The 144,179-nt window shown below is 34.1% G+C and overlaps 9 protein-coding genes across 9 annotated transcripts; 4 read left to right on the top strand and 5 right to left on the bottom strand.

Annotated features, from left to right (window-relative positions):
• Nucleotides 1-11,471: 11,471 nt before the first annotated feature.
• Nucleotides 11,472-14,253, bottom strand: LOC112707514 (protein TEEBE). Its single transcript, XM_025759267.3, has 3 exons — nt 13,969-14,253; nt 13,057-13,551; nt 11,472-12,234 (listed from the first exon to the last, which is right to left on the bottom strand). The coding sequence occupies exons 1-3, from the start codon at nt 14,054-14,056 to the stop codon at nt 11,714-11,716; spliced, it is 1,104 nt and encodes a 367-aa protein (XP_025615052.1). The 5' UTR covers nt 14,057-14,253; the 3' UTR covers nt 11,472-11,713.
• A 22,693-nt stretch (nt 14,254-36,946) lies between these two features.
• LOC112707513 (putative disease resistance protein RGA1) lies at nt 36,947-40,473 on the bottom strand. The gene is made up of 2 exons (XM_025759266.3): nt 40,289-40,473; nt 36,947-39,859 (listed from the first exon to the last, which is right to left on the bottom strand). Exon 2 carries the CDS (start codon nt 39,856-39,858, stop codon nt 37,276-37,278), a length of 2,583 nt encoding a protein of 860 aa, XP_025615051.1. The 5' UTR covers nt 39,859; nt 40,289-40,473; the 3' UTR covers nt 36,947-37,275.
• Nucleotides 40,474-43,817: 3,344 nt separating this feature from the next.
• Nucleotides 43,818-50,696, top strand: LOC112707512 (DNA topoisomerase 2). The gene is made up of 18 exons (XM_025759265.3): nt 43,818-44,525; nt 45,080-45,372; nt 45,470-45,536; nt 45,633-45,903; nt 45,986-46,185; nt 46,396-46,605; nt 46,691-46,804; nt 46,898-47,008; nt 47,097-47,261; nt 47,360-47,701; nt 47,806-47,939; nt 48,033-48,381; nt 48,485-48,671; nt 48,765-48,814; nt 48,904-49,344; nt 49,425-49,602; nt 49,695-49,838; nt 49,931-50,696. Exons 1-18 carry the CDS (start codon nt 43,950-43,952, stop codon nt 50,566-50,568), a joined length of 4,470 nt encoding a protein of 1,489 aa, XP_025615050.1. The 5' UTR covers nt 43,818-43,949; the 3' UTR covers nt 50,569-50,696.
• An 8,799-nt stretch (nt 50,697-59,495) lies between these two features.
• On the top strand, nt 59,496-63,279 carry LOC112707511 (cation/H(+) antiporter 28). Its single transcript, XM_025759263.3, has 3 exons — nt 59,496-60,371; nt 60,457-62,070; nt 62,499-63,279. The coding sequence occupies exons 1-3, from the start codon at nt 60,201-60,203 to the stop codon at nt 63,105-63,107; spliced, it is 2,394 nt and encodes a 797-aa protein (XP_025615048.1). The 5' UTR covers nt 59,496-60,200; the 3' UTR covers nt 63,108-63,279.
• An 8,287-nt stretch (nt 63,280-71,566) lies between these two features.
• Nucleotides 71,567-82,573, bottom strand: LOC112707510 (uncharacterized). Its single transcript, XM_025759262.2, has 12 exons — nt 82,255-82,573; nt 81,737-82,067; nt 80,355-80,526; nt 79,858-79,907; nt 78,872-78,964; nt 78,688-78,776; nt 76,745-76,823; nt 76,225-76,307; nt 75,031-75,109; nt 73,538-74,264; nt 72,529-73,138; nt 71,567-72,325 (listed from the first exon to the last, which is right to left on the bottom strand). The coding sequence occupies exons 1-12, from the start codon at nt 82,284-82,286 to the stop codon at nt 72,184-72,186; spliced, it is 2,487 nt and encodes an 828-aa protein (XP_025615047.1). The 5' UTR covers nt 82,287-82,573; the 3' UTR covers nt 71,567-72,183.
• A 5,101-nt stretch (nt 82,574-87,674) lies between these two features.
• Nucleotides 87,675-88,304, bottom strand: LOC140174736 (serine/threonine-protein phosphatase 7 long form homolog). The gene has a single exon (XM_072200241.1). It carries the CDS (start codon nt 88,302-88,304, stop codon nt 87,675-87,677), a length of 630 nt encoding a protein of 209 aa, XP_072056342.1.
• Nucleotides 88,305-97,551: 9,247 nt separating this feature from the next.
• On the top strand, nt 97,552-100,763 carry LOC112707509 (small ribosomal subunit protein uS8my). The gene is made up of 4 exons (XM_025759260.3): nt 97,552-98,024; nt 99,672-99,814; nt 100,169-100,329; nt 100,443-100,763. The coding sequence occupies exons 2-4, from the start codon at nt 99,685-99,687 to the stop codon at nt 100,539-100,541; spliced, it is 390 nt and encodes a 129-aa protein (XP_025615045.1). The 5' UTR covers nt 97,552-98,024; nt 99,672-99,684; the 3' UTR covers nt 100,542-100,763.
• Nucleotides 100,764-113,176: 12,413 nt separating this feature from the next.
• On the top strand, nt 113,177-129,580 carry LOC112707506 (actin-related protein 7). Its single transcript, XM_025759258.3, has 7 exons — nt 113,177-113,518; nt 113,677-113,892; nt 114,950-115,091; nt 116,363-116,607; nt 117,920-118,103; nt 128,414-128,481; nt 129,101-129,580. Exons 1-7 carry the CDS (start codon nt 113,441-113,443, stop codon nt 129,251-129,253), a joined length of 1,086 nt encoding a protein of 361 aa, XP_025615043.1. The 5' UTR covers nt 113,177-113,440; the 3' UTR covers nt 129,254-129,580.
• Nucleotides 129,581-132,737: 3,157 nt separating this feature from the next.
• Nucleotides 132,738-138,007, bottom strand: LOC112707505 (polygalacturonase-like). The gene is made up of 9 exons (XM_025759257.3): nt 137,675-138,007; nt 137,096-137,221; nt 136,804-136,971; nt 135,569-135,589; nt 135,268-135,475; nt 135,082-135,163; nt 134,880-134,988; nt 134,164-134,280; nt 132,738-133,141 (listed from the first exon to the last, which is right to left on the bottom strand). The coding sequence occupies exons 1-9, from the start codon at nt 137,912-137,914 to the stop codon at nt 132,914-132,916; spliced, it is 1,299 nt and encodes a 432-aa protein (XP_025615042.1). The 5' UTR covers nt 137,915-138,007; the 3' UTR covers nt 132,738-132,913.
• Between the last annotated feature and the right edge of the window lie 6,172 nt (nt 138,008-144,179).

Below are 144,179 nucleotides of genomic sequence, written 5' to 3'. Positions count from 1 at the left end.
CCTCCTTGCTCCATAAGAATCTTCTCTGTAACGATATTAACTTTTCTGCCACAGCCTTCGACATCTTATACAGGTTCAGGTAGTACACTGGCAAGCTATATTTAACACATATTTAATAGGGACTAACTTACCCGCTTTATTTAGCACTTTTGCCTTTCACAAATTGAGCTTCTCCTCAACTTTATCAATTATCGGTTTTCAAGTCTTGACCAGCCTTGGATTTGTTCCTAGAGGAATGCCAAGATATCTTATTGGAAGATTAGCCTCTTTACATCCCAATAAGTTGCACATGTTGTAAGTCCACTGCTATTCACAGTTGATAGGGATTAAACTTGATTTATCAAAGTTAATAGTTAACCCCGACATCACCTCAAAACACCTTAGCAATCTGGTATAGTTTCTGATGGTCTCCTCTTTTAGTGGACAGAATAATATAGTGTCATCAGCAAACTGGAGATGTGACAACTCTATATTTTTCTTACCAATCAGCAGCGACAAAATACATCTGTTCCATACCATCCTATGTAGAATATCAACAATCAAAACAAATAAAAAAGGAGACAGTGAATCATCTTGTCTCAAACCCCTCTCTATCTTAAACGGTTTAGATGGCGAGCCATTTCTCAAAATCGACATAGACGCTGTACCAATAAACTCCTTATTAACCCATTCTATTCATCTTTTATGTATTTTATAGTTAATATAATTAATATTAAAAGTAATTAAGTATCAAAATGGTATTGTATATATATATATATATATATATATATATATATATATATATATATATATATATATATATATATATATATATTTTAATTAACTTTAATTTATATATATTGTTGAACCAAATAAAATAAATAAAAATTTTTGAAATTGTATCACATGGAACTGAAATATATTCCGTAACTTATGATGAGCATCTTTGAATTGTCTCTGATGAGATACTGTATGTACAAATTGAAGTCATATAGTACAATAATGCAAGTACTAATTGTTGCCCTGATGAGATAGGGTGGGTCGCTTTTTAATTTTAGTGTCGTGGCTGGAGTCATGTTTTTTCTAATAATGTGCATGTGAAGATTCTCGGTATATATATATATATATATATATATATATATATATGGATACTATTAATTTAAGAGTTAAATTTATTTTTTATTTAAAAATTTTAAATATATAAATTTAATCTTTAAATTTGTATTTTAGTGTTGAAAGATTTTTTAAATATGTTAATCGGACCTTCTGATTTATTTTACAGGAAAAAAAATTATTTCACTATAAATTAAACCCTCTAATTTATGTATTATGAAATTTGATCCTTAGATTTTTCAAATTCAAAGATTCGATTTGTTATTTAAATAAAAAAATTAAAATACATATAAAAAAGAATATACCAATTAACCATGATATTGTTACACGCAATTTTTTTTCTATTTCTAAATTAGTTGGATGGTGTCGTTTGCCTTTTTTTTTTTTTTTTTAATAAGCTACTGCTGCTGCAAGCAATAATAGAGGGCAAGTGAAGAATCTAACATGCACGATATAAAGAATAAAGAGGTAATGCTCAGGATAGTTCTTGCGCTATAAGAAAAAGGCATATCGCTACGCTTTTTTTATTACACTTTAAAAGCGTAGCTAAAAAAAGTTAATGGTCACATTTTTATAAGAGTGACAATTAATTAGAAATTTAGCCACGTTTTTTTTACTATGCTTAAAAAACGTGACTAAAAGGGTCAATGACCACACTTTTATGAGAATAACAATTGATAGCGGTTTGGTCATGTTTTGGGGGGTCACGCATCAAAAGAGTGATCATAGAAAGAAATAAGCATGCTTCTAAAGGGTGCCAATAGAGTTATCTTATGATGACATTTTTAAAGCGTGCCAACAGGTGTGTAAAGTTACATATAGTGACCAAAAACATGTAAACGCGCATTTTTCATCACTCTTCACTATGTACCAGAGGCTCTTCATCGCGGATCTAACCCTAACCTCAGAGGCTCTTCATCGCGGCTCCAACCCTAACCCCAGAGCCTCTTCATCGTGCTTCCAACCCTCCTTTGGCGCTCCCTCCGTCTCAAACCCTCAGTCGTACTCACTCTCTCTCTCGCAAGTACTCAAATGTCGCTCCTCTGTCGTGCTCCGTAATGCTCTGTTGCATTCCCTTCGTGCCGCCATTCTCTGTTATCCTTTCTCCACGCCGTATTCCTGGTCACCAGTTTCTGCCTTCTTCGCGTATATTGTTATCCTCTACGTGTGGCTGTGTTGAAGCTCCAAACTCCGAAACTTCTCTGCGTCTCTAGCTCAACTTCTGCCTCTACTTCAGGTGATTTTGTATTCTTTGCTATTTCTCATTCAATTATGTTCTTTTTTAAAAAAAGAAAAAAGTTGGAAGAACCAATTTTATTAACCTTAAATATAAGAACAATTTTGTTTCGCTACTTCCCCAACCTTATTGCCATTGCTTCCCCTAAACAAATTGCTGAGTAAAGCATCAATGGCTACTGCATTGTTATGTACCACAAGTAATAAGGGGTAGGTATGGTGATCTAGTGAAGATACTCTCTATCTGCCTAAAGGATTTGGTAGGCAGTGCGAGTAAAGGAAGGTATGTTTTATGTGACACATGGATCTCTACTCTTTTGTACTTTATAGAGTTATTGTAAATTGAAGTTATTGTTATTTAGTGGTTGAATTTGTTCACACAAAAATGTATTGTATACATTAATCAATTGTCAGAGTCAGAAAAGAAAATAAGAGGAGTGTATATGGTCGTTGGTTAATTATGGTAGGGGCTGAAATTAAGTTAAATCTTCGAGATTATTTTGTAGTAAAAAAAAGGTCGAGGACGAAAAAAATTTTCAATCCCTAAAGACCAAAATCGAACTTAACCCTTTTAGTTTTCACTTGGGCTATATAATTAATTTTATTTGCATCACAAATATGAGCATTTATCAAATTGCAACTTTAAGAAGGAAAAAAAACAAGTGCCGATAGTAATGCATGTTAGCCTATGATAATTTCTTTGGCGGCTTGGTTGTGGAGTTATTTGTATTGTATTCTAGAAAATGTGGCATCATGCGGTCAGAAAATAACATTCTGTTCCCTAGAAGCATTTTACTTATTATAGATGTGGTGTATGTTTAATGATAATTTCAAGTATGCAAAGTGGTCATCTTGTTAAATCTGCTGTTCATGTCTATTTTTGTAACATGGCATTAGTTTGTCCTTCTAATGTTGTCATCTTGTTAAAATTGTATGTACCCATCCTTATTTGCCCTTGCAGCTATTAGCTCTTGAAATTTTTGTTGTCAATAAAGATTCAATGTAATTAGAATTACAACTTTGATACAATCCATTAAAAGATCACATATAAATCATACTCAGCTCTTTAATTTTATTATTTTTTATGAAGCTTCTCCGTTATCCTTCCCTGATACTCAGCTTCTCTCTATTTTTTGCTAATTTATTTGTAAGATATGTATACAGTGTCGAACATATCATCATTCATTCACATATATCACCATGTCTGACTAAATGATTTCGCTGCTTCACATGAAAGACATGTCTTTAATTTATTTGCACTTGTTTGTCCTATTGTTACAAAAATCTGATGGAATCAACTTAATTATATGAAAAGCGCATTGTACCATTCTATTTTCTTCTCTGTTTTCAATTGAATGCCATCGTTTTCTTTTTATCATATTAATTACATTTAGAAAAGTTGGATCATAAACTACTATACCAATAGTTTGGATCAAGCTCTTAAGAAATTTGTAACATGAAAAAGTGAGAATTTAATTACTTTTAAATTAAAAAAAATTATAAAGTCAACAATAGTATCATTTTAAAAAATGTATATGTTGATACTATTACTGAATTTTTTTAATTGAGACTTGAAAGTATGTATCTAATTTCTATTTAGGGATTGTTGCTAATTTATAGGAACAGAACTAACTTTTGGATATTTTATGGTGAGCTATCTGTGCTTTTAAATTTGATAAATGATTGTTTTATCTCCCTTTGTAACAAACTACTTTTTTGTTGTTATTTATATTTTCGGCGTCCATTTAGCTCATTACTAGTCTTGGCAAACCGGAGGATGAACCAATTTGCATAGGACTAGATGGCTGATGGAGAATTAATATCGGTTTAGAATTTTCACAAAAGAATTACGTCGTAAGGAAAGTTCAAACTAATAATTAATTCTCGATCAAAGTTTAAAATATTGTCACAATACAAACCAAAATAAACGGGAGTAGTATCTCGGGTCGTTCTTCCTAAAAATTGCAATCGAGTGCTCAATTATTGGCTATGTGGAAATCGAGGGTTTTGGTCGCAGTATACAAGAAATGCAAATAGTAAGAAATTAAAAAAGCAAACAATAACTAAATATCAAAAACAATTAAACTAAGACAATTAAGGAAATCAACTAAGAAAGATCTTGGTAAGAATTGATGGTTAATGATCACGATCTTTGTTACTAACCACAGCATGATAATTACAAAAAGCAAACCCACTTCATCATTCCCAACATCGGAGAAAAGTCAAATGACCTTAACAAATCCTACTCCATAAGTCATAGCCAACTCATTAATTAACTTAGTGAAAGACTAGTAGTGTCAATGAAAATAAAATTAATCAAAATCTCTAAATTATCAATCAACTTGGACATTAGTAACTCAAGATTATCTAAGTTACCAACTCAAGCCAAAAATAAAAAAAGTCTACTCTATAACTAAAGGAGACAATTTATCAAACACATAGAGTGCAATAAAGGCAAATATAAAATGCAAGAATTAATAAAATCTATAACTAACTAGGCAAGACAAGAAAACAATAATAGTAACTAAAGCAAACATCAAAGGACATGAAAATCTCAAATTGTATTAAATAGAAGTGAAATTCAACAATTGTTTATAAATTAAAATAAACAAAATAAAAAAACTAGCCAGAGAAACTAAGCAAATTGAGATTATAAAACAAGAAAATGTAAAGAGAACTACTTAAGAACAAGAATAAAAATCTACATTTAAGATAATTTAACCTAAAACTATCCTAAATTTTTGAGAGAAGAGAGATTCTCTCTTTAGAATTCTGTAAGACCCGAAAAATTATAAAATGATTAATTTGAATAATTAAGCATTTAATGGAAGTAGTCAAACATATCCGAACGAGGTAAAAAATTAAAACTTAGGAATTTAAAAATTTAACTATGATAATTCGATTCAGTGAATTTTTCTGACTGAAAAAATGTAATTATATCAGAAAATTACATAAAAATGCGTTCTGGTATTTTAGCCAACTGTACTAGCTTAAATCTGTTCAATATTGAGAGTGAGGAAGTTAGTTTATGAATGAACAAAGTTAAGAAGTTGAAATTTATAATTTAGAGGAGTGAAAATAATTAGGATGTGAATTAAACACCAATCTTAAAGTTTTGACCCAAACTCGGGTCAATAGGATAAATCGAGTGAACCAGACCCAAGTGGGCTCAAGCCCACTATATATAAGCCTCCTAGTGAGGCATTTCAGCCCCATTCACTCACCAAAGAGGGGAAGAACACGCTGAGATTGAAGAAGAGAATTTTGAGAAAATATTGTGATTTTGATTGTTTAGGGGTATTCTAGTATGAGTTATTGGTGAGTTTCACCCCCAAGTTTTGGTGGGCAAAGGTAAGGATTCACTAAAAGCCTTGTTGTTGGTTGAATTTGATAAATCCTAGTGTTGATTTTGGAACAATGTATGGAGGAACAAAGTCCTAATCAGCTTTAGCGATAGAAGGAGAGGAATGCAAATCTTAGACAATGGTCCTTGGTGCATAAAAGGAAATCTCATCAACTTACAAAGATGGTCACTGGGGACATTTTAGAGGAGATAAACCACGACTTCATGGCTTTTTAAATTCAAGTACATGGAGTACCAGAGAAATTCATGAACCTAGAAGCAGCCTCTAAAATTGCAGATTTAATAGGAATTATCAAAGAAGTGAAAGATCCTGTCTTAGACAACACTCTCATGAGAAACTTTTTGAGATTCAAAGCCATAATAGACATTTTAAGGCCCTTCCAAATAGGATTCTAGCTAACAAGAGACTCCCATCCAAAAACGTGGGTAAGCTTCAAATACAAGAGATTACAATATTGCTATTGTTTCAATTGTGGCATCATAAGGCATGAGAGAATGACCTATAGCATACTCACAATCATAGGATGCTGGAACCCTAACATACCCAGATACTCAGTGAACCTAGGAACCAACCCATCCAGACCACTAAACACCATGGAGGCAAGAAGACAAGCAGGGATGTTCGAGCAAAGAGAGGAAAGAGAGGCATGTGCGCCACAAACCAAAGCCAGAGAGTATGAACAAAGGACAACGAAAAGTGTTGTTAACCAGTGGATAATAGAGAGTGATGAGTCTGAAGTGACTTCTAAAGATAAGGGTGGTGCAGTACACAAGGACAGCAGGAGAGATGCATGAAATAAAGATGAAGAAATTCTTAATCCTCAGAAACAGGGTAAGGAGCACAACAAGGAAGATCTGCTACAAAACAATCAAATAAGTTAAGCTTCCAAAATCAGAAGAGAGATAAATAGAAAGAGTGAGGTAGAAAGAAGGGTGATGGAGTGTCTGAGCAAAAGAAAAGGGCACAATAAGCAATCAAAATGGGTGTCCTGTTAATATTGGGCCCAACACAGCAGCTCCAATAATTTAAGACCAAGAATTGGACTACAAACAAAAAAGGGCAAAAACCAATCAAGATGGTGCTCTGATGAGAGATAATTCAAGTGGACTCAACCCTAACAAAGATATATCAGGAGGTAATGTTAGCCCAAGCCAACTTACAATCTTTAGGAAAATTGAAAATAATAAATAAGCCTTGTTACCATCTAACTACCTAAGAGCACTCTCAATCTATCCATAATACCCAAATAGAAAGATGCTGGTATGCAAAGAACCAAAATACGGGATATGGGCTACAAGGGAAGCGGCCAAAGTGAACAAAGAAAAAGAAAAAAAAAAGAATGGAAGGCTCTATCAACTACGTGGAAGAGGGCAACTATTATGTGGAGCTTCCACCGGAGGAGGAGAAAAATTTGGCACAAAAGAACAACGACAAAGAGAACTCAGCAGCATGGGAGAGGGTACTAGTAATGAGAATGAAGAAGGGTCTGAGTCTGAAGAGGAGCAGAGAAGCAGTAGCAATTTACCTAATCATAAACGAGGACTGGGAGCACGAAGAAGAGCTAAAACAAGCAAAAAAGTTCAAAGGAAGTGACACTGATGAGAAAGAACGTCAAGAGCTTTACCAGCACAAATGTACATAAAACAAAACAAGGAAGAGAAAGACTCAACGGCTGCCGCAATAGTAGCTGAGCTTAGAAGTTTATGTAAATAATATAGGCCTGCCTTAGTATTTCTAACAGAAACTAGAGCAAGAGATGTAAGAATCAATAAATTAAAAAGAAGGTTGTCACTAGACAATCACTTTTGTGTGGAATTCCGATACTTGTTCGATGGGCTATGAATTTTATGGAAAAATAGTATAAATGTTATTGTTTATTCTTGGTCTCAAAATTTCATTAAGGCATATATAGAAGATAATAATGGCAGCAGATGGGAATGCATTTTTGTTTATAGTAACCCCACTTTCAAACATAGAAGAAAGTTATGGAGAATATTATCTACAGATAGAGGATATTCAAAAGAGCTCAAGTGCTATATTGGAGACTTCATTGAGGTCTTATACCAAGAGGAGAAAGAAGAAAAGCATCCTAAATTCAAGATACAACTGGAAGAGTTCAGAGAATTTATTAATGACAATGCACTGATGGACCTGGACATGAAAGGAAATAAATTCACTTGGTTCAACAATCCCAGAGATGGATTTGTTACTCGAAAAAAATTGGACAGAACCTTGGTCAACTGGAGTTGGAGTCAACTGTTGTTTCCTCTGATCATTGTCCCCTTCTTCTCCAATTAAACCCAGAACAGAGGAACACCAAATTGTTTAGATATGAGACATTTTGAAAAGACAACGAGAAATGTGAGAAAACTATGAAGAAAGGCTGGGACAAAGTAAGCGTAACTGATGGAAGTTGACCAGAACTTCTTACAAGAATGAAGAAGTGCAAGCAAGAGCTAGGAAAATTGAGTAAAAGAGTGTTCAGAAGGGCTGATAAAGAGATAGAAAAGTTTAAAATCAAGTTTCAGTGGCTACAGAACGGCTCCTACACCTACCAACAACAACAACAAATCCAAGAGACTAAGGAAGCTATTTTTATATTGTAGAACCAACATGAAAAATTTTGGGGCCAAAGAGTAAGAATTATATTGTTAAAATGGAGAGACAAAAAAACAGCTTTCTTCCATACTACAACCATTCAAAGAAGAGACATAAACATAATAGAGAAACTAAAAAATGGTAATGGGCAACGGATCCAAAGGCAAGCAGAAATTATGCAACTTATCGAGAATCACTTTTCAAATCAAGAGGGGAAGGTGGAGATGAACGAGTGCATTAGCAAAATTTCTAAGAGGGTAAATGAAAATATGAATGAATTTCTTAATCGAGAAGTCAAATATGAAAAAATCAGAGATGCAATTTTCAATATGGGTAGTCTTAAAGCCCCAGGACCGAATAGATTATATGACTTATTTTATCAGAAACACTGAGACGTGATTAACAAAGAAGTGTGTGCGGTGGTTAGAAGTTTTTTCAAGGACGGCCTTTTATTAAAGGAGGTCAATGAAACTCGTGTGGTGCTAGTCCCAAAAGTCAAGCAAGTTGAGAGCCTTAACCATCTAAGGCCCATTAGCTAGCTGCTGCAATTTTATTTACAAAATCATCTCAAGGGTGATAGTTATAAGGTTGAGGAGGATTATGGACCATATTATTTCTCCCATTCAAAATGCTTTTGTAGGTGGCAGACAAATCCAAGACAATATCGTAATTGTCCAAAAAACTTTTCATGCTATAACTAAGAGAGGCAGGAATAGTTCAGACAATTTAGCCATTAAGTTTGACATGAATAAAACTTATGATAATTTTGAGCGAAACTTTTTAGAGAGAACTCTAAAGGTTTTTGGCTTCGAAGAGTGATGGATTAGGCGAGTGGTGGAGTGTGTCAAAAAAATGAACTACAAATTCAATAATAAAATATGAATAAGTTATTATATAAAATGATAAAATTTTAAATTTTATTAGTTTAAAAAATATTAAATTTAAATATTTAAAATTATATATTAAATTTTAATAATTGTATTATGCATTTAATTAAATTGATTCAATTATAGTTCAACTTGGATTAGAATATTGAATCATTGAACCAATCTTTGATAAGTTCAATTCTCGTAACCTTAATTACACAGCATATATTATCACCATCTAATATTGATGCATCAATACGAAATTCAAACACATCTAGAGTCTTTACAAGACCCTATTACTACTTCCACTTCTAGATCAATACAGCAATATCATGAGACTACCTCTTCCAATACTGAGTCATTTATATCCTCACATCATCAAATAACTCATACTTTTACACAAATTACTCAAATAAACCAATATTAGAGGCAGTCACGAATTTAAAAAATTTTGATAATGAAAGTAAAATATAAAAAATATTATATAGATACTAAAAATTAGTCACAAAATTAGTAACAATATATTTATATTATATCTAATATTTATTTTATATTTTAATATGTGAATGATTTGATGCTAATTTTTTGTGTATACTTAATAAAGTTGACAAACTATAAACATAATACGATAATAATTTTTATAATTATATTTTGTTATTGTCAAATTTGATTAATCTTTAAATTATCTAACCAACAAATTAAAAATACTAAAATAATAATTTAAATAATAATATATAATTTAAAATTCTATTCTATAGCTAGATTTTATATTTTAAAAAAATTGATTAATCTTTTTATTGTTAATACAATTAAATGTCATTTTTTAAAATATATATTATTAAATAATCATTTAAAAATTCATCTTCTATACGATTAAAGAACCCACTCTTTATAATATTTATAGCTGATTTTTTTTCAACTATTACAATTACTATGAATAAAATTAAAACTAATTTCTAAAAAAAGTACTAATAAATAAACAATATTCTTTCAAGTCTCAACAGATTTTATAATAATTTAATTTAATAGAGTTAAATTTAATTATTTAATAGAGACAAATAAATATTATCTTTATATACTACTTACAAATTTTTCAAATTTTAGCGAGGTACTTGCCCCCACAACTTCCTTAATAAATCTATCTTTGATTCGTGGTATTAAAATTTGTTAAACATCAGCACTGTTTATTACATCACAACTAAGTTATATTTTATTTATTAATAGATTTATAAGTTATCATTCGTCGCGATACTAACTTCCATTTAAGGATTTATCGTTGACCAATAAATTACTGTATATATAAAGCAAAATTCGAACCCTCAAAATTTGCTTAAACGGCGAACCCAACTTGGTTTACTAAATACACATTTATTCACACACAATATCACTATCAACAATGCTAGGGAACCAACTCTATATAAATCAAGAATCAGCTAACTGATAAACCAGAGGCACCGGTAATTTTAATTCTTGTAAATTGGATGGTTTTGGATATGATTTCTATATTTCATGTGTTACGCATTAATAAAACATAATTAATTATATGAAACCAACTAATGAATGATCAAAGCATCTGTTTCGTGATTCTCTCCTAACACTAGCATATCTTCCCTCATATTTTGAACGTGGTCAACAATAATTTAACAAACAAATTAAATTATAAATTAATAAAACTAATTATAATTAATTATGTTATTTCATTCTTGGCTGATTATTAGTTAGTTTCATATACTTTTTCTTTCACTATTAGTATATGGGTTCTATATTCTTCACTCAAAACTCTAATCCTGTAGGCTGGTACAACTCTCAAATATCAATGAGCCAGGTAAATCTACTATTTGTCCAAACCTCAGCTGCAAATTGGTTATGCCTCAAATGTGTCCAATGTGACACAGCCCGAAGGAATTCTTAAAAAATATCCAACACCTAACCTTCGCAAATGTCCAAACAAGTAATGACCCAGCCCAATCCAGAATGGAGACTAACTTTGACTCAAACCCCTTCAAAAAGCCAATGAACCGTAGTTCAAACTTCAAATGGCATTTGTCCCGTCACCTGATGTAACCAACAAAAAAAAAATGAAGCAAAAACTTCAAAGACAGATTGGCTCGGCTGGCAGGCAGGCAGAGCCATCGGGCCTGTTCCCTTCAAGGACACACCACATGCACGTGTCCACATTTCACGTTACCCACAACAATCTCTCTATCTCTTCACAAACACCTCCGCTTTGATATCACATGTTGCATTTTATGGAATCTATTATATTATGAATTAGAATACAAATTCAATAAATAGATAGATCAATAACACATGGTGACAATCAAAAACTAAAATATATTACTTAATCATTTCATGAACATTCAACTCCCATGATTAAAAATTTGATCTTCAAACTCTTGAGCCAAATTTTGTAATGAACAGAAATTAATATTGGTATCTTGTGCTCAGCAAACTAGAGTAAAGGAGTGGTATGGTCTCGTGCAATTATACAGAAGGCAGGCTCAAGTAACTTGCAAAAATCATAGTTACTAAGTACTACATTAATGGTTTAACAACTTAGGCGACAGGGAACACTATAACTTGGTCAAGAACAGGGCCACAGAGAGATCCATAATCATCAATTCTGGTATGGTAGAAGGAGCTGTAGAATGTGAGTCTTGTTCTTGGTGCAACTGCTTTGAACTTGAAGCTCACAGTTCTGAATTTTCCCTTGCCTTCAGATTTGAAGGGAACTTTGAAGGTGTCCTTGGCGGCAAATGCTTCGACCATCATGGATCCGTGGCAGCCGTTTTTGGCATCTCCAACTGAAAATGTGATGTTGTAGACTTTGTTGGTAACTGTTCTGATGATTTGGGCGATGGCACTTTCCCTGCCTGCAACCAGTTCCACTGCTCCCAACCCGAATGGGATATTGAAATGCTTTGAATCTATGAACTTAATGGCTTTCAGGGATTCGATGATCCAACCGGGGAGCGGCGACATCAAATCTTGCTGCTCAGGAGGGAGCAGAACACCGTTGGTAGAATTGAAAATAGGGAATGGACCCTCTTCAAAACCCGGATTTTTAACCAAATTAGCTGCACAAGAGACAACATAATTTCATTATCAAACGGGTAATTATGTTCATAGGTCCAAAAGCATAGTGAGAATTTAGTTAACAGTAGAAATGTATTGGCCATCTCAATTTCTCAAAAGAGCATAGAGCATGGAAATTAAAATAATTTCTTCTGTTCAATTGACATACTCATATCTGAATGAGTTATAGCTCAAATGATATAATCTCTCCATACTCATCTAAAAGGTTGCAGATTCAAATCTTCCTATCTTTGGTTAAAAAAAAAAAAATTGGCATACTCATAAGCCGACTATCGGGATCTAGCTTTTTAAAAAACGAGGGCATAGGATCGAAAATGTGTTTGAGGATTTAAATTGGTAAATAATTTAAAAATTACATCTATTGGTAGTAAAAATTTTATTTTATTTATATGAAAAAACCCTCTAAAAGTTGGTATTCCATTGAAATAAAAACTTCATGACCATGGGATAAAACTGTCATTCCCTCTCAGTTTCAGTCATCTACTATCTCCACCATTATATTAAAAACATATCTAAATAGACACTTATATTTGGTGCACAAATACAATTATGCTAGGTGTCATCAAAATTATGAATTAAACCAATCACTAGTATAAAATATACACTAAAAATAAGGTTAAATTATACAAATATTTATATATAAATACATAGTGACTGATTTTGGTGTTGAAGCAGCATTTTTTATACAAATAACTTTACCCCAAAAATAATGTCATATGAAAGAACTCATTAGCAAGATACTTAACAATTCATTTATACTCTGGTAGCATGTTATAAAATTCAAATATGTTAAGGTTCATTACCTCTTGAAGGCAATGGAGGGTAAAACTCTCTGATAGCAATGGCATCCAAAAGCGGACCACAAGCCGGATCTTCCTGAACTCCAGGGTTGTGGAAAGTAACTTTAGCGACATTAGAAGTGGCCTTGAATCCCCAAGCAATGACATCACCATTGAGGCTATACAGTGTCTGCAGAGGAACATCTCCAGTCTGTGGAGGCACAGAGATCCTTAGGACTTCATCTTGTGCACAAGTCCTCGACGCGCCGAGAATGAGCGCGTAATATTGGCCAGGTTTGACCTTGATGGTCTGAGAGATTGAGGCTTCATTGCCAAGCCTTACAGCATGTATGCCATGAGTCACTGGGAAGAACATGCCTCCGGGTTGTGGCCCTCCGGTGACATACTCAACCAAACCATTGATCTCCCATTTTGGTAACGCAAATTTTCCAATGAGTTTGGTTTTCTGGAGGGATTTGGGGTTTGGTTGCTCCTCAAAATTTCCATTTTGAAGGTAAGCTGTCCAGAAACACAGTTTCAATCCAAGCACATAGCCAGTATTTACTATTAAGTTTAGATTGGAAAAATAAATGTTCATTTTCAGTTTGGTCAAGTGCCAAAAAACATTTTTCCCTTAAAATTGTCATAAGGCTCATTATAGAAACAAAAATAGTGGTGGGTGTTGAAAATTTAAAAGTAACGGATCCATCACCTTTTTGTTTTTTTTTTTTTCTTTCTTTTGTTCTTTGGTCTATTGAAGGAGTAGAAATAAGTCATTAACATTAGACAACTGTGGCCAGTATGGAACTGTGAGTGCATAACGCTGAACAGGAAAATATTTTTAAATGAAGCACAGAGTCTACTATAAAAAACAAAACAAAACAAAAACATAGATCTAGTGTTTCACTTTGGAAGAGACTTAGATGGGAGCATTACCTTCAGGTACTCTTGGCTGAATAACAGCAGAAGCTGAAACAGCAACCAACAAAGCCAAACAAAGTGTAGATACAAGTGTCACTGCCATTTTCACTACAGAATCTAGGGTCTAAAGCGGAAGAGATAGAGGAAGAACTGAAGAAGTGTATGTTGTTGCTCTAGAAGAGAGCAGAGCTTGGTGTTGAAGACTGAAAAGAAGTAGAAGGAGCTTCAGTTGCTTTTATAGTTGGAAAGTGGGAAGGACCAAAGGGGTAAAAGTAAAACTATGGAGTATGGAGTATGAACAGAACTTAGCAACAATCACGTTGGAAGGCCCATTGGGGACACATGAATTCTTTCCAAAAAAATAAGAAATTTTTTTAACCGGCTTTTTCTGCACCAATCATGCTGTTAATTCAATTCTTTATCATTAAAATTAATAATTTTTATCATTTTTAATTATTAATTCAATTCTTTTAATTTAATAATCCAACAATATACTTTAACCTATACTTTTAAATATTGATAATTAATTAATTATCAAAAATAATATAATATTTCTTATAATAATTTATTCATAAAATTTAATATTCTTCTTACAAAAGCACTCAAATATTATATTTTTGAGACCTCCCTTAAAAATTATTTAATTTTTTAAACTATTCTTACTCCTTTCATCATCTTCAACTTTTATTTATTATTTCATATAATTTGTGTGTTTAACATATTTAATATATTTAAGTTACTAACTTTTTTGAGGGATTTTTTTACTTAATTAAATAATATATAGTTAAATACATATATAAAATAATGTTATAATAATTGTGCACAAAATAAATAAATTAACATTTTTATTTATGAAAGTTTAGAGAACTCATCATTAATTGAATCATGAATAAATAAAAGTAATTTTGTACTTACAAAAAATGAGAAAGCTTCCATTTTTATCCATTATAATTGAGAACACTAATAGATTTATACATGCATAAAATTAACATTTAATACCACTTTGTTTACAAAATTTATCTTTTTAAATACAAAGTTAATGTTATTCATTTATGAATAATTAAATTATTTAGTCACCAAAAAAAAAGAATAATTAAATTATTATTATTATTATTATTATTATTATTATTATTATTATTATTATTATTATTATTATTATTATTGTAAACTTTTAGTAAAAAGCAATATTCTTATTTTATTATGTCGGTGTGGTTACGTTATTTGATCAATCTCGGGATGCATTGATACGATGTGGGAGCGGGAGAAGATTATAAAATTTGCAATAATAACGTTTTAAGTTAGCATTTGTAATAATAAATGTTTTAGCACCATTTCTAGTTGATTAAGTTGTTTATTTTTTCTTCTTTAAATGAAAGAGATTATTCTTAATTTAGTCTTTGAGTTTTTAAATTTTTTTATCTTATTCCCATTTAGTTTTAACATAGTAGCACCTGTTTTTGGTTGTCTTATCCCTTTTTTTCTTTTGTAATAAGTATTATTATGGTCATAAGCGAATTTCAATCATTTAAACCACATGCTTAATATTTTTTATATCACTTGAATTATATAACTTAAAGTAAAATGTAAATAATAATGTATTAGTACTTTTTCAAGCGAACTCTAAATATTATGTAAAGAGTTATATTGTTCACACTGTTTTAAAATATAAATGATAATAAATATAAAAAGGGTAAAGTATAAAGAGAGAAATATCACTTGGTGAATTTTATTCTAGTTTAGTCATTGTCCTAGGTTCAATCCTCTCTATAACTATGTCGAAGATTTTTTCACTAATGACTAAGTCTTAATGGGTGTTTAATAAACAGCTATAACAATATTATACACCTCACAAAAACTTTATTATTAGTACAGTAGTAAGGCTCACTCCACTTAGAAACACCAAGTTCAAAAACTTCAAACGATCCCAATTTTAAGTTTTTATTTTTTTGGAGCACTTATTATTATTAGTGTGCCTCGTGATGTCCTTCATCATTAGTATATTAAGTCACATTTCACTTAGAAACACCAGCTCTAACTTGGAGCAATCTCAACTTCAAGTATTTTTATTCTTGAGTACTTAATATACATCGCGGTATCATTTATTATTATATTGATAAAAGTATCACCACTTAAAAAATCATTGTCTAAATCACACAGTACAACTCTTCTCTTATAATCTCAATAAACTGATTGTGAGAAGTCTCTTACTTGTTGAATGAATACAAATTAAGCTTTATGAACAAAAATTTGAATATCTCTCAAATTATGTATGAAATTATTTTTGTTGAGTTTAAAGAAATAATATAATTTGAAGATGATGACTAAAATATTATAAATTGAATTAATAGCAAAATTATTTGTGTAATTTATTGTGTTTAGTGTGCAAAAAATACATTAATCACCGTTGGCCTAAGAAACATAAAAAAAAGTTTATATTGCATCTGGCCCAATATTGATTCAAACAAAACACTCGTATCATATGATGAATGGCAATGAAAGCAAGCAATTTGAACAAGGAAGAAAAGAAAGAAATCTGGCCCAAATCTAACATAAGCCTAAACGGTGGTCCACACCCAAATCCATTCACTCCACTTAGTTACTAACTAGGTAAGATGAAAAAGGTTGAAAGAGAAGATTGAAGGTATGGTTGCATGTATGATTCGGTTGCTGCTTCTATTCTCTCTCTCCTCTATGAACGCCGCTACTACATCTAATTTTGGAGAAGAAGTCAAACAAGGTGTTGAAACAAGTTTCAAGCCTAGGAAGCTTCATTCCTCAATTAAAGGGATGAACGACCAAGAATTGAAGTAAGGAGTGAGAGCATAATGTTTGGGTTCCCATAGCTCATTGAGCTGTTTATTCATCTCCTTCATGGTTTTTATTGAGTATTTCTTTTTCTCAGTTTAGTCTTTTTGGGTTTCAATGGTAAAAGGCATATTGGTGAGGTTTGTATGTAAAAGCCATTGAGTGAAAAAAGGTAGAGAGTTAGACTTGGAGAAAAATCCATAGTTATTTCAGAAATTCTTGGTAAGTGTTTCTGTTTTGTTGTCATGATCCTGAGGAGATTTCTTTGCAAGTTAGGTTAGCACTTTGCCGTTGAAAGGTGGGGTGAGTTTCTAGTCAAGTCTAGTTTGGGTTAGAAATTGGACTTGTTCCAGATAGGATTGATTAGAATCAGAAGGAGATTTGATGAATTTAATTATGTTAGAAGATAGTGAAATTCCGTTACTGTTGTGATGGAGACTAAATGTAGGCTACATTGCACTAAGTAGCTGAACCAGGATACATCTGTGTGTTATTATCCTTTCTCTTCTTTGTTTCTGGTTCTGCATTAAAGTAGACAAAACAGAAGTATCTCCTGATTCTACTATTTAGCAACACTTCTTTATAACACTCTTTGCACGTTACTCTGTTTTGGCTCCTACCGCGACAAGAGACAAAACCAGAGTTTCTCAAGTTTTCTACTCAAAGTATCTCAACTGAACTCAAGATTTTAAGAAAAATCAAAAGGAGGTCAAGATTCAACCCCTTCTCTTAGTCACTGATAACCATAAATTAGTATCAGAGCTTGGTCTAAAAAGGATCAAGCTTCATAGCTTGGAGGAAAGATCCTGATGGCAAACAATGCTGGTTCCAACACGGTGGCTTACACATTGACAGAAGGACAATCGAACAACAGACTTTCATTCTTCAATGGAAAAAACTACAACTACCGAAAAGAAAGAATAAAGATTTTTGTTTAATCTGTGGATTACAACTTCTGAAAGATAATCATGAATGGTCCTCAAATCCCTACCAAAACTGGCACTGATGGTGTTGTCACTCCCAAAATCGAAGTAGAATGGAATGAAGATGACAAGAAAAAGGCGAAACTTAACGCCAAGGTAGTCAATATGCTAAATTGTGCAATCAGCTTCAAAGAATACTAGAAGGTTTCAAAATGCAAAACAGCAAAGAAAATCTGGAATAATCTCCAAGTCACACGTGAGGGTACCACACAAGTAAAGGAAACAAGAATTGACATGCTGAGCAAAGAATATGAGATGTTTTCTATGAAGAAAGGAGAATCAATTGATGACATATTTGAGAGATTCTCTATCATCATTAATAGCTTAGATACTATAGGAATTACTCATTTCAAACAACTGCTGGTGAGGAAAGTCTTAAGAAGCCTAACAAAAGAGTAAAAAACTAAGGCTACTGTTATTTTTAAAGCAGTAACCTAAGTCAAATGACCTATGATGAGCTGAGAGGAAATTACTAGCATATGAATCACTCACATTAAAATTAAATGATATAAAAAAGAAAAGAGTGACTCTTAAATCTTGTACTAAATTATTAGACAATGAATCCAATGATTGTTTATCAGATGATGTGATTGTGTTTTTTTTGCTAGGTTACTTAGAAGAATGATGAGATTGAAAAGAAGACGTACAGGAGGCAGCTCAAAGGATCCAAAGAAGGACATCAGCAAGGTCATTTTCTACAACTGCAGAGAAGGTGGACACTACAACTATGATTGTCCCAAGTTGAAGAAAGAAGACAAGTCTCGAAGGGAGAAGAAGAAAGGACTCATTTCTTCTTAGGAAAATTTGAAAATGATATTGAAGATGATGAAGATTCAGACAACAATTCTCAAGCTTGCCTAATGGCTAACCACAGGCACCATAATGAGGTAATCTTTCTTGAACCCTCTAATGAAGATCTCCACCTGATGATTGATGATCTTACTCTAAAAAAATAAGAAACTTTCTGAATCAATGCCATGAACCTGAATCTGCAAATGATATCTTAAAGGTTGAAAATGCTTTTCTCAAAAAAAAAATTAAGAGAAGCCAAAACTACTGTTGATATTGTTGAAGAAAACAAACAGCATAAGTTTGAAATCAAAAGTCTTGATGGAAATCATTCTATTTTTGACTATTTGAATTGCATTGAAGAGAATGAAAGGTTGCATAAAGAGATTAAGAGTCTAAATCAAGACTTAGCTAAGTTTGCTCAAAGTTCTGAAAATTTAGACAATTTATTAGCTAGTCAAAGACCTCTTTTTGAAAAGGTTGGATTGGGGTATCATGAAAAATCTAAACCTATTTTTGAAAAATTATGCTTTGAAAATGAAGTCTCAACTTCCAAAGACAAAAGATTTTAAAACCCCAATCACTTAAAAAACCAGCAAGCAATAGATTTTGTCATACATGCAATCGGGTTGGTCATTTTTTCATTCAATGTTTTATTTTTGAAATAAAAATTAGTGATAAAGTTTACAAAATAATTGATAAATACAATGCTCTTGGTTAATCAAGAAGGTTTAATATTAAAGGATCCAAAATGGTTTGGATACCTAATGTCACTTAAAAGTTTTGTGCAGTTTTTCCTAGCATATAAGAAAAAGAATGATATGTGGTATTTGGATATTAGATGCTCTATCTACATGACCGAAAAGTCCACATTCTTCATCAAGCTTGATAAATACGATGGAGGCTTTGTGACTGTCGGTGACAATGGAAAAGAAAAAATAGTGATCGTAGATAAGGTAGGTAAGAGTTTCTCTACTTTTATTAATGATGTATTTTAGTTGATGGATTGAAACACAATCTTCTAAGAATTAGCCAACTATGTGATTTAGGTTATTCGGTTATTTTCAAAAAATTAGAATGCTTAGTTATGTGTGAAAAATATGGTGAAATCTTATTTGAAACTAAAAGATGCAATAATGTGTATAGAGTTACCTTAGAAGAACTAAAAGAGCAAAGTGTAGCTTGTTTTACCTTGAATCTGAAAAATAGTTATAGCATAGGAAATTAGGACATGTTAGCATGTTTCAAATTTCTAAGCTTGTGAAAAGGAATTTGGTTAGAGTAGGTCTTCCAAAAATAAAACTTGACAAAGACATCACTTGTGATGCTTGTCAATTAGGTAAACAAACTAAAAATTATTGTATACCCAAGGATGACATCTCAACCAAAAGGTCATTGAAAATGTTATATATTGATCTTTTTGGTCCTATTAGGACTCAAAACCTAGGTGGTGAACATTATGGTTTAGTGGTAGTTGATGACTATACAAGGTTTGGTTAGGTTCTTTATTTAGCTCATAAGAATGATGTTTTTCTTACTTTTTCAACTCTATACAAAAAGATTCAAAATAAAAAAGATTTGAAATTAGTTTTCATAAGAAGTGATCATGAAAAGGAGTTTGAAAACCAAAATTTTGAATTATTTTGTGATGAATTTAGTATTTCACATAATTTTTCATGTTCTAGAACACTTCAACCAAATGGAGTTGTTGAGAGGAGAAATAGAAGCCTTTAAGAAATTGCTAGGACAATCCTTAAAATTCTAAAATTTTTTTGGGTTGAGGCTGTGAACACAACTTGTTACATTTTGAACCGAACCATCATTCAAAAAGTAAAAAAAAAATCTCATATGGGCTTTGGAAAGGAGTACCACCCAATTTTAAGTACTTTCATGTTTTTTGATGCAAATGCTTTGTCTTAAATACTACAGATAATCTTCAAAAATTTTGATCCAAAATCTTATGAATGTATCTTTGTTAGTTATTCAACCACTAGTAAAACATATAGAATTTATCTCAAAGAACATAGAATAATAGAGGAATTCATACATGTCACATTTTGTGATTCTAACACTATTTCAAGTGTTATTGAGAAAAATGATGCAGGAATTAAAACTGAACCTAGTTCTGAAAGGATTCATGATCAAGACAAATTAGAACCTTTTTTGGAAAAAGTTGTCCTTATTTTTACAGAACAAAATACAGGAGATAATTTTGTTTTGTCTCCTATCAAAGCAGAAAATTCTAGAAATCAGAACACCACAGAACCGAATCTTACTCAATCTAAAAATCACTTTACCAAAGCCCAAAGAATGGAAGTTCTTGAAGTACTATCCACATGAATTTATCATTAGATATCCATCACAAAGAGTTACCACAAGATCTTCAAATAGAAAGAGGGCCGAACATGATAATTTTGCTCTCATATCTCAAGTGGAACCTCAAAATGTGAAGAAAGCTCTTGACAATCCTTCTTGAATAAAGGTAATGGAGGAAGAATTGGTCCAATTTAAGAAGAATGAAGTTTGGTCACTAGTGTCTTATCCGAATGGTAAGAAGGTAACGGATACTAAATGAGTCTTTAGAAATTGCTCTCATATCTCAAGTGGAACCTCAAAATGTGAAGAAAGCTCTTGACAATCCTTCTTGAATAAAGGTAATGGAGGAAGAATTGGTCCAATTTAAGAAGAATGAAGTTTGGTCACTAGTGTCTTATCCGAATGGTAAGAAGGTAACGGATACTAAATGAGTCTTTAGAAATAAATTGGGTGAAAATGGTAGTATTGTTAGAAACAAAACTAGATTAATAGCTCAAAGGTATGACCAAGAGGAAGGCATTGACTTTAATGAGTCATTTGTTCCAATTGCAAGAATGGAAGCAATAAGATTATTGCTGTGCCTTTTTGAGTGGTTTTATTGATAGAGAGGTATATGTAGCTCAACCTCCCGGTTTTGAAAATAAGGATTTCCTAAATCATACTTTTAAATTCTTTAAAGCACTTTATGGTTTGAGACAAGCTCCTAGAGCTTGGTATGAAATAATTAGCTCTTTCTTGTTGAAAAATGGCTTTCAAAGAAGGACTACGAGTACAAAACGTTTCATTAAAGAATCTAATGATCATTTTATACTTGTCCCAGTCCCACTCATCTCCTATCCTCTCTCAAAAAATCAAAATTGAAACTTGAAAGAATAAACAAAAGATGAAGAGAAGAACCATAGTGAACTTGCCCCCAACCTCGTAGCACGCTGTCGCCGCACCCACGGTAACCCTCGTAGCCCTGCATCCCCACAGCCCCACGGAACCCATAGTCATCGTATCTCCTCTCTTCTGTTCGAGCGCGCTCTCTCTCTGTTCGTTGGTGTCGCGCCGTCTCCTCTGTCGTTGCCGTCACTTCCCTTCCTCTTTACTGCCGATAAGCACTGTGATAGTAGTTAATTAGTTATGCTTTGTAATTTGCTAAGTTAATTCATCACTCTCCTCTTGTAGTTTGCTGTGTAGTTTGCTGAGTTAATTCGTCACTACCCTCTGTGTCTGGTGTCCCCTTTCTCTAAATTATTTTTTATTTTTTACTGATTTAGTTTTATTGTGGAGTTTGCTGAGTTTGCTAATTTAGTTATGTTGTGGAGTTTGCTGAGTTTGCTGATTTAATTATGCTGAGTTGGCTAATTTTATTTGTTGATTTAGTTTGCTGAGTTAGTTTGCTGAGTTTGCTGATTTAGTTATGCTGTGGAGTTTGCTATGTTTGCTAATTTTGTATGTTTGCTGAGTTTGCTGATTCTAATTTGTTAATTTTGTTCATAATTTTTTGTGGAATTTGTTGATTCTACTGTGGAATTTGCTAATTTAAGTTTTTCTTTATTGTATGTTAAAGATAGAATAATCACAGAGTGATCCTTAGCCACAGGACAATGCTATCAATGCTGTCCAAGAATCCCAAACTGGTTCTTCTCGAAGAAAATCTGATCCAACTTGACAATATTTTACTGTGAAATATGATAAAAATAACAAAGCCCAATATACATGCATTTTTTGTTTGAATACTTACAATAGTAGAGGGATATATAGAATGAAGTATCATCTAACAAAAATTTCTGGACAAATTAAAGTTTGTAACAAAGTGAATGAAGATGTTGAACTTCATATTTAATTAAACCGATTGAACCTAAGTTGAACTCCGGTCGAATAAGTGAATCATTGAACTAGTGAGACCTTACCGATTTACTGACGACCAGTTCTCACAACCTTGGTTCAAACACTAAGTTGTTATTTTACTAATTTATGTGTGTAAATTTTGAAAAACGTGGGTGCAAATTGTATTGATTCATAAGTGTAAACTGTATTGATTTATGTGTGCAAAACTCTAATAAATATAGGTGTTAATTATATACGTCTTGTGTGCAAAACATCCATAAATATAAGTGCATATTATTACTGACTAAATATTGGCTAAAAATAATAATACTTGCTGTTAATGTAACATTACTCAACAATAAGATCTTCATCAATGCCAAATTGCCAAAAAAAAAAATCAATTTCATCTTGATCTTCATCCCTTGTTGGCCTTGGTGTGATTCCTCTTCCGTTGGTAATGCCAAATACGTAGAAGTAATCAATTGCTTCTCCTTGCCTTTCTTGGACTTGCTACATTTGAATGATGACTTCTTGATCAATGTGGTTGAACTTTCCTTTTATGTAGTGTCTCATGTTCCTAAGCTTGCTCATAACATAGTCCATAGTAACGAAAGGATGTGTAGTTTGAACTTGATTTTGATTAGATTTGCGGAGGCGACAAATTTTATTTAGATAATAGGCATATCCAAACCAGGATCTAACTGCAACTTAGATAATACTTTAAATTTTATTTTGATTAGATTGCGGAGGCGACAAATTTGCGCGTAGGAGATGTGATTCTTACCACAATTTTGGAAGTCAATGCTAATTATGAAACAAAACCTGTCAAAGCAATCAGCGATCGATAAGTATTGGTTTACTGAGCTGGAAAATTAAAATTAAACTAAGGAAGGTTATTTCGTCTTGGTGTGATTTCCAATTTCAAAATTCAAACCACAAAGGTCAAGATGTGGCTACATGTCACATGGATTCCTTGATCTTCTTGGGACCACCTGTTTCCAAAATCGTATTAATATATTCGTTTTAAAGTAGGTTCGTGTACCTAGATAAAAATTAAAGTAATTATGTATGATACTGCCAGGCAGTTTAGCGCCATTTCTCTAAGTTATCCACCACAATAAGGGTCCATAAAAATTGCAGTTCACTGCTATTATTTTTTGTCCCCATATTATGAGGAGCACGCTATTATTATATGTTGATCCCAAATGCATGTGTTTCTGACTCATTTGGCTTCAATTTTCTGCACCTGATTTGCAGATTGGTTTCACTTTCGAGCTCTTTGTAATTGATTATTAATTATGGCACAAAACTGTTTTTAGAGTCCGAGATTGAAAGTATAATATATATATATATATATATATATATATATATATATATATATAGGTTTAATTACTCTGTTAGTCCATATAGTTTTGCGAAATTTTCAATTAGATCTCTATATTTTTTTTTAATTGGATTTATGCACCATTTTTTTTCAATTAGGTCCCTCTTACTAGTAATTGACTTAATTGTATAAAGACCTAACTAAAAAAAAAATTGGTACAGGAACTTAAATAAAAAGAAAAAAAGTGTAGGGACTGAATTAAAAAAAAAATTGGTGTAAGGACTTAATTAAAAGGAAAAAAATATAAGGACCTAATTAAAAATTTCGCAAAACTATAGGGATCAATAGAGTAATTAAACTATATATATATATATGTGTGTGTGTGTATGTGGCGTACGTTTTCACGTGAAATTATATATTATCTAGGGTATTAAAGTATATTTTTTGTCTCTAAAGTTTGACAAAAATTTCAAAAATACCCTTAAGTTTTATTTTGTTTTAATTTTATCTTAGAAGTTCTGTATTTGCATCAAATATACTCCTGACAGCTAATTTTTTAAAAAATTTAAGACCAATTCAACAAAAATTTCATAAAAACATCCCTCAACACAAGTAAATCAAGCATAAAATTTTCATGCATTATTGTTAAATTGGTTTTAAATTTTTTTAAAATTTTGCCATTGAGGATATATTTGATGCAAATTGAAAACTTTTAAGACAAAATTAAAACAAAATAAAAGTTAGGGGTATTTTTGAAATTTTTGCCAAACTTCAGGAACAAAAAGTATACTTTACCCTAGATAATATATAATCTCACGTGAAAACGTAGGTTAGATGACCATAGAATATGTTGAATTATGTATGTTAAGGGTTAGTAACTTTGATAAAAATGTTGAGTTATCTTGAGAATGAGTTGATGATTGATGATTGATGATGATAATGAATTGTGACGATGGTAGCTTTTTGAATAATGAGTTAAGTTATCTTGATTTTGGATTGTTTATGATAAAAATTAATATAATTGAGTAAATGGTATAATGTGGAAGAGATGGAATGGATATAAAATTATTTTGGACTCAATTGGTGTTGTTTTGGGATGTGAATATTGGTTTTGAAATGAGAGTTTTGGTAAAAATAGAGATTTGGTATTTTTGGTAAACTTGATTTTTGACAAATTTCGGCATGTCATAACTTGGCTTTCGAATTCATAAATTTTGTCAAACTTCCATGAAGTTTACGTCATTCAAAAAACGAACTAAAAATTATTTTTAACGAAAAAGTTATGCGCATTTAAAGTTTGCTGTGCAAAATTTGAATTTTACAGACTTAGCAGCTTTTTACTACTTTTGCTAGGCATACATGCGCGAATATACACGCGACGCGGACCTAGGCTCTACCCAAACATCTGGCATATGTGGGAGTGTGTATGCGTGTGCAGAATGGAAAGATTTATAAGCTCGCGTACGCGGACAATACCACGCAATGCGGGACGGCTTTCCTGTCCAAGGTACTAGCATACGCGGACAAGGCTAGGGGTTGGCATCTCTCTCTGTATTTTAACGAAACGGCGTCGTGTCACTAAAACCGGACGGTTCTAATTCCGGTTCAACCAGCCGGTTTAATAACTCACATCCGATTTTTAATTGAACAATTTTAGACAATAAACCAACCGTTAAAGCTGTCGATTCCCAGTCGGATCAGCCCGACCAACTGGTCCAATCCAATTTTATAAACCATTTTTTGAAGCCTCAGCTGCATTATTATTATTTAAACATGAAAAACAAAAATGCTTATACATAATTCTAAGATCGGTTAACCGGTAGTACGACCCATTTGGTTGAAAGCCTGGACTAAAGACGCAATTAAACCACCAAAAATCGGACAAAAGCCTGGACTAAAGACGCAATTAAACCACCATCAGTTCAATACAAATCCATGGACCGGTCGATTCTCATGGACAAAGGTTCGAACTCATGTCTTCTGTCCACAATCCAGCATATCATGCCACCACGCTATTTGTTCCTTTGGTATAAATTATAATACGTGTTAATTATTATATATATTATGTGTTAATTATTATATATATTATATACGTATTTACATTTACATATTAAAATATTAATGAAGATATTTATTTTAAATTTTTTTAGAGTAAATTGATAATTAGGTCTTCAAGGATTTCGACTTAGCATTAATTAGTCGTTGAAGAAAAAAAATATTAATTAGATTCTTTACGATAGTAAACAATGAACATCCTTTTATTAATGGATAATGAAAAATAAAACAAAATTATTCATGTATTTCGTTATCTATAATGATGCATGTCTTGTTATTGTCGTACAAGCATAGAAACCATGTAATTTTGAATAAGATGAATTCTATGGTGTAGAATAAAAATTCTTTCTATACCTATAGATGTCAGGTGTCAACTTCCCCAAATAGCCATGAAACTATGCTACAATTATGATGCACTGTTGAGTGTTAGACATGATGATAGGAGAACAACTCCTGTGTTGTTTTTCAGAGATAGTAGCAGTTAAAAAAGATTACAGAATTATTATTATGGAAATCAACGATGAGTAATTAATATGTGGCACGTTAATAAGACGGGCTTAGTAGTGTTGTTTGTGGGCCTTAGTTTATATCTGATGTGGGTCATTTGTAGTTCTTTTATAAGTAGGAATGAGTTGTTGTCAATTGGAGTCCACTTACAATTAAATATCTATCATAGTTTATCATTTATTCAATTATTATCTATTGTAATAATTATTTTTAGAATATTTAAAATTTAAAATGATATATCTTTAAAGTTAGAATATTTAAATTTAAATTTAACAAAATAAAAATAATAAACTAAAATTAAACTTTAACTAAATTAAAATTAAAATAATATTATCAAAATCAATTTTTTTCATTTTTAAGATTGGTATATATAATTTTTTCAATTCTAATTAACGAGGGGAGGGCAGTGAACACAATTATTTTTGGATAAATTTCAGATGTATTGAGAAATTATTTATTATGTAATTTTATAATTTTAGATGTGTATAAAATTGTTTATATTAAAAAATATAAACATGAATTTGTTTTGGATGTATACTAAAAATATTTTGTGTATTATCTTATTATTTTGAATGTATTAAAAAATTTGTTTATGTTAAAATAATATAAACATAAATTTAAATAAATTTTGGATATGTACTAAAAGTACTTTATGTATTATCATATTATTTTAAATGTGTTATGAATATCTGTAAAATAATAAAAAAAGCCTACCACAAAAGAAAAATGAAATGTAAAAATATATTTAATTAAATAAACTAACATTGTTTTCAATAAATATTTTAAATGATAAACTATGATAGATGTTTAGTTGCAAGTAAGCTCCAATTGACAACAATTCATTTCTATTTATAAAAGAACTACAAATGGCCTACATCAGACATAAACTAAGGCCCACAAACAACACTACCAAACCCATCTTATTAACGTGCCATATATTAATTAATCATCATTGATTTTCATAATAATAATTCTATAATCTTTTTTAACTGAACCTACTACCTCTGAAAACAACACAGAAGTTGTTCCCCTATCAGCATGTTATTTCTGACGCTCAACAGTGCATCATGATTGTAGCATGGTTTCATGGCTATTTGGGAAAGTTGACACTTGGCATCTATAGGTGTAGAAAGAATTTTTATTCTACACCATAGAATTCACCTTTGAATAATTACGTATGCATTATCTTTAGAGTTTTTTCATATAACATTTATCGACTCCGTCTATGTTACGCTTGCGGTACATAGCCGGTCCTAAACCCGAATAAAGTAGGAGGGTTGTGTTAGGTTTTCGGGCAACCAACATAAAAATATAGCCGAATCCCATGCCATGACATTTATCAACTATTCTTTATTTATTACGAATCATATTAAAACAGATAAAGTTTCGCTCCAAAAATTATTATCTACATAATTTCTTTCATAGATATGTCACAGTAGTTAAATGTATATATAAGCATCATTGTTAAATTTTACATGATAAATTAATAAAGGGACATAACTAATCCACTATTTACTATCGTAGAGGACTAAATTGGTACTTTAATTTTTTTAAAGTTTAATTAATCTGAAGTAGAAAACTTCAAGGACCCAATTATCACCTTACTCAATTTTTTTATTATTTTTTATTTTTTTTATTTACATAGTACCAATTCTATCACTTTAACTAATAATTTAACCGATTCAATCACTAGTTTGATTCTAACAACTATGCGCTTATATGATGTACATTGGACTTGATTAATGTATGTATTTTATTGTAACTTCGGCATTTAGTCCAATTCATTGATAAAGTCATATATTTAATTTAATTCACACTAAAAATAATACATATAAAAATAATAAAAAAACCTAAATAAATTATATTTATTCAAAATTTTCTCTTATTAATTTTATATACATTTCTTTTAATGTGTATATTTTTAAAAATTTATATTAAAATATATTTATATTTTATATGTTTATTATACTTTAGATTTATACTTATTTTATTATAATTTAATTATTTAGGTTGATCTAGATTGAACTTCTAAACAGCTAAATCACACAAGTAGAGTAGTTCAATAAGACAATAAGTCAATAGCTGGTTGGATTCTCAAAAGCTTGGAAAGAATTGAAATTCTTGGTTTGTTAGAATTCAAAAAGTATTGTATTTTCATTTTTTTTGAAAACGGGCCATAGGACCAGAAAGATTGTAATCATTTTTTGGTATTAGAAAGTAATGCAATTACTAACCACAAAGGATTGGGCCGGAAATACATACAGTGTAGATAACGGGCAAAGAACCAGAGCGAGGGCCTATAGAAGAGCCCACAATATCAGTTATGAGTCAAAAGTAAACAGGGAAAACGGTTGAAGTTTTAAAGAGGGAGGCGAGGTTGCTTCCAAAAGAAAGCGAAATTACATACACACATACACACATACACGCACTCTCCATCGCAGTCAACATCACATGCTCCCCACCTCATCACTCCTCCACCAAACTCTCTCTTATGCATAAAACCACCAACCCATGTGGACATCCACCACCACCGCATCCAACATCTCCCCTTAAATACGACGCCGTTTCCTTCCCAACCCTTCAACCCTATAATCATAATAACCGTCATGATCGTCGCCACCGCTGCTCCTGGACTGACGCGATTTCCCAGCGGTTCATGGTGACCGCTGCCGTATCAGCCGCTGCATCCTCCTGGCTCCACAACAGGCGGATCCGCTACCTCTTTCTCCTGCTCTGCTCGCCACTCCTCCTCGTCTTCCTCTGCGCCGTCCTCCCGTTTCTATGTGCCGCCGAGCTCTGCCTCCGCCGTCGCCTGTGGCGGAAGCTAATCCGCGACGAAGAGGAAGGGAGATGCGGTTGCGGCTGCGAAGAGGAAGAAGAAGAAGAAAAGGGGCTTCTTCATAGGTATCTGGAGGATCAGCTTCTTTTGGTTCGATCTATGTACGATTGCGGTGACATTGGAGAAGTTCAGGAGGTGGAGGAGGAAGAAGATCCTAGAAGGGTTGTAGATGTTGAAAACCTTAGTAGTTTTAGGATTCCTCTATTGAGATGATGAAAAACAAAACAAAGGAAACAGAAAAATTCCTTTTTTTTTCTTTTTTTTTTCTTTTGGGACAATTTTAGAACCTTTTTTATATAGATGATGGCTAATTTTCTTCCTTGATTTTCGTTTTTGTTTAACATGATAGGAAAAAGGAATTTGTGTATTGAAGTTGTATGTACTGGTTGAGGGCTTACACTTTGCAGCAAGTTGCAATTATTAACCTTTACTTTTTCTTTTTTGTTAATATTAAACTCTCTAATTGTATTTCTCTGAGTTTAATTTATTTTCTCTTCTTGTAATTAACTTCATTGGTTGTTCCATAGAGCTTTCGAGAGCAACATTTCATTGTATATGCATCGTGGAATTTGGTATCGTATATTGCAGGCAATCCACTCATTTTTAGGAGTTCGTTTGAAAAATTAAAAGTACTATCTTTATACAAAACTAATACATAATAGTTTAAGTGTACGATCAAGTGTCTTTCTAAAATGTAAATATAAAAAGTTTTGACTGAAATATTTATTAAATAACTTTAATAAATTCCCTCACAAAAGACCATGAAAGTAACGCTAACATTACCCATAACTAAAATGGTGTACTTTATGGTGGTTTTGGTGTCGGTAAAATTTTGGTAAAATTTAAAATATATAGATAAAATAATGATTATATTTTTCATTTTTTATCAATATTTTTTAATTTAGAAAAAATAAAAATATAAAGTGTGATGAAATTAAAAAATATTGTAGAATAGTAAATAATATGTTACATTAATTTTAGATATACATTATAAATGTTACCAAAATTGAAATTTTTTTTATATTAAATTATTAGGTGTGAATTTTTAAAAAATGACTCAAACTATGTGTTATACACTGTTGTAGATCTTTATAAAACGAGAGTAATATTTTATCTGTTTATAATTAAAATAATATTTTTTTATAAAACATTAATGATATTTTGTCTTTTCATAATTAATTTTTTTTGTTACATTAATGTCTTGTACTATCACTATAATAATGTAAAATATTAAAATAGTCAAATATTTTTGTATTTTACACTAAAATATTCATATATAAAAAATTTAGCCACCATAATTTCTAAAGAGAACGAATGATGAGACTTGAGAGAATTTATGTGAAGCATGAAGAGGTGAAGATAGATTTGATCTTGTTTTTCTTTTTCACATAAATCATAAGTGGAATAGTTTTTATAAGAGATTTTTCGAAAAAATATTTTACTTCTTTTTAAGATAACTCATAAATGAGTTTTTTTGTGAGAACAACCAAACTTCTTGTTTTACAATCATTTATTATTAATGATTGAAGACCATCATCTTACATTCTGAAATTTTAGGTCCTCAAAGTACAACAAATATGTGTTATCCACTTCAAAGAAGCTAGGGTAGATTTAGTTGCCTTATTGATAAGAGTAAAACTCTAACCCTTAACCATTTTGTGAATCCTTATTTTGCTCTTTATCGATTGAAAAATAATATTGCAGTTCCTAACTACTGTCTTCATCAAATTTTTTATTCTTTCTATTAATGTTTCCGTCTAGACTTAACGGATGTTACCTACATGTATCGTTAACTCAACACGTGTCAAGCAACTATTTAAGGGACAAATCGTTCTCTGGTGACTCAGCAAAATGTTATCTTTTGGAGAAGTTAAAAATGTTTTACTTCTTCTTCTTCTTCTTCTAGAATAGTTTTATCTATTGAAGAAAATACTCACCATATTCAAGGCCCATACATGCCTATCAGGTCATTGGTAATCTTTCTAAAGAGTTCCAAGAACCAAGAATAGGATCATCTCCAACTATTAGAAAGTGTTCGCCAAAAAAGCAATTCTTTTGCAACTAAAATGTTACATGTATTCATTTACAAATAATATATTTCAATCATTGGAATCTGAATGTTAAAAAATATGCAGTAAAAAATTTAGAAGCAAAAAGAAATAAAAGAGGTCCATCAAAATTACTTGTTTGTTCACTTTGTTGAGCTTGAGGCTCTATAGTTTTCAAATCTGACTTTAATGGTTCCAATTCCACCTACAACAAATTTTTACAAACTAACAAATTTCTGCAAATCAAGAAATCTGGTTGAACAAAAAAAGAAGTAAAATGTTTCTGACCTTTTCAAAATGCAGCATTTTGCTGAATCATCAAGAGACAATTTGTCCCTTAAATAATTGCTTGAGACGTGTTGAGTTAACAGTATACGTAGACAATATTCGTTAACTCTAAACAGTAGCATTAATAGAGGGGATAAAAGATCTGACGAAAACCGTGGTTAGAGACTGCAATGTCATTTTTCAATTAATAAGAAGCGGAATAAAATTTACGAAATAATTAAAAACCGAGATGAAATTTTACTCTATTGATAACTTTACATTGGTAGGCATCAAATACAACTCTATCACATTAGTCCCCCAAAATTAAGTAACACTCAATAGATTATGAGTTAAATCATTTATTAAAAGCACGTGATAATTATCCAAACCCACATTTGCAATACCAAAAATTTTGGCTTTAATACAGTTGGTAAACTTGACCGAATCACTAGTCTTGGGTTTGAGATGATTGAAATATTTCTTTTTCTCCAGTCACATACCTCAAACATCTACTATTTATGTACCGCTTCTGATTTTTGGATGTTTTGAGACTTCAAAGACACTTATAATATCAGAAATCTTTGCCTTAGATACCCAAACTTTATCGAGTCCTTCTTGGCTAGTCCTTGAAAACCCTATTTGACGTTTCCTACATTCTTAAATCTGAGGTTTTTTTAAAAATATTTCAATAGTTTCGTAGGATTTATGGACTAGAATCTTCAGCAATTTTCTCTTTTACCAGTGACACTATTTTAGTTTCATGTCCAAGTTGACAATAGATGCAGCTCCTTATTATTTTTAATATAGCCCAAACCAAACTTTTAAAAGATATGATCTTTAATCACTAGATATTAAATCTATATTCATTTGTGCCATTTACCATTTTTTCAAGTTCAAAAGTGAGAAGCTTATTAACTTTTATAACCTCAAAAATTTTTTTCTTTTCAGTTTGACTATATTTATGTGATTGTTTTTGAGATTCCTCCATCTCAAGTTCTATCTTCTAAGATGCAGAAGCATATGATTATCATTTAATTAATATATTTTGGTATTTATTTTAAAAAATTTTAATTATTTAACATGAAAATTAAAGAAAAATATAAATTGGATTGATTCATGTGATTTCTCAGAAGAAATAAATAAAGAAATTTGAGTAGTATAAATTGTTAGAATTTATGATTAAATGTGTACTTAGTTAATATAAATTGATTTTAATATAAATATAATATTACACTTTTAAATACTATTTTTTTGCTAAAACTCCCCACACTCACTCGTCAAAATGCGTTATGCTAGGGAGAGGTCTTCACACCCTTATAAAGCATACTTCGTTTTCCTCTTCAACCGATGTGGGACCTTACAAAAACTGAACCAGTAATCGAATCAATTAGATTACTGTTTACTAGTTTAATTGGTGGATTACTAGTTGAATCATTTAAATTATAATTAATAAATATAAATTTTAAAAATATAACTTAATTTATACATGTTATATATTTGAGAAAAAAAAAAGACAAATGAAAAGCAGCTTGACATCGTGGCAACTATGCTAGTAAGCTACTACACATGCAATCTAAGTTTGAACCAAAAGATGAGCCTTTTTTTTTTAATTGTTGACTTGTAATTTTGACTAATTTACACCGATTTTGATCGATTTGTATCAATTCATACCGGTTTTAACAGATTTTATCCGATTTCGATCAATTTTTTTTCTTAAACGGTTAGAATATTAGACTAAATCAATTTAAAATTTGATTTACCAATTTTTTGATCAAATCGATCGGTCCAATTTTAATAATTATGGTAATAACAATATTTTTAGTACAGTTTGAAATCAATATAAAAGAGACAGGTGACTTATGAATTAGGGAGATTCTACTTATTATTATTAGCAACAAAAAGCATTTTTGGATGAAGACAATGAATGTCCTCTTGAATTTAAGAAGGTTTTCCTCCCACTCAACACTCATCTCGATCACAGATTTTGTCAAAAACACCAAACTAACACCTTTGAAGTTATCAATAATTTTTTTCTACTGCTCATTCAGTTTGCTGTATTTAACTTTTTCAAGAAAATTAACCCTATAGTAGCACCAGCACCGAAATAGTTTTAAATAAAAAAAAATATATAAATAACAAAAAGATAAAAAAAATACAAATGTAAAAATTGGAAGGTATAATACTGCTTAAATTTAGGCCTAATGCATCTCTTATTTTGGCAAGAGTTATATAGATTTTCCCATAGTACGTCTCCAAGAATTTTTTATAGAGATAAAAAAAGTATCAATTTCCTCAAGAGTTTGTGCCAGATATTCAATGATGGAATATCTCTCAAGGAACCAAATCCCATTTCCTCGATGATAGATTTTTTTCATTCATTCATGTTGGCGAATACGTTAGCTATCGATCTTGTTGAGCATCTCAAATCGTGAGTTTTCTGCAAGGATTTGAAACACTATGTTATGTGATATATTTATAACACAAAAATAGAGTTGATTTAATGTATATATGCTTATATCGTAAAGTGGCTTCTCTTTTTTTTAAGATGGTCTTCTTTGTCATTTTGGCGGTAAAAAATAAAAAAAACTTGTAGCAGCATCAAGTGAACCTCAATTAATTCACAAATGAATCAAAATTAGTTCTGATTTGAACAAAAACTAACTAAACAACCACACAAGAACAAGTTCAGCAAATTCAAGTGAAACGAAACCAAATGAAGCTAAATTTAACTAAGAAATGAACCAAAATTTTTTAAGGAATAAAAAATTTGGTCAATACTTAACAGCAGAATCAAGTGAACCTCAATTAATTCACAAATAAACCGAAATTAGTTCAGATTTGAACAAAAACTAACTAAACAACCACACATAAACAAGTTCAGCAAATTCAAGCGAAACAAAACCAAATGAACATAAATTAAACTAAGAAATGAACCAAAATTTCTTAAGTAATAAAAAATTTGATCAATACTTAACAGCAGCATCAAGTAAACCTCGGTTAATTCACAAATGAACCGAAATTGGCTCTGATTTGAACAAATCATAAAGACTCAATTATTAACAAAAACACATCCAATACATTTTTGGATCTAAATGATCCTCAATTAAACTAAGAAATGAACCGGATTATTTATAAGAACCAATAAAATAACAACACAGTTTGATTCGATGCCCAGATACAGAGAAAAACAAGAAAAAATTGAATCAGAGAAACTCGATCTACTAAATGAACGAACTCGATCCACTAAACTCTAAAACTAACTAGTAGAAATGCGAGAATTGCAAGAAATGTGAAGGAGAATTAGAAACTGAACATAATAACAAGTAGTTTTGTTAGTACCTTAAGGAATCTATGTTATTCTTTTTCTGTGTTTTTTGTTAATGATCTTAAATGCACCACCGGATTTTGCAATAGTTTTCATAGAGAATTTGAAATATTTTTGAGAGATTTTGAGTAGGAGATATGAACGGTTTTTCAAATTAGAGCGCGAAAAGACAGGTAACATTTTTGGGGTTTCGGCGCATGTACACGCTCTTTTAATGAGAATGATTTTTGTTGGTGTTGGGCCTGCTTGGTTGGACTTGGATGCAATAAGACTTGGATGTGTAGCAGATCTGTTTTAAATAATTATCAAATAGTAATTTTTAAATTTTATTTATTAATTGATCTTTTATATATTATTTAATTCTAAAATCTATCTTGTATTTTATAAACTATTATTTTATTATTCATCATCTATCTTAATTTGACAACTCTATCATTAACAATTTGATATTCTATTATTTATCTTCAATCATTTTTTTATTTTATTCTAAGTTTGAAATCCTAATCTTATCTTTTTCAAACCCAAGATTAATAATTTCACAATCTATCATCAATTTCTTTATCAATTGCCCAATTTTATAATTGTAATTGTTTATAATTCACTGTGATTATCAATTTATTGTAGTGACCCTAATCATCATTTATCAATTGTTAGGTATGTGCTCTTTGTAATAGGAGAAATCGTAATTTGCAGAAAAACAATCAATTTTTTCATTTAAGTAATTAATTGGTTAGTGAATGAAAATCTTTCTCTTTTTCAACTGGCAGAAAAATAATTAATTTTTTTATTCAAATAATTGATTGGTTAGAAATGAAAATCTTTTTCCGTTTACAACAATCGATTGTCTTACGAGCAAAAGCTCCGTTTTTGTTCTAATCAATCGGTTTTATCACCTATCTAATTGATTGGTTGAGGGATCCAATTGATTGATTGAATTATCCAATTGATTGGCTCAAAAAAACAATTAATTAAAAGATTTTTCTAATCGATTGTATTCGTAACAAACAAACATGTATTTTTTATTGTTTATGCTATCGAACAAATCAAAACAATTTATTATATAAATTCTTTTCAAATGATTCATGTTTTTTTTTTCTTTTTTCAATAAAAGTTCAATTAAAAAGAATAATTCGCATATCGGAGTTCCTTTTAACAAAAATAGATTACTGCAGGCATAAAATAGGATCCAACTTCGAAAATGGATCCTCTCTAGTTTTTTTTAACATTTGGCAGAATACAGTGTGATCTCTCACCTTTGATTCTATAAGTAGGACCAAAAATAAATAAGAGAAAGAACAATGAATGGTTAGATTAAATACTGGACACCATCCAGTTTTTTTTACTGAAAAAGATCCACTAGAAAAATCACCGCTAAATTAATCTAAAATGGTTAAATTATTTTCATTTATGTTAAAAAGAAATTTAACAAGAAAAAGAAAATTTTGCCCAATCAATGATATGCTCGATCTAATCAAGCAACAAAGTTTTGCTCCCATAAAAGAAAAAACTTAGTCCACCAAGAAACAATTATAAGAAAAAAGAACATAAAAGAGTATTAGAGTAATTAGCAATTAATTCACACTGCTTTGTTAATTAGAGCATTCAACACCGGACAGAAGGAATTAACGTTCCCACAGAACATCCCTTTCTTTAAACAAAACCACCAAACTAGCCTGAGAAAAAAGGGTCTCTCTGGTTCAGCCATTTTCTGTTTTCATTTTCCCAGAAAATAGAAAATGATACAGAAAACGTGTTTAGCTATCCATTTCATTTTCAATTTTAAAAAGCGTGACCAAAACTCTAAAATTTTGAAAATGATTATGAGACATTTTCCCTGGTTTCACTTTGGGCGGATCCATGCATCACAATAAAAATTGAAACCAAAATTAAGAGAACTTTATTGTTAGAACAGATTCATAGTTTCAAAGAAAATTTAGAGATCAACTCATCAAATAGAAACTTTAGCGACAAGCAATACAGAGCAGCAAGTTACTGCCACAAAATAATGTTCGACACATAAGAATACCAAATGGTATTTCAACAATTTTAACTCTTTCCAAAAGAAGCGAAATACAGAATCGCTTTATGAAACTATCCAAGTGCAAAACACAATTTAAGGGTGGATTACGTAATTAAAAACCATTTGCATAAAGAGATTGTAGAGGTCAGGTATCAAATAATTGAGAGAATACTTCGAAACTTAAGGAAGACGTAGAATCATAAACGAACTCCATTACCAAGGGAAGGTCTCAATTTATATACTTGAGTAGAGAAGGTGGTAAGGGTAAGATCAGAACTTTTGGAATGTGAGAAATTTTATTCCACTCGTCACCGTGATTTCGTGCACAACTTTCCTCCAACTGTGAGCAAGAATAAATGCAGAGTCTCTGTAATGATTTGAGGTTTCGCAGTCCTTCAGGTAGCGATGTCAAACCATCACAATTGTTTATTTCAAGAACCGCGAGTTCTGTAAGGTTCCCTATCCAATCTGGTAGTTTCTTGCCACAAAATCCGTTTATTACTAGTCTTTTAATTGATTGATGTGGCTGCAAGCCTTCTAAAATCACCTCATCTTTCAAACCATCTTCTTCTTGTTGTATGGTTGTTTTGAAACCTCTGTTGAAAAGAGGATCCGACACCAAACTTATAGCCTCCTCTTCACACTGCCACTGCCACTGCAATTCCAATTCTTGAAGATGTGGCTTCTGAAGAAGTACCTTTGCAGACTCAACACTCGCAGCGATGCCTCGGAGTGAATTCAACCCTTTAATTTTTAGCTTCCCTCTTAGATTGTTTAGCCCACTCAGCTCACTTAAACTAAGCTTGCTTCCATGGCCTAACACAAAAAGTGTTAGTGTTTGAAGGCCAGTCAACTGTTCCAACCCGGGTGGCATACATGTCAAACTCACACAAGAATCCAACTCAATATGCCGAAGACTCATCATTTTGTTGATATCTGCTGGCAATTCTTTGAGGTTGGAACAATTTGAAAGTTTTAGAGTCTGCAAGTTATATAGGCTGGTAATTTCTGATGGAAGGCTTTGAATATTGGCATTCCCTTGAAGATCAATGTATCTCAAATGCTTCAACTCTTCAATGCCTTTTGGAATTACTGTTATGTCCAGCGCGCGAAGCGTTAACACACGTAAGCACCTAAGGCTTATAAGTGAACCAAAAGAAAAAACCAAGTCTCTACTTGAATGAATTGGTTGTCTAGGAACATGAAATGTCCTCAACTTGTCCCCATTGAGCAAATAAGATGATAATGTAGCTGCAGAAAACAATGGGATATTATATGACAGATAACGTGTTTTCTTTCCTACATTTACTTCTTTTTCACCAACAACAGCATATTCTCTCCCAACCACAAGCAGTGATAGATCATGTATAAGATCATGCATTTTATATGCAGTTACATCACCACAGTCATTGGTAGTGGCAGCTTCAAACAGAGACATTGACAGCAAATTCATGAAGTATTCATGGCCGATATCCTCTGCAGAGCGAATGTCATCTGTTGTTCGAATGAACCCTTCCGCGACCCATAACTGGATGACTGTATTCTTTTCAAACATGAAACCTTTGGGAAATAATGAACAATATGAAAAACAATTCTTCAAAGGGGAGGGAAGATGATCATAACTCAGTTTGAGAATTGCAAAGATTTCATCCTTCTGTGGATCAATTTTTGAAAACTCAACATCCCTGAAATATATCCAATCACTGCGGCCCAAGTTTCGCAAATACAAGAGGCTGCCAATAGTCCTTATGGCAAGTGGAACCCCAGAACACTTTTTAACAATGTCCCTCCCAATTGCTACCAGCTCCAAATCATTTGGTTCTTTCTCCCTATCAAAAGCAACCCGACAGAACAATTTCCAAGATGTTTCTACATCCATACCCTTCAAGAAAAGGGGTGGCTCTGTGCCCATGATCTTTGCCACTTTTTGATTGCGTGTTGTTACTATTACCATACTCCCTTTTGCTCCCTCCATCAGTAAGCTATTCAGTTGGAGCCACAACTCGCGATCCTCACTCCACACATCATCCAACACAAGCAGATACTTCTTCCTTTCAATTTTTTTCCTAAGTTCTTGTTGGACTTCCTCAACCTCACAATCCTTATTATTATTGTGTCCGATCATTTTTTGAGCTATTCGCCTTATGTCAAATTCATCAGATACACAAACCCACATTATTAGCTCAAAATAGTTCCGAACGGCCTTATCATTACACACTAGCTGAGCAAGAGTTGTTTTCCCTAATCCTCCAATCCCAACAATGGGAATCACTGAAAGGTTACTTGTCACAGAATTGTTCCCCAGTAGATAACTTTTAATAAGCAATTTTTCCTTCTGTCTCCCAAAAACTTCATCTTCACCCACAAAAGAGTATGTTTGCCTTCGTCCCCTGTATGAAACTGGAGGCTCAATCGAACAATCTCTCAGTTGCAGCACGTGCCTATCATTTGCAATATCATCTAGCCTCTTCCGGATTTCTTTCATTTTACGGCCCATTTTATGAGCATAGACCATTTTGTTTTTCCAAGAGAATAGAGTTTTCATTTCTTTTATCATCTTGCTTCTCAAAGCCTCGGTGGAGAAATCATCCAGTAAGTCATCTGCATCATATAATACGTCTTTCAGCTGCTCCAACCAATTACTAATTTGATTGTTAGTAGCTTTTGCTTCTGCATCCAAGAGAACAGCTTTTATTGAAGTGGTGATCCTCTTCATTCTTTCTTGATCAGCTTTGAGATTCCATATGAATCTGAACTCTTCAACTGCCAGAGAAGCAATCCCTTCAATGATCTTTCCAGCAAACGCATCCATCCTATATTATTCAAACATAATTTTGAAAATGACCATAAGTCTGACTTGTTTTAGTAAATAAATTCTAATATTAGTGAATGAAGAAATAATAAAAAATTAAGAACTCAACATCGTAATTTGTTGTTTATTTGAATTATTAAAATTTCAAATCATAACACAACTATATTCAATGAGATGCCTTTTCTTTTTTCCTTCCATATCACTGGAATAATAATAATAATGAAAGCATCTAACTGATGTCAAGAAAGGAACTAGGTTTGATTTCAATCATTCCATGCTTCGTCATCAAATTACGAAGTTCAACCATATATAACTCTATACAAAGGAAACGCACATCAATGATTCAATTGAATTATTAAAAAAAAATAAAAAGAAAGAAAACAAAATAAAACGCACGCACAGTAGTTGATAATTAGAGAAACTACCATACCTTAGATATTATCAAAAAGGAAGCAGCAGAAGCAGTTGTTGAGTTGCGTTGTCTGTTTTGTGTTGTGGAAGATGAGCTAAGTGTGGATATGAAATTAGACGTAATACATAACATTATTGATCTTTGCCAAACAGATATCAATAGCAGTTTCAATGGACTTGGAAGTCAATGCCACGACTTACAAACAAGAAATAATGAATATTAAATACGCATGTTCATGGATGAAAAATAAATCGAAAATTGGATGTGCTTCATTGGAGCATTTTCAGTTTTTATATTCATTCAAAATAAAAAATAAAAATATGTTAGTTTGATTTTAATGAAAATGTTTTTCTTTTAATTGGTCGTTGCTCTTTTTCGTACTGTTTAGGGTTGAAAGTGAGTCAAGTAAACTCAAAAGCCGATTCGAATTCGACTCATTAATAGTTCGATAAGCTGAACTTGTGAGCTGGCGAGCCGAGTTTGAGCTTGAAATTGAGCTCATAAATTAAATTATTCGAGTTTAAGCTTGAATAATCTCAGCTCATTAACTCGTGAGCGAATTCGATTATATATATAATATTAAAAGTATAGATTAAATACATATTTTATATGCGTATTAATAATTTAATATATATATATATATATATATAATAGTAATATATAATTTTACATATATATTTTAATTATTTAAAATTTTATAGTAATTTTTATATATAATTTTGATGTAGGACATAAACAAAAAAATTATAATTGATAAATAGACAATATACAAAATTTATTTTTTTAATTAATATTAATATATATACATTATAATTTATTTATATAGAATTATAAATTATGTTTCTATTATTTGAACTCGTGAGCTTTCGTTGAGTCGATCTTGAGATTACAAACTAACTTTGATTATTAATTAGTCGAGCCGTGAGCTTTTTGTGATGCTAACTTGAGTTTGGTTTAGTTCGACTCAAATTGACTCACTTTCAGTCCTATTATTACCTCATGAGTCATGTCACTATTCTTTTGGTATTTTTTTTACATTAATCTGTCTTCAAAATGACATTTTGAGAATTTTGGTTTCTCCGGATTTTTTTTTAGCATTGTGCTGATTTTTGTTAAGAGTCTAAATTTTGTTTTACTTCTACTCTTATGGTTAATAGTTACATGTAACATTGTTGATATTTCTTTTTTCTGTTGCGTTTTATATTTAATAGTTGATATTTATTAGCATAAGATGGAAAATTTGAAACTGAAGATAGCAAACAATGGTCCAGTGAAAATACAAAGATTTATATAGACATATTATATGAGCAATAAGAATGAACAGCTGTAATGTTCAACATTTGGAAGAACTGGCTATAATTGTTGGGAAATATTCCGGTGTAGCGAGCTAGGCTAAAGAAAAAGTATAATTAACTGCGCATTAAATATGGCGAGTTTTCAACTTTGCTAGCTCGAACAAGAATTTCATGGGACATTACATCTAATAAAGTGAATACTTGAAAAGAAGTATGGCGACACTTATGTACGGTATGTTCAATTATATTAAGTTAAAATATTATTATTTTATTTATATTAATTTATTTTATTTCATAAAATTTATTTGTTTTTTTGTATTTATACTTGTGAGGAAGAAAGGAACTACATAAAGTTTAAGAAATGAATTTATGTACGAAGGAACTACATAAAATTTAAGAAGAATGAAATAAATTTATGAAAGACTATAATATTTTAAGAAGAATAAATACAAGCAAAGAACTATTTTTTGCATCCAGAATAACCATTTAGTAGGGGTGTTCAAATTCAAACCGATCTAAATTAAATCGTTTATCCAATTCAATTTAAACCGAAAATCGATTAAAATCACACTAATTCAGATTTAATTGGATTATAATTTTTACAAATCGCTGAATCGGATCGAATTTCGGATCTAATTTTCATAACCGATCCAATCCAATCCAAACTACACAATGTGTTATAATATTATTATTTTATTATTATATTTATAATTATACTTTTAACATGTTCAATTTTTTATATATTTTTATATTATTCATATATTATTATTATTTAATAAATATTTTATGTTCAAGATATTGTTTATTTATTTATTTTAACTAACTTATAATTTTATTTCTATTGTTATGTTATTGTTGGCTTTTTAAGATATTGTTGAGACTTGTTATGTCATTATTGATTATTTAAAATTTGATGTTGAAACTTATTATACGTATTTAATTTATAAAACCGCAAATCCAATCCAATCCAAACTACTTGAAATTGGATCGAATCAGATTTTTTTTTTAAAAATCATCCAATCCAAACCGCACCGCAAGTAAAATCAGTATTCGTATCGAATGAGTTTTTGTCTCCATGTCATGATATCACTCATCTCAAATCGAACCGGTCGGTTTGACTGAAAAACCAGTGAACTAGACTTTCAACCGATCCGATCCAGTCAAAATAAGTAAGAATCGATCAAAATCGTTGAAAACCGTCCGAAATCGGTAAAAATCGGTTCAACATAACCGTTCGAGAGAAAATTTTAAAATTGATAAAGAAGTGGTTTAAACATGGGTCTTCTCTATGCCCGATACTCTCTTTACCACTAAACTATATTATTCTTTGATATTTTTAAATGTTAATTATTAATTATACAGTAAAAACGTACAATAATTTTTTAGATATTATTTTAATTTTATACTCACTTATATTTAAATTAATTATATTTATTATTCATAATTATTAATTTAAATATAATTAAATATGTATAAATAAAAAATATCAAATATTTTTATTAATTACATTATAACTTTTTCTTTATAATTGTATGATATTTATTAATAGTATTTTTTTAATAAATATATGTAGTATATAATGATATAAACTGCTAATGAATTATAGCTCAAATGATATAGTCTTTTCATACTCATCTAAGAGGTTGCGCGTTCGAGTCTTCCTATCTTTGATAAAAAAAATATAATGATATAAACTAATGAGTTAGTTATTAAAATAAAAAATAATTACTTTCATATAAAAATAAAATTAAAAAATCTTTATTATAAAAAAATACTAGAATATATATTTATTTAATAATAACCAAATTATAACTTATTGATTATAATTTGTTGAAACTTGATTGTTTTTAAAATATTAGTGAAGATATATTTATTTTAAATTTTAATTTTAGGTTTTTAACTACTTTATATTTTTTATTTACGTAAGATCGGTTCTGTCGATTTAACCTATAATTTATTGGTTGAACCAATAAACTAATAAACCAATAACTTGACCAGTTTAATTACTAGTTCGATTCTGACAACTATATGCTATATACTAAAAAGTAAAATTTAATCACCAAAATACTAAAAAGTATTAAAAGATTTAATACAAAATTCAAACAAATCCCATTCGTTAGATTCCTGTAACCCGAATCTCAACCATCAAATTTCACATTCCCGCTCAAAGCTCCTCCACTTTCAAATTCAAATTTCAAACACACTCACTCGACCGTTAGCCGAAACCCAAGTTCATTAAAATGCACGAGGTCTCACTCTGCACTGCACCTTCCTGATAGTTCTCTACTTTCTCTTCAACCCTTTCACCCCTAACCAAAAAGACACCATCTCCGTGTCTTCCTTTCCCTTCTCCTTTTCATTTTTGCTTCATTTCCTTCCTCACCATGGAAACCCAGAAGAAACGCCCTCTTCATACCAGCACTGCCGTGAACATCCCAACGTCAACCGCACCGGCACCGGGGAAGACCATCGAAGAAATGTACCAGAAGAAGACCCAGCTCGAGCACATCCTTCTCCGGCCCGACACCTATGTGGGTTCAATCGAGAAACACACGCAGACCCTGTGGGTCTACAATGACATCAACAATGAAATGGTGTATCGTCCTGTGACCTACGTCCCGGGGCTCTATAAGATCTTTGACGAGATTCTCGTTAATGCTGCCGACAACAAGCAGCGAGATCCCTCGATGGACTCGCTGAAGGTGGTGATTGATCCCGAGCGGGGCCTCATCTCTGTTTTCAACAACGGAGATGGCGTCCCCGTCGAGATCCACCAGGAGGAGAAGGTGTATGTGCCCGAACTGATCTTCGGGCACTTGCTGACCAGCAGTAACTATGATGACAACGTCAAGAAGACCACTGGAGGCCGTAACGGATACGGCGCAAAGCTCACGAACATCTTCTCTACAGAGTTTGTCATCGAGACTGCTGATGGGAAGCGCCAGAAGAAGTACAAGCAGGTATTGGATTCTTGCAAGATTTTTATTTTATTTTATTTTTTACCTTTCTTTTTCCTTGATTGGTTTTGGTTCTGTAAATGTTTCTGTTCTTGTTAAAGTTCTTGGATTGTGAATTTTCCTTTTGTTTTGTATGTGTGAATTTGTGATCGACTTTTGAGGATTGTTTTTGAGATCGGAGTCGTTCTTAGAATGTCTACATTTCCACAATGTCAGCTTGTTTTATTTAATTATTTTTTTGGACTTATGTTCTATGTGATTTATGAATTTGTCTACTTAATTTTGATAATGCTGAACCCTAACTTTTATCTGCGTGTATGAAGTGAATTTGTGAATTTTGGATCTTCATATGTTTTGTTTTCCCTGCATATATGGAGCTTTAGAACTGAACTGAGAGTTTAGTTTATTCAGCATATCATCCTCTTTGTTAAATTTTTTCCTCTTCTTTTAAAACCTTTTTCGTGTTTGTTGAAATTTCATGTTCAGTGTACATTTATGAAGCTGAATGTAGATATTTTGAGGGCTATGCTTATTGTACTGCTTGGTTGTTGCTATAGGTGTTTTCAGACAACATGGGAAAAAAGTCTGATCCCGTGATTACCAAATGCAAAGAAGGTGAGAACTGGACCAAGGTAACCTTTAAGCCAGACTTGGAAAAGTTCAAGATGGCGGAGCTTGAAGAAGATGTTGTAGTTTTGATGAAAAAACGGGTGGTTGACATGGCCGGCTGCCTTGGAAAGACTGTTAAGGTTGAACTCAATGGCAAGGCAATTAAACTGAAATCCTTCCGCGATTATGCCGATCTTTACCTGAAATCCGCAGAGAAATCCAAACCAGCACCCCTTCCTAGGTTTGTCTCTCTTTATTGAAGTTTGGTTTTGGGGGAATTATCTAATATTCTTGAGAAATTTTCTGTACTAATTAATTTTCATGTTCATTGTTATTAGGAGCTTTGCTAAAATTGGTGATAGATGGGAGATTTGTGTGAGTCTAAGTGATGGGCAGTTTCAACAGGTAATTTACAAAGCAGAATTATAAGTACCTTGAGGAGAGGTAATTGTTGTTGTTTTTGTTATTCTCTCTAACATGACTTGAATTTGTTATAAACAGGTCAGCTTTGTTAATTCCATTGCTACAATCAAGGGTGGGACTCACGTTGACTATATCACCAATCAGATCACAAGCTATGTGATGAGCAAAGTGAATAAGAAGAAAAAGGATGCCAATGTCAAAGCACACAATGTGAAGAATCATTTGTGGGTTTTTGTCAATGCCCTTATTGACAACCCTGCTTTTGATTCCCAAACTAAAGAAACCCTGACAACTAGGCAAGCAAGTTTTGGTTCTAAATGTGATGTTCCGGAATCAATGCTGAAGGAAGGTTTGTCATGCTTACAATATTTTTTGCCTGTAAGGGAGTAAAATGAAATGTTGCTTTTACTTACACTTTCAAACCTTTGCAGTTTCAAATTCCGGAATAGTGGACATCCTCTTATCATGGGCAGATTTTAAACAAAGCAAAGATCTGAAGAAGTCAGATGGAACAAAGACACAAAGGATTCGTGGGATTGTGAAGCTTGAAGACGCCAATGAAGCTGGAGGAAGAAACTCTGATAAATGTACCCTGATACTAACAGAGGGAGATTCTGCCAAGGCACTTGCAGTAAGTTCTTGGCTATGCAAGCATTAGTGAAATCAATTTAAATTTTTTTATGTCTATACTTCAAAAATCTGAATTGAAAAAGTTTAATATCTGTTGTAATTTGTAACCATAAAGATGGTGTGATGTGGCGGCTATGCTGTTTGTTAACAGTGAAATATTTTCATAACAAGTTTTATTCAAGATTCCTGACATCATATGTTATGTACGAAGATGGCAGGTCTCTCTGTTGTCGGCCGAGACCATTATGGTGTGTTTCCGTTGAGAGGAAAATTGCTGAATGTACGGGAAGCCAGCAGCAAACAGATTCTTGAGAATGAAGAGATTCAAAATATAAAGAAGATTCTTGGATTGCAGCAAAACAAAGAATACTCAAGTGTCAAGTCTTTGAGATATGGTCATTTAATGATTATGGCTGATCAGGTGAGCTATTTAAACAGCATAGTCCACTAAAACATTCTCTTGTGAATTTTTATTCAGCAAGATTTAACTGTTTGAAATTGTTCAGGATTATGATGGTTCCCACATCAAAGGGCTACTGATCAACTTCATTCATTCATTCTGGCCATCACTGCTGAAAGTTCCTTCTTTTATGGTTGAATTCACCACTCCCATAATAAGGGTTAGTATTATTAAGTATTTAAGTTTATATACTATTTTATTGAACTTCCTCTTCAACATCATACTCATACATTTCTTTTGCTTGTCTACACAGGCTTTTCATTCAAATGGGACAAAATTATCATTTTATTCCATGCCTGAGTATGAATCATGGAGAGAAAACTTGGGGAACAATGCAACTGGTTGGAAGATAAAGTACTATAAGGTTTGTTGGTGTAACTGGTAACCATAGATGAACTCACTAGATTTTGAATTTACCATTCTGAACTCTTTCTTGTTTTTGGTCTCTCTAGGGTCTGGGTACAAGTACTCCTCAAGAAGGGAGAGAGTACTTCAGAGATCTTGATAAGCATAGAAAGGACTTTGTTTGGGATGATGACCAGGATGGAATTGCAATAGAATTGGCATTCAGCAAGAAAAAAACTGAAGATAGGAAAACCTGGATTCGAAATTTCGAGGTGTGCGAATAATTTGCACTTTAGTAGTCTTAGATCTTTAATTCTTGGAACTGATATATGTTAATAATTGAAATTCTTGGTCTTCTATGCTGTTGCAGCCTGGCACTTGCCGCGATCATATGATGAAACGTATCAACTACAGAGACTTTGTCAACAAAGAGCTGATACTGTTCTCCAGGGCAGATCTTCAAAGGTCCATTCCCTCGATGGTTGATGGCCTCAAGCCTGGACAAAGGAAGATTCTTTTCTGCTCATTTAAGAAAAAGTTGTTCAAAGAAATAAAAGTGGGCCAATTTATTGGTTATGTATCTGAGCACTCTGCTTATCACCATGGTGAGCAAAGTCTTGCTAGCACAATAATTGGAATGGCACAGGATTTCGTGGGCAGCAACAACATCAATCTTCTTAAACCGAATGGTCAATTCGGTACTCGTAACTTGGTGAGATGATCCTGTCTATGACTTTGAAACCTGTCACTTTGTACATTGTCAACACTACATCTTTTTATATAAGTGTGTGCTTTTTACAACTTTAAATTTTCCAGGGAGGCAAAGATCATGCAAGTGCTAGATACATCTACACTGAATTGAATCCTATTACTCGCTGCCTCTTTCATGAGGATGACGACAAGCTTCTTGAATACTTGAATGAGGATGGGAGGTCAATTGAACCGAGCTGGTAACTAATTATGCTTTTTGGACAATCTTGTCTCCTGTTTCAACAATCCGATATGCCTAGAACTTATTCAAATTCTCTTTTCTGGTCACACAGGTACATACCAATTATCCCATTGGTCCTTGTCAATGGTAGTGAAGGTATTGGAACAGGCTGGAGTTCTTACATTCCCAATTATAATCCTAGGGAAATTATTGCCAATGTTAGGCGAATGTTGAGTGGCGAAGCAATGCTGCCAATGGATCCATGGTATAGAGGATTCCATGGAGTCATTGAGAAAAGTGCCAAGGAAGGTGGCTATATAGTCAATGGTATGATAGAGGAAATAGATGAGCAAGTTTTCAGGATCACAGAGTTGCCTATTCGTCGATGGACTCAAGATTATAAGCAGTTCCTTGAATCTGTAACTGATGGATCACCTAACGTCAAGGATCCTCTCATCGAGGTAACTGGCCTAAACACCTTATAACAAGTTGTGCAGCGGGTTAAATTGTATCATTTTTTACGGAAACTGAAACATGGTATTTTCTCTCTTGCTCTCTCTGCAGGATTTCAGACAGAATGGTGATGATGCAATTGTAGACATAGAAGTCAGATTGAAGCTTGACAAAATAGCAATGATCATGCAAGAGGGTCTACTTAAAAAATTTAAATTGACCAGCACTATCAGCACAAGTAACATGCATCTTTTTGATGCAGAAGGGAAAATTAAGAAATATGACACCCCGGAACAAGGTATATTAGTACTTAGAGAAGTTTTATTTATTTATTTATTTATGATCATATGGGTCTTCATATTCACTGTTTTATGTCATGTGTGTTATACAGTCCTTGAAGAGTTCTTTCCACTTCGGCTAGAGTATTATGGGAAAAGAAAGGTGAGTTATTGTGGTAAATCCGAACGGTTCATTGATTTTTCTTGAGTTTGAGTTAGAACTAAAATCAATTTGATTGTTATGCTTTGCAGCAACATATACTGAACAATCTCGAACGGCTTTTGTTGATACTGGACAACAAAGTCAGGTTCATATTAGGGGTGGTGAATGGAGAAATTATTGTGAGCAACAGGAAAAAGGCTGATTTGTTGATGGAGCTGCAGCAGAAAGGTTTCACTCCCATGCCAAGGAAGGGAAAATCTGCAGAACCTCAAGTTGCCGGGGCAAATGATGACATTTCAGAAGAGCAAGATGATGACACCACCAGAGAGGAAACTGCCACTGTTGAAGGAGCAAAACGCGGCGACTATGAATATCTGTTGTCCTTGCCCATTGGAAGTTTAACGATTGAAAGTGTTCAGAAGCTGCTGGCTGAAAAGGATGAAAAGGAAAAGGAGTTTGAGATTTTGAAGGCAACACCACCAACATCTATGTGGATGAAGGATCTTGATGAGCTTGAGAAGAAACTTGATGTAGGCATTATTAATTAACATCCTATTTTGTTTAGTTTATATTTGAATATTTGGTTTTAATAACATTGTCTGTATATCAGGAAATGGAGAGCAAAGCTGCTGAGGAACAACAAAAGAGGTCAAGTCAAGGAAACAGAAAGACATCTAATCGCGGTATTTCAGCAGCGGCAGCAGCAAAGAAGCCGCCACAGCCACGAAAGAATACTAAGAAGGCGAAAAATGTTGAGCCAGAGAATGATAATTCTTCAATGGAAATTGGTAAGAATTTAGAACTGTTAAGTAATATATTTTGAATTTTCGATGTCCATGTGATGTGACTTAATTTTCTCCAAATGTGTGTGCATGATCAGAGAACCATGTTGAAGTTGCTAAACCAAAAGGCAGACCAAAGAAAGCTCCTGCTAAGAAGGTTGTCGATGAAGATGAAATTCTATCTCTTCAAGAACGCCTAGCTGCATATAACTTCGGAGCATCTAGTGATCAATCATCAGCAGGTAAAAATGATCAGAGATGATGTTTCTTAAACCTCTTGAATTTCGTCTTGGGTTAGTTAGTATTAATTCTGTTTTTGGTTCCACCACCACAGCCATGGAAGCTGAAGTGCCCCCCGAGGCACCTGCTGCGAGGAAAGGCAAAACGGCGGGTCGTGCCAAAAAGAAATCGTCAAGTACCATACTGTTGGACTCTTCAGACAGCGATAATGTGGAAGACGAAGATGACGAGGATGATGACTTTGAAATTCTGGACCAGGCTGCCTCCGAAGCAGGGAAAAAGAAGGGAGGGAGAAAGCCTGCAGCTCAGAAGGCAGCGAAGGCACCTGCAGCCACCAAGAGAAACTTAGGCAGCAAGCGATCTCAGAAACTATCGACTGAAATGCTGAAGCCGGCGGAGGAGGAGACATCGCCGGAGAAGAAAGTTAGGAGGATGAGGCCATCCCCGTTTAACAAAAAAAGCGGCTCCCTGCTTGGCCGGCTTGCTGAGAAAGATCAAAACGCGAGTGAAGACTTGTCCGGTTCGGCTTCCTCAAACTCTCCTAGCACTACGGGGGAGGAGGTGGTTGAGGTTGCGCCGGTAGCGGCAAGAGCGAGGCCTCAGAGGGCCAATCGTACACAAGCAAGATACGTGGTGAGTGAATCGGAGAGCAATGATGATGATGATGGTGATGACAAGGATGAATCTGACGAACATGCTTCGGATTTCTCTGATTTTGAAGATGAAGATTAGTGATGAGTGAAGCACGTGTAGCTTGATTTTAAGAATTCACAATGTAAACTTGATTTGTCTCTGCAACCCGGTTGTAAATTATGGATTTTACTTTTATTTTTTTCTAAAATGATTTTTTAGTAGATAAATTGTGGATTTTACTTTTTTTTTTTTTCTAAAAGTACATTTAGCTTTTTCTGGATAATTTGTTTTCATTTTATTTCTTGTTTTATTTTCATTAGCTATAAAAGGAAGTGAATCAAATAAAAATGTCTAAAATATTCTTAAAAAAAATATTTTTTAGTAATTAAAATTCAACACATAATTGATTAAATGGTATTATTTTTTTTAGACAAATTAATGACTTGCTAACACAAGTTGTACTAGAGTCTAGATAGATGAGGGTATCTCTTCCGGGTTTGATACATGGAAATGGAATTTGTTTATCTAAGGAATTAGTCATTAGATTTTCGGATAGATATCCTAGTACAAACCAAAAACAAATTAATAATAAAAAAATGGTGAATTGAATCTTAAACGATTTAAATTAATATTATTCTTTATATAAAATGATTACAATATTTTTATTATAAAAATAATTAAAATATTTTTATTATATATATATTTTTTAAAAATTTTAAATCCTTACTTTATAACAATAGAGAAATAATAGGTTCTAATTTAGTAAATTAATATATATAATAAAAATATTTTAATTATTTTTTATAAAAAATAATATTAATTTAAATTAATTTAAAATTTAATTTATTATTTTTTTGATTAAATTAATTTTTTTAATTTAATTTTGATAATAATAATATAGTTTAATCATCGATTATATGTATTAAATTTTAACTATTAAAAAATATTTTTAAAAAAAATATTTTAGATGTCTTTATGATTCCCTTTAATAATGTATAAATGTACATGAGTGTGTTCCAAGCTTTTGACGCGTGTCTGTAGTCCACAGTAAGTCCTCGACAGCGGTGAGAAGTCATTTTTTAGAGTTGCTTTTGTGATGTATTGATGATCAGTGTGGATAATCGCATGTTTATAGTGGATGGCTTAATTATTTTGTGAAATGGGTTTAATGGGCCAACTGCTATTTCGGTGAATTTGGGCACGGAATAGGGGCTATTTTTTTTTGGTGGATACTACAATGAAGATCTTATAATTGTCTTCATGTGAATATATTTCTTTTTGACCATTGGATGATGGATTGAATGGTTAGATTTTGATATTTATAAAAGTGTTATTTTTGTTTAAAGTGTGGCTAAATAAATAAACCACACTTTTAACCAAAGCATCTTCATGAGAAGATATTTTTGCCATCTTCATTGTAGTATCCACCTTTTTTTTTCGGTTGTTATCACGGATTGGGAAGCCAAGAAGAAAGCACGGTTATTTATTTAGAGTACGCATGGCAATAAAAACAATGTGTGGAATTGATAGCTGCATTAAAAGGGTATTTTTGCAGCCGAAACCTAACTTAAATAGTAAAATCATATGTCTCGTAATATGCTGCACTTGGTTTTAAATCTTGGCAAATGTAAATTTATCTGATAAAAAAAAAATTTGAGTAGAATTTTAAAAATAAAATAAAAACCATTAAACACTTTACTGTTAACATTGTTATTATCGTGACATAATTTTTTCGATTAAAAATACTATTTGTACATTACAATTAATTATTAATATATTTGTGTATAAAAATATGTATGGTTTAATTTATTTTTAATATGTATTTATATTATAACATATATTTTATACTGACGGCTGATTTTGATAGCTGATTTTAGTGTATGTGTAACATTACTTTTTTCAATAATTATTAATTGCAAAGCATAGATGAACACATTAATACAATGAATCAATCTAGACATGGATAAACAGGAAAAAAAAAGTTAATACTTAATACAAATCATAAACCACAAAATCTTCTGTTAATGATTAACACCAAGAAGCAAGTTGTTAAACACTTTGCAATAAACAACGTTTATGGTGTGATTTGATACTCTACCTTTGTTATCCATGATCAAGACCTTTAGTCCTGAGCAATTATTTACTCTGGATAGCATAATATATAACTGACCATGTATAAATACGGGTTTAGGAAGATAAATACCAACAATTGATAAGGTTTGTCTTTATAATTTATTTATCGTCATAGCAAAACATAATATAATTGAAAATCGTCTCCTTGTAAACTTTATCGGTAATGTTTCATGATGATTAGGAACCATATTTATTCAGAGAATAAAAATAACTTGACCAATATTACAACTAGTTAATATCGCGCATTTAATAATATGATCACCAAGTCGTTTAACTTATAATCTTATCCCATTGCACAAACCAATTGATTGATCAATATTACGCAAAAGCATAATTAGAACACCAATCTTAAGAATTAATTTATGTTGTGGAATACCAGAATAATTTAAGAAATTCAACATCTATGTACTCATTATGTATAATTTAGATTCCATATTAACATCCTCATTAAAGATTGAGTCACAACATAAATAAAACTTCTCATTTCCAGGGAGAAATGACATGATATGCCTATTAACTTCTGTCACAACGTCAAGAATGGGAGCTAAGATACTCCTGTTTTTAAAATACTCAACATTAAAATGTTGAGCAATAGATTAAGATAAACAAACATAACCAAATCTTGCAACGAAGGAGAATCATAAGGTAAGAGAAAACTGTCTGGTATCCTCACCAATGATTCACCATCAATATTATCTCCAACTAAACCATCGCCTAACTGAAGCAACCATTTAGCAAATTTCTCTAAATCTTGAGTGCAACAATTTGAAGTTTCTCTAGGAAGGCTCATGTTGTCCCTTAATTGCAAGACATGGCAAGAATGCAATAGAATGAAGAATTAATGCATGCGTGTACAATATCCTCCTAAGAACCATGTACAATATTTGGTGAAAGTCACCACCAAGAACAACAACTTTGTGCCACCAAATGGAACATCGGGATTAAAGCCATCAGTAAAACGAAGAACATCCCTCAAGCACTTGTCTAATGTTTCATAGCAAAATTTATTTAACATAGGTGTTTCATCCCATATAATTGATTTTGCAGATGAAATAAGATGTGCCAAAGGTAAACCTTGTCTAATATTGCAAATTGAATCTTGGTTAATACTTAAAAGAACTTTGAATCGCGAGTGAGCAGTTCGTCCATTAGATAACAACGTCGCAATACTACTTGATGCAACATTCAAAACAATTTGACCTTTCGCTCTAATTAAAGCAGATAATGAATTCTAAAGAAAAGTCTTTCTAGTTTTATCGTATCCATAAACAAAGAACAATCCACTCATATTGTTGCAAACCGCACAATATTGTGTCATATGCAGTCCTCTAGTAAGGATTTAATTGGTTAACAAAATCAATAGACATCCTCGTCTCTATTGAAGTTGAGCTCATCAAGAAGCAGAGAGTCATGAAGGTCAATTTTATTAAATTAATCAGGAACTGGCATATCAACAAATTCTTCAAGAGATCTACCATTGTTCGACAGCAACTTCTCAAGTAAAAGCTGAATATCTACACCCAAAAAATGAAAAAGATGTTAATGTTAATAGCACAAAATTCAATAACATAACGATCAAAAGATAAAAAGCAGAAGCATAACCAAATATAATTTGTTATCATGTTCGTGTTAACGTGGATACCTTTGTATGTAGTTCAATTGGTTGTCGTACATGGATCCTCGTATTCTGTCGAGAGTGCCTATGTAATTCCTTGGCCACCCACATGGAGATTTTTACACTGCGGTTGTGCCGCTAATATTTTTCAGGTGGATTGAGATTCTTAACATCGACAGAGTCTTGCGTCAATTTGGGGGAAAACAAGGACCGCCTAACCCTCCGTTGAAATATCTTCGCAGCGGGTTATATGACTCTTCCCAATCACCATAAATTTTAGCAATTGCCTTATGCTTTGCGTGCCAAACCTTCTTGTAAGAAACCTTGTACCTGTATGCTAACTCTACTGATCCTTGCAACACCTTTATGCAAATAGTCGCATCTGCATGAACCATGAAAAATATATGCTGGCAAATGACATTGCTATCAAGTTGAGCATGATCTTGCGACATCGAGCTTGCCAAACAACTTTGAGGCCCTTCATATTTTTGAATAACCCAAAATCTGGAAGACCTCGTCTTTGCAACCTGTATTGTCCAACGATAATGGTCCCCAAACTGCTTGCATCGACATACATACCAAGTTTGATATGACTCTACCACCTCCTATATACTCCTATATACATACCAAGTTTGTACTTCTATAGATGTTGCAGTTCTTGATAGCAAGCATAGCTGTTTCTCTATTGAGAAAGTTCAATCTAATCTCCAACTCCATCTCACCCGACAAAGCATAGTTGCTAGATCTGTCTTCCGCGGTAGTCGAGTTCATCGCTACATGATTTAAAGACAGATAGTGGCCTGGAGTACCGCTGGATACAGCACTACCCCCCACCATACCAACTGATTTAGCACGAATTGGAACATCCTTCTTGCGATAAAGCGGTTGGGTTGCGGGAACAACTTTTGCTTCTTCACTGCTGTCATCTTTAATGTCATCTTCATTAGACGTGGCTGCCAACCCATTTGTAATACCTTCTAGGTATGCAACACGGTTGGAGGGGATGGACGTGCATGGTGATTTTCTATATTCTGTTCTGACATCACAAAGGCGTTAGAGGCGGGACTACAGGCTCTACCAATTTCCTGAAAGGGCATGAAATCTGCTGATCCAAAATTTCTAAGCTGCTCCACATTATTAGATCTAGAGGAGCTTCCGTCAACATCTTGAACATTCACACATAGTTCTAACGAATAGATACTTCCAATGCTACGATGATAAGAAAACATCATTGAAACATGTTGGTCAGATTTAATTTGCATTTTATGATACGCAAATGATTTGGCAAATGCAACTAGCATTCTGTAAGTTAACTTCATGATTTTCTTCTTTCCAACCATACCGGTATTCATGAGAGTCAAAATTTTTAGCTCTTGCAACGATGTTTGTAGCGGGATCATTATCCAAAGTGGATCATCACAAACAAATGTAATACCTTCAGATGTATGAGAAATTTCTTCATTTGGATATACGATGACATAGACATTTTCAGAAGGCATAGGCACAACAAAATTACTAACTGCCATATTTGATATACAAAGTGAAGTGATGGAAGAAAGATTGTGAAGGCGAAAGAGGGATTGTGAAGGCGGAATACACCGTATAAAAAGTGTGAATTCCAGGTATAGTAGCACACTGGTTGCCACAACAATTTATATAGCAAAATCCAGAACCCATTTTGCGTGCGATACACCTAACTTGCTCTATTTCGCGTATAGTACCCATGATTTGGAGGTCATTTCGTGTCTGCCCCCCTTGACTTGCTCATTTTGTGGGCACCAATGGTGTCTCGGCTCCAATGCCCCAATTCGTATTTATCAGGGGAGAAATGACTCTGCCATGTCAGCCTCATTTCGTGGCTGCCAACCTTAATATAGAGGCAAAATCTAATTTGTGGACACCAAACTTGAAATGGTCATGCGTATTTTCAGAACACTTTTGATTTTTACGTATTTCGAAAATAAATATATTTATTTTATTTTTTTCTTATTTCATTATCAATTTTCTTCGATTACTCACTTGCAATATTAGGATTTTTGTTAATTTCTTATTCTCCTTAGTTGTTTCTCCAATTTTTAGCTTTATTTTTACATTTCATATTTTTCTATTTTTAATTCAAATATTTATTTTAATAATGCTTTGTAAAGTGTTGGATATGAATGGCTAAACAATTGTGTTAGCTCAAGGTTTCAAGGGATTCATGAAGATGCTTTGAAACTCATTTTATTATAATGCGTCATTATTTTTTTCACTTTCTTTCTTCACCTTTACTTGTATGTTTATATTGAATAATATGGGCATCTAAGTAGAGTAAGCTTATTGTGTGTGATTATTTATGATTATGGATATTTATGCATGATAAATTAATTATTAGGTATATATTTATTGATTAATTATTAGAAAAATGATAATTTAACTTTTTTTATAATATCATTGTAAATATATATTTTTTTTTTGCACTGTATATTTTCATGAATTTAATAAAAAACTGCCATTATTAAAATATGAGTGATAATATTTATTTTCAATTATTATATGTTTAGTGAATGATGAAGGATAACAATTCTTGATTGAAAAGAGAAAGTAGAGAAAATTAATTTTTAGTTAGTTAGTATTAGCCAATTTTAGTGTTTAGGTTATAATTTAGAATTTAGGATTAAATATTTATAAATTAGGATTTAAAATTTAAGATAAATAAAATAAATTTTAAAAAGTTAACTGATATGATATTTGTTGCAAAAGGTTAGTTACATAGTATTATTTGATTGAAAATTATTAATATAATTGTGCAATCCATGTTTGTTGAATGCCAATTTAGGATTTCTTAAGAATTTTTGAATTATCTCCTTTTTTTTCTTTTCTTTTCTTCTTTACTTGCTTTTCAATCTTGCTTAAAATTGTTTCTTATTTTGTTGAATAAAATCAAAATCTTTTGAAAATCCAATCAACTGTAATACATCCTTTTTAGAGAGGATTCCAATCAACTATAGTACATTCTTTTTTAATTAGAGAGGATTCCAGTTACACTGTGACTACATTAATTATGATATAATTTTTAGTTTGAAAAATTATATTTTAGTGACTAGTAAACACTATTTACGTTTTTTTTTTTTTGATAAGATACATAGTGAAGGTATAAGAAAATAGTGCACAATATTCTCCATTCTAAACAACAGAAAGTAGTTGAAAAAAAAATGTAGTGAAACACAAGCTTTCATTTTTTTTTTTAACCAAAGATAGGAGACTCGAACCCACAACCTCTTAATTGAGTATGGGAAGACTATGCCATTTAAGCTATTACTCATTGGCGAAACACAAGCTTTCATGGCATTTAAGAAAAATGAACTAAAATAATTATATTTTCAAACATGCATAATATAGCAAAAGCAGTTGTAGTAAAATATTATAAACAATTCGTAACAAGTAAAAAATAATAACCGGATATGTTATTATCGGAAATATATATTTTTATTATTTAATTAAACATAAGCCAAATAGGCAAAAGTATAGGGACTCTTTATACACAAAATATCTTTTTTTTCTGGCTTACATATTTTGTTTTTGAAATGTTCTTTCCACGTGGGCCTCTTGTTTGCCTCCTCCACACAATAATGACCTTGTCATTATCCCCTTATCCATGCTATACTCCTATACCATTGTCCCTTTTGGAAAAATAAAAATATCTGATGCAAATTATCTATCAGATTAATGCAACTACTTCATCACACTACCATTTATCTATTTGAGCAAAAAGATCTTTATTAATTACCATGGCAGCTCTTTCTCTTGGGCAATGTTGCCGTATCAAAGAAGCACCAAGCAATGAGCTCATAAACAGGAACAACCCAAGAGTTGTTATTCTACTATCTTGCCAAGGAAGAGGACCTGTCAACAATTCTACTCATGGAGAAAAGAAAGACATAAGAGGAAAGATGACCCTTTTGAAGCTATTCACTGGTTTTGAGAAGCTTGGGAAGAATCTGAAGCAAAATTTGAGTCCACAGCGAAAGGGAGATTGGAAAGACTTGTTGCTTATGAGTTTATCTTTTGCTGTTTATGTGTATATATCTCAAAAGCTAGTTTGTGCCTATTTCGCTTGGACTTCTTTACCCAAGCATATGTGGTAGTTAGTTACATGTGTCAATGAGATCATTTCTTTCTTAATTCTTAATATCCTTTTCCCCCTTTTTCCTTGTTGGCCGTTAACTGAAATATGTTTGATGGGCATATAAACAGAGGAAGGAACTCCATCACTTTACTGGTGTCTTGGTGATGCTGGAAAGGGAACAAAGGATTGAAATTTAATGCAACTCAATTACTCTATTTCTATCTAATTTTATGATGCAACAATAATAGGACGGTTCAATCTCATGTGAACACACTGCTCTAAGAAACTAACAAATTTTTAATCCATTTAATCAGAAAAAATCATTACGTTTAGAAGTTTAAATATCTCCCAATTAAATTATTCTAATGTTTTTTTTACGTCTAAATATGGAAAGAAACAAAACAAAGACTATCTTATATCCGAACGAATGATTTGTTAGAGATCAACACAAAATTCAAACCAAATAACATGATTAGAGTTATTCTTGGCATCATATCGCAGCTCTATTTGCTTCTCGAGACACCCACTCAAGGTGAACAAGCCAAGAACGAGATAAAAGCTCCTGAATCTTGTGAACCAAATCTGTTACTTCAGATGAATACTCACTTGTAAGCTCATACATGATGGGCAGAATGTCAAAGGTAATCTGTTTCACATATAATATCCCTCAAACCGCACTTCCAATCTAAAATCAGCCCCCTCCAAACAGCAAATAATTCACATCTGATGATAGATCATGGAGGAATGCTTCCAGAGTAGCTCGAAATCCAATCTTCCTTAGAATCTCTAATCATACACCCAAATTTCGCTAAATTTGAATTCATATACAATCTTGCATTACAATTAACTTTAAAATTATTGCCTACCGGTAATTTTCAACACAGACAATTTTAAAGAAACATAAAAACATTGTTTCGATTTCTGTAAATCTATAAGTTTTTTGTGGTAATTCTAGCCAATTATTCTATTGTTTAAGTACCGTTATGTTATGACTCATTTTGGAACGTGACACTTGACATCCCACCACGCAATATACCACCTTTACCTATACCAATGTCATTGCATAACCCACTCTTCATCTCACCACTATTGCTCTCATTAATAACATCAACCACACCAATGACCACCATCCCTTCAACCTTCGCTGCTACTACAATCGTCGCTTCTCTCTCCATCCGCTTTTGCCTCTTCCCTTTTCATTGCCACAACCGCACAACCCCATGCCTCCACCATCATAAACCCAACCTTAACTCTATCTTTCAATAAAGTATATATTTTTTTTGCTTTAATTTTTTGAAAATTTTTAAAAATACATTATAAAAATGATTTCATTCTATGTAAAAGCAGTAAATTATATCTCTAGAAATAACACATTAACTATCCCATGAAAAAATTTTATATTTTATAATGTTGTATTTATTATTTTACACATAAAAAGTAATAAAAAAAAATATTTGTCTAAAGAAAATGAAAGTTTAATAGAAAAAAATAGAGACCTTTGTATTTATTAAAGAAAAAGCCTAAATAATTGCTTTCAAAGAGTAATATGGAACAAGAAAAATATTTCTATTTCTGACTTATCCATGTTTTACGGTTTATTACCTTCCTCTTATTGCTCCAAATATTGTATTCCACAATCTTCATATCCTTATTCTCCTTTAAGTGATCCTCTATTGTCTCCTGAGGCTAAGCTATGAACCACACAACAAGTAGCTTGGACGAAGGAAAAAAAAAAAGCTTTGTGGTGAATACTCACTAGCAAAAAAAAAATGAGAAAGAAAAAATATTGTTCGTGTAGATCAAGACTGCAGAGAAAAACAAAATAATGTAGAAAAAGGTATATCTGAGCAAAACGTAAAATTTTAGCTTGTCAACATGGCTTTTGGTTTTCAAGTTTCAACCACTCAATGTGGAGCGAAGCTAGGGACTCTCATATTTGAAGTTGGCAAAAACTTTATGGTATACATTGGTATGATCATCTTATGTAGTGGTTTACATTTTCTACTAAAGCTTTATTCACAACCCCGAATTACTTCTCAGATAATTGTAAGTTTATCTCTACCGCTTTCTCTCTTTGAAACTACCAAATAAAAGAGAAAATTCTTTTAATTATGTTATTCATATATTGCAGGTAGGATTAATTTTGGGAAACATAGGATTCATACGTAATTTACTTACAAAATTTCACAGGACCTTCGGATTCATAATTGATTTTGGTATGATGTGTTACATGTTTGTATTGGGGATAGAAATGGATCCTTTTATACTGTTTAAAAGACCTTCTAGATATGCTCAAGTTGCTTATGGTGGCATACTCTCAACATTTATTATAGGATTGTTGATAACTCCAATTACTGGATATTTTCTACACCAACCTAGATTATTAGAATTCACCATCTATCTATGCACACTTCTTTCAAGCTCTGCCTCTCCTGTGTTAACCCGTTTGATAACTCATCTAAAAATAGGAAAGTCAGATATTGGACAACTTGTCATTGGAGCAGGGATGCATTCGGATTTTGTGTGTTCTTTACTCCTTTGTATTGGCTACATTATTTCGCCAATTCCTTTGTACTGTGAAGCTTTGAGAAATGAGCATGCTTTAGAAAATCATAAGAAGATAATTAAGACTCAAATTATCATGGGTTTGGTAGTTTTGGGTCAGATGATGGTTGTATCCCTACTATCACCATTATTTATGAACTGGGTTAATAATGAAAACCCAGAAGGTAAACCCATGAAAGGGTCACACTTGGTGCTATCCCTTGCTTTCATGGTTCTAATGTGTGCTACCTCCCCTTTGTATGGTTATCATCCAATTTTAAGTGCTTTTGTGACAGGGATTTGCTTACCAAGAGAGGGTAGACTATCAAAATGGGTTATAACCAGAGTAAACTATTTATTAACCATCATATTCCATCCTATCTTTTTCTTGTGGATGGGATATGAAGCCGATTTTCGCAAGTCTGAGCCTTCGAATATAGGAACATGGATAAAATTCTTTGTACTACTAATTGTAAGCATGACTGGAAAAATTGTTGGAACCATAATTTCTGGAGCAATGCTTGGCTTTCATTGGCCTGATTCGGTTGCAATAGGATTGCTCCTTACTATGAAAGGCCATCCTCATATCTATCTAGCTATCAAAGGAAAAACTTGTGATGTAACTATTTCTACATGCATTGGGATGATAATTGCAAGCTTTGTGACAATTGTGCAAGCCCCATATGTTGTAGCAAATATAATCAAGAGAGCAAGAAAACGGACACGTACTCATCAGATGGCTCTTCAACTTCTTGATCAGTCAAATGAGCTAAGGATTCTCCTGTTCGTTCATGGACCACACAACATTCCTGCATCCATCAACTTCATGGAGATCTCACGTGGCAACACAGACCCTGGCATTCTAATCTATGTTGCTGACATGATTGAACTTACTGATGAACTTTCGGCCACATTAGAAAGGGATGAAGGGGTTCATATGGCAACTATTAAAGATAAGAAAGTCATGGACATGAGGGACCAAGTGACCAATTCTTTTCAAAGCTATGTAGCCATTGATGGCGATGGAGTTACACTGAAAAGAACTCTGGCACTCTCAACCATCAATAACATGCCGCAAGACATATGTGTTTTAGCAGAAGACTTGATGATTTCTCTTCTCGTACTTCCATTCCATAGGATCCAACGTCAAGATGGAACATTGGATGCTGGTAATCAAGGTTTCAGATATGTCAATAGAAAGGTAATCTCTTATTTATTTAAAAACCTTGTTATGGATTAAAACAAATTCTGATGAACGTACTTTCAAAGACCAAAGTTTACATTTCCATTTCCCTTCAAAAATGAAAACTTGATCTTCCTATGTTATTTGTACCAACAATATTAACTTCAATCCTTTCCAGTGAGAATGGTAGTCCATGTTTTTTGTTCTGAACCCAAATGCATACTACAAACCAAAAAGCCAATTGGTAAATATCTCCACAACTGAAATTGGTAATTGATACACAACTGAAATTGGTAAATCCATCTAAAATTGATATGGACAACATATGTAGATGAGTTTGATTTTCTTTTCAAGTTTTATAGTGAAATTGAGGTCTTGGTGTAATTAATTTTATGCGGTAAGTACTATATTGAGCTCCTGTATTTATAATACCTTTTGTTGAACAGGTACTAAGAAGTGCCCCTTGTTCTGTTGGAATTCTTGTTGATAGAGGCCTTGGAAATATTGAACGAATATCAAGATCTGAAGTAACAATAAATGTGGCAGTTATATTCATTGGAGGAAAAGATGATAGGGAAGCACTCGCTTATGCTAGTCGTGTGTCACAACATCCAGGAGTCAAACTTACAGTAATAAGATTACTAGTAGATACTAATGCTGAGTCTTCTAGATTAGTAGGATATATGGTGGTTAATCCAGAGCAAGAGCAAGAGAGACAAGTAGATGATGAGTATTTTGCACAATTTTATGAAAATCATGTAGTTGGAGGTCACATTTTGTATACGGAGAAGCATCTAGCAAATGCTGCCGAGACCTTTTCTACTCTAAGATCATTAGAAGGATTGTATTCATTGGTGATTGTGGGAAGAGAAGGTGGAGTAAACTCTATATTGACAAGAGGGATGAACGACTGGCAACAGTGTCCAGAATTGGGACCAATAGGAGATGTTTTGTCGGGACCTGATTTCTCCACAACTATGTCTGTGTTGATCATTCAACAACATAGACTTAAAGGAGAATTAGATGGATTGGATGAGGACTTCTCTATCATGTAGGTGTTAGATGAATTGGTAGTGTTCTTAGCTATAAGAAAACAATAAAAAAAATAGATAGGTAGTATAAAATTAGACACAAATTGTAGTAAAGAAATAGAAAAAGGAATAGAGGTAATATGTAAAAAATGATAACATACTATATATTATCCTATTAAAATATTAAAAATTCAAAGGGATGTGAATTTTTTTTTTCTTTTACAATGGTTTTAAAATTACACTGCTTTTCTTTGAGAGATTGAAGTTCAAAAAATTGGATTCATTATTAAATGGGTGCAAATAAAAAAATTCATCAAAGGTTTTAAGATCTCATCAGAATTTATAAAAATATAAGGGTAAATCACTAAAAATGCACTAGAATAACTTTGTCGTTGATAAAAATGTACTCGAATTTTATTATCGACAAAAATACCCTCAAATAATTTAAAAACGTGATAAAAATGTTCAACATTAAATATGTATTATCAAAAAATACTTTAAAGATTGAATTTTAATATAATTTTTTGCAATTATGATTAAGAAAATGAGATATTTTTATCCTTAAATTTTGGTGATTTTTTGCTAAGTATATCTTTTTCTTGTGTTTTTTCGTCAACAACCAATAATATTTTTAAAAATAAAATAAAAATATAAAGATCAAATTTTTATTCCATTTTTTGTGAGTATTTTTTAAATAGTTATTTAAATATTTCAATAAAATTTTGGATCAAATGCATAAGCGATTTGTCAAATATAAAAGTTGTTTGTCAGTTATAAAAAAAATATTTTTTTATTTTTGTTGCGTTTTTAAATTATTTTAGGTATTTTTGTTGATAATAAAATTCAGTGTATTTTTGTCAACGACAAAATTTTCGAGTGTGTTTTTGGTAGTTTACCAAAAATATAATAAAATAATATATTTATAATCTTTATAAACTATTTTGAGAAGGTTAATCAAGAAATTTGTCAATAATTTAATGATATTTTTTAAGTTTTTTATCTATTTTTTATTGGTTCATCAATAACATTTTTTTGTCAAAGTCAAATTTTGGACAGATGAACATTTTCTGATTAACACAATTTGACAAGTCAATTCGATATAGTCTTCATAACACTCTTCAATATATATTGACAGGTTGTTAAAAATTTGACAATATCCACATATTATTTAACCTTTGAACATTTATTGTTAGAGGCATACATATTTTTTTTTTTTTGAAAAAATTATCTTGTTCCAAAATTAGTATCAGCTAACTTATTACACATGTCGTCTTTGCATAAGTTCATACATCTATAATAGATAATAAAAATAAAACTTAAAAGTAGCATACTATATAACTACACATTAGAACTTCAAAAGATTAAAAATATTGAATGTCATCTATTCAAGATATCTTGAAACTTGTTGGCTTGTTGCACTATCTTGAATGTCATTTCTTTTCTTTGAACTAGGATGTTATTCTCTAAAGAGTCTGAACCAATTTGCTATTTGTAATCAATGAAAATCAATTAGTTTGGGTTAATGATCTAAGAGTGGAAAGTGGACTATGGAACCATCAACTATTGGAAGAATTTTTTTTTTCAAGGAGATCTAATCTAGAATTCAGACACTCTCACCAAGTAAAAATGAAGATACAATTTAGTGGGGTGTTAATAAAGCTCCTTCTTTATAAGCAGTTCCCATCCACATCACCAATTTGCCCAAGATTCCAGTTAGAAATAGAATTGGTGACTTACTGTCTATTTCTTTGTAAGGAATCAATTGGAGTCTGAAAACGAAGCACACTGCAATTAATATTCTCTGGAGCTAGCCAAGGTAATTTTCTACAAGTGATGCTGGGATAAGGTCCATGACGATGGTGGCTCTAATCTGTTGGACTATATTAAAGCCTAGGAATAGGTTGATCTTTGAGCAGAACCAAACCTCACTAGAAGTGATTATCGCTGATTCAAGTAACTTTGCCAACAGTTGAGTGTGCTACAAAAGAATAGAGCGTTTTAAGCCACTAGCTTCATCTTTTATTTTCTCCTTCTTATATTGTACTGCTTTTATTGTGACCAGTTGTGTGTTTAAAGTTGGTTGGTGGGAGACTCCCTTTTTCTCTTTTATTGTCTTGTACCATTGGACACTTGTAATTTCTAATTAATGAAATAAAATATTTTAACTTTAGAAAAAAAAAAAAGAAGCTAATCTAAGGTGATAGGAACATATAGTGAATAACTTGATTAATTTCTTGAAATGCTTATGTTCTAGGAAAATACCTGAAATTAAAGTGGTATAGGCCTAGACGTGAGGTTTAAACTCTTTAGAATAAATATTCCGACTTGTTCACCAAAGGGGTAAAACTGTCCGATGTCTTCGAATGGATGATGGTAGGAGGATACCTGTAAAAAATTCTAATGCTTAAGTTAACAAGAGGTTTAGACAAAATTAAGTGAATTGAGGTTGACAAATACTTAAATCTGACCGGATATTTATAGGGGTAGATTAAGATTTGGCATCATTCATGATCTTTGCCACTTGTAATAATAGGCAGCTATTCCTCCAATATCTGGGGAGTTATTCCATGTTGAAATAGTGGATGAGTTGTGGATGACTATCTGGAGTAGTAATTTGACAAGGTCTTTCTTGCCATGCAAGTCGGTGTCGAACATGGGCGAGTTACCCGTGCCCGAGTAGGTCGATCGAATGCCCATGTGCATTGGGTGTTTACTTGAGCCATGAGTTTTATTTTTGGATTATGTATGAACAGTGCCTTTGCTCGTAATCTAGTTTACAGAAGTCAGAATTTGAGTAAATAAGCTTGTGCTATCACTTTTTACTCTAATAGGCCGATGCACTCGAGGTAATTGCGGCAATGTAGTCGGACAACTCGACGTGATTTTATTGAACTGTTTCTTCGTTTTTTGTAACTTTTCGTGTGCTTTATAGTTTTCTTGGTGTGCATAGCATTTAATTTCAATATCTTTTTGCCCCTCACCTCCATATATATATATATATATATATTTGGCCTCTTTCTCTTTTTTTTTTTTCCCTTCCTTCGTTTCGTTTATCTACATATCTTCTTCTATAACGTCACTTCATCTTCTTCCCAAAATCTCATTTCCAAGTTTACTCTTTTTCTTGTTTTTGATGGTGCATTAAAAATTTTAAGATATGCACTTTGCATTCTTACTTCTTTAAGGTTGGTGCCCTTTCCTTTTATTTTCTTGATGCATGTCTTTTTTTTTTTGTTCCAGGTATTCTATATGAGTTTTGTTTATTTTCCTTCAAGTTTGCTTTGGAGATGCTAGTCAAATAGGTCATAGAAAATGTTGATAGAATAGTTGCTAACAAAATTTTGGGTTGTTGAAATCAAATTTTGGATAATGCACTTTGTTGAATTTGTTGTTATTGTGCATGGCTTTTAGGGGCCTCCTTGCCTATTAGTAGTGGTGTTAAGGTCTCCGATTATACGAATTTGACTATTCATAAATCCCCTGCCATCACCAAGAGTGCCAAGATTGCTTATTGTCAATTATTGAAGACATTCCAACTTGTATGTGATGTGACCGACTTCTTTCTCCTTTTACATGTGTTTAGTTATTTCTCTTTTGTAAGTATTTCATTCTATATGTCTCATTCCGTAGTTAACATATGCCTCCTAATATTCCTGAGGGGTTGGACTGAGTAGATAGTACTGTGCTAGGTGATGTTTCTGCAATGGATAGAGATACTTTAGAACGGTTCAGACTTGCACACCCAATATGTAGGAATTAGAAAGATGAAGAATTGTCTCGGTTGCTTGATGAATGCTAAGAACCAGTTTCAAAAATCACAAATTAAAAAGTTCCAGTTTCAAATAGTCCGTATGAATAACATGTTCTAGGCGAATCTATTAGGTGTTTTTGGATCCTTTATGAAATTGTGTTTATTTGGACCATGACTTTTATTTTTTGGGTCGAATTTGTTAGGTTATTTTGGATCCTTTACAAAATTGGGTTTATTTGGACCATAATTTTTATTTTTGAATTATAATATGAACAACTTTTAATAAAAGGCTTTTTTCATATAATTGTCAAATGTCGAATTTCTCTTTTCTAAGATTGTATTTTTAAATCCAACAATTGACAATTTTTTTTTCATTTATTATAAAAAAACTTTTTATTTTTTTTTAAATTTAAAACTAAAATTTAAAATATAAAATTTAAATTTAGATTTGCAGAAAATTAGACCATACTAGCCAAAATAAATTAACTCTTTAGTTGAACTTTAAATAAATTAAATGTACTAAAAATAGTATCACTCCGGTCCCATTTTTTATGACACACCACAGATTTTTTGCATTGTGTTTGCATGAAATTTGTTAAAAAAATGATATTACGAAAAGCAAGAGTAATAATATTTATTTTATTATATTTATATTATTAATAATTAATTATAAATAAATCATCAAATTAGTCTAAAAGAAATTAGGAGTAGGTATCTAATAAAAAATCTCATCCTTTATTGCTTTCTCTCTCTCATTTATTTTTAGTCTCACTTATATTAAAAATAAAAAATTACACTTTATTCTCTTGACAAAAGAAATTACTCCTTTTTCAAATTAAACTAATTAGTTTTTAAAAAAATCAAATTTATTTTATAAATTAGTCATTTTAATCTTCTTCTTTTTTTGCTAACAACATCGAAATTTATTAAAAAATAATTAAAAATTAAGACAATTAATTTTAAAAATTCTAAAGACAAATTTAATAATTTACCCAATTAATTATTGATTATTAATTATGTCACATAAACCAACTAGCTAATAATTTAGGCACTTTGCCGTTTGTGGATTTTAACTTGACAACACCTTCGATGCAGTCCATGCTAAAAATAAATAAATAAAATAAAAAACTTGAAACCAAGATGCACTTTGGCAAGGACCAGAACCAATGCCAATTGAACCAGCCTTCCACTTCCGAATCCTGTTTATTTCAAATGTCTATATATTTTATTAGAAAAAAAACTCGGTTCGGTTCAAGGTTGTGTTTCATATTCAAATATGATCATCTAGCGCTCTGAAACTGGTTGAATAATAGAGCTTCACGAGCAAATAAGTTCTGGCATAAAGCAACTATTAATGAATATATACTTAAAAATGAACCAGAATTCTGAAAAACGTTAAACAGATTAATAAAAAAGCAAATCCACAAAATGTACAAGACTGTATATTATTTGTGTTGATGAATGTAGTGTCCAGATGTAGCTCAAATAATAACGAGTTATATTACTGGGCAACGATGGACACCTTTCAAGAGAAGCATAAAAGACGAAATGGAAAACCCATCTCATCAGATTCACTTCTCTCTATATGATTTTCCAGATATGTAACGGTCCATACCAGAACTGGAAATCATGGTAGAACCTGACTATATCTGGATAGAGTAAAATCATTCACAATGGCAACTGCAATATACATTGAGTTGATCCACTGGAATGAAGACATGAATGCTTTTGCTCGACAGGAACTGAAGAGGGAAAGAGAGAAGACAAGGTGGCGGCAGCTGCCGAGGGGTGGAAGTGGAAGGGAGAAAGTGAGATCAAAACCCTAATTGTGGTTTTGGGAATGGGGAGAGGAATTTAAATAGGCATCATTTTTTTTTTGGTCGCTAGCATGATTTGGGTCTTGAAATGGGCCAGAATCTGGGCTAGGTGATATTTTTTTATAAAGAAAAGTCCATTAATGAAAACGGTTTAGATGGTAAATGCCAATAATGCTTATTATTTTGCTGATTTATTCTGTTCATAATAATTTTTATTATTATGCTGCCATATTTTTTATTATTTCACTATGAATTATTTGATTATTCTATTATAAAAAGTTTACCTAATCGATTATTTTATTAGAAAAAATGAATGAAACACGTGTAATTATACATAAATCCTATTGGTTTATTTTCTTTATCAAGCTATGATGTTCTGAATGAGAATGCTAATTCATTCAAGCATCAGCCACACCATAGCATTCACCAACGGATGAATGGTATTTATAGAAATTTTAGAAGACCAACAGCATTCACCAACGGATGAATGACATCAAACTCTTCACATTCTATTAGTAAACACGTATTCACACATGAACTATTGTAATTTATACCCACATTATTTAGCGTGTGTTTGGATTACATCTTATAAATGAAAGTTTGTATAAAATTAATTTTACAAATTTGATTTTGATAAAAAATAAGTTTGTGTTAAAGTAATTTATGTTTGGTAATTTTTGTATCAAAATTGATTATAGTAAAATAAATGTTGTTTGGCTTATATTATTTAAAATCATTTTTAGATAAAAAAAATTACTAAAATAGACCTCAACTTAAATAATTTTTTATATTATCCTATCATTTTAATTTAGATATTTAAATAGATCTTATTAGTTAATTTTATAATAAAATTAATATTTACTTACTAAAATAAAAATAACATATAAAAATAGATAAAATATATTTTTAAATAAAAATAAAACAATATAAATTTTAGATACATGTATAAAAGAATATTTAATAAAATATGTTACATTTTTTAAAGTATTAACTAAGAATGTACTTTAGTATTTTTTTTACATCGTACTCTTATTCTAGTACTCTCAATAATTTTATTCTTAATATTACTTTGGAATCCAACGTTTATGATTTTATTATTATCTATGATTAATTTTTTATTTAATTTATTTTTTTAATGGAAGCATAATCTATATTATAAAAAATTACACTAAAACATAGTATATGAGAATTACAATTATAAAGAGAGTACTAAAAATAATAAAAAATTAAATATTTACTTTATAGTAATTGAAACAAATCTGAAAATTCTTGATGATCTTTTTATATAGTATATTTTTAGTATTTTTAGTACTCTTTTTTTAGTATGCTATCATTTTTTGCTATTATTATTATTTACAGTTAAATTTTTGTTTAATTTACTTTACCTAATAGAATCAATAAATCATATTATAAAAAGATAATAATAAACATAATACACAAAAATCACAATTATAAAAGTATATAATATCAAACAAACAGTTGAAAAAAATAAAAAATAAAAAAATAGAGTTCATATAAATAGAAATAACAAGAATTTTATAAATAATATAATAACATACATGAAGGATAAAATTGGTAAAAGATAAATATATGGTTAGTATCCATGTCTAAAAACTCGTTAGGAAAACGCAGAAGTTAAAAATAGTTGCTTCTTGTAAATGTTGGTTTTGATAGCAAAATCACTTCTGCGTTTATGGAAAAAAGTTTGCCAAACGTGCTTCTTCTCTTCCAACGAGTTTTCCAAATACACCCTTACACATTGATTGACAGAGCATTCATATATAAATATTAAATAATCTTTACCCCTTGTACAAGTGTTGACTACATATTGATCATGCTTATAATATAAAAAAAAAAAACTACATATTGATCCTCTAAGAGAACTTCAATATTTATTATATAAAATATTTACAATTATAACTGAATGTGTAATAAATTCTTAGTGAATTCTAAACATAATTTTAATCAAATTCACTAACCACCTAGATCTGAATCATAATTTGAATAAATATTTACCTTTATGGCCAAATACACGTCAAAAGTAATGCTTTATTTGGCTCATAAAGACCAACGGACAAATCCAACCTAAAATAAATCTAATTAAAATAATACCCAATTTGATTTCTAAACTTGCATGCGAACTTTAAAGTCTCTAAAATTTCAATTGTCTCTATTTAGTATTCAAATTTTACAAACATGACTCATATTCAATTATAATTGTAAATTACTTTATATAATAAAATATTGAAGTTCTCTTAGATGATCAATTTGAAAAACCTTTTAAAGTCTCAGACACTTCAAAATTTTCTCAAAGCTTTGATTCAACCCTTAGTTCCGGAGCACATCTTTGCCATTTCAGTTTTTTCACTAGTATCGAAAATCCAACCAATGGATATACGGTGCATCTTATGGCGGGTAGAAAAAAAATATGAAAAGAATGAAAATTCTCTTTAATAGATAATTCAATATCTAGCATTCTAGCTAGATAAATGTTCCATTTTATTTTTATTAATTTTTTTAATATAAATTATACATTCCTGACTCCTTTATTTTCTCCACACAAGTCTTTTCATCATAGAATTAGCCTTAGCCCCAAAAAGCTGATAGGTTGATGCAATATGAGATCTATCTCTAACAATTATATATACATGGGTGATGATTTCCAGGAACAAGTTTGCCAGTTAACTATACATTAAAAGTTCTGAGAATGCATAATCTTCATGCTTTTATGCAGAAGATATTACACTTTAAACTATATACGGATTCTATACAAGTCAAAGCGAAATAGTGAACTCTATGGGGGATTATATTTTTTTTCCCCTCCACTATAAAACCTGAATTTCTAATGCGCAATCATACATATACAAAGGATGAGCTACAAAACGATTGTACCAAAATTTAAATAAAAGAAAAATAGTAACATAATGTAGCACTATAATTCGATGATAGTGCATTTTGGTATTTAGATTGCAATATAGGTTCAACAAAATGGATGCCAAAAGTTAAGAAAACAAACGGAAAAATAAGATCTAGCTTTAAACAGAGCAGCATAACCAAGACCTAATCAACCTTTATCTAGTAACTACAGATGCTTTATCGATGCATGATCGTTACAAGCATTTTATGAACTTAAGCCAATGCCCTAGGATCTACAATCGAGACAAATATCTCATTCCATTAAGGCTAGTTCAGAACAAGTAACAATGGTCTTACATCTAATACTTGCACTTTCTCCCCCTATTCTAAACCACAGGTAGAAGCTAATCTATGAAAGCTAGACACATGCAGAAAAGAACAAAAACTATGCCTGATGAACTCGCAGTGAGGAAAGGAATGAAAGGTAAGACAAGGTTACATTCTTAAACAAAAGTGAGATAGCTCCAACAATGCTTTGCGCAGAAATAACGGACCACCAGTGGGAGCGACATCGGTATAAACCCACACTAACTGGAGGCTTCGAACATTAAATTCGCTGCAACTCAATGAATATAAAGTCTCCACATGACCTAACTACCAAGAGTGGACATTTCATTCATGTTTTTGGTCTCTTCTGTTCCTGAGGAACCAAACGGATCCCTTGTTTCCCAAGTTCCAAGATTTTCACCCTTCCATCATCTATAGTGACATATAAATTTGAAGAGCCGTCAATTATGTCAGTAATCACTCCCTTGTGCCTGCATTTTAGAAGGTTTTAAAAGGTAACATATCTAATAAAGTGTGCATGTGTTCAAGAAGAGTTGAGGCAAGAAGCATAGAGAAATATATAGCAAGATTCATATAATACTAAATTAACAAAACATGACTGACACATTGCCAGCATCACTAGTGCATGCTATTACTGTCAGGTGTTTAAAAAAGAGCAATAAAATAAGCTAACCAAGAATTGTCAGGGGCCTGATGAACTTCAACTCTCTTTCCAATTGCATCTTTACCCAATTTCGTCAATATCCAGTTGGCATCCATAATCTCATCCATTAGATTGTCCTGATGCAATTGTGTTACATCATCCTCATTAAATGATGTTTTTTCAATATAAGGTGGCGGCCTCTTCCTTTTAGACCTCTGTCCCTTGATTGAAGATTTGTCCTGATGAGGAATTTTTCCGTTTTCAAAGCTTGGTTTCTTGAGTTTAAATCTTAGTGAAGTTCTAGGATCTTTCGTCGAAGAATGTGAAGGCATCTGATTAATATTTTTATCTGCATGAGACCTGCCTTCAGGAAACTTTCCCATCAACATTCTTTCACCTCTTTGAGGCATATCTTCTACGGCTCCAACTTGATCAATTCCATCAGTACTATCTTTACCGAGCATGATGTGAGGTTGCTGTGAAGGAACAGCTTCACATCCGTCAGACAGACTACCACTACCCCTAACAGAGGTTGAATTCAGTTCAGAAATTTCTGGCTTAAATTTTCCCAATTTGATTACATTTCCTTCTCTTACAGAACCCTTCATAACTTGTGATTGACTAGAGTCAATTCTGTTTCCTGCAAGTGACATAAACCAATTCTTGCCGCATTAGACATTTTAGAAGTAAAAGTCCAAACTGTGTTAATATATGCATGTCTGTGTGTTCAGACACACGTGCGCAAACCTCGCAGAAAGAGAATCCAAACAATAAAAAGTCACAACTTAAAAGAGAACAGAAACAGAAACAGGGGTTATCATATCACTCAAATGTATGTGCAGCGAGCGCATGCATATTGCACGCACACATTGCTGTAATTCAGTAAATTTTGATAGATTTTGTGGAAGGGCCATGTTGGTTAAAGATTGAGCAGCAGCCGACTTTCACGCAATAAGATCCTAAAATCCTCGTACTCGAAGTCACTCCAAAAAAATAAAATAAAATAAATGAAGAAAAATAATTGAGAAGAGATGCATACCATGATGGGCAATCACAGCTTGATCTCTTGGGCAGCTTGATGAATTAGACTGTGGAGAACAAGAAACATTAATCTTACGTGCCCCCAAATTTATAACCAACTTCTTCCCTTTCACATTCTGGGTCATATCAGCAGGCTTTCCACTCTCCCCTGCACTATCAAGAGTGTGTGCCTTGCTGCTTTTAATTCGAACAACTCTAGGTCTCCTCTCTTCATCATAAATGCTCGCTTCATCTACAGATTTGTGTCTCAAAATCACTGGCTGATTAACAGGGCAAGATCCTTCAGTTTGACTCATGCTTCCAGCAGCAGGTGATGAATAAACATTGGGAACTTCATTTTCATGGGATTGGATATCATCATCAAACCCATGCAAAGATTTCAATCCACTGTGTCCCTCAAGATTACATTGTGCATCAATTTTATCAATAAATGTCTCTAGGTCCTTTTTCCTAGCATTCTTTCCGCTTGAATGTTTCTTTCCATAATCTTTCATCTTCTTTGTTGAGTCACCAGACAAGTTCTTCATATAGAATTTCAGGGAATGTCCAGATTCACTCTTTAACTTTAGAAGCCCGCTATCTTCATCATCTGAATATGGTGAAATACAAAAGATTTCTTCTTGAGTTGGTAAACCAGCTGCAGCCCTTAAGCTGGCAATTAAATTTCGGTCGGCTACATCTCTTCTCCTCCAAAGCTCTTGAACAGCATCTTTATGATTCTTGATCTGGTGTATAATAATTGGATATATAAATAATGGAATAATGACCAAACATGCTCAATCTAAAGAGTTTTAAAGCAATATTGTCATCCAGGTTAGGTATTAGACCCGACTAAATCCCCAAAGTGGTCCCTAAGATCCACACCATGCACCAACTTGGTCCCTCGACCCCTTTCTGGCAGTGACTCAGCAAGTGGAGTTAGGTGAAGCAATCCAATGCCACCTTGGACACTGGTGGAACGATGTCTTTTGCTTTTGGCACCCAATGAAAGCATATGCGACATCGTTTTGATATATGCGAAAACCATTATAGATGCCAACATATATCAAAATGACATCGCATCTACTTTCATTGGGCGCCAAAAGCAAACAACGTCATTTCACCAGTGACCACTATGGTGAGTGTCAGTTCATTCCATTTGCTGAGTCGCTGCCAGAGAGGGGTTGAGGGACCACTATGGTGCCTAGAGATCAATCTCGGGGACAATATTAGTGCAATTGGAACCTTAGAGACCAAATCTGTGCATCGCGTGAATATCAGACCACTTTGGGGATTCAATATATTAGATCCTATCAACTGAGAAACTGATTAGTCGATGCTGTTGCTTCATTCCAAGGAGTTCTTTCCATGGAGGCTGAGCCACAATAATATATGGACATATGTATGAATAAAAAGAATAAACAACTAATCAAGTCATTTTCCACTAGATGGAGTCAATTACATAGATCAAACAACACATGAAACACATAAATATTAATATACACTGCATACCTGATAACATTCCCCACGGCACGTAGGACATTGATACTGAAGATTTCCATCCACTTGAAATTGTTGATATTTTTCGTCACTGCAAAACATGTCTTCCAAGGTGAACTAACTAGCTAAATCCGCTAACAAGCAGAAAAGAAACATTGCATCTTTATTTATAGCGAAAGCACATCCTGGATGATCTTTATTAACAAAATAGATCCAAACGGGTAAAAAGTATTTGATAAAGCGATAGGAACTGGGCCTCTAGCTACTTGGCTTTAGCCTTTAGGTATGAAATAGGGGATTAATATTAAGTTAGTAAATGTAAAAGAAGAGAGGAGGTATAATTGAAGATATTAGTAGTTGAGTCTAGGAAAACAACAAATTTCTCAAATAATATAAAAAATCCCTATCCTTTGTAGCATTCAAGGCAGTAATATACACTATCTGGTATAGTCTGAAGCAGTTACCGTAACTGCTATCAGAGCTCCCTAGAATTCATTTGATAGCACATCACCAAGTTTAGGGAAAGATGGAAAACCATTCCCCTAATTTACATTCCCTTCCTAAATATTATTATACTTCCAAACAGAGAACTTCTCTTTGACATCACCCCTTCCCCCCAAATAACCTAACCAAAAAAAAAAAAAGAAAACAAAAGAAAACCCTTACATTCCATTTGTTACTAAACTATTGTTAAGCTTACCTGCCACTGGGGAGGGGGGTTTGGGCACCACAAAACAAACAAACAAAATAACCAACAATAAAACAAGGGGAGAAAACCACACCAAACGCACTGTAAAACTAGTTCTGCTGCAGGTAATCCACTTTATTCCTGCACATAATATTTTCCTTGCTATCTTATTCTCTCTTATGAAAAAACAAATTAGAACAAGCAGCTTTTTCACAAAAAGAAGCCACTTCCGCCAACCCACAGCCCTCTCCCTGGTCTCTTCTGCAATCACTTAGAGCTTCTTTTTAATGGAAAGTGCTAATATCAATTTTGCTGAATACTATAACAGTAAGTAGCTATTCAATCACATTATTAAAATCTAAATGCACTATTCGCATTGGGGGATATAAAACTAGGAAGATAAAACCAAATAACCAATTTATCAAAATATAACTAAACAAATACATACAATTTCAAAGGAAAAGAAGACCATAATACAAGTAAGGTTATCTTTACCAAAAATTTTTATTGATACTAACCTAATATTATCACACTGGCAATGTACCCAGTGTTGACAAATGTCACAGCATACCATTGGAGTTGATTCCGATTCTCTATAAACCTACAAAACATACAAAGATCACAAGATCTACTCAACTTTGAATTTTCTTCAAAATCACACTCTGGAATAACCCTATTTTCGAGAGTAAATTAACATGAGAAACTATCAATATGTAAGTGCATTCTCCAAATACCAAGGTAGTTCAAAATTCTAAATATGTAATCACCTAAATACAGTAAAAATTCTGGATATAACTTCCTTCCAAAATTAGACAAACAATCACAAAAAGTCTCATTAGATTTTCCTAGAACTTACCATAATGATATCAATTATGACTTAATGTCTTACGATAGTAATCATGTTCATAATTACTAGAAACAGCAACCATATCGACAAAACAACATAATATCACAGAATTGACTGTATTTACATTTCATGACTTAGGATCAACTAATGGCCGGTTATAAGATCCAGATCAAAATATAAATAAACAATACCTTTAAACAAACAGGACAGTAGTTCCCTTTCAAAAACAATCTTCCACATGCATCACAGCAGGTGTATCCCAGGAACCACCTAGAGAAATTAAAGGAAACAATGGTGAAGAAATCAAAACTGAGCTTCAGTGTTCATGTAACAACATTTCTAAGGCCTAAGGGTGTCAACTAACTAAGACAGTCATGCATAATAGAAAGTTCATGGTTTACGTGATTGTTTCGAAAAGCAAAAGATTATACCTTTTTTTATAAAAGATTAAACTGATTTCAATACTTGCTTATTTGCATACTTGTTTTTCTACAAAATTAATTATATGATAATCAATTTATGTATGTTGAAAGTGGTTTCCAGGATAATTTGATTCCATATGGATTGTATTAAAAAAATTGCTTGTGCATGGTAAAAGTACTCAATGGGTACAGAACCCTAAACCTATAATATATAACAACGGGGCTAGGGCAAAGCATGCCGCATTACATAGGGCCGGAGAAGGGCCGCATCCAAAGAGTGTAATGTAGGCAACCTAACATAAGGCAAGCATCAGTGGCTGATTCCAATCTTGAACTTGTGACCATGAGGTCACACGGAGACAACTCAATCATTGCTCCAAGGGTCCCCCTTCAATCTATAATATATACTAGTCAGGGTTAATCTTGTAATAACTCTGTATTGTCGAAATAGATTATAAGCTAATCATTCTCAAAACCAACTTAACCTTTTTCCCACTGAAGCTTAAATTCTATAAAACAAATTACAATCCTTTTGAAAAGTTTCTGTTTTTTTAGGTGGAGGAAAAAAAAAAGAAAAATTATCGTAAAGGACCATTAGCACATTAATTTGTGAAAAGGACCAATTAAACTAAAATTATTATAAAGGACCTAATAAAATTTATTTACGAATAAGGACCAAAAGAAATTTATAAATGACCATGATATCCCTTAATGTTATCATTCTTTCCCATTGTAATTGAGCTTTCTTTCCACCTTTATGCTCAATGCCCCCCACCCGATTTCCGCAAAACCTATCTTCTTGGGTATCAAAGTGCTGTAACGAGGAAATTCTGGCCAAGAGTCTGTTTTCACATATATAGCTATAATTGATTTTGGATTAACTAATTCCATCGATCTAAAATCTCATCAGTTGGGGAGCTAGCCTATGCACGTAGTTGTCGATGATAAATGAGTTTTCTAGATGAAAAGCTTATGGAATGTTACTAATCTTTTATCGAGTTCAATTAGGAGTCAACTTTTTTGAATCCTAAATTTTTAAATTTTAAATTCTAAATTTTAATTTCTAATTTTTTATTTCTAAACTCTAAATCCTAACCTTAAAAACCTTAAACCTTCCAAAAAATAAGAGTTTAAATAATGATTTTATAATAAAAAAATGACTAATGTTAGCAAATAAAAAGTTAATTTCCTATACTTATTCATCTTTTATGTATTTGATTAAAGTGAAAGACGTCTCCAAATAAATAAAACACACAAACGTAATGTGGGATTACAAATAAGCTGAAAGGTTCATCCAATCCCTGATGATAGGATAAAATGAATCTGAGTTTGGTTCATGGAATACAGATATAATGAATAGGTAGTGAAACTGTGAATTTTAAGAACTTAATTTTAGAAGGTAGAATATGATAGATGAGAGGGGAATGCTATATTGAAAGGTAACATTGTAACTTAATGAAAATAACATGATCCTTATCTTTAAATAAAATTTATTATGGTCGTTATCAATAATTAGCATATTTGGCCTCTCTTTTAAACTCACCTTTACTAGTGGTCCTTACCGTTAATTCTCCCCCAAAAACAACAAACAACTTTTTATGAAGTTTCAAAACATGCTTGTATATCATAATTCATAAGAAATAACAGAATTAGAAACAAATTTATGGAATAACACAAATATGCAAACAGACTCTAAAGTTACCAATATTTACCTCAAGCTTGGTCCATTTCCAGGGACATTTGATCCACAACTGTGACACCTTGTATGCTTTGGGCACAAATAGGGACCAGTACTAACATTCTAAATTATGAAAAAACAAAAATGAGATGGTTGCTCATACTGGAAAGTGCTATAAGTTGAATAGTGATTGCACTGACACATTATACACTTCCTACCTTATGAGGAGGTTGCAGACAGTAACAATGGTAGGCACCATCACACCTTTTACAAAACATGAACTTGCTTGGATCTCCAGTTCTTCTGCAAGCCTGGAAGGTTCACATATGGAACAAAATACTAAGAAAACTAACAAAAAATTAGTTAAAGCAGCAACTTATCTCAAGAAACCTAAGAAGCTAAGACATTCAACTCCATTAAATAAACAATCAAGACGTGCAAACAGGAAGAAATCACTATGATGACTATGGAACTTCACAGTTAAGAATTTGAGGGGAACCTTTTTTTGCCAAAAATGAGATATAAATATTGAAATTGAAAACAAGCTGAATTATAGTGATAGTGAGAGGTGCAGCATATAAGAAAACTTCAAAAATAATAATAATAGAAGAATATCATTAACAAAACAAAAAGAGAAGAATAATACAAGATGGGAGGATATCCTTCTTCAATAATAACACAACATAACAAACAGAACTATCACCAGTATTAGCCACCCACACTAGAATACATAACAAGCATGAGAAACAGCAGGATATTAAAGAGGAAAGACTGAATGAGGGTGATAAAACCAACAGCATTTGGGCAAGAAGTATATAATATATAAAGTAAGGCTCTTCCATTATATACAATCTCCTACCAAAAGCTAACTAATATCCCTTTTGTGTATTGTGTGAATTGATCTGTTTGTTCACTTCATCAAACATCCAAACCTTACCTTCCATTGGCATGAAAATAAACCTAATAAATAAAGAAACAATTTGAGAAGAATAATGAACAAATCATAGAATCCAGAAAATTAAGTTACAAAACCTTTGACAAAGGATGTATGAAAACAGATTTTGTAAAATACAATTGCTAAATTGAGAGCAGAATCACTGAAAGCAATCATTTGTTCACATGAAGACACAACAGAAGAGCCTTCAACATGGAAGTGATGAAAAATAAGTGAAAAAGATGCGAGCATTTTCAAAAAACTGATTACCTCACAAATCCGGCAAGATCGACAGGTCCATGAACTCCAGTGAAATAAATCTGAAAAAGGAAAAAGAAAATGAGGCCATGCACAAATATGATGATTTATTAAAATATATACTATGAATATAGCAACATAAATTTAATATAATGTAAAATATTGAAGTTTATATATAAAATTAATGAAAATAATATATGATATTTCATCAAATAACACTTATTTAAAATAAAATAGGAAAGTATCTAACAAGAAAATTATTAAATATTAAAAAAAGGTATCATAAAAAAATAAATTCAAATTTAAATCAAATTATATTATATGGAATTTATTTATGTAGATTATTGCTTATTCATTAAAGTTCTGCATATTAAGATTTGATTTACAAAACATTTTGTGCAAATAAAAAAGTCCAAGGGAACAGTAGTTGTGGTAAGTATGTACACAATACATAATTGAAGTATTTGTCATAACAAACCTTCTCGACATGAACAAACATATATTCGTACCTCTATTTTGAGCCCAACTTCTCAGGCAGTTCCTGTGGTATTTCTTACCACAACTTTTGCAAGATAGCATCTTTTTGGCTCTCTCACTTCCGTTATTTTCAACACGATTGCACATTCGACAGAAGACATTTGATTGACCCTGTTCTTCTCCAGTGTGATTTCCTGATGTATCCTGTTTATTTATACCAACATTATACTGGTAATAATAAAGGCAAGAGTGCAAGGTCTTGAGAGTTGAGAACCATAACAAACTACAAAGACTGACCAGGAATAGATTCATACTAAATATACTTGAAGGCAGGGTGGGGAAAAATTCTTCCTAAGGGTTGCTCTTATCAAAACACTCTTCCTAGACCTAAACATAATTCATTAAGAGAATAAGATATATGGCAAGGAAGGGGAAAACTTCAACAAGTTTTCCAAAACAACTTCAAATGCATGATGCTAGGTAAGATTACTCCAAAGAACAAAACAGAAAAAGCCACACTTTCAAAATTGGTAGTAATTCAAATAATAAATAAAGTGTTCCAAATGACCATTACATTTGCAGTTTGCACAAAGGATTGTGGAAAGAGTAGCAGAAGAAGAAAAGCTCAGAGCCTCACAAGACAACTCAATGCTACACACAATTGACTATGTAACTAAATCCTCACTGTTAAGACTGAATGAGCCGCAAACACTGTGCTATTTAGACTTTAATATCTTCATTTCCCTTGTGGTTCACATACATTTATATTTAATCGCTACACGTAGAACTATGTCTGCCATATAGATACCAAAACAGAGGGGTGAAAACTATAGCTAAAGTATTCAATCTCCAGTGACAAATATGCAGTTCATGTTCAGAATCACATGTTTAATTCTTTATATAACCAATAGGAAGGAGTAGCAGGGAGGAATTTGTATAGTTTGCTCAAAGCTTAATGTCCAATAACCAGTGCTACTGATATACTATAACACGTCAAAAGATTTTTCCATTTCATCTGACAACCAACAGTGGAAACTTGTAGAGGAAGAAGTTTGTAAGAAATCCAAGAACTGGAATAACAAGAATCAATCCCCACTACCAGGTTTCAGTCACACAACTCAGCACTCCAGAGAAAAACATGCCGATCAAAAATAAGTGAAACTTAAACAGACACACAACAGAATCATTAAATTCTCAAAGCCCCTTAGCTGAAAACCCCAATCGAACCAACCCTCATCAAACCACCATTGCCAACTCCCAACCTTAAGGCTGTGTTTGGATATTGTTTCTTACAAAGAAATACAGAGTGAACATAGAAACTCGTGAACTTGTAGAGATAAATGATGCAACTTTTTCCGTCTGCATTCCTATCAAACAGGATCCAAACACAAAAGCCAACCAGGATTGCACTCACCGTGACATCCCCGGACTCAAATCGGCGAGCATACTCCTCAGCAGCAACCATGGCGGCGGCCCCCTTCCGCTGCAGCGCAGCCCTCTTTGCCTGCACCGACGCCGCCTCGTCTGCTTCGTCCACAGCAGATGGTAGCACCTGGCGTGGTGGCGGAGGCTGCGGCTGTGGCACCACCTTCGGTACAGCGACCTGCACCGTGAGACCGCCACCGTCGAGTCCCGCAATTCCGGCGGGATCACGGAGAAAATCCTGGAGCCTCGAAACGACGTCGTCCTGCTGCTCATTCTTCGGGCCGCGCAGAAACCCTAGCGGACAGGTGCAGATTCTGCGGCTGAAAAAATAAAAACAAAAACCAAAAAAACGCAAAGAGTGGGAAAGAGATAGACGAGAACAACGAAATAAATTATTGAAGAAGCGAAAAAGTGAGAAGCAGAGTTTTATTTGAAAGGGTGCGAACTAAAAACTAGAGAGTGCGTGGTGGGTGAGAGTGCATTGATAGAGTGGCGTGTTACCATTACCATGTAATTGGACAAGCTACATGAAATGCCATTTTGAGGGATTTTTGGTTTTTGGATTTGGGTTTCAAAATTTTGATTTGCACAGCGGATTCGTCCTCTAAAATTTACGTCTCGTGTTTCTTAATTTTTGTAAGAAATAATAATAAAAATAAGGAATGGAAAAGTAATTTGAGAAATAAAGAAAAAATAAAATGAAAATGGGGTGACGAGGGGGGCTGTTGTTGGAGAGGTGTGATGTGAGGCGAACACACGAAAAGAACGGAACAAGATTTAGAAGAAAAGACAAAATCACAAAACTATAATGAGAAGGATAATGCATAGAATTTGAGGTGATAGGTCTATGTGGCGAGTTAATAATCAAATTTATCTTTCAAAGATTATTCGATCTCTATTTTAATTTTTGAAAGATAAAATAAAAAAAAAATTAAAAAGATAACTAACTGTTTTGGTCGAATTTGTTTTTTTGTCATCTCGACTGATGATATTATTAACATTTCACCATATTTACTTACGTAGAACGTTAACTAACAGTATGACACACTTTAAATTTTATATTATTAATGCTAATAAAAAAAATTTTATCAAATTAACTCAAATTTATCCCAATGTAAGAATTCTAATCCCAATCTCAAGCATAAATAATTTTGTTTCTCTGGTGAGACGACCTTGTACATTTGGTAGTAAGTAAATTTGTTAAGTCGTTGTCATAATGGAGTTAGGGAACAAAAGCCACAGTGGAGACTTGCCGTGTCAATCTAATGGTAGTCATGGTGCTAGTTCGTCTATGGACGGAAGAAGAAGATCAAGAACCAAACATACTTTTACAGTTTGAAGACTTTGATTAAGAAATTTGGAACAGCACAGAATTTAGATATGTTGTTCCATACTTGTAAAAGATACTGGGTGAGTTAGTTAAAATAAAAATTTCCATCATCGTCCGTCATGTTGCCTATTTTTGTGGGTTGTTGTTGTTTTCTCTAAAAAATTGCAGAAGAAAAGCTACTACAATTAATTTAGGTGGATTGATGATGATAAATATAAAAGAGTGACAGAAGGTGGTGGAATGACAGATACAAAAATTGTTGTAGAGGTTGGCAATGACTATTATGAATAGAGAATGAATATATCATAAAGAGTGGATAGCTTAGAAGGTAAAAATATTAATGATGTACATGTCAATTGCAATTATTGTAGCTACTGTTATTAATAGATCACTTTTAATCATGGTTGTCTAAGTAAAGCTAGTAGTGATATTATGTTATTGTGTTTTATGGGTGTTGATAGACTTTTGACATAATATGAGTTGATATATAATGATAAACTGATATTATCACTTAAATTAGTTATTCCAACCTAATTATGTTTAATTTAACATATAGCTGTCCATCATGTCTAATGGGTTGCTTAAAAATGCAATATGATAATTGTTACAGTGGGTAATTGGAGATTAATAGGTTGGACAAGTTTGGCTGACCCAATCGTCTCAACAATGAAACGTCCAAGTAAGTTGGTGATCCAAGGCTTCCGTCCGACTTGTGCAAGGGAGAATGAGGGGTGGTACCTACAAAGACACTCCGATGCCAAAGTCAGTAAAGGGGTAAAACAGGTCTAGAGAGTATTGGGCATCTGAGATACCTGAGAGGTGTCAGTGTATTTATAGGGGTGAACCCATAACCACCGCTGAAGTAGTTCCGCCTTTTAAGGTGGATAACCGTTCCTTTATCTTAAGGAGGTTGAGATATGGCTCCTGGAAGTGGGTAGAGAGATTTTAGGGGCAGTTACTCATGTGAATGAGTGATTATCTGCCAGCTAATCTTCGTCCCCGACTTCTTTAGGGTTAGTCGTGGTAAGAACCAACTTCGTAGGGAGGAGGTCGGTACAAGGCGAAGCTCAACCCATTTGGACTGGGCCTTTTGTTGGGACCTGGGCCTTATCGTTGGGTCAGGGTATGAACAATAATGTTTATAACATAAATATAAACTCAAGAAAAAATGCATAAATCATAACATTATCTTCATTAGTAAGTATAATCATAATCATAATATTATTTTAGTAGATATACCACGGTAAGTAGCAAAGGTTCCATAGCATAACAGACATAAACAAAGGCTCCATAACATAGTGAAACTAAGCAAATGGCTACAATATAATAGACCTAAATAAAAGGTTCCAATAACAAAACAAGATAATTAATCATATTGTTTACATAGTCTTGTTTCAAAACACAGGCAATAACCTTAGACAAAACATATGTTCCTAATCAAACAGATTTATCTTTCTTTCTTGATGCTTGAACTTTGGAGTTGGCACAAATATCATGAAACTTGTCAGCTTTTTAGCAGTTGTAGAACTTATTCTGTTAATTGTTTCAACAGAAATGACCACAAGTGCAGTTGCAGTTGGTTTGAAAAAGACACTCATTCTTGCCTTTCCTTTAATCTCATGCAATTTGGATGGCCTTCCTCTCACTTCATCTTGCATAATCCAGTGAAAAAGTTATTATTATTCAACTAGATGAAAGTAATGACAGTTAAAGGAAAATTACGAAGTAAATTACCTCGCAAACTTTGATGGGCTATTAGGTCTCTTGTGTTGATGGGAAGCCTTCTGGTTGGCTTATTGTGATCTCAAATTGTGACTGGACTGGTGGAAGTGCAGGCAATGTTGGCTGGGTAGATGGTGCAACTGGAACAAGTGTAGTATGAGATGGCCCATCAGTGTTAGCGTCTGATTCACTTGTAGTAGGGGCAGCTTCTTTAACAAGTGCAAGCTGCAGGTACATTTGTCTAGCTTGTTTCGCAGCATCCATATGTTTCTTCTTTGCACAACTTTTTTTGTTGTGGCTAACCTCACCACAGTACATGCAATTGATTAGATTGTACTTCCTCTTTATCTTCATATTCATTCTCGATCCAAAGATTGTTCATCCTTGTCTCTCCCCCTTTTTTCAGTAGGCCTTTCAGGTTTCGACTTAATTGGGGTGGGACAGTGATGCGTGAGTATCTTTCCTATCTTTTCCTAGTGAATTTGCATCTAAATTATTGAGTTTAATAAAGAATTAATTATCTTTTAGCCAATATGGATGCTACTTTGAGTCTTGTGCAATTTTGTTTATTTTAGGTAGCATTCGGCTGGATTTGATGGAGTTTCTGCAGCACAAGAATCAAAGGAGATGGCAGCGAGGAGCGACACATACGCGTGACTGACGCGTGCGCGTGATTTGGAGCTTTCCATGGCGACGCGTGCGCGTGACTGACGCGTACGCGTGATTTGAAGAATTGCACAGCGACGCGTACACGTGATCGACGCGTCCGCGTGACTTGCGAAAAAGACCATCGACGCGTACGCGTGACTGACGCGTATGCATGACATGCGCCACGTGCAGAAAACGCAGAAAACACTGGGGTGATTTTTGAGCCCCATTTTAGCACCCAAGTTAGGCGCGGATCCAGTGAAGCCAAGTGGTCCCCACGTTACAAGATGCGGAGTAGTTAGTTAATTATAATTTAAATTCAAATTTGATTTTAAAATAGGAAAAGATATTATCTTAATTTTAGATATTAGATTTTAAATTAATTAGGATTAGATATAAAAAGGGGAGACTTCTCTTCTATTGATGAGGTTCCATTAGGGGATTCCATTAAGGAATTCTATACAAATTTATATTCCGCATTCCATGAGCAACTAAACCTCCATTGTTAATGTTAGGAGCTATGCATATTTGTATGGATTGATTTTATTACTTTTTCTATTTTAATTCATGTATGGATTTATAATTTAAGAATTGTTTTCGCTCTTTATCTTATGAATTTGGGTGGAACGGAAGTATGACCCTCTTTCTATTTGAGTTCTTGTATAACTTAGAAAAGCTCTTTACTTGAACAACAGCTTGAAAACATATTCTCCTAAATTTTAATTATTTGGATTTAACAGGATACGTGATATATAATCCTTTTATTTTTGGGTAATTAGAGTTTTTGTGGCATATAAACTGGAATTTGATCATACAGCTTCTAATTAGAATTAATTGACCAAGGAATTGGCAGTTAATGAATTTTAGAGGAGACTAGGAAGGTTTAAGGAATTAGGGTCTAGTCACATATAGTTTGCCATAAATTAAATCATACATGATTAAAATAGTTAGTAAGAAAAGTTAATCCGGAAAAATAGATAACTCTGAAGCCTTAACTGTTTTTCCATATTTTATTCCCAACTTATTTATTTGTCTATCCTTTTGATATTCTAAGTTCAGATTTAATGCTTTTTGAATATCTCAAAACCCTTTTTTGCTTGCCTAACTAAGCCAATCAATCAATCATTATTGCTTGATCCATCAATCCTCGTGGGATCGACCCTTACTTACATAAGGTATTACTTGGTACGACTCGGTGCACTTGCCAGTTAGTTTGTGGGTTATAAAATTTTCGCACCAGACAGGGGCTGGTAATGGCATTTTTCCCACAAATCTTGCGTCTTCACTAGATTGACATTAGAATGGTATGTTCTCTAATACATCATCAATCATTTATGGTAATACTCCTCAGTCCTCTTATCATTTTTATTTGTTATGGCTGAGATTGCATGCATACATGGCATCCTTGTCAAATACATGTACAAGCATTGTTAAATCAGTTGATGTAAATGAGTTCATGCTTTTTTGGTGGGATGAAATGATTTTTTGGTAGGCTTAACTACTTTTTTGATGGGTTGTGATGATGGTCCAGTGGACTTAGATGATGGATTAATGGACTGAGTATGTATCTTATTAAGCTGACTTGGTAGCTTAGTAGGCTAAGTAGGTAATTTGGTGGGCTGAGAAGGTAGCTTGATGGATTGAGATGATGGCTTAGAGGAATAAGAGCATGTTTTTAGATGAAAGGGCATGTGCATGTGCGCCATAATTGACTGTGCTCCTCGGCTAGAATCTCTGGATGCACAACAGCGAGTACGCCGAGCGCAACATAAGATTCCCAAATAATCGACTGTGCTCCTCGGCTAGAATCTCTAGATGCACAACAGCAAGAACGTCGAGCGCAGCATAAGATTCCCAAATAACCTATAATTGTCTTACAGAATGTTTCATTAATACATTACAGACTCAGCATGTAGGCAAACAAATAACGAAAATGTGAAACAAAGACAGACAACTTACATCGTGATGACCTAAGCGGTCCAATGCAAGGCGACACTAGATAACTCTCTCCTCCCTGCGGTCGGATGTCAGTAAATACGTGGCCCACCTGAACAAAGACAATGTTATACGAATATATAAACTGGGAATAATGTAGGATGTAACTGGAACCATAAAATCTAAGACTGAAAGTCTAAGTGCCCATATAACGATACCTATAAGCCAATGGAAAAGAAAAAGCGTCGAATCCCCGCGGTCTGAGACAAGGAAACTGCCAGAAAATCCATGACTACAGTGGCTGAAGCAGGCCAGCCAAGTTCGTCACATTTTTGTTTGCAACCCGACACATACATCGGTATAGCCAAGCCAATGTTGCCGAAGCCCAACTATAGCTGCCCATCTCATCTAGCTTCGCCACAAAGGGCAACCACCGTATATAAACCTGATTTCCACTCTTATCACCAAACAACTGAGTGGATAGCAGCATCATAATGTAGGCACGTGCACATATCCGTACAGTATCCTCAGTGGCATCTTGCAGCAGCACTCTGTATCTCTCATGGAACTTGGTGAAGTGGACTATAAATTGCTTTATCTTATTCGGCGGGGAAAGCTCGCCAAATAGTTCCTCAAACCACTCCCAAACGGGTTTGACATCATCCATCAGCTTCTCGAAATCCGTAAGGCACCCGGATACAGGTAAACCATCCACGGGCAACCCCAGATGATATGCAATATCCTGCAGCGTGATTGTGCACTCCCTAAATGGCATGTGAAAGGTGTGTGTCTCAGGACGCCACCTCTCAATGAATGCGCTGACGAGTGGCTCATCCAACCAAAACCACCTCGTGTTGAACTGCGTCAGGTGGTACAAACCTATGCTTTCCAGATAGGGTATGATCCTGTCTTGCAGATGCATGTTATGTTGCCTCTAGACACAACAAATGCACCTACTAGGCTTTAACATGTGAGAGAAATAACCAAAACCAAGTGAGATTCAAAATTAATAAGGCTTAAATTATAAGACTCAAATCTTTTATTCAAAATAAGCAAATACTAAACGTAATATTATATAATCTAAATCTTAAGTTCAAAAAAACTAAACTACAAAATTTATAACTTTTAAATTTAAGAATGCAAAATACAACCATTAGGTTCAATTTACAAAATTTAATCTTTAGGTTTCAAAATCCTAACAACCAAGACTACAATACTTGAATTTAAAGTTACATGTTTAAAAGTTCAAATTTCAAAACTTAGTTTTCAAACATGATACTTAAACAACAACACTACAATTTGAACCCTATGTCTCAAATACAAGAGGATCATCATTCTACTTAAACAATTGGACCTATCTCTTAACTTCGAAATCCTAAACTAGCCAATCCTAAATTATGCGTTCTAACTACAAAATCTGAATACTTACATAAGTATATACAAGATAAACCCAAAAGGCCCAAAAGACAACTTACGGAACCTGTTTCTCCAAATCAACCTCTAAGAGGGACATAACATAATCTATGCAATGGAGATATAACGTATCTACATATATATATATATATATATATATATATATATATATATATATATATATATATATATATATATATGAAAAACAAAATAAAAACCCAAAAGGCAAGAGTTCTTCGCTTTAGAAACTTCCAAAATGCCTCAGCGAGGTGCCGCTTGATCTGTATCTGAAAATCACAAAATATGTATGGGGTGAGAACCAGAGGTTCTCAACATGGTAATAGTGCCCACATAACTAACATATAATGTCCGGTGAAAGCTGAAGGCAATCTTAGAACTTCCGGCAATATATTCGAACTTAAAACTATTCTTTACAACCATAAATAAGCCATAAACAAAGTGGGGTAGCTAAGGGTTCAAAATTCTAACTCAACCTAACTTGATCCTTTAACCTTTCACCTTCCTCCGTTCCTCCAGAACTCCATAGCACAGACAACCAAAATACAAACAAAGTAAGCACAAGTAGAATACAATTACAGTAGGTAGCAAATTTAGCAAGTAGGCATAATAATCACATAGGCAAGCCCAATTAATGTAGAATCAAACAAGACACACAAATGCATATGATGCATATCTGTCCTATAGCTGATGATATCATCTATCGGTTATATAGCCAACCCGACACGTTCTGGTAGCTAACCATAGACAAAAACACCCATTGCGGAGTAAGTGAGTTTGAGCTACAACCTCATTGCTACTTAATAAACCACTATCTTATGGTTTATTTTGTATTGAATTGAGTGAATTTTGTCAACTATTCTCACACTTATTCATGTAAATTGCATGTTTTTAAGATTTCTTTCTAATTTTGTGCTATGAATGAAAACATGTTTCCTAGGCCATAAAATTACTAAATTTTAATTCTATCTTATTACCATTCGATGTCGTAATGTGTCTGTTGAGTGATCTCAGGGTTATAGGGTGGGAATGACATGGAGAATGAAGAGGAAGCATGCTAAAGTGGAAGGAACACAAGAATTTGGAGATTTGAGAAGCTGGAACCGATGCGTACGCATAGCTGAAGTGTGCGCGTGACCAAGCCATAGTCCAAATGACGCGTACGCGTGGCCAGTAAATTATCAAAGCGATGCGTGTGCATGGCTGACGCGTAAGCGTGACAAGCGGCACGTGCCTCAATAAAGGAAAAACGCTAGGGGCGATTTCTGGGCTGCTTTTGACCCAGTTTCAGGCCCGAAAATGAAAACAAGAGGTTGGGAGTGGAGTTGGATGGAGATTATTCATTCATTCACAACTCTAGTTAGATGTAGAATCCTAGAGAGAGAATCTCTCTATTCTCTCTAGGATTTAGGGTTTCTTCTTTTATTTTCTCCTTAGGTTTATGTTTCAATCTTATTTTAATTTGGTTTTCTCTTACTTTTATTTGTTCTAGCACTTTAGTTCACCAACTCCTCTTGTTAATTTCTTTAATTTTCAATTTTAGTTTATGAGTCCTTTTGCTACTCTCGATTTCCTTTCAATGAAATTTTATGTTTTCATGTCTCTTGATATTTGCCTTAATTACTATTATTGATTTCTTGTTTATGTTAGTCATAGCCTTTACTACTTCTTGCATTTTGTGATGTTTACTTTTATTGCATGCTATGTGTTTGATGAGATGTTTCTTTTAGCTATAGAGTAGATTTTTTTATTCTTGACTTAGGTTGGTAACTTGGGTGACCTTGAGTTACTAATGTTAAAGTGATTGATGATTGATGTCCATTGACACTAGCTTCCACTAATTCGATTAGTGAGTGGCTAGGACTTATTGATTGGGATTGATAAAGCTCATTTGACCTTCCTTCAATTGTTAGAGGGTGACTAAATGAGATTGATCCCTATAACTATTAACCCTTGCTAAGAACTTTTTACTATTTGAGTTTTCTTTACTCTCTCGCTATTTGTATTTCTTGTTCCTTATTTCAAAACCCCAAAAAGAAGTACATCATTACCAATAATAAACACACTTTCCTACAATTATTTGAGAGATGACCCGAAGTTTGAATACTTCGGTTTATTTTTATTGGAGTTTGTACTTGTGACAACCTAATTAAACGTTGACCGAGTAGTGGTAAAATATGCACAAACTCTAACTATAATGTAATCTATCATGCAAATGACTACCTACAAAAGGTAATTTATACTAACTAACAAAGAAAATTAAGATTTTGTGTTGGAAAAAGGGAGTAGTTATCCACGGAAGTCGGTCTCGATCTCCCCACACTTAAAGATTGCACCGTTCCCGGTGCATGCAAAGATGAGCAAGGTGGGTTAGGGTGGATGCTACAACTGACAAGCTTCCTTACAAAGGATTGTATGTAGGGACTTGGTTGTTACCCCATTTAGAAGTTTTTCTTTTCCCTTATTGGTGGCCAGTCTGAAAGGTGAGAAAAGACGGAAGATTAAGCCCAAAAATAAGGGTATCAAAGCAAATAGGATATAAGTGGGGGCTAATGCCGAATAAGAGTGAGATACTCAATTACATGGTAGCTACAACATGTAAGTGAAAAAGCAATAAAAGCGAATGGCATATCAACTAACACTTGATGAAAGAGTAAAGTCAAAGTATGAGTAAATGGCATGAAGAGCATTTGGGCATCAAGTTCAAACAAGAATTTACAAAAGCAAGATTAGTTATAAGCATGAGAGATTTCGATCACACCCTAACTCAATGATAATAAAGCACAAAAACAAGGTTAATGAGTTAGAAAGGATTAAATTACTAATCTTATGTGTGGGACAAAAATTGCAAATAGTAAGTAAGAAAGAGTGGGTCATGAAAGACAATATAAGTTCATATCAATGCACAAAGAATGCAGGTGTTATAAAAGATGAAGCATTGACCTAAGAATACATCACCGAACAATATCAAATAATACCAAGCAAGTCACGAAGCACCAAAATAGACCAAGAATTACTCAATAGTGGAGTGGGAAATTCAACACCAATGTTAAAATAACAACATGTGAAAGATGATAAAAATAGCTACAAAAACAAAGTAAAAATGCAATGAATAAAAGTATGCAAATGCAAGAGACAAAAGAAAATGAAAGATAGGAAAAAATTAGATTGAAACTTTGAAAAGAGGGAGAAGGGGAAGATAGAAAGGGGAGAAAAGAAATGGGAGGAGAGAAGAAGAAGAAAGGAAGAAAGAAAGAAGAAGAAATAGGAAAGAAATAAAGAAAGAAGAGACAGGGATGCGACGCAGATGCGTCGACCACGCGTACGCGTGGTGTGCAGTAGAAGGAATTGATGCATACGCGTCGTCCACGCGTACACATGGGGATAAAAAGCAGAAGGTGACGCGTATGCGTCGGTCACGCGTATGCGTCGGTCACGCATACGCGTGGTAACTTCGTGCTGGACGCATGAAACTTGCACAGTTTCATCACAACTCCCTGGTTTTTGTACTAGACATGGCAGCATTAAGATACGATAAGATACGACGCGTACACGTCAGCCACGCCCACGCGTGAATGGCCAAAAATTCAAATGACGCGTACACGTCAGCGAAGCGCATTACTACCCGCTTAACCCAGAGTGAGTGAAAGAACCACTACTACCGTTACTACCCAAAAGGGTGTTTAAAAGCTCAATCTGGTGCAAGTGGAATAATCCACTACTGCTGCTACTACCCAGGCGTCAAAATTACTGACCCGGAGCAAGCGGGACGAACCACAATCCTTGCTACTGCCCAGGTATCTCAAATATATATTCATTCAGTCTAAAACAATTATCGTTATTATCAAATCTCAAGCCTTGACCTGGAGCAAGCGGGACAAACCACCATCCTTGCTACTGCCCAAGTATCTCAAACATACATTCATTCATTCCTTCTCAGTTCAATCATCAATCATCATATCATTATGTATCATACATTTAGCCATCAATCATAGCATATATATATATATATATAATATCATAGCCCTTCCTTATTCATCATCATCCACTTTACCTCTTTCTTCACCAACAAGATATATTTTCCAACAGTCCCAATTATACTACACTACCCAAAATCTTTCTACCAGGCTTTAAATGAGGGTTATAAAGGTTATAAAAGCTTGAAAAATTGTTTAAAAACACAAAAAAATTCATATTACAGAAAAACAGGGACTGTGCGTACGCAGATCCCTGTCGTGCGTACGCACATGGCTAAAAATGGGCGGTCGTGTACACGACCCCCCTTGCTCGCGTACGCGAGTGTTCCAACCCGAACGGACTGCTCACGTCGCATGTGTCCCTCGCGTATGCATGCTTAGCAGAAATCTCAAAAAGCTACCAAGTCCAGAATTTCTGTTTTGCACACCAAACTTTGATCACGCATAACTTTCTCGTTTTAAAACATTTATTCTCCATTCTTTAAATGGTGTAAACCTCTCAAACCAAATTTTCTTTCAAGATAATTTTGATAAAATTTAGGGGTCTAAGGCCAAGTTATGCTCCACAAAAGTTGGCCAAAAATCAGAGTTTTCATAAAATTTGCAAACCTCAACTTTCAAAACATGCTAAATCCAAACCTTTCAAAAACCAACCTAAAACTTACCACAAAAGCTCCAAACCATCCTCAACAACATCATAACACCTCTCAAAACATCAATCCATAATTATAATCAGTTTGCTCAATAATTTCACACAAGACAACATCATCAACTTATATATATATCATCAAGCTCCACAAGATTACGTTATTTTACCAACAACAACATCAAGTCACCAAGCCTCAAAAATACCATCCAATTCCACCTCATTAACAATATACATTTCAATCCTATCTTATGGTCACTGGCCTAAATTTTCACGACACATTATATTTTAGAGACGAGAAACCGAAACCATACTTTGGCCGATTTTTCATTAATCCTATAACACCTCAAGCGTCCACCGTTAACAAATATCCACAGCCCCAAAGTTCGCTAAAGCTCCCAACTTTGCCAATTTGCCTCCAATATCACCAAATTGTCTCCAGGTACACAATTCAATCTAAATTTCATACAACAACACTATGATTACTTAAGGTTCACAAATTCAGTAATTTGACAAGGGTTAGGGTTGTCTGAACTTACCAACACAAAATTGGGACAAGATCCAGCAAGTCTACGAAGTCAATTCGGTCCTAAACAACAAAATTACACAATTTCTCAACACTAAATTAAATTTATTTTCGAAAATAAGGGTTAAGCTGCATGAAGTGAAAATGAAGCTGACCTATGAAATCTTTGGATGGGTCTTGTAGAGCTCATCGCGGTGAACGCGTGGCCATAAACAGTGTGGCGATCGGAGCTCCAAATTGAAAGTTATTGAGAATTGAAATTGGACAAGGGTTTTGGTATCTCCTTCCTTCCCCCCTTTTTCCTCTTGTGCAGTGTGAATGGCTTATGTGGGAGAAGAGAATGCTGAGTTTCATTTAAGTTAAATGAACTTGGGTTGGGCCTTAGGTCCAATACGGGCCCAGTTCGTTCGGTTGGTCTATTTGTCCCAATCTTGGGAAAAATTCTTTAAAATTAATGTCAAAATTCTTATTTTAATTAGTTCTACCTCACTAAACCATAAGATTCTATTTTCTAATTTATTTGATTAATAATTAATTTATTAGCTAATTATTCGCTAATTTCACGGGTTTTACAACCGGCCATTAGATCACTAGTTCAACCGGTGGGTTACTGATTCATCAGGTTAACCCAGTCATAACTAAAAAAAATTAAAGTATATAAATAAAATTAAAATAATGTCTTAAAATTTAAAATTAAACATAACTAATGATCTAAAAAAAGATAATAAATTAGTTTCTAGTACAACATATTTTTTCAATTTAAATAAACAAAGGCGAGTAAAAGATAACACAATTGGTAAATCAAGTCCAAGTGGTGATCTCAAAGTCGGTATCAATATCTTCATAGGACAAATTTGGAACTTGATCATCATTTCTCTCATTTTGATTTGCATCCATATCTTCCATAGCATTGTTACTCGGTCCATTATTATCTTGATCATCTTCCAAATTTAATTGATATACATTTGTATATTTTTCATAAATCAACATCAAGAATAATTCATAATAGCAACTCAATTAAAATAGTCAATTAATTAAGAAATATACCAAGATAATTTAAAGTTGGTTGAATTGACATATTTACCAAATCATGTCGTAGAGCATCAACCCTTTCACGAGTTAAAAATGGTGGTGAATCTTCCAATATCCAATCCGAATGGTCATCAAATGCATCAAGACAATTCAACAACAATTATAACTAAAATTTGCTCAGATTCACCAACAACAACTCTAAAAAACCAACATTCAACAAACAAAAAGAGCAGTAACAACTCTAAAATTTGCTCAAGTTCACCAAAATTAACATTGAACTAGAGAAAGAATAGCAACAACAACTCTAGAAACTATATAAAACAGCAAAATCACATTCAACAACCACCAGATTCACTAAAATCAACATTGAACTATAGAAAGAATAGGGTCAAAAACTGGAGCTTACCTGGTTGAGAAGATGACCACCACTACCACCACCACCCAAGGGAGCAGATGATGCTTCACTGGTTCCGACGAAGCGAACGCAGGGGCATGGTGAGAGACCCAGAGAGAGCGACGAGGTGAGAGGCCTAGAGACTGAGAGTGACGAACTGACGACTTACGAGGTGAGGGGAGAGACGAGAGAGTGATGAGGTGAGGTTGAGGGGTTGCCGACGCCGAGCTCGAGAGAGCAGAGAGACGAGGATGGATGGGGTTACGAGAGGGGGTGGTTGCACTCAGAGTCTCGATTAGTGGTTTAGGGTTCATTCAAAGAAGGGGTGGAGGTGGCTTGAAATGACACCGTTTTAGAAAAAAAATTAATAAACATGACCCGGACTGAGTTGGATTAACCGACCGGGTCACCGGGTTCACATAAAACCCGTCAGGTCGGGATCGGGTTTTACCGGGTCTGTTACATGGACGGTTCAATGAGTCTTTCAGCCCGGCCGGTTGATCGGGTTTCTAGTTGAACCAGCCAGGTCGAGTCGGGTCTGATAACTATAATTTAATTAAATCGGTTAAACCTCAGTCAGACCACTAAACCATTAAATCAGTCACCCTACCAATTCATTAATCAGTTCGGTTCTCGCAAAATTGGGAATAACAGTTAAACTAGTTAATCCTGTAAATTGATAAATCAGTTGGTTTAATGACCGATTTGCAGACGTGATTACACTCTGCTGTTAAAACTACCCCTTCTGTTAAAACCTCTAAATCCTAATCTGGTAACACATTTCCTACCCTTTCTTCTCCGCCGTGAGCGTCGTGTGTCTTCTCTTTGCTCCAGTGGATTCGTTAATCTTCTTTGCCGGCACAACAATTCCGTACGTCTTTTCCACCAGCGCAACCTTACTCCGTCCCGCTTCTCCCCCTAACTGTCCATTGCTTTTTTCTGAGTTTCTGATACACTTCCATTTTTTCTATTCTAATTTGCTCTGTTCAGATTGAATTCTGCCTCTCAGTCATTATATACCGAATGTTTTAATTATTCTCTTCCAATTGGTAATTGTATGAGTTATTATATTCTTCATTTTTCATTGTTTTAACTTCTGTTCTTATTAAAAAAATTTGCAATTGGTTATTTTTTGGTTTATTATATGATTCATGTGTTCATTGTTCCGTTCTTATGAAAAACAAAATTTACAATTGGTGATTGTATCATTGATGTTCTGATTGCTATTTTTTTTTTAAATTCTATTTTATTTGTTTTGTTCATTGTTTGGTTGCATTGTACGCGCCCTCGATCTCTGTCGCCTCTTTGCCTTTCCTCTGTGTTTGATTCTTTTTGTTTTAGGCTCTGTTATGTGTTTATTGTTCAACACTATTATTTTTTGACTCAGCTACATTAAAGCAATATTTTCTGTCTTTAACATGGTTCTGAAAACCGGACGAACTGACCAATCTGACTAGTTCAACCGCGAATCGACAACATTGACAATTCAGTCCGGTATGTAAAATTAGGGGTGTTCGCGGTGCAGTTTGGATTGGATGACTTTAAAATAAAAATCCGATCTGATCCGATCCAATCTCAAGCGGTTTGGATTGGATTGGATTTGCGGTTTTGTAAATTAAATACATATAACAAGTCTTAACATCAAATTTTAAATAATCATCAATGACATAATCAGTCTTAACAATATCTTAAAAAGCCAACGATAACATAACAATAAAAATAAAATTATAGGTTAGTTAAAATAAATAAATAAATAACATTTTGAATATAAAATATTTATTAAATAATAATAGATGAATAATAGAATAATGTATAATAAATTGAACATGTTATAAGTATAATTATAAATATAATAATAAAATAATAATATTATAGCACATTGTGCGGTTTGGATTTGATTGGATCGGTTATGAAAAGTAGATTCAAAATCTGATTCGATCCAGCGGTTTGAAAAAAACAAAATCCAATCAAATCTGAATTAGTGCAGTTTTAATCGGTTTTTGATTTGAATTGGATTGGATGAACGGTTTAATTTGGATCGGTTTGGATTTGAACACCCCTATATAAAACCGTTGATTAAAAAACCAATAAAAAATCGTTAAACCAGTCTAGAACCGGTCGGTCAGACCGAACAGAAACCCGGCTGGTCGACACAAAAACGGAAGCTCCTTCGTTTCTTTCCCCCTTTCTTCCTTTCTTTCTTTCATTCAGAAGGAAATTACAGAAACTCAGCCAAAAAACCCTAGCACTGTAAGCCTACACCACCGCCGCAAGGAGTGGCATACTGCCGCCGTCGGTCGCACTCAAAGTTCGCCGTCCGTCCATCTATCTATCTTCCCTCGTGCTCCAAGTCTTCAACCCCTGTTCGCTGTCACCGATCGCAGCTGCTTCCTCGAGCTCGGCGTCCGTCGTCTTTGTCTGCTCAGCCGCGCTTCCGCCGCCGTTTGTTTGCCGTCGTCTTCGTTCGCGTTCTTCGTCGTTCACGTTGGCTCGGCGTTCACGGTTCGCGTTCACTCGCCGGTCACCGTTCGAGTTCGCATTAGCGTTGGTCTGGAAGCCACGTTGCTCTGCTTCAAAATCTGCGACCAACCCGCGCGTTCCACCTAGCCGTAGAACTGCTCTCTTTTGTCGCTTTCGTGAGTTCCCTAAACCCGCCACCAGACAATACACTCACACAATACCAATACTCTGCCTCAAACTCTGCAACTTCTGATTTGTATTACAATAAGTAACTATTTGATTTTATAGTGGTTTGGATTTTTTTCATAGACTGAATTAAAGTATACAATAGTTATGTTCTCTTCTCTATCACATTGATATTAAGTTTTGAATTCTCTTATTTCGTTTTAATTTTACCGCACTCAACATGTTTGATGAAATGCTTTAACCATATTTCTGGTTGGTTTATAATTTCTAGCTTTTAGAATCTTAATAAGTTGATTGCATGTGAAATTAGAATAATTGGATCTTAGTAGTTACGAAATTTTAGCTGCACAAATAGCATCTTTGCAGAAAACATATTAGCATGATGATTCTACTTGCATTAGTATTCTTCTGGTAAATTTTAACTGTTATTGTGAACTTGTTAATTTGCTAATTGTTCTTGTGTTGTTGTTCTGTTGTTCTTCTGTCATTTTTAATTATTTTTTTGTTTTTGTTGTGATTTTCTGCTTTTGAACTTGTTGAGTTGATAATTTGCTAAATTGTTGGGCTGCTGTTGTTTTAATTTGCTAAATTGTTAAGTTGCTGCGATTTAATTTGTTGGATTTTCTATTTAGGTATTGTTCTTGTTTATTTGCTAAATTGTTGTTGTGTATTTATTTTGTCTTTGAGATTATTGCTGGATATTGGTGATCATTGATTTATTATATGCTTCATGTTTTCATTGTTTTGTTGATTGTTTGTTTTGTTTCAGAAATCAATTCTTTGTGATCAATGCTCAAACTCTGAATGTTGTTCTGCTGTTTTATGTTTTGTTTCAGAAATCAGTTTTTTGTGATCATTGCCCATACTCTGAATGTGGTTCTGTTTTGTTTTAAGGCTGTGTTTGGAAGAGGTGATTGATTTCTGAGTGTTGTTTTGTTTTTGTTTTAAGGCTGTGTGTTGTGTTCAATTTTCATTTTGTAAGAAATTTTTTGAAGTATATAAGTATTAAGAAGGAAGACTATTTCAACGGTATTACTCTGTTGATTCTGGTCTGCTACAAGCTTGAACATAGAATTTTAAGAGAGAAACCCTTTATTATTTCATCATTGGCCTATTTTTGGCATTGCATATCATTGTAGTTTGTTTATTCATAGAACTAGTTGTTTATGATCCCCTTTTGAAGTAAAAAAAAAATGCAGTAGAAGAGTGTTTAGAACCAGTTGCTTTATTCATTGAATTTTTGTAGAATCAGGTGTTTATTATAAAACGGTTTTCCGGTTGAACTATAGTTGAACTGGTTGAACTAATGAACTAGTGAACCAGTAACTAGAGCGGTTCAATGACCAATCCGGTTTTCAGAACCTTGGTCTTTAACTTGTGAGCTGTGATTCAATCCAGCCACTTTTAATGGATACTGTGCATTCTGCAGGCTGGGATAAATTATATGGGATGAGGTAGAAATTTTGATTGTTGGATCTCTCGTGTAGGATAGGGATGGTTGAGTCTTGAGTGTTGTTCAATAGAGTGCAATGCAGGGTTGGGTGGAGCGAGAATCTGGCCTTACCCGCCCCCCATTGATTTCCATGAATATGATGTATTGGAGTTGATAAAACCCATGCCTGCTTTTGTGTGTTCAGTTGAGAGAAGAAAATGGGAAGGAGGATACTGAATGATGCTTTGAGGAGTATGGTGAATGCAGAGAGGAGAGGGAAAGCTTCTGTGGAGCTCAAGCCGATCTCCACTGTCATCTCTTCCTTTCTCCAAATCATGAAAACTCGAGGTATATTTATCTTCCTTTTTACTCTTGCATGTGGTTTTCATTTATAGGGTTTTTGATTTTTCTTTCAAATTTATAATGGTATCGATCAAGGTTGGAACCTATTTAACCGAATGAGTAATTTAAATTTTAAATTTGTAATATTTGTTGAGTTTTGATTCCCATTATCCTCTTGTCTGATTAAGTACTAGCTTTTCGACTTGGATACTTTGCTAGTTTATTTGTTGTGATTAGGTTGATGTCGACTTGGACAATTCCTATGTGTGGGGTTTCCTTACCTAGTTCATTTTCATTGGTTCAAGGTCTCTAAGCAGTGCTTTCTCTTAAGTAGTGCTGATTCAATGTGACTCTTGATAGGCTATATCAAGAACTTCGAAGTTTATGATCCGCATAGAGTGGGCAGGATAACAGTTGAATTGCAAGGTAGGATTAATGATTGCAAGGCACTTACATATCGACAAGACATCAAGGCAAAGGATATTGAGGCCTACAGAATTCGCACTCTCCCAACGCATCAGGTTTGTTGATGCTTACTGAGTTACAGTTCATATGACGTTATAGAAAAATATCAGATGCTACCAAGTAAATAAAGGAATAGGATAATGATGCCGTTCTCGTTCTATCCATGCAGTGGGGTTATGTTGTGATTACGACTCCTGATGGTGTTTTGGATCATGAAGAGGCCATTAGAAGGAATGTGGGTGGACAGGTTCTTGGTTATTTTCACTAGAAGTGGTTACCATCTCATTTTGGCCTACTATTGGAGGAATTGAAATGAATTGGATGGCTGAATGTTGTATTCAACATGAGGTTTTATTGTCCTTTCTGTGATGGATTTAATGCCCTGTGGAAAATGATTCCTTTTTGTTTTCATTTAATTTTATGTTAATAATAAACTAGAAAAGTATTCCCGTTGTTTTTTAATCTACTTCAAATCCAGAGTTGCAACTAATGTAGTCCCAACTTTTCACACTGGGTTTTGTTTTGGTTTCCCCAAAGGATTGCAGTTTTGGACGAGAAGAATAGTCCAAGAAATTCTAGAAGTCATAGTATTGTTGGTGGCTTGGTGCATGAAAAAATGCGGTATCGTTATCGCCCCATTTGAGCCATTTAATATTTTTTTCCAAATTAGAATCTATTATTGCTTATCTTCAGTAAAATCCATATTCAACAACTTTTTCAACTCTTCTTTCAGTTTGTTTATCTCTTTATCTGTCTGCTTAAAAGTTCTACTACTCCATTTGTTTAAATCTTCCTTACAACTTATTATCTTGTGTTTCAATCTCTCCTATTTTTCTTCCTAGTTGCCTTGCTGATCCCAACTCCACTTGATAACTTTCTTGTATTCTTTATGGTCTTCCTAGTAGGCCTCATACCAAATTACTTTAGTACTTCTTCCTTTTGGTCTTAATACTGAATGCAGCGGACAATGGTCTGAATTGATGGCAGGAAGTGTTGTAAGTATTGCATTCCCCAAGCCTAGTTAGGCATGGCCCTGTCCAACCATTCTTTGGTCAGAAAATCACTTGGGTTGCTGGGCCAAGTAAACCTATCCCCCTCAAAGATCAATGTCCATCAGCTCATTTTGATTTACAAATTTTCTAAACTCCTCCAATTGTCTCTTGGTTTTGGTTGCAATCCCACTTTTTTTTTCTCCTGCTCCAAAATATCATTAAAGCCTCCTATAAAAATTTGGGGATCATTTATTTATAGGGTTTGTATAAACAGTTCCCTCCATTGAATGTTTCCTTTTCGTGATTTTGGATTCCCATACAGAAAATTGCACAACCATTCATTCCTATTGCTTTCTTTTATTTGAGTTCTAATATATTTATCAGACCAAACATAAACATTAATAATCAGATTTTTATTCGATAAAGGCAGAGACTACCAGACAAGTCCTGGGGTTCAACGCAAAAGTGTTTGTCAAAAGATAGCTCCCTTCTTAACTTTTCTATCTGACATTCCTTTGTCTTAGTCTCAATAAGAAATAAAATATCCAGCTTCAGCTTCCTACAGAGATTTAATCTCTGAGGCTGTTGTGGGGGCCGCTACTCTGCAACAGTTCTAACTAACTATACTCGTGGTGTAAGGTGGGACATGTGTTGGTCCACCTACAGTTCTAACTAACTATACTCGTGGTGTAAGGTGGGACATGTGTTGGTCCACCTCCTTAGCCTTAGTACTGTACTATGCTTACCTTTATTATTGTTGTCCAGTTTTCTTGTTTTTTTTTTTCTTTTCATTTTGATCTTCGCATCTCTTCCGATTTTTTTTTGTTTTTTTCCATTTCTTGTTTTTCCTCTTTTACTTTAGATGCATCTTGTATCATAAGCTGGTCACTATTCTCCCTTTTACGTTTAATGTTCAGCTTGTAGTGTAGCTTGTGTGCTAGCTCCATTGCCATATCTCCTCTCCCTTCCTTTGCCGCTCCGTGTTCACCATAAAAGTTGTAGCTTCCATTGCCATCTTTGTAAATTCGAGTCTCTTTTGCTATTGTCTTCTTTCCTTTTTCCCTTACCCTTTCAACATCTCCTTTCTTCTTCTCAAATTTCTCTTTTAAAAGCTCACCCTTTCAACATCTCCTTTCTTCTCAAATTTCTCTTTTAAAAGCTCCAACACGGTCTTGGTTTCGTCTTCTCCTTGGGCTTTCTCTTGTTATTTTTCTGTTCATTTTTATTTTTAATTTCCATTACCATTTATGGGTTCATTTTCATTGGACTGTTTGTACTTGGTCAGCTTGGTCCCCCACTTGTATTATTTGGGCTCTCTTCCATTGCTTTCTTTCCTTCCTATTCTAACCTTGTTTCCCCTATGTCAATTCTTCCCTTTAATGGATCAGGCTTATTTCCTCTAATTTTTTCTTTGCTTATCCTCAATATAACTTCTTTAATGATCTCTCCAGAAGCCTATATAACCCCATATGGCCTATGCCCTTGATCATGCAGCTGATTTTTTAGGATATTTTTTACTTGTTTTACTTTGTCCTCCCTTGCTTTTTTTCTAATCACCAGATTTTCAGCATTTTTCTCTCCATTGCTTCTGCTTTTTTCTCCTGAACTCCTACTTACTCCATTTTCTGCAAATTCCCATAGCTCTTTCACGCCCTTGTTTGCTGTTAATTTGTCACGTGCTTCCCATCCTTCCTCTGGTTCTTCCTTACTGTTCATCTGTTCCTCCTTCTTCCTTTGGGTTTCACACAGCCATCAATCTTTCCCTACTACATTCTTTCTTCCCATGCCAAATCCGCTCACAGTTTAAACAATATGCATTTTGTAGTCTTTCATAGTTGCAAAACACCTAGGTTTTAGGTAAATTATCCCTGTCCAATCAGATTCCTATGGAAAGCGATCAGTTGATATCCAACGCTACTCTTGCTCTGAGGAAGGTCCTTGCAAAATGTTGTCTCTTACTGAGTCCTCCACTTCCATTACTATCTCGATATTGTCTGTTATCAGCTTCGCTGTTATGCTGCTCATATAATCCAGTGGCACACCATGCATTTGCACCCAAAAATCTATGAATATGTGCTCTACTTCATATATTGACTCGTTCTATCTCTAAGTTGTAAGTTGATCAAATATCCCCTTATACTCCATGGTCCTCCCAATATTTTATTTCTTCCACCTTTAGGATTGCCCCATATTCCCATTAGTGTATTCTTGCAAGTTCTGAAACTAATTTCTTTGTCCGCAATGATCTTTCCAACTAAATTCATGAAGTCTAGTTGAAGTCATTTTGGTATTCTCTTTTGATTGTTATTGTTTTTCCTTCAGTAGGTTCACCTCCATAGTTTGCCATCGTTGTCGATATTCCCAGCGTGTGCCTGATTTACGTGGTATATAGGTAAGTTTATGCATTTTGAGCTAGTGAAAGTGTATTAATATATGGAGTCGTTGTGTCATGTGTGAATATGTTGTTTTGATCTCTCTTATTGAGCATATCCCCACGATTAGGTCCCCTCTAATTGAGATAAAAGAGCTCTCCAGTTGAAGAATACATTGCATGAACTCTTCATATCGTTATTTCTGCACAACATATCTCACTAACCATAATTAATTTTAAGAAATTACTTTATATATTATATTGTGGAATAGTATGATCATTTACTATTCTTTATTAGTAAATATTGTCAAATACACTGGTATAAGAAATTAGAAAAAAATGTATTCATCAATTTAAAAAATACTAATTTATTTTTTAATAGAATAAATTATATATTGAAAAAAATTGTTAGTTTCTTTTCATAATAAATAATACTCAACGATAGTGTTCTATTAATGTTACTAAGAAATATTAATTAATCTAATAATTTTTATAATGATGTACGCCTATAAGTTAAAAAACTTGAAAATATATCATAAAATGTAAAATTTTAACATGTAATAATGTTGATCCTATTGTTTTAACTTTAAGAATGAATACGATATCAACAAATACAACTGTTCTAAGTACATTTTAACAAAAATAAATCTCTATAAGTATTGTTATTAATAAAAAATTTTTACTTTAAAAACAAATATTTTTTTTTTCTTTTAGTATTTTCTAACTCAGCAAAATGAAGATTAATCCACAAGGTATTGATGCTCCATTTATTAACGCCGTTAGCCAATAGATTGCTATACATACAATATGGAATTCATACTCCTAATACTTGTTTAAATAAACGAGTGAAATAACTATTCAACTAATTCAAATTAATTAAGTAAAATACTAATTATTTTTAATTTTTTAAATTATAAAATATTTATAATAATACAAAAAACAACAACAAAGCCTTGTCCCACTAAGTGGGGTCGGCTACATGAATCAAACGACGTCATTGTGCTCTATCATGTATCATGTCTACAGAGAGACCGTTTACATGTAGATCTCGTTTGACCATCTTCCATCTCATCCACCCTCCTGACTGGATGTTCTATCGGTCTTCTTCTCACATGTCCAAACCACTTGAGACGCGATTCAACCATCTTTTCCACAATGGGTGCTACTCCAACTCTCTCCCTTATATCTTCATTCCTTATTTTATCCAATCGCGTATGACCACTCATCCATCTCAACATCTTCATCGCTGCCACACTCATCTTATGTTCGTACTCCCCTTTAGCCGCCCAACACTCCGTACCATACAGCATAGCCGGTCTTATAGCGGTGCGATAGAATTTACCTTTAAGTTTTAAAGGCACTTTTTTGTCGCATATAAAACCAGATGCACTCCGCCATTTTGACCAACCTGCTTGGATCCTATGATTTACATCATGTTCAATTTCTCCATTATCCTGTATGATGCACCCAAGATACTTAAAACTTTTAACTTTTTGTAGGATGTTTTCTCCAATCTTCACCTCTATATTAGGGTTTTCCCTTCTCAGACTGAACTTACATTCCATATATTCCGTCTTGCTACGGCTTATGCGCAGACCATACACTTCTAAAGCTTCTCTCCATAACTCCAACTTCTTATTTAGGTCTTCTCTTGACTCTCCCATAAGGACGATATCATCGGCAAAAAGCATGCACCATGGCACAGGCTCTTGGATGTGCTCTGTGAGTACTTCCAAGACTAATGTGAAAAGGTATGGACTTAAGGATGATCCCTGGTGTAATCCTATACCAATAGGAAATTCCTCTGTCGCACCACCTTGAGTCTTCACACTAGTTGTGGCCCCATCATACATGTCTTTAATTGCCCGAATATATGCGATCCTTACTCTCCTCTTTTCTAAAACCTTCCATAAGACCTCCCTTGGTACCCTATCATACGCTTTTTCCAAATCAATAAACACCATATGTAGATCCTTTTTATTACTACGATACCTCTCCATCATCCTTCTTAATAGGTATATCGCTTCAGTGGTAGATCTGCCTGGCATAAATCCAAATTGATTCTCTGTTACTTGTGTCTCTTTTCTCAACCTCCGTTCTATCACCCTTTCCCATAACTTCATAGTATGACTCATAAGCTTAATCCCTCTATAGTTTCCGCAACTTTGTATATCCCCCTTATTCTTGTAGATAGGTACCAAGGTGCTCTTTCTCCACTCATCAGGCATCTTCTTTGACCCTAAAATCTCATTAAAAAGCTTGGTTAACCAGTTGACACCTTTTTCTCCAAGACCCTTCCAAACCTCAATCGGGATATTATCAGGTCCTACTGCCCTGCCATTTTTCATCTGTTTTAGAGCTTCTTTTACCTTGAAGTCTCGAATCCTTCGATAGTAGTCAAAGTTTTGATCTTCTTCCCTTGTACATAATCGACCAAGGCTCGGAAGAGTCTTCTGTCCCTCATTAAATAACTCGTAGAAGTAGCTCTTCCACCTTTCATTAATCTTCTCCTCTTGAGCCAACACCTCTCCATCCTTATCCTTTATGCACTTAACCTGATCCAAATCTCTCGTTCTTCTTTCCCGGCTCTTTGCGATTCTATATATACCTTTTTCTCCTTCTTTCGTGCCCAAAGACTGGTAGAGACCCTCATATGCTCTTGTTCTTGCTTCACTTACAGCCACTTTTGTCTCTTTCTTAGCCGCCTTATATTTTTTCCAGTTATCTGTATTGCGGCATAAAGACCACTCTTTAAAGCATTCTCTTTTTATCTTTATCTTTTCTTGTATACTCGCATTCCACCACCAGGACTCCTTGTCTCTTGGTCCTATTTCTTTAGATTCGCCAAAACTTTCTTTCGCTGTTCTTCTAATAACTTCTGCCATCTCCCTCCACATCTCTTCCGCGCTTCCATTCCCATCCCACTTTGCCTCTTCTCCTACCCGTCTTAGGAAGCTTTTTTGTTCCTCACCTTTCATCCGCCACCACCTCGTCCTTGGGTTCTTCGTATGATGTCTTTTCCTCAACTTTTGCTCAACGCGAAAATCCATGACGAGCACCCTATGTTGTGTTGTCAAACTCTCTCCCGGAATAATTTTACAGTTAATGCAAAATTTCCGGTCGACTCTCCTCAACAAGAAGAAGTCGATTTGAGAGCTTGTCATGCCACTCTTATAGGTTATAAGATGTTCGTCTCTCTTTTTAAAACATGTATTTGCGATGAGAAGATCAAAGGTTGAGGAAAAGTCCAAAATAGTTTTACCCTCGGCATTGATCACCCCGAAACCATGGCCTCCGTGAATACTCCCATATCCAGTCACTTCTCTCCCAACATGGCCATTTAAATCTCCTCCTAAGAAAATCTTGTCTCCCAAAGGTATGCCTTGAACCAAACTCTCTAGATCCTCCCAAAACCTAATCTTGTATTGTTCGTCTGAACCCACTTGCGGTGCATAGGCGCTAATCACATGGAAAGCACCTCCCTCCACCACAAGTTTGATAGAGATAATCCAATCTCCCACCCTCTTAACATCCACTACGTCCTTCTTCCACTGCTTATCCACAATTATTCCAACCCCATTCCTATTCTTCACTTTTCCTGTATACCAAAGTTTGAAACCAGCAGTATCCAACTCCCTAGCCTTTGCACCAACCCATTTCGTTTCTTGTAGGCACATAATGTTAATCTTCCTCCTTGTCATGGTGTCTACCACCTCCATGGACTTTCCTGTTAGAGTGCCTATGTTCCATGTCCCAAATCTCAACCTTCTGTCGTTTCGACCTTTACCTTTTACTTTGTGAACTAGCTTATTTACCCTCGTCCGTTCACGAAAACGCGAGAACCCTTGCTCATTTAACACTACATCCGGGCACCGATGCAGCGGCTCTTGCTTTGACATCGTACTCGAGCCATACGGCGCGTTGCTTCCGGGCAACGACCTAGCTTTAGCGCAATAATATCTTTGATTCATGTCATGGGGGTTCGGCTATAATTTTATGTTGGTTGTCGAAGACCTACCACAACCCTCCTCCTTTATCCGGACTTGGGACCGGCTATGTACTGCTAGTGTAACATAGGCGGAGTTATATTTATAATAATAATTACTATCTATATTTATTTATTTTTTGTTTATTTTTTTTAATAAAAATTTTATATAATTTTATGTATTATCCAAGCACGGTAGTATAGACTAGTTTTTCTTTTTAAAAAAAAATGGTTTTAGTTAATTTTGGGTGGCCCATATTACTCTCAATACCATGAAAACCAAATGAGGAAAATGTTCAAGAAATCCTTCTGATCTGGATTCGCATTTCGCAAGAAGCATCTACACAGATCGAGACTTATAGCCTATAAGTTCCGTTCTAATCAGTTATTCCACGTGGCAATAACTTACAGGAAATTTCATTCATAAGATAAGATATCGCGTGGTCCTACCACCAATTCATCGTTTGCAATTGACATTCCATATATTCATTATGTGATCCAATTGCTTGCACGACAAGAAGATACAAGCTTAGGAGTTGAGGCACAGATATCCTTGTGGCAATGGCGTCAATCACCATGACAACCTCAATCGGCGGCGGCATGGTCCTCAGAAACCGGTGTCCGGCGGCAGTGCAGAGTAGGGTTGTTGTGGCAAATGCTGGCAGAGCAGTTGAAGGGGAAAAGATGATAGTGAGTTATGAGAGTGAGAAGGAGGGGAGCAACAGAAGGAGGGACGTGATGTTTGGTGTTGCGGCAGCCGCTGTTTGCTCCGTTGCGGGGATAGCAGTGGCAGAAGAAGAGCCTAAAAATGGTACCCCAGAAGCAAAGAAGAAATATGCCCCAATTTGTGTGACCATGCCCACGGCTAGAGTTTGTCACAAGTGAGGAGGGAGTTTTAGTGTTGCTTCACTTATGTTGATTTCATATCAGCTGTGTGTTCTAGTTGTTCATAAATGATAAAACAATAAACTTTGCCTTGTGCGTCCTCTCGGCCTAGAGCCTTAGACAGCATCCTCGATCAGTTTTTTTATTCTTGTTTTCTTTTTTAATTTTTTGGCTTTTCTTTTTGTTATTACTAGGATAATACCATAAAAAAATATTTGGTAACAAAAATAAAAGTTAATCAAAATTTATTTTATGTAATATTTATTAATTATTGTTAAAATTAATAAATATTAAATAAGATAAATTTGAACAGAATTTTTTTTATCTCCTTAACATTGTCGCATTCGATAATATTTTTTATTGTGCGTCGGTTTTAACAAAAACAACAAATATATTTATGATGAATTGAAACCTAAATAAATAAAGATTATGCTAGGTAATCAATGTATAATTACCTGCACCTACTCATTAAATGCATGGATATTGTAACGACCCAATTCCCAATACGTCATGATTATACTGGAAATCGAGTGTCACCAACTTATTTACGCAAAATTTTAACTATTTACTATTTATTAAGCCAATAATCGAATTAGCGCACTATTGAATTTTCGAAAAAACTTTTACTTTATAAAAAGATTTGCGAGTACAACTAATTAAACATATACAAGCCACAATAAGGAATCAAATAAAGCATACACAAGGCTAATATTATATATAAACATAACATATATCATAGATCATACATACATATAAAGGTACTATCATATATATCAGAAGTTAGCGTACAACCCTTCATATCTTGCTACTATATACATAATTAACACTTCGGGCCCTGGTCCATATAGGAAGCCCCTAAGTTAGCGCCTGAAATTAGCCTAGCCAGTATTTACAGCTCCTAATCTCTCGGTGGATCTATCCAAAAGTGAAAGACTAAACTAAAATTCCCACCCTAAACTAAAGGCGTCATCCAAAACTCGCTACCAGTTCTTACTGTTTCTGATCGATCATTGCAGCCAAAAGACGAGATCTATATCACCTTCATATTCTTCGCTAGGTCCTTGTATATATAGGAGTAATCTTAAGTAGAGTTCCTGTTTTCATCTGAAGGGGAAGAGCAGAGGTAAGAACTGGTGAGTTCTTAGTAGGGTTGGGGTGGTTAGTTAAGTCTGTTTTAATACTAAAGAACATAAAGAGAAACAAATACAACACATACACAATCACAGAAAACAGAATTCATAGAAGATATGCTCAAACAATCATGATGCATGTCTATCCCTAGCGCAGGTAATGAGCTCATCTGTCGATTTTGACCCGCTTCCGATGTAACTCATCAACCTTTATATGAGTTTGGTTTCCAGTGTCATAACCTTTGTAAGCAATCCTTGTCTTACAGGTGCGACTCTTTTGAGCCGATGTATGCAAACATAAACTCTGTAAAGCAACCTCTATCTTACAGGTGAGGCTCTCTCTAGCCAATGTATGTAGCGATAACTTCGGTAAGCAACTTCTGTCTTACAGGTGCGACTATCTCCTGAATTGGCCGATGTATCTCTGGAAAGCAAATCTCGGTGGACTCACCACTATATCTCTGCTCGTTTTCAACAGGTAAACAATCATCTCTGCTTCTCTCCTTTCCTTTTCATTCTTTTTTTCTTTTCTTTTCTATTCTTTGCTCTCTTGTGGCAGAAGTTCTTTAAATTCTTTTCTTTTCTTTTCTTTTCTTATCATTTGTTTAATTCCTTACTTTTAGCATAAAAAACTATCTTCACACTCTTCCCTCATCTTTTTCTAAATGTTTTATGAAGAGGGGATCATGAGATCCTTAACTTAGATTTGTCTTCCTAAAACTTTTAGAAAAAATTTGTCTGTTTACCACTTTTTGTTTTATTTTTCATAATATATACAATAATATTCTTATAAAATAATATATTAATAAATAATAATTTGTAATAACAATTTGTTCTAATGTAAATGAGTAATTTTGAACAAATATTTAAAATAATATTTATAATACTCTTAAAAATTATTTTATAAAACTTTATTTTTAAATTTTTATTAATTTCTTTTTAAATAATGAATTTTTTAATATTTTATTTTTGACTTTAATATTTTATAAAATTATATTTAAACCTTCACTTTATTTCATATTTATATATGTAACCTTGAACTTTTATAAAATATCTATTTTACTTCTAAACTTTATTTATTATCCAAAATACCCAAAAAATTTATATAATTATAATATTAAACTCAATCTTTTCATAAAAATATAAGTATATTTTCTCAAAAATAAATTTTTTGACTGATTATTCTCTTCATTAAGAACCAAAATCCTCTTTATTTTCTTTAAAAAAAAAATACATTTAAATCTTAATTCGTTTTTGAGTTTTACGGTTACCGATTTTTCACAGTTTTTAATTTAATTCTTCGGTCATTAAACTTCACCCATTTTATTCAAACACTAACAAAAAGACAGTGCCAAATCAATCTCATTATCACAGTTTGGGCAGTATAAATATGACCAGATCATAAGCTTAATCACATATAACAATATATCAACCAAATTCAATATAAAGTCAATCAAACTTCATCAATAATCAATTACAACAATCATTCATTTATTCAACACAAATTTAATTGGTGAGAATTTATCGAACTCTACCTCCGTACAAAATTAAAATATTTGAAATTTTAGAGAAACTTTCTAACCGAGCTGTCAAAGAAGAAAACGTTTGAAATCGTCTGTGATTTTTATAATTCCAGTTAGTCGAACTCAAAAAATAGAAAAATTATGTTACCATCGATTTTCACTAATAAAAAATAATGCCAACACATAAAACAGAAGAATACACAAATTTTAGCTGAATTAAATTTTTTTTAGAGTTACGAATCGTAAAAAACCGTAAAGAAAAACTTCACGATTTCATGACCTCACGTCTCACTCTCTCTCGGCTTTTCTTTCCCTTGTTTTCTTTATCATAGGTTCGGTGAATGAAGAAAAAATATGTGGTTAAGATAATATAATTAATGAAAGGAGACATGTGTTATGATTTAAGGACCGTGTGTGGTAAATGAATGATTTGGTGTCACAAATCTTTCTTTTCTTCCTAAGTACAAATTCGGTTACCATGATGAATTGGAGAAGATATTTATTTGATGGAAGAATGACTTGTCAAAACAAGGTTAAATGTCATGATAAATGAATATATATATATATATAGAGTAATGCATAAGTCACGTTTGGCTTTACTTCTATAAAGTTAAATAATATATAATAATATATATATATAGTAATGCATAAGTCACGTTTGGCTTTACTTCTATAAAGTTGAATAATATGTAATAATAATAATAGTATATATAAAGTTAAATATATATTGATTATTAATATAAATGACATTCCTAACTTAAGAATTAAAAGATATTTGATGAAACATTAATAATTCTAAACTTATCAAAAAATACTAATAATTATTTATATCGACAAAAATCAAATTTGATAATAATATTAATATTATTATCTAGACCCTATTATAATTAGAGCAAGTAAAATAAATAAATAAGATAATAATAAAATTATATTATCATCTATTTTATTTCGGAGTTCAAAATCGACTTGTCATAATAAAACTAATCGCTTTAAAATATTATTTAAAAAAAACTCGCATTAGTCAAAAAATAAAGTTATTACAAAAGGACAGGACAGTGGACGAAGTGGGAAACGTAACAACAGAGAGAAAAATAGACACGACGACAGAGTTACAGAAAGGGACGTCGCAAATAGAGAGCACGACGCGGTGAAGGTGATGACACCGTGAGGTGTGACGATGCGGTTGCAGGCAGGTTGGATGGAGTATGGAAAGTGTTAGGAATCTTTGAATTGAAGAAGGGTTATGTAAATGAGAATTAGGAGTTTTGGGTTTATGTATGAAATGACTAAAAAACATATATGAAAAATAAACTATTAAGAACAATTCAGTAAATTTATGAATTTCGGAGATTAGCAAGGACAAGCAGGGATCTCCGCTCGGATCTTCGCGCCTGCCTCAAAGAAATTTTGTCTCTCATCACCATTTTTGTAGAAAAATTTTTCACAGTCGAATCTCCATTTATAGCCGTCCCCACATAAATTTTCGCATCTCAAAAAGTTTTACCATCCCTAAAAAGGGTATTAGTAATAGCAAGAAGAAATTACAACGTTTGATTTTATTTTTTTAATTTAAATTATATCATGTCTAAATTTTATTTTAGTAAAAAATTTTGTAATTCAAAAATTCTAAATTGTTAAAGTTTTTTATAAATGATAACTTTTATTTTTTAAATATTATAAAATTTTTAAAATTTGAAATTTAAATTGAAAATAAATATATCTAATTCAATATAAATCATAATAAAATATATTAATTTTATTTTTTAAATTAATTTAAATTGTATTATAAATACCTTCTTATTATTTTGAGAAAATTATATTTTTATTGATACAAATATCCATACCAAAAAAAAAACGAGGATATGAATTTTTTTTTTAACAAATTACATATATGCCTTTTGCAAATTAAACGTGACCTTTTATTTACAATGTCAATGAAATATATAAAAAATATTTTTCGCGATTCCATGAGATGTGTAATACAATATCTAGACTAAATATTTTTTTAAATGGTGTATATTGGTAAATAAAATATTTAATTTATTTATTTATAAAAAAATCTTACCAAGCTTTCTAAGTTTCATGGAAAGCCTGGCCAATCATAAAGTCGCAGATTTCAAATATACGCCCGCTAATTCCATTACTCAAACTCTTCTTCTTGTTTGTTCTTTTCAGCTGCAACTTACTCACCTGCTACAACTCAATCCAGTTCTACTGCTACATCTCCTTTCATAAAATCCAAAACTAGGGTTAGGGTTTTCATTTTCGGTACTAGACGGTCATGGAGGCCGCAGTGATCGATGCCGGCTCAATGCTCCTCAAGGCCGGTTTCGCAGTTCCCGATCAACCTCCTGCATTGGTATCCAGTTCTTCCCTTCTTCTTCGTTTTCTTTCAACTTTCATTTCTCCAAATATGAAAGGAAAAAAAAAAAAAACAAATGGTGCTGAAATGCTGAATTTATTGATACAACAATTTGCGCGGCTAATTGTTCTTGTTTTTGGGTATATATGAATCAGATAATTCCCACACAGATGAAGCGAATGCTTGATGATGGGTCAGGAAATGATAATCCAGCAGTAGATGACTTTGCGGTTGATCCGGTGGTGAGAGGTTTTGTAAGTGATTGGGATGCCATGGAGGATTTGTTGCATTATGTATTGTACACTGGGCTTGGATGGGAAATGGGAAATGAAGGCCAGATACTATTTACAGATCCACTTTGTACCCCAAAGGTTTGGATTTTTATGTTTGCAATGTTTGTATTTGATTATTTTTTATGATACAATTGTGTTTTCCCTGGAACTCTGGAAATCATTCTTAGTTTCTGGTTATAATTTGTATTTATCATGAAATAGGCTAGTCCAAACACACATATGCCCTTCTTTTTTGAAATTAATAAAGGGTCCATTAAAATGAGCTTGTTATTCAGCTTATTTAGTATGGCCTAAGTACCTGCAAAGAGTCTTTCGTCCTGTTTGGTAAGCTCATTGAAGCGGCTTCTGAAATTCAAATAAGCTGCTTCAGGCATATTTGTGTTCGCTATGAATGAAAAGGCATGTGAAGTCGACCCTTTGCAAGAGTTAGAAACAGCTTTGGCCATAGCCATTTTTATAATATGAAGCAATTGACTTTATTGATTGGTTGAAATGCTCTTCCTACATAAGCATTTTGTGAAGTAACTATGTGTACACTATACAGCTTTTAGATTCTACATCTCATTTAGCAAGCTCTTCTGAATCAGTATGTAAGTTGTCAGCGTTGCCATTTTGGAGTGTATATGTCTTAGCAATATTCCACCATTTTTCCCTGCATATTTTTACACAAATCTGTTTTCTCCCTTACTTTACGTATTCCTTAGTTACACTGAGCCAGCGGTAGACACTTTGCTACCGGCTATCAATATTAGATATTCACCTTAATCCAGCCCACAGATATCCCTTTCCATGGCACTGATAACTAAGGCTCTGATACCATTGTAAGTAGCTAAGGAAGTGGGAAACCACATCTTAAAAGCTAGCTATTAAGGTGGAAGAACTACTCTCCTCTCCTTAAATACAAGATGTGGGACTTTGAGCACCCTATAATACCCAAGTCCCCAAGACGTTCTTAATGCCCATTTGCATGCCTAAGTTTTTTTCGAGGCGGACTTGTCCCTTTCTTATCCTTCTACATACTATGTTGTCTGCATGTTATCTGATCTTGACAATGAAACTTGGAGCAACAATTAATAGCCTTCTTTTCTTGTGTACACACCTGTCAATAACATCTGTATATATCATTGTTTTCCAGGCTAACAAAGAACAGTTAGTGCAACTAATGTTTGAAACATTCAACATATCAGGGTTTTATGCATCGGAACAGGCAGTGTTGTCGCTATATGCTGTGGGACGTATCTCTGGATGCACAGTTGATATTGGTCATGGAAAAATAGGTATCTTTGTCTGAAGTAATGGAACACAATTTAATATTTGCTTGAATTCTCTAAATAAAATGTTTTTTTTTTAATTTTTTAATTTTTATTTTTTATCTACATGCAATGAGTCAAGTTCTGCATTTTTGTTTCTGAAAATATGTTTATCTATTACATCTAGGGATCTGTAGGCAATAATCTTAAGTTGTGGCTATGTTTTTTAATATGACCATGGAGTAAGGCAGTAAAAGAGAAATTTAGTTACTTTATCATGCTTTAGTGATAAAATAAAATACTGCAAACTTGCAGAGTTTGTGCGTCAGTGCGTTTGCTTTAAAATGTTTGACCTAAAATTTTGTCCCTTGCTTATCATTGCATATTCATTTTTCATTGCCTCTATGTGCCTTCTATTTAGTTTTCACTTCTGGTTTAAGATTATCTGCATAACTAGGTGGAAAGATTTAGACACTTCTGTTTCTAGTCAGCGTAACTGGAGTTTGGTAGTCTTCCTATGTCAGTCCATGTTTAGTCTGTAGTTTCTCTAGTGGAATCATGGTATTTAACGAGAGAGGGGGTGTGGATTTATGTTGTAGTTAACTTGACTGACATGTATAATTATATTTCAACTATTATATTTGGTAAATGTAAATAAGAAAATTTAATAAATTTTTTTTTCTCAAAAAGAAAAATATATCATCATCAAGGTTAGTATATTTCCCTTGCCTTTTCTTTCGGCGGTAATTTCTATTTATCAAACCTAAATTACAAATACAAGGTTACATTTACAGATATGCTGTTAACGATTAATTAGTTAATTTATGACTACCAATACATGCTGAGAACTGGGAAATAAATACTACCTTTGTTTGGACATAACTGACTAATTTTTTTTTTTCAAATGAAATTATCCAATTGAAAAATTTGAAAATATTTAATACTTTCCCCCTCTTATTTATCTCCCAATTAAAAGGATGGGCGTAAGTGAAAACAGATCATTCAAGAAGAAAGAGAACTCAGTAAGGGTAATTTTGTAAAGCAAACCTAAATTTCTCTAGGATTGACGTTTTGAATCATCTCCTAAATCTATGAGTATATTTAAGACATGACAGTTTTTATCAAATGAATGAAGTAGCTTTTCAATGTTTGGTTTGAAAAGGATATCTATGTTGAACTTTGGGGCTGTCAAAGTACATAATTAGTGTCCACGTGTTTCTTTTCCAATTTTAACTTTGCTCTTGGTTGTACTAGATTACTGGTTAAGTGAAACTTAATCCTCTTGGTTCGGTAACCAGATATTGCACCAGTAATTGAAGGTGCTGTTAACCACATTGCCTCAAGAAGATTTGAGTTTGGAGGTACTGATCTAACCAATTTCCTGGCACAAGAACTTGGCAAATCCAATCCACTAGTCAATATCAGCTTGTCTGATGTTGAGAAAATAAAACAACAATACTCGTGTTGTGCTGAAGATGAATTAGCTTATCAGAAGACCCGGAATTCTTGCCCTGAGGAGAAACATACCCTTCCTGATGGACAGGTCTGCCTTTTGGTTCCTCTATCTAAATTCTAAAAGTTATGGCTTATGGTTCTTGCTGATTTACTTAACAATGAACTTAAGTTTGGTCAAATTCTTCAATCAAATTTATACTGTTTTAGAGCTGACTTTGAAGTATGAGTTAATAGTAGGATGCAAACAAAAATGAAAGGAATGGTGGGGTGAGGAACCAATATGTAGAGAGCAGGGCTTTCCTTGATTTACACAAAGCTTGTGGATGGGAGAGTAGGTAGATAACATTTGTTACCATGGAATATATTTTGTTTTAATGCCTTGGAAACTTTGAATTACATCATTTTGGCCAGTGATATGGAGTTTTATTCTTTTGTGATGTATATAGTAACCAGAGTTTTTGAGGTGTCCCATTTCAAGTTCTCTCCAAGCTGTGTTATAAAAGGCTGTTTGAATTTTTAACATAGCTAAGCTGTGATTGGAGGAATATCAAGAAAAGGCCATGTTAAATGGGATTTATTTCAAGACTCACAACAATAGAGTTAATTGATTATAGTTATTTTAAGCTTCGATGGGGATATAGCCAATAATATGCCTCAAGGTTTTGGGCGAATGATGTTTACATGGTATTATAGCTTTATAACAAATTGGTCTGAGGTTTAATCAGTGTTGCTCCTATTCTTCTAAATAAATTAAATTTTAGCATGTCATAAAGTGAGCATGCAACCGGTTTATTGTTTATTCTTAAGCTCAATAAATTCTTAGGGAATGTGGGCACAGTATCAGATATGAGACCATTTGTGCATGTATCTTACCTAATAGCTTTGGCGTTTAGGAAAGATGGTTCATCACATGCTTCTATTTTCAATGATTGAAATGTTAAACTTCTGTAAGCCAAAGATTATCATTTCATAATCATGAAGAGTATCATAGATTTATTGAGAAGAAAATAAATTGTAAATTGCTTCAGTATAGATCTATTTCTTCTTTACGTGACAGTTATTTAATATGGATTAGTATTTTTCACTCAAATATTTGATGGTTTGTAAAGAATTTATTTGAGCATGTATTGCAAGTAGTTGGTTTCCTCAATACATTTTTCATATTATGAATCATCACAGAGAATGGTCAGAAAGGCCATGGATTTCTAGTGCCATAGATGTGATTTAATTCTTTCTCCAGCACCCAGTTTATGGAGCCAAATTGGTCACCGGTCTCCACTCCCCAGCCCAGCCTCAGCCTACGACTTTCTCCTTTCTTTTTTCTTAACTCTGCTTTAACCATGTGTCTTCTATAATTTATGAATTATGACTTAATAATCTAACAGCTGAATTATGTTTAGGTGATAACAATTGGAAGAGAAAGATATACTGTTGGTGAAGCTTTATTCCAGCCATGTCTATTGGGTTTGGAGGCTCATGGCATTGTTGACCAGCTTGTTCGAACTATTTCAACTGTGTCATCTGATAATCATCGGCAACTCCTGGAAAATACTGTGGTCTGTGGTGGCACTTCTTCTATGACTGGTATATTATTATTTCCCTTAGTCTCAGCTACTATTTTGACCTGCTATATTTTTTATTCTTTCTCCTATTTAAATAATAATTGGCAGATCTTTGGTCTATGTTTAAAATGTTGGAATCACTGAATTTTCTGCTTTCTGAGTATCAGGGTGCCATGTTTCTTTTTGATGTTGGAATGTGGTTCAACAATTTTACTTTGTTATATTGGATTATGGTACAACTGAATATTGGTCCATTATATCCTCTTGTCCACTTCCAACCTTGATATCAACAAAAGAATTAAACTTATGAAATGAGGCATTTTAAATTTGGAATAATTGCTAAGGCATGATTATACATGTTATTTATTATTTAATTTCATTTTAATATTTGAATTGACAGATAGGATTATATGATTTTAAATTCTTTATTTTTGATAAAAGAACATTGTTAAGACAATGACAAGAAAAAGGGAGATAAGAAAAATCCTTGTTAGAAACATAGTGTTACGGCCTGGCCCAGGCCACTTGCGGGTCAACCCGACCCGAGCGGTCGGGCACATGCAGCTCACTACGTGATCCGGACACGCGTCCCTGACAGCTCTCCATTGCAGCTGTGAGGAAGCTTCGAGGAAGGTGGGCCTGTCCTTGTAGGGCCCACCTCTGACACGGTATAAATAGGGAAGGACCTGCCCTTCCCCGCAGGTACGTCACTTTTTCCACCTATCATATTCCCCGCCTGCACACTAGCTGACTTGAGCGTCGGAGTGTCTTTGCAGGTAGTACCCCCCTCTTTCCTTCCACAGCGAGAGCTCGGCTACCCGACAGGTCCAAAACCCAGCACGACCGTGGTTGAAGCGTTATCACCCCCTCAAATAACCACTAAACCTGTCCAGCAACCGACAACCGAACATTGGCGCTGTCTGTGGGGATTGCCTAGATGGACGTTGTGCCGGGCCCCGGAGACCAAGGCCGAGGAGCCGGAGCGGAAGGGGCGGCCTCCGTTGCCTCACTAAGAGGACGGCGAAGGTCCCCCCGACAACACACCGAACCGCACACGAGGACGCGACCCTTCGGGGGAACGGGCGGCGACAGCGCCATAATAATGCAGGAGCTACGTCACAGGGTCCAGAACCTGGAGCGGCAACTGGCCGACCAGGAGCGCGACGGACGAACCACCGATCCCAGCTACACCCCATCCCCTGAAAGCCAAGAGAGAGACTCCCACCGAAGCCGTCTGCGACGCGCCTCCGCATCCCGAACGGAAGCGGAGAGCACCTGTGAAGAGTCCCCCATCCCGAGAAGACGAAATGACACGATCATCTACTCCCGAGGCAAGGAAATGCGCCGCACAACACGAGATCGTGAAGACGGGGAAGGGAGGTCCGAGAGGAAACGGCAACCCGTGATAATGGGCGCCACCCCATTCCACCGATCCATCCTCGAAGTCCGGTTGCCGAAGCACTTCGACAAACCAACGGACATGAGGTATGATGGAACTCAAGACCCTCTAGAACACCTCACGGCCTTTGAAGCAAGGATAAATCTAGAGGGAATAGGGGACAAGGTGAGGTGCCGAGCCTTCCCGGTAACCCTGGCAGGACCCGCGATCAGATGGTTTAACGGTCTCCCGCAAGGGTCCATCTACGGATTTTCGGATATCAGTCGTGCATTCCTGGCCCAGTTTATAACACGAATAGCGAAGGCAAAGCACCCGATCAACCTTCTGGGGGTAACCCAGAGATAGGGAGAGCCGAGCAGAAAATACCTGGATCGGTTCAACGACGAATGCTTGGAAATCGACGGCCTAACCGATTCGGTGGCCAGCCTTTGCCTGACGAACGGCCTCTTGAACGAGAACTTTCGAAAACACCTTACCACGAAACCAGTTTGGACGATGCACGAGATCCAAACGGTAGCCAAGGAGTATATAAACGATGAGGAAGTCAGCCAAGTCGTGGCTGCCCATAAACGGCAGTCCGGCTACAGCCAACCTCGGCAACAAGGTAACGGAGAAAGACTAAAGGAACAAGCCAGGGAAGGAGCTCCAAGCAAGGCACCCAGGCCATTCCCCCGGGTCGGGAAATTCACCAACTACACTCCGCTCACTCTTCCCATCATGGAAGTTTATCAGCAAATAGCCGAGAAAGGAATCCTACCGAAGCCCCGACCACTCAAGGACCGTACGGGAGGAAACAAGAACTTCTATTGTGACTACCACAAAGGCTATGGTCACCAAACACAGGACTGCTTTGACCTGAAGGATGCACTAGAACAAGCAATAAGGGAAGGTAAGCTAGCAGAATACTCTCATCTTATCAGGGAGCCGAGGAGGCGTTATCGCGATCAAGACGAAGAAGGAAAAACCCGTTCGGCAAAGCGGCGACAAGAGCCAGAAGACAGAGATCACGGCCTCGGCGTGATAAACGTGGTGACGGCCAAAAACGCCGCGCCGAGGTCACGATCGGTGCACAAAAAAGATGCTAAGGTCTTGGCGGTCTCCTCCTCGGTGCAAAACTCTAAGAAGCCCCCTCCATTTCTTTCGGCCCGGAAGACCAATGGTTCGACGACGCCCCAGAAAACCCACCCATGGTCATCACGGCCAGAGTTGGAACCGGCCTCGTCAGACGAATCCTTGTCGACACGGGGGCTGACTCGAACATCATGTTCCGCAACGTATTTGACGCACTAGGACTAAGGGACGCCGACCTGACGACTCACCAGCACGGGGTCGTTGGATTGGGCGACCACTTCATCAAACCTGATGGAATAATATCCCTGCCGATCTCAGTGGGACAGACTCAAGGCCGAAGATCGGCGATGGCCGAGTTCGTGATCCTCTGAGATTCCACCGCCTACAATATCATCTTGGGAAGCAAGACGATTAACGATGTTGAAGCGATAATCAACACGAAGCTGCTAGTCATGAAGTTCGTTACCGATGACGGATCTATAGGGTCCATAAGAGGAGACCTTGAGACGGCAGTCGCTTGCGACAACGCCAGCCTCTCCCTAAGGAAGAAATCCAAAGAGGCGTCCGGCGTGTTCCTAGCTGACCTGGACGCTAGAGTAGACGACAAACCCAAACCGGAACCAGAAGGGGACCTGGAAAAATTCAGGATCGGTGACACGGAGGAAAAGTTCACGTTCATCAACAAGAATATCCCGCATGAGTTGAAGGAGCCCTTGGTCGAAATGATAAGGGCCAATAGGGATTTGTTTGCCTGGACACCGGCCGACATGCCGGGCATAGACCCCAAAATTATGTCACACCACCTGGCCGTCAAGTCGGAAGCACGCCCGGTAGCCCAACGAAGGAGAAAGATGTCGTGGGAGAGGGCGGAGGAGGTGGCCAGGCAGACGGCCAGCCTCCTAGAAGCAGACTTCATACGAGAAGTAGACTACTCGACATGGCTCTCGAATGTAGTTCTAGTAAAAAAGCACAACGACAAATGGAAAATGTGCGTAGACTACTCTGACCTTAACAAGGCATGCCCTAAAGACTACTTCCCACTCCCTAACATAGACGCGCTCGTCGATGCTGTGGCGGGCTACTGTTATCTGAGCTTCATGGACGCCTACTCCGGCTACAACCAGATACCGATGCACCGTCCAAACGAAGATATGACAGCATTCATAACGCCGGGGGGAACCTTCTGTTATAAGGTAATGCCATTCGGCCTAAAAAACGCAGGGGCAACATATCAAAGGCTGATGAACAGGATATTCCACGACCTCATAGGCAAGACAGTGAAAGTCTATGTGGACGACATCCTCGCGAAAACAACGCGACCCGACGACCTTTTGAATGACCTGGCAAGCGTATTCGCGTCTCTCCGACGACACGGCATGAGGCTGAATCCCCTCAAATGTGCCTTCGCCATGGAAGTTGGAAAGTTCCTAGGATTCATGATAACTCAGAGAGGGGTAGAAGCCAACCCAGAGAAATGCCAAGCGATACTCCAGATGAAGAGCCCAGGTTGTATCAAAGACGTCCAAAGGTTGGCAGGGCGGCTGACCTCGTTATCCCGGTTTCTCGGGGCGTCGGCAACAAAGGCTCTGCCGTTCTTTAACCTAATGAAAAAAGGGATAGTGTTCGAATGGACACCCGCATGCGAGGAAGACTTTAAGCACTTCAAGAAAATCCTGGTGGCACCCCCCGTGCTCGGGAAGCTAAAGGAAGGGGAGCCGTTATACCTATACCTCGCCATAACAGGAGAAGCCCTGGCCGCAGTCCTAGTGCGAGAAGAAGGGAGGGCCCAACAACCACTCTACTTCGTGAGCAGAGCCCTGCAAGGGGCAGAATTAAGGTACAGCAAACTGGAAAAGCTAGCTCTAGCACTCTTGACCTCTTCACGGAGGTTAAAGCAATACTTCCAAGGTCACCAGGTTGTCGTAAGAACGGACCAGGGAATCCGACAAGTACTTCAAAAACCCGATTTGGCAGGAAGGATGATGACTTGGTCCATTGAACTTTCCCAATAAGACATACGATACGAACCCCGACAAGCCATCAAGGCGCAGGTGATGACAGATTTTTTAGTAGAAGTAATGGGAGACCCAACCGAAGAAATGAGCACACGGTGGAAGCTCCATGTGGACGGAGCCTCCAACCAGACGTCCGGGGGCGCCGGGATCATCCTGGAAAGCCCGGTTGGAGTCGTATACGAGCAGTCGATCAGGTTCGAATTCCCCGTTTCGAACAACCAGGCAGAATACGAAGCCCTCATAGGGGGCTTAACCCTAGCAGCGGAAGTCGGAGCAACAAGGCTGGAAATATGCAGCGATTCGCAGGTCGTCACCTCCCAGGTAAACGAGAGCTATCAAGCCAGAGACTCATTATTACAAAAGTACTTGGAAAAAGTCAAGAACTTAAGTCAAAAGTTTGAGGAGGTCACAGTCCACGACGTGCCCAGAGAAAGGAACACACGGGCAGATCTCCTATCAAAATTGGCCTGCACAAAACCGGTAGAAGGCAACCGGTCTCTCATCCAAGGCATGACGAGGGAGCCGGCGGTCACCCTGCATCTGTCAAGGCTGGGCTCTTCATGGCTAGACCCCATCATCAGCTTCCTAGAAAGTGGCAAACTCCCTAACGATGAAAAGGATGCTGCGAAACTGAGAAGGGAAGCAGCCATTGATTACTACACCAAATGGATAGAAGCCGAGCCGCTGGCCAGCATATCCTCATCCAACTGTAAGAAATTTATGTGGAGGCAGGTGATAACGCGATTCGGGATTCCAGAAGTCGTTATCTCGGACAACGGCACGCAGTTTACCGACAAGAAGTTCACGGAATTCCTCACCGGCCTGGGTATAAGACAGAAGTTCTCCTCGGTAGAGCACCCTCAGACAAACAGACAGGTGGAATCCGCGAACAAGATTATTCTGTTAGGGCTGAAGAAGCGATTGGATAATAAAAAAGGTGCTTGGGCCGACGAACTAGCCTCGGTCCTCTGGTCTTACCGAACAACCTAACAGTCCTCCACTAAGGAGACTCCATTCCAACTGACGTATGGGTTAGATGCGGTATTACCCGTGGAGATCGGGGAACCGAGCCCCCAGCTACTTTTGAAAGGAGTGGAGGAAGCCGTAGAGAAGGACCTAATAGATGAAGCAAGAGAAATGGCCCATTTGACGGAAACAGCGCTGAAACAAAGAATGGCCTTGCGCTACAACACCAAAGTGCTCAAAAGGGAGTTCGAACCGAACGATCTCGTCCTAAGGCGTAACGACATCGGCTTACCGATCCCTGGAGTAGGCAAGCTGGCGGCAAACTGGGAAGGCCCCCTATAGAATAAAAAAGGTGATGGGCAAAGGTGCTTTCAAGTTAGAAAGGCTCAATGGCAAGGAAGTCCCAAGAACATGGAACGCGGACAACCTGAGAAGATTCTACTCCTAGCGCATGAGGCGACATACCGACCAATCGAGCTAAGTATTAATTCGCAGATTTGTACGTTTCGTTATGTCCTATGCGCCTTTTATGCAATTACCGAATAAGATATACTTGTGCAAATTTTCTCTCTTTTGTTTTGTTCGCCTTTTCTGGACAACCCACTACTCAAGCGAATTCATAACAACTCGACAACGATGCGCGGCCCCGGGACTGATCACCCCGGGAGCCCATCAACTACCACAATAGCAAAACGGCTACGCTAAAAAGCCACGACCCGGAATATCATCAACACGGCAAAATGAACAACAGCCACAAGTCAATAACGGTTAATATAAACGATAACACGACCAGGCAAATAAGAAAGTATTAACTACAATAAAACACGCAAGCAACACAAAGAGTCAATTGTTCACCAAAGCCAAAACAAAACGGCTGAACCAAAAGTTTTACAACAGAAAAAGAGAGTTCACTTCTTGGGTACGTCAACAATTTTACCATCCTTGATCATCTTGAAGACACCAATCGCCGACGTGTCAAAGTCAGGAGCAACAACTTTGACCTGAGCTTTAAGGGCCTCCTCGGTTGCCAGGATCGCACCTTTCCCCTGCTTGACGACGTCTTTATACTTTATCATTAACGCTGTCAGTTCATCCTCCACAGCTTGCTTCTCCTTCTCCATCTCGGCCACCCGTTTCTGTGCCGCGCCAACCTGACTCTCTAAAGTCATTTTGCGCTCGACAAGACGTGAAAGCGTGGCGTCCGACTCTTCCAACTTCTTCTTAGCCCTAGTAACAGGACATATTAGCCTTCCCAGCAGATTCCAACCTCCTACGAAGGGATTCCATCCCGGACAGTTCGAACTCGGCTTTCCGAGCTATCACTGCACCACGCAAGAGGGTACGATACATCCACCTTGCCTGCCCGGCAAGGGATGACTCATGAAAATGCTCTTCAGTACCAGGAATCAGCTGAGAATCTATAAAGTTCCCGGCATCGAAATTCCTCTCCATAACGGTAAGAACCCCCTCAGGACTGGACGACGCCTTCCTCTTCCTTTTGAGGCTAGGGACCTCCTCCACCTCGTCATCGGCATCCGGGTTAGACGTCGAACCCCCAGTGCCGATCACCTCGCGGAAGGGGGAAACGTGAACCGCCTTGTCACCTTCGATCGAGGCACCCTGAGCCGAGGTGCCGGTCTCGTCGACCACAGCCCCTTGCTCGGAATCGGCCTTGTCTTCCGGGGGAGCAGCAGATTTCTCATTACCTCCCTCGTTGTCACTCGCACACAGGAAGGTTTGGAACAAGTTAGGGAGACCTGTTATCTCGGCAGTCATTCCCACTGTAAAAAGAAAAAGAAGTCGGTTAGTCACAATGAGTTATTAAGAAGAGTAAGAAGCTAAGAGACAAAGTAAGCAAAGATTCCTCACAGATATAGTTCCGACCGGCCTCCCGGTCACCCATGAGGAGGTGAGGATTCACATGATTCCTCCCAAAGACTGCGAGCAACACATCGGCAATCCTCCGGTCCACCGCAGACATGCCCTTATAGGACACTTTAACAAAGGCGTTGGACCCTGCCCCGAAGCTCCAATAGGTCGGGATGAGGCGTGCCCCCTCTAATGACAACCAAAAGGGATGACGACCTTTGACCGGGCGGACCTTGAAATATTTATCCTTAAACCCATGGTAGGAGTCCTCAAACAGACCAAAAATCCTCCGACCTTGGGCAGACCGGAAGGACATGAATCCCTTCTTATGTTTCCCTTCCTTCGAAGGGTTTGTAAGATTGAAAAAGAAAAGAAAAATATCTACAGACACCGGCAGCTCGAGATATTCACAAACCATCTCGAAACAGCGGATTGAAGCCCAGCTGTTCGGATGCAACTGCGACGGCGCCACGGAAATCCGACCTAGAAGCGCCATTTGGAAGGCGGAAAACGGAATACGGACTCCCACTTGAGTAAACATGGATTTGTAGAACCAAATCCAGTCGGCAACTCGGGGGGGCGTGGAAATTGAGCTCGTACAAGCGCTCATGAGGAACCGGGACGAAGACGTCGTAATTAGCCTCTTCGTCTGTCCCTCCGCATAAGTACTCATTCTGACGGAACTCGGTGAGCTCCTCCTCGCCCATTTGGTTGGGAGAATCCTTTACATCGGAAACAACCCAGGCGTAGGGGTCATACGCCGCGGGAGAAGGGGAAGCCCGGGAGGAGGTGCGAGCCATACCTACATGGGGGGACCATCCAGTCAGTCTAAGAGGTCGGGTGCTCGGAACGAATACAGAAGCTACCCCCACGCTACACCCTAAGGCTAAACACGATTAAAAACATAAAGGGTCCAAACAAAACCTACCCTGGAATGGTACCCCTCCCATAACACGTCTAACCAGCATCAAAAGGCCACATAACAACAAAAACCAAGCAAATACAAGCAACAAGCATGCAAGAACGAAGCCAAAAAAGAGGATTCAAGAACTACCTGAATTGGTTGTGAGAGCGAAGAAGGATGAAGGGAGGATGCACGAGGGCACTGCAACGACGCTCTGAAACTTTGGGGAGAGGATAGCAAGAAGATAGAAGAAACAGGAGTATGCAGAAAGTATAAAAGAAGAAGAAACGAAACTGATTGTTTAAAATTGCCTCCCAGGAAGCGCGAAAAACCTGGGGGCATAACAGTCTTTGCAAACAGGGTTTTTCACCCCATTATGAGCATTTAATGCTCAGTGCGAGGAACGAGGCGACGAAACGTTTGTTTGGGCAACCAAAGGACACGCGCATAGGGGGCATGTCCCTCCCACGAGCGGCCGACCTGACGAGGATGAATGAAACATGAAATAACACGCCATTGATAGCTCCCACGACTACCACTGGCGCGTGGGGGCGCTGTTACGGCCTGGCCCAGGCCACTTGCGGGTCAACCCGACCCATTGATGACCCGACCCGAGCGGTCGGGCACATGCAGCTCACTACGCGACCCGGACACGCGTCCCTGACAGCTCTCCATTGCAGCTGTGAGGAAGCTTCGAGGAAGGTGGGCCTGTCCTTGTAGGGCTCACCTCTGACACGGTATAAATAGGGAAGGACCTGCCCTTACCTGCAGGTACGTCACTTTTTCCACCTATCATATTCCCCGCCTGCACACTAGCTGACTTGAGCGTTGGAGTGTCTTTGCAGGTGGTACCCCCCTCTTTCCTTCCACAGCGAGAGCTCGGCTACCCGGCAAATCCAAACCCAGCACGACCGTGGTTGAAGCGTTATCACCCCCTCAAATAACCACTAGACCTGTCCGGCAACCGACAACCGAACACATAGCTATCAATCTTTCGACATGTTGAGAGGGAAAATCTTGTAAAATGATTATGAGCATTATACCAAGCAGAGGCCAATATCGTATTCTATAAAACTTGGTCATTTAATATCCATCATTGAAGATGCATGCGTTGCATTTTTTTCTTTTTTGTCTTATACATTAGCTTGTGGTCTTGTAAACTGGTCCACTTATATCTTTCTTCATCTTAATAAACTTCCTCTTTTGTCTCTACTTGTACTACTAGTGGACTGACGATTGCAAATGACTAGATTATGGTGTGCCACTACTGCTATAACAACGTTAACCTACTCTAGAGTTGGCTTTAATACACTGAGACCTCAATATTTTCGAATATACATTGCCATCTACTAGTACTTAATTTAGTTGTCACACCATAATATATCTTCTTTAGAGCCTTATGTAGTGAATGCATGTAAAAACGTGTCTAGATCTGTCTATCTTTAGATAAATAGAGGAGTGATATTTGAACACCAAAGTACTTTTTTTTTTTAATTTTTGTTTAAACTTTCGCAGAAAAAGTACTTATTTTATTTTGTGTCGTTTATTTGTGCTTCTAAAAAAAGGTAAAAGCAGAAAATAAGTAGTTTTTCAGAATTATTGAGAAGCAGGTATAACATAATATTACATTTTAAAAATATTAAATAATTAGTTATTTAAAACAAATTATTTAGTATATATTTTATATCCAAACATAAGCATGACAAGTTGACAACCTTTATTGTAACTTTATTAAAAAAAGTACTTATATATTTGTTATATCCAAATACTTTAACTACTTAAAAAGTACTTTTATAACTACATTCAAATACAAAATAATTTTCTAATTTTCTTTTTGCTTTTTGCTTTTAAAGAAGTATTTCTTCCAGCTGCACAACCAAATAAGCCCATAATATATTAAATAAACTATATTTTACTACTCGATTCTTCAGTGTTTTTTGATTCCGGTTTCTTCTTGCCAGCAAGTACACCACTGTTTTTTAATACATCAGTTTATTTAATTTGTTGATGGCAAATTGCTAGTCATCTACAGCAAGCTAATATCTTATTTATGAGAAACCTGTTGTTTTGCCTATTTGCTATGGCATGCTAATGTAGTATCGGTGCAGGGTTTGAAGAGAGATTTCAGAAGGAATCTAGCTTGAGTTCATCTGCTATTCGACCTATGCTGGTGAAGGTAAATCTCCTCCCCCCCGGTCTTCCCCTTATGCGAAGTACATAGTGCAACATGTCATGTAGGCATTATATATTTTTGGTAACTTTCCAACAGAAATACTAGGTTAATGTAACTTCACAATTTGGTGGTTGCTGCTTTTGTCTACAATTTGTTTTATTTGTTTCCTTTTACGAGTAACATGCACTCGGACCGGCGTAAGCATAGTTTTCCCTTATCTCAAGAAATAAGACTGGTGCTGATCTCTACACTTATTCATTGGGTCAGTTTGGATTGGCTTTTGAAAAAAGTACTTATTTTTTTCATTTTTTTAAAAAGATCTTTTTTTAAGAGACAAAAATTATTTCACATTTGGATAGGCTTTTTAAAAGGGTTTTTAAGTATTAAAAACGTCTTTTGCTTTTGCTTTTTTAATAAAAGTATTTTTTTTAAAAGACGTATCCAAATAGGTTTTAAATTGAATAAAAGTACTTTATTTTTTAAAAAAAAGTATTTTTTTCATTAAAAAAAGCCAATCCAAACTAGTACATTGTCATCCTATAACTGTACTTAGATAAGCTTTATCATTATTCATGTTCTAGTTTAATTTTTCACCTGGTGGGTAATCTCTGGCTTATTGCAGCCGCCGGAATACATGCCAGAAAATTTAACCATGTATTCTGCATGGGTGGGAGGGGCCATACTTGCCAAAGTAGTTTTTCCCCAAAATCAGCATGTAACTAAGGCAGACTATGACAAAACTGGACCTTCGGTGGTTCATCGGAAATGCTTCTAACAGAATTCATCTGCACGATTTCTTCAAATGGCCAGTTCCTAAGCACTTTTATTAGAGCATGTGGTAGGCCTCGATTAACTTTATATTCTAAATGCTTGTCTTGGTAGATGTCTAGCTGTTTTTGTGATTTAAAATATTGTGGTGGATCTCCATTAATCCAATCAATGTTTCCTTCCACCAATGTCCATGGTTAATGCTTTTGGTAGAAATTTATTTAGAGAAAATCATGTAAACACGTATGTCTGTGGCAATAGCAGGTTGCTTATCTTTGTAATCAGTAGAGCCCGAAAGGGATTATTCCGCCCTTGGTGACCTCTACTTTCTCCCTGTTCTCTACGCCTCTTCTATAGTAATTGGTAATTTTTATTTTCTTGTAATTTGCTATGCCCTGCTGATAATATTTTTTTGAATCCGGTAAAGAAAAAAAATGGTTAGATACACATTTAAAATCTACTAACATGAAAATGGCAAAGTACAAGCATGCCTAAGTAGAAACATTTTTTAGATCTTTTGTACTAGTCTCGACCCAAAATGAATGCCTAAGTAGAAACTGAAAAGGTTTAAAGTGGTGGTGATGTGTAAATGTGGGAGAGTGAAGAACTATAAAGTAGCTTCTTTCCCTTTGTATTGCATTTGTCATAATAAATCTGCTAGTGAATACAATAAAATATAATGATATTCTTTGTTGTAATGAAGTTTCATGTGCATGAAAGTGTTTAAAATTGAAAAAATTAACTGTCTTTGTTACAGTAGTCATGGATAAAATCCAGTCCCCTTGAAGTTTGTATAATGGAGAAATGGAGAATACATTCCAAACTCTGCACTCTAGCTTTCATACTCATTCGCAGTTACTATTTTTTCAGAGTTAAGAATACTTTATTTGTTTAGGTTGCAACATTAAAGATGAACAAAGAATGTTTATATGTTTTTCTAGTTTTATTTATGTCAAAAATGGGCCAATTTGTTTAAAAGGAAAAGTACATTTAACTATGAAGCAATGTTAAGGATACAATGCTTCTGCAAATGTCTTTTTTTTGTTTAATCTATTTATAAATTTAGCTTTACAGTATGCTTTTTTCCGCGAGATTTTAAAAAAAATAATTTTAAAAATGCTCTTAACTTTTTAGTTTGTTTTAATTTTGTCAATAACGTTTTAAATATTTTCAATTATACCCTTAAACATCAACACCATTAACTAATATATTGACTTAGCAATATGTGTCACTGAGCATGTCAACTATTGGTTGATGTGTCACATGTTAGTATAGAATTGTCATATCATATGTTTACTCAGCTAAAGGTATAATTGAAACCTATTGAAACGTTAGAGGTTTGATTTTGTTCTTGGCTTGTTTGGTTTTGTCGCGTTACTGCCTGGTTTTGTTGTATTAAACCTCACTTCCCTTGGCTTGTGTGAGGATGTATTTATCAAAATAAAAAATTGAAATGTTAAGAGTAAAACTGAAACTAAATATCAATAATAAAATTAAAATAAAATATAAACGGTGAGGATAAAAATAATATTTAATAGTTAATAAATTATTTTTTAAATAAAAATTATATTAATAACATTCTTAAAACGTATCATATTTGTTGAGACTTACTTTAATATAATAAAAAAAATTTATTTAAAAAACAAAATTATGATAGATATCACATATATTTGTTAATAAACTATATAAAAAACATATATTTGTTAATTAAATAAAATTTTATTTTATGAATATAATCATATAACAACATTAATATTAATTAGCAATATTCTAATATAATATAATTTTAGTAGTCGATTAAAAAAAAACTTCATCCAATTTTAAAAAATTAATTATTCATCTTCTAATATTTTATACTAACTAATAGTCTTCTAGCTAATTAAATCCAAACGATCCAAATTAATTAAATCAAAATAATTTAATATGTCAATTCTAACACTTCTAACTACTTATATTGAATTATCCTGTCCTCTAATTACTTAGATTGAATTATCCTAACGTGTTAAATAAAATTAAGTAAATCAAAACAATTTAAAATATTATTATTCTAACTCATCTTTTAACTAATTATGTGAAAGTATCCTAACATGTCAACTAAAACTAAATAAATTAAAATATGTCAACTAATTAATTACTTAACATAAGAGAGATAAAACTAACTTTGAAATCTAATATTCCGACTACATGCCACATCGAATTTAGCCGGTTGATGTCTTTATGACACTGGTATTGTCGGTAAAACATATATGCTTTCAATACTAATTAAAGGTGTAACCAAAGTTTCCAAAACATTAAAGTAGTCAAATAACAACCAATCTTAATTGCACTCATTATGTATAGTCTCTACTGTATATCTCGAATTTAAGACCTCAATTACATTATGAGTGCATTTTGGATACTGTCCACGCAATTTGCCATCTATATCATATTTCGAATACACCTGAGATCTGTAAAATCTTTTTTGTATTATATTCCGATAATTACTCGAGATATTAGCTTTGCTTGTCTTAAGTCTCAGTACTCCAGATGTGACACATTACATATATGAATAAATATTTTATATTATATATATTTTCGTAAATATTATATTTTATTAATTTAAATAAAAAATCCTCAAGATCACTGATCTCGATATATACATAATTTATTTATATGAGTTAGGATTAAGTAGTAGTGCTATTTAAGTTTATATAAATATTACTCAAAATTACTCATCCCAATATATAATTTAGCGGCTCAATCATTAAATTGTAATTACTTATCATATAGATCACTTCTCCAAATTTTATATATAAGAAAAATTAAACATCAATAAGATTATAATCTAGCATCTCATATTTTATTTTAGTATTATCACATATATAATCTAGCATCTCATATATATATATATATAATTGTCAATTTTTATATGTGAAAAAATATTTCAAATGATTTTAGATTGAAATTAAATATTATACATACACTCTACATAATCTACAATATACAAACTGTTAATCCATAGACGAGTTTTGAAATATTTGATTTTTTTGCCCACCGGTGCATTTTCCAAGCACATAAACATTCTTTTCTTTTTTTTTCATTGCTAAATTTGAAGAATAAAAAAGTATCATCATCAAATATTTTGTTCATAAACGATAAATCTACCTAAAGTTAAGTATTAAAAAAAAGAGTTAAATCGTTAAAACACTAGTTAATCATTGAAACTTAAGATATTGTCAATCTGTCATAACTTATAACAAATGGAAAGTAAGTTATTTATATGCTTTCGTAAGCATGGTTGTTGCTTGAAAGTTAGTTATAATAGTTCTATATACGAAAATTAGTTACCATCATATCTTCTTCAAATTGGAAAGTGCACATAGGTTCGTTATACTTTTGGCATTATTGCTTTCATCTTTGTTATTTATACCTAATTATTCACCCTTTTAATTTGCTTCTTTCCTCCTCCATTCTCTGTAAACCTAACTAGAGAAACCAAAGCAACACAAAAATTTCACTCAACAATCTTGCTGACATTATTATTAAATTATCAAATCAATCAAGTTTTTCAAACTTTATTCTAGTGTGTAACAACATAAATAATAACTACATTCCTGTGTTCCTAGTCATGAATAAATTAAACTGCTACAATATTTACAAATTCAGAACAACATAATTAATTCTTTCTTCAAGCAGTAGAGCACTGAGGAAAAAGCTGTCCTCTGTTGGCATATCTAACGTTCTCACATGTCGCAACCGTGTCGCTGCCATGGCGTTCCGGCTTTAGAATCACGTCTTGCAAATAGATTGATCTGCAGGGGACGGTTTTGCTGCAGTTGAATTTGATTGCAACTTGTGTTGCACTTGTTCCTATGATGTTCTGGTACACCACATTGCTCAATTTCACTGCTGATTCCTGAGATTCATGCAGTGCTAAATTAGAAATAATAAATATCTTACCTTGATTCTTAACTTTTTCTTCTAGGGACAATCTGTTTCTCAAGTTGTGTTTGAGACACGGAAAATTTGGGGAAGAGTGAAAATTGTAACTAAAATTTTAAGAAAATATGTGTTGCATACGATGACTTTAATGTTTTAAATGTTTTTTTGTTACAAAAAGAATAATTTTTATAGTGGAAAGTATAAAGATGTTCTTGTGGGATAATAAAAATTGTGTATCAAACCAAAGATAAAATTAAGTTTCTAACAAAAAAATGTAAGACATGTTTATTGATAAGTAGGGCTGAAAGTGAGTCAAGCCAGCTTATGAGCCAACTCGAGTTTGACTCATTAATAGGTCGATAAACTGAACTCATGAGCTAATGAGCCAAGTTTGAGCGTGGATTTGAACTCATAAATTAAATAAGTCGAGGTTGAGTTTGAATAAACTTAGTTCATTAACTCGTGAGTTGGCTCAATTTTATATATACATATATTAAATTATTAATGCACATATCTTATATACATTTAGTTTATATTTTTAATATTATATATATACATATTTTTAAAATAGTAATATATAATTTTACATTATTAATGTTTTTATTTAAAATTGTATAATTATTTTGTATATGATTTTAATGTAAGACAAAAAATATATAATTAATATATACACAATATATAAAATTAATATTTTTTAATATATATATATATATAAGTTATAATTTATTGATATACAATTATAGATTATGTTCTTATTATTTAAATCAGCTCGTGAGCTTGAGTCGGCTAATGAGCTTACAAACTTGAGTTTAAAAAATAGACTCGATTGTTAATGAGTTGAGTCGTGAACCAAGCTCAATTTTCGTGAGCCGAGCTTGAACTTGGTCTAACTCGACTCAATTCTGCTCACTTTCAGCCCTATTGATAAAGTTGAATAAAATAGGCTAATATAATTTTCTCCAAAAAAAAAAGTTTTAACTTTGAGGAACAAGTCACCTGCTCTTGGCATGGTTCTTTCTGATCACAGTAGTTTTGATCTATGATTATGGGATTGGTCACGTTTCGCATTTCTATATTAATAAATTTGATGTCTTTTGCATATCCAGAACCTCCCTGTATTAAGATTGAACCAAAATATATAAGAAACAATCTTTTATTACTTGTAACATGTTTCCCATTATTTCACTATATTATTAGTTAGAAAAGTTCATGACTTTTGGCATTGTGCATAAACAGAAATTTAAATTAGCGTGGTAAGTGCCATGGAATTCCACAAGAAACAAATGAAAAGTAATAAGTGTGCCGGTTCTAATTAGTTAAGAATGTGATATGAAAATCAAAGAAAGTTGAACTACAAAATATTTCAAATAAGATGCTTCATTTGACTTGTGTGAAGAAGGTTAGGGAATTGGTGGATTGTGTAAACTTGCCAAACCAAGTTAGTTGAAATATTGGAGGTCAACTTTGGTTTCATAAGTGACATTCCACCAGAAAAAAAAAAAAATTGTCACAGGGTATGTTAGATTGTATAAGCTCAATGGTAGTCAATAACATAAAAAAATTAATTGAAAAAAAAATAGCAACTATCACATGCCCCTTTTATCAAACCTGGCATGATTGGTCAATGCCCAATGTGTCTAATTGCGCCTAAAATTTTGCAATTTGTGGTCAGCATTACCTCTCAATACATTTCTACTTTTCAGTTTATTTACCTGCCAAGTCTTAATTCTAACACCATTAGAGGTTCCTGTGAAAATGGCTCCGTCGATTACCACATTGGAGACTTGTGCTTCTGAATTACCAGCTCCTAAGCTTCCAATGCTGCGGCATTAACGGATTTAACCAATTAATTAAAAATTTGCCTAAAATAAACAACTTTGGGTTTGTGTGCAATTGTGTAAGTATCTTGAAAACCTGATTCCATGTCCTGGTCCACAAACTATATCCGTAGCACGAACATTTTGGGAACCACTCACTATTGAAATGCAGTCATCACCTATAAAGAATCAAAATTAATTAAAAAGAAAAAGAAAAAGAAAAAGCAAATTGTGTATTTTCAAAATACATATTTAATCCATTATAATTTGTAAAGAAATTGACCTGTACGAATGACAGAGTTTCTTATGAAAATATTTTTGGTTTGAGTGACGTGAAGTCCATCAGTGTTAGGGCTATCCCCAGGAGCTTGAACCACCAGATTTGAAGCTGTAACGTTGTTGCATTTCTGAAATCTAACATGCATTTGTTGTGCATTTCGGAATCCAACGTTTTCCACTCTCAAATTGTTGCATTCATTGAAAGTCACAGCCTAATAACCAACAATTTCCCGCAATAACAAAAATTAAATATTGCCTCACTAATTAATTATACAACTTTAGGTAGATTAAGAAGAATAACTTACAGTTGGTGCATCCTTACATGGCTGTGATTGTTGTAGCAACAGGGCACAAGAAAGAAAGAAATCATCACCGTTAGTGTTGAAATTTGAAAATCACAACAGTTAAAAAAAAAACATTAAAAAATAAAAATAAAAGATAAGGGTGCGCATTGCATTTTATTTTTGAAAAAGAGATTTTACAACTTAATAAAATATTATTTAATAAAATTACTCATTTAATAAAAATATAATTTTATATTTTTACATTAATATTAAAATACATTTTGAGAATAGACCAATCAGTTATTTTTTTATTAATTTTAACGTTTGGAATGAATTCTATTTTTATAAACCAATTACATTTTTTAAAATATAAAAATTTAAAAATAAAAATAATTTTTAGAAATCAAAATAGTAAACAAAAGTAAAAAATATTTTTGTAAACTAATAATAATCCCCTAAGTTTTATATATATATATATATATATATATATATATATATATAATTGAATAAAAATAAAAATTTAATTTGCATTACAAAAAGTTAAATTTTTTTAAAAAAAGATTAAAGCTTTTTTTAATGAATTAGAATTTTCTTTTGGGTTGTGAACTCTATTTAAAAATCCACAAAATCTATTGTCAATGAATTTTTAGATACACAAAGCAAATTTAAACCACTAACTTATTTAAGTATATGAGTAAATTAACTATTCGACTAATTAATTGAATTATGATTATTCTTTATAAAAATATATGCAAATATGTAACAAATTATACTTCAATTAACGATATTAAGTTATGGTAAACAAATCATTTATTTATAATTATGCATACCATACCGAAAAAAGTGAGATCCTCAAATGTTGGTTCGTTAAAATTCAAACCACTAAAAGGAAGAACTAATAAGTAAAAGCGATTAATGGTTATTCAAACATTCAACTTTTTGGTTTTTATTGATCATGATTTGTAATGGTTTGTTATATGCTCCACTTTTAGTGTTGAACTCTTTTAAAAAAAAAAAAAAACTTTTCTTTAATCAATTAACTCATTATAAATAAAATAACATAAAAAAGAAAAAAGAACAACACACATGCAAATCTTTTTTCCCATAACAATAATATGATCCCTGAAAATTGCAGGGGAAAATCCAATGGGCAGGAGCAGGACAACGTAACATCAATGTGGAATAGTTGTTTTAACTTTTACACTATTAATTTAATTAATTAACAGATTTAAAATGAAATGAATTGGGTAACTTACAAGGCTTTCGTTAGTTTTGCAAGAGTTTTCCCACCATATTTTTCCATTGCCGTTGAAAGTGCCGCCACCATCAACACCAAAATTCGTTACATTATCAAACATAATCCAGTGCTGTCTATCTTCTTCATAGGCTGAAATTTTAGGCCATGCTTTGATTGTTCCATATAACTAACGGGCACAATCAAAATGAGTTACTTGTCATGGAGGGTGAAGCTAATAATGATAATGATGATGAACTAAATAAGTTTCTCAACAAAGCATTTAACTTGTGAAACAATGTATGTTTTCTCACCATAAAAGTGGTACTGGCTTGGCATGGGCCTGAAAATTTTATTGGCTTAAGGTGATAAACCTTCTCTTTAGGGACCACAAGAGCACCCCCTTCTGAACATGCTAAATTCCATGCCTTCTCAAATGCCTATGTGGTAAGAGAAAAACAAAAATAGAGAGAATAGGAAGAAATAGTTTGTATTAAAAATAAAAGAAAAAAAAAGTGAATAAATAATTTTTTGTTGAAGAGAAAGTTTAGAGACAGCATTTTTATTAAAATCTGGTCAGCACTTAATCAACAAAAGAAAAATGAGTAATCCTACACCATTAGATGTAATTTCACACCATTAAAAATATTAATGATGACTAATTAATAATTACAAATAACAAAACTTACTATCTCGCTAGCACTCCTCTTTGTTAAAAGTATCACAACTAACAAAGAAATTAATTTAGTCTAGATGGTCAATACTTTTTTTATTTTTTACCTTGTATTTAAACTAATATTAACCGACTCTCTTCTTTATTAAATGTTAATCTCTAGCATTTTTCTAAAACGGAAATCTTAAAAGGATTATTCATATTGGTGACTATATGTTACCTCATTATCAACTCTTCCATCACCAGATTTTGCTCCATAATGTGAAACACTAAACGTTTTTTGAGACATTATTGAAGATGGTGTTGATTGATGATGAACCCTTAACATGATATCCATATTTTCATCATGTTTTGTCTGCATCAACCTCCTAGGGCCAATGTAAGAGCCAAAACACAAGCCAGAAGAAGAAACCAATAACATGAGCAAAAGTGATGAAGGAACTACACTCTGTGAACACATTGTTGTTCTATATCTCTCTTATGTTTTTCACTTTGTGAGAAGAAAAAGAATAAACTACTGAAGAAATGAAGGAGCTAAAGTTGTAAATAAATAAAGGAAGAGCTATTATATTTATAGTGAAGTTTGGAGCTGATTTTATTGAGAGAGAAAGTGTGTTTATAAAAGGATTTCGAATTCTAGAGTATGAGACGAAACCTGTACTGGGGTGGTACCAGATTTTTAATTTATTTTATAATTGTTGAAGTCAATGTTTGTTTCAAAATAGATACATTTGAAAACAAAAAGACAAACTTTTAAAACTATAATTTAAATAAAACATAAGAAAAAAAAAAAGACTTGGGGTTAGTTATTTTCTGGTGGCTTTTGCTTGTTTACCAACAATTAAGTATTTGGGCTGAACTTTGATATTGTGTTCATGCATTAGCATATGCGTTTGTCTACTATATACCAAATTTTGAACCATAACGTGCGTATGCAACATTAGATGCATCGAATAACCTAGTACCAAATTATGTCTTCTGTTGGAAATTTTCCGAAATTAGTGGATACCATATATAATCCAATAAGGAATAAATGGAATGTGCATAGATTTTTTCCTCTCTATATATATTATTTGACTTTTTAAGCGGAGTTGTATACTTGTATGTATGCATAATTATATTGGGGGTATATATATATATATATATATATATATATATATATATTAAAATTAGTTATTAAATTAATTATTAGATATTTTATTGTAATTTTTTTAATAGTCAGAGAAACTTTTAAAAATAAAAAATTTAAAAATTAAATTTTAGCTTAATTTTTTAATATGTTTTCTAACTATTTATCCAATTTTAGATCATATGCATAAATAATTTCTACCTATTTAAATTTGATTTCATAGTAAATTTCAAAAATTTTGATCCAAATTTTTAAATTAGATAAAAGGGCATTGAATTTAAACAAAGAGAATGTAAAAAAAAGAGAAACACAGAAAACATAGATTCCGCTGCTTCGCCGTCTTTGGTGGTTGTTGCAGCTCGTGAATGGTCGTTCGTGCCTCCGTGGTTGTACTGACTACACGCTGCCATGCGTCCACCTTCTCGAATTGATTATGCCTCTGCAATAATAGATAACAGATTCAAATTAAATATGAATATTAAAAAATAGAAGCTTGTCAGCTTAATGTTAATGCATGTTGATATTCGACTAGATTATATTTTGCTTTGTTAATCGAAATCTCCATATTTAGTTAATTGAAATCTTTATATTAGGCCAAAATATTTTTCTGTAAATTAAAAAAGTTATCAAGCTGTCCATTTTAACAGATCCAAAAATGATTGAGAAATTAAGTTATATTGAAGCATATGTATTAATGATGTATATTTGAAAAAGAAAACCAGTTTAACCTTTTCTTTTGTTTGATGAAAGTTGAAATGGGTGTTTATGTCTTATTTTTTATATCCAATTATTTTTCTTTTAATATATAATATCCACGTGTATTTAAACTATATATTGAATGAAACATTATCCTAACAGATTTTGTTTTTAAAGTGAAAAAATCTTGGTTTTCTACTTAATTATATTTTTCTTCTTCCTATGAAAACCTGGTTAGATTATGTATATGATGAGTATAGAAACTGTATTTTTATACGTGTTTGAATATGGTTGAATTTGAGTTTATGAATATGCTAAGGTTTTGTTGATTGTTGAATTAGTATTTCTTATTTTGAATTTGAATTTGAACTTTGAATTTTAACATTGGAAAGTGTTTCGATTATGTTACTGAATTGCTGAATATTATTGCTGAGGTGTTTGAAATTGTCTGATGTTACGACTGGTTTTGATATATACAGACATGATGACAGGAAGAAGTGTTGTAGATCAGACTGCTGGTCGTAGTCGCAACTGTGGTCGAGGTAGAGGGACGATTTCTTCCGGTACCCCTGAGACTTCTGCCTTCTCTCCCTCTGCGCTAACTACCCCAATGATGCCATAGGTTACGGCTTTAGCGAACCAGCTGTTCATCATGGTCTCTAATCCCAACTACGTGCCACCATCTACAGCGACAATGTCGTCTCCTACCGCTTAGCAGCCCGCATCCACGACGACGTCGAGTCCAGCGACAGATGCTGCAACCCCGGAGTCTAGCCACGGAAGTGAGGTAGCAGCTGATGCCCCTCTACCACCTCCCATCGTATAGTTGCACATTTGGCGTGATGGCGGCACGGGGTAAGTATCAATGATTATAATTAACTTTATTGTTGAGATTTCCTGAAAATTGATTCCTGTTTAGTAGATTTAGGTTGATTCTGAATGCTATTGGTGATTGTTTTATGGTTTTATTGATTATGATTCCCGTTATTATTGAAATTTTCTGAAAATTGATTCCTATTTAGTGGATTTAGGTTAATTTGGAATGCTACTGTTTATTGTTTTCTACTTTCATTGATTATGATTCCTGTTATTAGTAAAATTTCATGAAAATTGATTCCTATTTAGTGGATTTAGGTTGATTTAGAATGCTACTGGTTATTGTTTTCTACTTTTATTGATTATGATTCCTGTTATTAGTGAAATTTCTTGAAAATTGATTCCTATTTAGTGGATTTTGGTTGATTTGGAATGCTGTTGATTATTATTTTCTAGTATTATTGATTATGATTGCTGTTATTAGTGAAATTTCTTGAAAATTGCAAGAGGACAGTGATCCCAGAAGCCAAATTCGAATTAAAAGAAGATGAGTACCCGGAGATTCAAGAGCAAATTTGAAAGAAAGGCTGGGAGATCCTGGCCGACCCTGAGATCAATGTTGGAATAACAATGATCCATGAATTCTATGCAAATCTGTGGATGACAGATAAGCAAAAGAAAGATGGACAAGGATTCTATACTTTTCGCACCATGGTGCGAGGGATGACTCTCTATTTTCATCTTTAGAAGGTGAGAGAGATCTTTAAGTTGCCTCCATAAAGGGATGATCCAGAATCCTTTAATAGAAGGGTGGTAGCTAATCCCAAGCTGGATCAGATTCAAGAAGACATATGTCTACCCAGAACTCAGTGGATCAATAACACAAAAGGTAAATCGAACTAACTGAGAAGACTGGATCTCAAACCAGTTGCTAGGGGTTGGTTGGATTTTATTGGGCGTTCCATACTCCCTACTAGCAACCGCTCTGAAGTTACCATCAAAAGGGCTGTGATGATTCACTGTATCATGATGGGAAATGAGGTGGAAGTCCACCAACTGATTCCCTTTGAGCTGTATAAGGTTGCAAATAGGATGTCAACTCAAGCCAGATTGGCCTATCCAAACCTTATCTTTTGCTTGTATAAAGAGGCTGGAGTCATGATTAACAGAGACTCCTTTATCCTAGCAAAAAGTCCAATCACCAAGCAAGTGATGGAAACCACCCAAGTGCCAGCTGATCATCCCAAAAGAAAGGCGCCTGAGCCTTCTCAATTACAAGAGATCCCTCCAATTGAATATTGGACCCAGTTGGAAGCATCTGTTGCATAATTACAAACCACCTTGGATCAATTAAGAGAGAAGCAAAAAGACCAGACTAGCATGCTTTGCAAACTGGTCAAGGAACAAGAGAAGTAGGGGCATGAGCTAGAAGAATTGAAGCGTCAGAAATTGTCCCCTGAAGAGCCTAACGCCTCCCATGATTAAGGTGGTTGAGTTCCACCTCCCTATTTCTGTGGCTATTCTAATTCCTGTTTCTTATGTTTAGATTTACATTATCACTAGTACATTTAAGTTTTTATTTAAGTTTCTGTCTTTTATTTTCAGAATTGCATAAGCATTATTAGGATTTAAGCTTTTTTTCCAATTAGCTATAAAATGTTCCTCTTATCATCTCATTGAACTTGAATAAAATTTTGATTTTTTTAGAAGTAGTAATGATACATAAATTTCAAGTTATATATTAAGAATAGTTCAATTATTTGATGTGGTGGCATTGCTTTTATTTTCTGAATGCATGAATGAACAATGCATGTTTGATGTTGGAGTTAAGAATGTTGGCTATTGAAAGAATAATGATAAAAGTGAAGTATTATTGGTGATCTGAAAAATCCAAAAATTAATTCTTGAAGCAAGAAAAAGCAGCAAAAAGAAAGAAAAAGAGAAAGAAAATGGCGAAAAAAAAATAGAGAAGAGAAGCAAGCAGAAAAAGCCAGTAGCTCTTTAAACCAAAAGGCAAGAGCAAGGATCCAAGGCTTTGAGCATCAATCATTAGGAGGGCCTAAAAGAAGAAAGATCTTGGCCTAAACAGTTCAAAAGAGTTGCTCCCCTAACTATATGCTTGTGTGTGAAAGTGTCAAGTGAAAAGCTTGAGACTGAGCAGTTAAAGTCGTGATCCAAAGCAAAGAGTGTGCCTAAGAACTCTGGACACCACTGGCTGGGGATTCTAGCAAAGCTGAATCACAATCCAAAAGGGTTCACCCAGTTAAGTGTCTGTGGCGTTTATGTATCCGGTGGTAATACTAGAAAACAAAGCACTTAGGGTCACAGCCAAGACTCTAAGGAAGTTGTGTTCAAGAATAAAAAAAAATAAACTAGGAGAATCAATAATATCATCTGGATTCTGAGTTTCTAAAGATTCCAATTATTCTGAACTTCAATAGAAAGTGAGATACCAAAACTTTTCAGAAGCAAAAAGCTATTAGTCCCACTCATCTAATTGAAACTGAGCTTCATTGAGAACTCTGAGATTTATTGTATGCTTCTATTTCTTTTTAATCCTACTTGTTTTTGGTTGCTTGGGGACAAGCAACAGTTTAAGTTTGGTGTTCTGATGTGCAGATATTTTATACGCTTTTTGGCATCATTTTCATATAATTTTCATTATGATTTGTTTAAGTTTTATTATGTTTTCATAGGTTTTTGTGCAAAAATCACATTTTGGATTCTAATTTGAGTTTGTGTATTTTATGGTGATTTCAGGTATTTTCTAGATGAAATTGAGGAGCTTGAGCAGAAGTCTGATTCAGAGACAGAGAAAGGACTGCAGATGCTGTCAGGATCTGACCTCCATGCACTTGAAGGGGCTTTTCTGGAGTTACAGAAGTCCAATTGGCACTCTCTCAACGGCTATGGAAATCTAACATCCAAGGATTTTCAGAAATATATAATAGTTCATATTTTTCTTTGGAAATGAAGGCCCAAAACTGGCGTTCAACGCCAGCCACCAGCCCCATTCCTGGCATTCAAAGCCCAAAGGGGAGTAGCTGGCGTTGAAACGCCCAAAAGGGAGCCCAAGGGTGGCATCCAACACCCCTAAGGGGTACTAACTCGTAGATTTCACTCAAACTCAACCCAAACACTCACCAAGTAGGTCCCAGAAGTGAATTTTCACACAATCAACTTAGTTTATCTTATTTCTGTAATTCTTAGTTAGCAGATTAGTATATATAGGAAGAGATCACCCTAACTTTGGATCTTCTTCTTCCCCCATTTTTGTATTTTCGAACATTATGTACAGTATGAGTCACTAACCTCCTAAGGTTAAGGTTAGGATCTCTGCTGAGTTTCATGGATCAATAATATTACTGCTCTAGTTCAATATGTCTGATTTTATTCTCTTATGCATTCTCATTCTTCATCTCATGAATTGAGGGTGACCCGTGACAATCACCCTTGTTCTACATGGGTTCCACACGAGTCCTGACCCGTATAGCGTTGAACCAAATCTAAAGATTGCATTGCGGATTCCAATAGAGTACCTGGACAACTTTAGATACGTGACATGAAATCTCGTTGACTGTGGGTAAGTGAGGTCTCTATGGCGCTAAGGCTAGAGTCTGAGAATCTGTGTTCCCTGATTTGGAAGATTTGCTTTGTCTGTAGCACCTTGAGTAGGGTCATGAAGCGGAGTGGATTGCTTAGAGCTTCATCTTCTGCTATAGTGAGAAACCTAGAGGTGGCTTGATGAGAGGACATGAGTTACTTACAACATGGTGGATTGCTGCAATGGAGGAGGTTAACTTGATGAGAGGACATAAGTTAATCACTTACGACTGCCACTGAATGAATCAGAAGGTTATTGAAGTAGACAGTAAGAAGAGTTAATCCGGAAAGACAAAGCATCTCCGAAGCGTCAACCGTTTTCATACCATTGATTTCCCACCTATCTAGTAACGTTTTATTTATTTATTATATTTTAGGTATTTTCCGTGACAAACTATAATTTCTATTCACCTAACTAAGATCTGCAAGGTAACCACTGCTTGCTCAAATCAATAATCTTCGTGGGATTGACCCACTCACC

The sequence above is a fragment of the Arachis hypogaea genome, chromosome 8, assembly GCF_003086295.3.
Source record: "Arachis hypogaea cultivar Tifrunner chromosome 8, arahy.Tifrunner.gnm2.J5K5, whole genome shotgun sequence".
Lineage (NCBI taxonomy): Eukaryota > Viridiplantae > Streptophyta > Magnoliopsida > Fabales > Fabaceae > Arachis > Arachis hypogaea.
Note: the sequence above shows the minus strand (reverse complement) of the source record. Positions and strands in the feature narration are given on the sequence as shown.

What these genes read in the sequence shown, in the direction of transcription:
- LOC112707511 (XM_025759263.3), top strand. Translation starts at nt 60,201, where the DNA reads ATGGCTTTTGGTTTTCAAGTTTCAACCACTCAATGTGGAGCGAAGCTA. An exon ending in GAATTACTTCTCAGATAATT is followed by an intron (nt 60,372 to 60,456) that starts GTAAGTTTATCT and finishes CATATATTGCAG; the next exon opens with GTAGGATTAATTTTGGGAAA. An exon ending in TCAGATATGTCAATAGAAAG is followed by an intron (nt 62,071 to 62,498) that starts GTAATCTCTTAT and finishes TTTGTTGAACAG; the next exon opens with GTACTAAGAAGTGCCCCTTG.
- LOC112707506 (XM_025759258.3), top strand. Translation starts at nt 113,441, where the DNA reads ATGGAGGCCGCAGTGATCGATGCCGGCTCAATGCTCCTCAAGGCCGGT. An exon ending in ATACCCTTCCTGATGGACAG is followed by an intron (nt 116,608 to 117,919) that starts GTCTGCCTTTTG and finishes AATTATGTTTAG; the next exon opens with GTGATAACAATTGGAAGAGA. An exon ending in TTCGACCTATGCTGGTGAAG is followed by an intron (nt 128,482 to 129,100) that starts GTAAATCTCCTC and finishes GGCTTATTGCAG; the next exon opens with CCGCCGGAATACATGCCAGA.
- LOC112707510 (XM_025759262.2), bottom strand. Translation starts at nt 82,286, where the DNA reads ATGGCATTTCATGTAGCTTGTCCAATTACATG. An exon ending in GTCTGCAACCTCCTCATAAG is followed by an intron (nt 78,777 to 78,871) that starts GTAGGAAGTGTA and finishes TTCATAATTTAG; the next exon opens with AATGTTAGTACTGGTCCCTA. An exon ending in TGCCAGTGTGATAATATTAG is followed by an intron (nt 75,110 to 76,224) that starts GTTAGTATCAAT and finishes CATGTTTTGCAG; the next exon opens with TGACGAAAAATATCAACAAT.
- LOC112707509 (XM_025759260.3), top strand. Translation starts at nt 99,685, where the DNA reads ATGGGAAGGAGGATACTGAATGATGCTTTGAGGAGTATGGTGAATGCA. An exon ending in CCAAATCATGAAAACTCGAG is followed by an intron (nt 99,815 to 100,168) that starts GTATATTTATCT and finishes GACTCTTGATAG; the next exon opens with GCTATATCAAGAACTTCGAA. An exon ending in GCACTCTCCCAACGCATCAG is followed by an intron (nt 100,330 to 100,442) that starts GTTTGTTGATGC and finishes CTATCCATGCAG; the next exon opens with TGGGGTTATGTTGTGATTAC.
- LOC112707513 (XM_025759266.3), bottom strand. Translation starts at nt 39,858, where the DNA reads ATGGATGCGTTTGCTGGAAAGATCATTGAAGGGATTGCTTCTCTGGCA.
- LOC112707505 (XM_025759257.3), bottom strand. Translation starts at nt 137,914, where the DNA reads ATGTGTTCACAGAGTGTAGTTCCTTCATCACTTTTGCTCATGTTATTG. An exon ending in AAACTCTGTCATTCGTACAG is followed by an intron (nt 135,164 to 135,267) that starts GTCAATTTCTTT and finishes GATTCTTTATAG; the next exon opens with GTGATGACTGCATTTCAATA. An exon ending in AAGAACCATGCCAAGAGCAG is followed by an intron (nt 133,142 to 134,163) that starts GTGACTTGTTCC and finishes CATGAATCTCAG; the next exon opens with GAATCAGCAGTGAAATTGAG.
- LOC140174736 (XM_072200241.1), bottom strand. Translation starts at nt 88,304, where the DNA reads ATGCATCTGCAAGACAGGATCATACCCTATCTGGAAAGCATAGGTTTG.
- LOC112707514 (XM_025759267.3), bottom strand. Translation starts at nt 14,056, where the DNA reads ATGGCAGTGACACTTGTATCTACACTTTGTTTGGCTTTGTTGGTTGCT. An exon ending in TCAGCCAAGAGTACCTGAAG is followed by an intron (nt 13,552 to 13,968) that starts GTAATGCTCCCA and finishes GTTTCTGGACAG; the next exon opens with CTTACCTTCAAAATGGAAAT. An exon ending in CCCTCCATTGCCTTCAAGAG is followed by an intron (nt 12,235 to 13,056) that starts GTAATGAACCTT and finishes TCTCTTGTGCAG; the next exon opens with CTAATTTGGTTAAAAATCCG.
- LOC112707512 (XM_025759265.3), top strand. Translation starts at nt 43,950, where the DNA reads ATGGAAACCCAGAAGAAACGCCCTCTTCATACCAGCACTGCCGTGAAC. An exon ending in CCTGGATTCGAAATTTCGAG is followed by an intron (nt 47,262 to 47,359) that starts GTGTGCGAATAA and finishes ATGCTGTTGCAG; the next exon opens with CCTGGCACTTGCCGCGATCA. An exon ending in TAATTCTTCAATGGAAATTG is followed by an intron (nt 49,603 to 49,694) that starts GTAAGAATTTAG and finishes GTGCATGATCAG; the next exon opens with AGAACCATGTTGAAGTTGCT.